The sequence below is a fragment of the Zonotrichia leucophrys genome, chromosome 1A (assembly GCF_028769735.1).
Source record: "Zonotrichia leucophrys gambelii isolate GWCS_2022_RI chromosome 1A, RI_Zleu_2.0, whole genome shotgun sequence".
NCBI classification, from domain to species: domain Eukaryota; kingdom Metazoa; phylum Chordata; class Aves; order Passeriformes; family Passerellidae; genus Zonotrichia; species Zonotrichia leucophrys.
In genome coordinates, this window is record NC_088170.1 from 52,777,270 (window position 1) to 52,921,448 (window position 144,179).

The 144,179-nt window shown below is 38.2% G+C and overlaps 1 protein-coding gene and 2 long non-coding RNA genes across 3 annotated transcripts; 2 read left to right on the forward strand and 1 right to left on the reverse strand.

The window, feature by feature from the left end:
* Positions 1 to 4,938: 4,938 nt before the first annotated feature.
* IL17REL (interleukin 17 receptor E like) lies at positions 4,939 to 48,769 on the forward strand. Its single transcript, XM_064732736.1, has 17 exons — positions 4,939 to 5,040; positions 22,923 to 22,950; positions 29,088 to 29,237; positions 29,978 to 30,087; positions 31,538 to 31,652; positions 33,362 to 33,406; positions 34,201 to 34,340; positions 34,675 to 34,746; positions 37,097 to 37,151; positions 37,832 to 37,995; positions 40,266 to 40,313; positions 40,961 to 41,018; positions 41,394 to 41,539; positions 43,987 to 44,046; positions 45,082 to 45,139; positions 47,699 to 47,753; positions 48,725 to 48,769. Exons 1-17 carry the CDS (start codon positions 4,939 to 4,941, stop codon positions 48,750 to 48,752), a joined length of 1,434 nt encoding a protein of 477 aa, XP_064588806.1. The 3' UTR covers positions 48,753 to 48,769.
* Positions 48,770 to 49,506: 737 nt separating this feature from the next.
* Positions 49,507 to 52,618, reverse strand: LOC135457913 (uncharacterized). The gene is made up of 3 exons (XR_010442796.1): positions 52,566 to 52,618; positions 51,994 to 52,159; positions 49,507 to 51,305 (listed from the first exon to the last, which is right to left on the reverse strand). It is a non-coding gene; the product is annotated as an uncharacterized LOC135457913 (long non-coding RNA).
* Positions 52,619 to 81,075: 28,457 nt separating this feature from the next.
* LOC135457920 (uncharacterized) lies at positions 81,076 to 91,228 on the forward strand. Its single transcript, XR_010442797.1, has 4 exons — positions 81,076 to 81,132; positions 84,412 to 84,467; positions 88,840 to 88,955; positions 90,969 to 91,228. It is a non-coding gene; the product is annotated as an uncharacterized LOC135457920 (long non-coding RNA).
* Positions 91,229 to 144,179: the final 52,951 nt, after the last annotated feature.

Consider the following 144,179-nt stretch of genomic DNA (forward strand, 5'->3'; position numbering starts at 1 on the left):
ATACCTCTCTGGAGGCTGAATTTTCTCACACCCTGCAAGAAGAAAAATCATGGAGGTAAGAGGGAGCCTTTTAAAATCATAATTAATGTCGGGCTGGCTGCTGAAATGAAAAGCATTTCTCAGGCAGAGAAAGTTTCATTGTAAATCTCACTCTGTGTGTCAATGTTTTTGTAACTCAAACCAGCACCCCCATCCTTCTTTACCAAAGGACTTTTTGTATTGATGTTTGACACAGTAAATCTTGATAGCTTGAAGTTTTAATTAGTGTCTGCTGGTAGATGATCTGTTTCCACGGCAAAGCTAGAAAGCCTGTTAAAGGACAAAAATCATATCCCTCTCTGAGGTCAGCCTGGTGAGGGAAATGTCTATGTGCCATGTTAGAAGGGTTTCTGCTTGGAAATGTGCCATTTCCTGCCTTGCTGGGTATCACTGGAATTAATGCCATGGCTGACTGCTTAGCTGATACCACGAGTTAGGTTCCTAGCTTAAAAAAGATAGCTAAAATTACGAAAAGATTTATCTGGGTAAAATGAAAAAAAGCAGACTGAAGCATCTCCTGAAAAAAAAAAAGTTGTGCGCACATGGTGCATGAATGATTTACTTTTATTGCAACCCCTCCACATGTGCTAATAATTCCAGTTTCTCTGAGCTTTAAGTTCATGAAAGTATAGATTGTCCACAAAAATTTTGGAGAACTGTGAATATAATTTTTTATTATTATTTTACTTTTTTCTAAGCAGATTGTTTTTTAACACTCAAGGTTTTCATTTTCTTCTTTAATAATTTTATTAATGATGTCAGAGGGGTCTAAAATTATTTTCTTTAATAATTTAAAAATAAATTTTCTTAATTTTATTTATTTAACAATGCACGGGACTTTCAACAACCTAATTTAGAACTATAATATCTTTAAAATTCCTACTTTATGATTGTATGATTCTAATCTTAGGAAGTCTTCAGCATCTGTGGGTTGTGCCTGGGTTGTAAGCAGTGCAGCTAAGGGGCTGCCTATGTTTGCTGTCATTGCTGAATGCTCGTGACTCTTGAAGGAAAGGGATGGTGGGTGAGGAGAGTGAGGGTCCCCTTCAATCACACAGATGAAAAGAGTAGTGGTTGTCTTTGGACTGTGAATCAGTAACTTGTTGAGCCCAGAAGCCCTGGGCAGCCTGTGTTTCACCAGCCTGTCTTGTGTCTCTCTGGGGTACAGGTGCCTCTGCTGCTCACCTGCCCTGGCTGCACAGGCTCACTCTGGACAGGAGAGACAGGCACAGTCCCAGAAAAGTGCAGTTCCCCAGCAGCTCTGAAGCCCTTGTGAGTATTTTGTTGTGATGACAGTAGCACCTCACACCACTCCACTCCAGAGTACGACAAGAAGCTGTTCAAGTTATAATGTCCTATCTTTGATGTATGTGGTCTGGAGGCACAATGTCTGTTGCTTGGAGAAATCAATACAACTGCACACAGGGTTAAAATAATAGCCAGGGGACTGTTCTAGTATTGTATGTGTGCCTGTGTTGGTGAAACTGGGAAGAACATAGTGATATGTCACAGGACCCTCTTGCAAAATGTAGTGTGAATGTGGCTATTGTGCTGCACAGAAGGCTGGGACTTCTCCCACATGGATGTGACAGGGACATGCCTTCCAGCATGGACACTGATGTTTATTTAACAAAGTCAAAAAGTAATGTAGCCAAAGCAGAAATCTCTTTGGAGTTTTGTGCTTAAACTCTAACACATCAGGTCACAACATCCATTTCTGGCTGCTTAGGTACGTCTGGTGATACATCTGTCCTAACTTTCATTTTCAAACGTTTCCTCTACAAACTTGACCAGTGGTGGAATGATTTTCTCTTTTGAAGAGGGCCAAGCATGTATCCAAGCATACTTGACTAATTAAGAAAAAGGTACATGAGCTGATGGTCCAGAGATCCAACTTGACCCAAGAGAAAATGGGGAATCTAAAATACTGGATTTCACTCTGTACTCTAAGGTTGACCTGTGCATTTTATTAAAAACACCCTGAACCACCAAGCCACCATCCTGAAATGTGCAAGATTTGGACCCAAACCTTCTTGGACTGTAATGTTTAGATTCTGGCTTTTCTGTGTTCTTGACCAGTGCTTTAATAAAGATCTAGGGTGCAAAATATCTCTATTACCAAAGTGCAAAAGAAGGCCCTTCCTATTAAGGGTTTTTAAAGGGTCTTTTTTCTGAAGATGGAGGGAGCATTGGTAGAAACAGAACAATACCTTTTGCTATCATCCAGTCTTCAGGGATATAGTAATGAAAGCAACAAACTAAAGACAAATGTGGATTAAAATATAGGTAAGGTATAGTGACTAACAAGGATCTGTTAGAAAAAAAATTTCAAAATTATGATCACGAATTAGAGTCCCATTTGAGCACAGAGCCTAAGAGATATTGTCCCTGTGAATTTCAAATGCATCAATGCTTCTACATAACTGATAGTTTTCAAAAAATGTGGCATGGGTCAATTATACTGCCCAGTTTTTAATGAGAATCTTAATGGGGGTTCTGAAACCTGATGTAATATAAACAGTGAATGAACACAGTAATTCCAGGATACAAATCATGCAGGAACAGTGAAGTAGCTAGTTTAGACATGATTTAAAAAATAAGGTTCAAATGAAGCAAATAACAATAAAGTTGTTGCCTGATAAACTTAATAACAGCTTCAGTCCACACAGAAACTCTCTTGACTGAAACACAGTTCCTGCATAGAAAGAGTACATTGTTAGATCTATGCTATGATCAGCTTTATTCAGAATGTGACAGAGGTGCCCTAAGAAATACCAGAAACAGTAAGAAAATGAAATTTCTTAAGGCAAGTCACACCATTAATTTTTGTGGAAACTGGAGGTAAATGATACACTAAGGAGAGTCAAAATGACATTTGCTAGAGAGTAAAGTAACCTTGAATAGCTCACTCCTGAATATTGTCTGCAGGACCCTCCTCTTACAAAAGGGTATAGTAAAAAGCTGTGACTATTTTGCAAAGGTGAGATGGAAATGGGTATTCTGTATTTTTAAAGCAACAAGGAGGAATCCAACTGAACTATTTGGAAGCGGTTTTAAAATCCAAACAAAGAAAATAAACAGGTTAATTGTAAAGTTCATAGCTCCAAGGAGATTTGAAAACTGAAAGGATAAATAGATAAAAGGAGTTGTTTTACAAATACATTTAAGAGAGTTCCAGAAGCAGCTGTTAAAATCAGTGATGTGCACGTGGCTTTTGGCTCAGTAAATCTGTAAGATCCAGGTCATTGCAACTTGTCAGCATGCATGTTAAAATAATCCATGGAAGTAGGATATTTAACTTCTTTGTTATTTCTTCTAAGCATCCTCTCGCCCTCTTAGAAACAGGAGAGTGGACTGGGCAGGTTTTTGATCTTGAGTATTTTTGTGCATAGATGTGTCACGTCCCATATCTATGAGTAGTCAGGATTCATTGATGCCCATGATCCAAGTTTTCCTGGGTCTATTTGGTAATGGGCCAGGGGCTTTAAGGGTATTTAGGTGGTCTCAATCCACTTCCTCTGGACTGACCCTTTCTCAATAGCTCCTGACTCCTTCTTGTCATCCCCTATGTGCTTTATGTGGTCACCATGGACCAGAAGAGGGAAGTGTGCCCCAGAAAGGTGCTGCCCTACCTCCACAGGGCCCCCCTTTCCAGCCACCACCTGTTCTAACTTCCCTGCTCAAGTGGCTGTCAGTGTTTGAGGCATAGCAACAAATTAACTCCTTAATGTCCAAGCTTCTATAAGATGACAAAATTTAATTGTTGTTTTTTAACCAAAACATTTAAATTTCATTTTATTCAGTATGGTGATTGATGGTGCTTACCTAAAAAATAAAGTCTTCTTGGAAAATTGACAAACTGGACTCACATGAGGTATCTAAAATACAAGTGCAATAGATACACTGGCTGAGTAGACATTGTATTTTATGTGTAAAGCCAGATCCTAGCAGATGCTGTTGGTTGTGTATTCCCCATTGTAACTGATGTAAAAGGTTTGGTAAGAGCACTGAGTACTTGGGCCCTGGCACTGTCCTACTGAAAGATGTCTGTCAGTGGTGAGCAAGCCCTCTCTGTGGAGGAAAACTCCCTATTCCCCTTAGGCATGTCACATGTAGCCTCCACACCCACCAGAGAGTGTGATTTTGACATGTTCCTTTCAAAGGGCAGTGGGACTGTGTGAAACACAGCACTCAGAGAGGCAGTCCTGGGCATTCTGTTATGCTAACAGGTATTGAGGTACTGTGACTCACTCCTACCCTGCTCTCAGAGTTGGTGGGGTTGAGCTTTGAGAAAACATGCCTATTTCCAAAGCTGGAGATAGGCTATAGGGCAAGGTGCTGCTACTGATACAATTAAATAATAGTAGAAAAAAATTCAAGGCTCAGATTTCTAGGGTGAAAGGATCTGGTATTCCTGCTGATGAAAAAGAGGAAACTAATCTTCCAAGACCACCCGCCTTGGCAAAGCTGGTTTTCTTCTCATTGAAAGCACTAGAAAACCAGAAAAATAAGACTGCCTTTGAATACCCATGAACTTGTCTGGTACATCACTCTAGAAACAAAATTCGTATTTATATATGGAATTTACAGAAAAGAAATCTGTTGAAACTGATCTAATGCTGATATGATGAAAACCAGAAGGAAGAGGTTTTTACTGTGATTGTCAGAAATCACTGTTTCCTATTTTTCAATTTGGAACATACGAAATGGGTTGAGCATGCTTTATGTTTCCCAGAACTAGCAATTTTCTGTCTTTGGAAAGTTTTAGAGGGAGGAGCTCAGAGGTGCTGTGGGAGGGACTAAAATTCATATTAAAGTTTTGGCACGAGAAGGAGAATTGTCAGAGTTGAAGGTTTCTTCTGAGGTTTTGCTTTTTGTATTTTTTTTTTTCAATTTAGGATGATAAGTTTTTATGTTCAGATTCTTCTAATAATTCTGTTTTGGAATGCTGATTGTCAGATTATTCCCAGGATTGAAGAATGTGGACTTTCTTGTTCTCAGGTAATCTCTTACTTGTTCCAATTTGCTGTCTATTAATATAGTAGTTATAGGCTACCAAAATAATTGTAGGAAAAGCAAGAAAGCAAAAAGGGAAAAATATTTCAGCTGTCCTGAACATTCACTTTATATTCCTGTCATTCTGAATTAAGTATCCAAAGTGGCAAAAATTACTCTGAAAGGGGGTAGGAAAATGCAGCTTTGTCTGTTTGCAACTGCTGCTGTTAGTTTAAAATCTGTCCTTTGTATTTGAAAAAAAGATTTTGTTAATAATTATTACTTTTCCAGAGTCAGTTTTTACAACAGCAGTGGTGCCAAAGAGATGTGAGAGGGAGGAATGAGAGGTTTCAGAAATTTCTAATTATGTTAGGAACATATGAAACACTGAATTTGCTGTGAATAAATGAATTAAGCATGAGAAAGAGTAAAACATGTTCTTCATTTTGTGGTTTGAATGTAACCAGTATTAAATTTAATGACTTCTGTATGTGCATGAAAGGGATGTGAACCACACCGTCTTTAATAGCTTTGGGTTTGTACAATTCCAAATATCCCCGCAAAGGGGCAGTATGGAGATAGTCTGCTCCTCTTGGCATTCTGAAATTGTGAACTTAGCATACATTGAAAGATCAGTTAAAACAAAAAGGAATTAAATAATAGGCAATCTGACTTTCAGTCTTAGTGGAGGATGATAACTCTGTGCTACCTACAGAGAAGTGAAATTGATATTATGAAAGAATTTGGCTGTCTGTATAAACTGCTTGAAGGTTTCAGTACTTAGGACAACCAGTGAGACATTCTAATGATTGTTTAAATGTGGTGGTACTCCCAGATATTAAGTTAGTTCATGTTAAAGTAATTTATTTTATATTTAATATATGTATCCTAGAAAAACAGTAGGAACAAAGATCCTTATAAAATACTAGATTGAGCAAAAAAAGCCCTCTCTATATTTAAATATTCATGTACTAGAGTTTGTTTCTGTATTCAAGTTCTGTAGTCTCCATCTACTTAGATGTTTTCAGAATAATAAAATATAGCCATAAGAGATTAATCTCTAGATGTACCCAAATACTTTTCAAGAATTTTTATGAACTTATATTCATGAATGCAAATACACATGCATTTTAAATAATTTATGCTCCTTGGTCTGCTGCAATGAGAGTTCGCAATAGAAATGATTTGTCATTCTAATTTATTCCTCCAAAGAGTGTAGGACTATCAGACTCAGCATGTAAAAATCAATATCAACCTTTTTTTGATGGGTTTCAGTCTAGGGGATAGGATTTACCTCTGGGGGCCCTAAAGGGTATCTTTGTCAAACCTTAGGTATGTGTGTTATGAAGACTGATTCACTAATTGCCTCTAGATACAGCCCTAAGGTTTGGCAAACTGGATCCCTTTCTCTACCTTCAAGAGTGTGTCTTACACTTTCTCAATACTTGAAGATTGATTTACTGAGAAAGGTGTGTTTTATTTTTCTTATTTACAGGGGAAATACATTGTTTCCAGTATAGCAGAATCAATCAATCAATCATTTCTGATATTAGGGACAGGATTCAGTTAATGGTCTGGATGTGATGTTTCTGCTAGTTGCATTCAGTAGAATCTTGAATGCATTAATGACTTTTTAAGACAAAAATGTTTTCTCTGAGGGAACAACAATGATCTCATCAGGATAAATTACTGCCAGCATAGCATTTTCAATGTAGTGCAAAGCACTTTAGCTACATGAATTTTAGAATCTCATGACTAACTTATTAAAGGAAACTTCTTTCTCCTTTTCCTTTGAAATTAACTTCCAGTTCTCTGCATCACTGACCATGATTTGTGGGCTCAATCCATCTCATGAGTTATTCTAAAAGGGAGCAGTCAGTCTTCCCCATGATGTGTTCTTCCTAGGGGCACTAGTCAGGGGTTACAGTTTGCCTTTGTCTGTGTGAAATCTGTGTGTGCTCCCTTCTGCTATAGCACATCAGATCAAAAAGTAGAGAATCAATGACTTATTTCTAGCAATTTCCTTAATGTGATAATGAGATATTGTCATTTTAAAACTATCAGAGATTTCTGCAGCTGCTGTTGTTAAAAGTGAATATTATAGAAATTTTTTTTCTTATGAAGTTTTCCCAGAAGTTTTTACAGTAAATTTCTCTTCTGCATTCAAACTTGAAGCTGTGTGGTTCTTTATAAGGCAAGGAATATGAAAAGCAATAATTTGCATTTTTCTGTGTTTTTCAAACTATGGGTATTGTCAGAAGTTTTTTAGCAGGTTTAATAACTGAAACTGTTGAGTCTGACCAGTAGACTAGATTTTAGTGTGGCTTTGTCCACTAGATATTTGTGAGCAGTTTTGACCTCCATGGGTACTTCTTGTCAGAGTAAAGCACTGACAAGGTTGTATTTACGAGGCAAATGGTGACATAACTATTTTGAGGCATATGACTAGCAAAACATCTGCATTGAACTGTTATCTCAGCTTTAGGAATTATTCTTAGTTTAACATGGGTATCCAGCAAGATATCCTTACATTACCTTGTGTAAGGCAATATTTGGGTTTCATTACTGTAACACAAACTGTGCATCTGTTCAGTACAGGAAAGGAAAATAAAAGAACACTGGATGTTTATGCCAGTATTATATAAAATTTTAAACAGTATGAAAAACATACAGCTGTGGGTTGAATGATGGCAAATGAACAACTAAGCTTTTATTAGGTGTTATGATTTATTTCTTCTTCCTTATTTTAATAGCTTGGCTTTAGAGCTCACGTGATATTCTAGTATTCAAAGATTAAGTGTTATGGGCATGGTCTCCATGCCCCACCCAATAGGAAACAGTTATCAACCAAGTTTCCCTGTAAAAGCATAGGGGAATCCCAGCCAGCAATTGAAATTGGGTTTGTGCCCTACTCATTTTACAATCCACATTGTTTGCAGGCTGTACACAAAGAAATAGGCCTATGCCAAATTTGATTCAACAGCTGGTAAAGATCAAGAGCACTACATTTAAAAAACACTCCCCAGAACACTATGAAATATTATTTGTATTGTCTGCCATTTAATGCAGTAATGTTTCCAAAGGCTATGGATAAAGAAGGAAACACTAAACTGAATCTGGGTTTTCCCTCAAATTATAAAGGTTATTGGCAGCAAATCCTTGATATATAACTGCTTCTTGTTCCTGTTATTCATAATCAAAATATGTGGTGTTTCTTTACTGGATATATATACTATGGATCAGTCCATTTTTGCTCAATACTACACACTGAAAAATCAGTGATATAGTATAGCCCTTAGTCCACAAAGTCAGCTGACATAAATTGCTATTCTTTGTTCATTATTAAGCAGTTAATATTTTAAAAGTGATCCCAAGCCTCTAGAAAATGGATATGACAATGTGAGTGGCATAATTCAGTTGTCCTCTAAAATCTGATTGAAAACATAATTTTAGACATGGCAAATGTCTAAAGAGACTGATCAGAGACCTGACATCCTCAGGGTGAGTGAGAGAGGTACATGAAATCTCATCATAGGAGTAAAATTCAACACAGACTTTTTTGTAAATGCATTGATGTATCTGATGACTGAAGGAGATGTATAAAAATATAAACATATCCTTTGCTAATATTTGCTGAGCTGCAGCACAATCCACGAGAGCATGCCCTAGACAGAGAGCCTGGAGTCTACTTCGCTGCCTGTCATCGAATCACTTGTGTGGCTCTCTTCAAGTTATTTCATTTCTCTGGTTTTCACAAGTGCAAAAGAGTTCTGACCTTCCTGAGTGGTGTGTCTTAATTATATGTTTTCATTAACTGCTTTGAATACTATAATTATGAGTTAAGTACTCATTAGTTAAAACTTCAGGGGCCCAATCATATTGAGTCATTGTATTAGAGGGATATTAACCCATTTGCTTAGGTACCTTTGCTCGCCTTTGCTGGTGCTTAGAAGAGCTGCAATTTAGCACATTTGGGTGGCTTTTCTCTTAGACTGTGCTTCACATTTGCTCTTTGGGTCAAAATATCTTGGCAATGATATAAGACAGTTTCATGTTGTGTCCTTTGCCACTGTCACATTCCCTTGAGAAGGAAACAGCCAGTGACAGGTACAAACAGGGACTTAGTGCAGTGCTCCTCAGTGTTACAGCATGTACCAGCAGCGCCTCTAAGACAGGTGAAGATGGAGGAAGCTCTGCAATTCAGAACTGGCAAAAAATGCAATGGTAGCTTTTGCACTTTTCCCCTTCTCTCTTCCTCAGGAACTCCAGAAGAAGGTTGCAAGGTCTGGAAAGAGACTGGAATAGCATGCACAGAATACAAGAAGTCATGGAAGTTGAGGGCATAGACTTAAAAGGTGTTGGAACTGGACCTTACAAAATGTCTTGGAACTCAAACACAAGGCAGTGTTAGAAGCTTCACCACGAGACATCAGCATCACTTATGTGCAATCAGTATATAATCTCCTGCAAATAGCAGGAGACATATATTTCATAAACCCAAAAGGGCATATATAAGCAAGCTAAGCAGAAGATGAGAGCAGCTGGCCTTTATTATTGGCAATATTGAATTTTAGCTTACAAATCTTTCTCATCCCTAATCTTAGGGATCTGATCTGTCCTTCAGCTCCATTTGGACCCAAAACTAAGTAGTGAGGGTATTGAGACTTGGAAGTAGGTGCTTTCCACAGCCATCTGACTGCTTTGCAGTTGGAAAACTACCTGTAATTTGACGAAATCTGGGTGGGACAGGTTTTCTAGGAGTGGTAATAACTTTAACGAGACCACGTGGTGTGACCTAGCTGGAATTCTTGCAGTAAGGTCTAGGAATAGTTTAATTTGCACTTTTGTGGAGCTGGCAGTGCTGTACCTAATACATTGTCATGTCTATTTATACTGCTCCATTCTTCCTCTCCTGCCAGGATGCCTGTGCGTAGGAGAGAACCAGGGATGATCAAAAACGAGAAGGACCAAAAGAGGTTTAAAAGACTTCTTTCTAAGGATAGGTTTGGATGCTATCCAGGATTTTGGCTCAGCATTGAAATGCTAGGCTTTGCTGATGGATGGATGGATGGATGGATGGATGGATGGATGGATGGATGGATGGATGGATGGATGGATAAATTTGGACCTAAGAAAGGAGTTTCCTCCTATCTCTGCCTAAAAATAATTTGATTTCCAAGAGCCACAAGTTTCCCTGTGCTGTGTTGTGGCTTGGTGGTTGTTCAAACCAGGATCCCACATTTGAAATTCTGTGAGTTTTGTTACCATTATTCCCAAGAGAGCTCCCTAAGTTTTATATACCAGCCTATTACAGATGTTTTCGTAGTATTCATACTGCCAGAAAAATGTATTTCCTTATAATTTTTTCCTGATTTTGTTAACATATATTGGCTAGTTTTTGAAAACCAGGAAATTATTTGCCATCTTAAAAATACAAACCAGAAAGTATGCTCCAAACTGCAGTGTCTTGCTGAGGAAATTTCAGACCAGCTCTGAACTACTTGTCTGAAAATGATAACAGAACCAATAAATTAATGTATACTCAATAGTGATACAGACTCATCACAGCATTACCCCTGCATTCACAACCATAGGAATTCAGTGGGTCAAAATTTTCTAAGGTCATGAACAGACTGGAAAATCACAGTAACCAGTGATGCTGAGCACTGGGATGGATTGCCTGTGGAGCTTATAGAGATCTCCACACACACACTAAGAAAATATACCTGAGATATGTCTAATGTAGCTCACATATGTCTCAGATAAAGGTCTTTCTTCCTAAGGCAGAAATGTAGAGTAGGTGACATACTGAGTTTTTTCCTAAGACAAGTATCTCTGCTTTCATTCATTCATCTTCTTCTCTTTTGTGGGATCTACAGATGGTCCTTCAAATAATATTTGACTTAATCCTTTGGAACAGTCAGCAGAGCCAAAGACCTGTTTTGCTCTATGGTATGCCTTGTTCTTCCAGCATGCAAAATATAGGACTCACCATGAAAACTGTATGGGATATGCAACCTCATTCAGGAAGTGTCTAAGCAAAAATGAAGAGAGCTTAAGTTTTAATTTGCAAATTACCTGTGGGTCTTCCTCTTGCAAGGAAATGTTTCAACATCATTGCTTTGAATAAGTGTGGTAAATTTCAATAATTTCTGGAAAACTGTTTGTCTTGCTATTGCCTCTACTTGTCTGCATATTTTCAGAGAGTATGAATCACATAAACAACACTGTATGGTACCAGATGTACATTCATTGTCTTTTCTTGGAAAAACTTTGAGGAATTAGAATTTATTGCAGTTAAGATTTTTCACTGTGCCCAGTTTTATTTTTCCCTTTTATCCCAACATATGCAAACTTCTTTCATCTTTTTTCCCACTTCCTCATCTCCTTGACATGATGTTCTTTTTGCTATAACTGTAGTGATTTTTCTCCATTGCTTTTTGCATTTTTATGTCTTTGTGAAAATTTTCAGAATTGCAGTTACCATTATTGTGTGATGCTTCATGCTCAGTTTTGATAAGTAATACCTACTATTTGGGGTTCCCCCCCTCATTTTCAACATATTATATTTATATGTGATACAATAGAATAATTTTAAGAGCATGGTCAGATCTGTGTTACATTCAGTCTGCCTTTGTAGCTTATTTTCTCTTCCACTTAGAGGTTAAAAATCACATACAATTTTCAAGCAAATGTATGGCATAGATGGCTTGCAGTAAGTGCTATCATTAAAAATGAGGCAGAGTGTAAAGCAGCATGTGAAAGTAGTGAACACTGATGGGTTTATTTAGCTTTTGTAAAATTAGTAGGATTCTGCTTCTTTAGAAGCCCTTCTCTTGAACCTCTGCCTCCTTTAATTGCCCTGTGCTAAGTTTAGCAACTACAGAACAAGGAGGATACATTATAAAAAGGTAAACTATGTGATTATTACAGGGATTTTCCCCCTTCCCCATACCCCCACAAAATTATGATTAACCCCATTAAATTATGATTAGTAAAAATTTTGAGAAACAGACATATGTAACGACATTTCAAATAATTAATTTGTGTTGGATATGATTTATTTTTCTTTAAATTTTCCAAAATTATATATAACTAGCTTCTCTGTCAATTTTCTCAAACCGCAAATGTTTCAGCTACAATACACACTAGATATTTTCAGTAGGGTTTCTTTACACAGTAAATCTTGAATGTTTTAAATTTCTTATGTACTCACACAGCTAATTCTTTCAGGGAAAGGTGTTTTTGGTATTCCTTGCTCTTGATAGGAGAGCATAGGCATGCATTTAGGGATTCTGGTATAGGATTTCTGATGCAGGATTCAGATTTTCAGACATCATAATAATACAAATATGAATAGCCAGGAAAAAGTTTTCTCTCAAAAATTTTCAAGAATACAGCTGAAAAATTTTCATGTACTAAGATTTCCCTCATTTTGTTGTGGCTAGGATGTTTCTGTAACTCAAGCAACCACTTTTAGAGCCAATCAGGCTTGTTTAGCAGTGTCTTTAATAGAGGCAGCTCCTTAACTGAAGCTGTGGCTCAGGCAGGAATGCAGAATACAGTCATCTGAGACTACCATGTCCTGTGGGATCATTTGTATGGCCTTACATCCTTACACAACATAACCAGCTAAGGCTAGAATAAAACCAAAGTTAGCATTAAAAATCACTTCTCATCTGGAAGAGATATAATCAGGGATAGGTCCATGATTATTTAAATTTCAAATTTTATTCTGTTTAAGGAGAAGAGGGAGAAACATCATTTTAATCAGAGCTGCAAAACCCAGAAACGTGCTCCTGCTTTGAAGGGAGTTTCAACCCTGAAATGTGGCCTCCAAAGTCTTGGAATTGTTACAGGAAATGTTTGCAAAGTGTGCTGTGTTATTCTAAATTTTACTATGAGTTTGTGATCCATGATGGCAGGGCTAGAAGATTATTTTTTATTTTTAAGTTCCTGCACATTTCAGGGTAGTGCCTACAACATTCACCCATTTTGTGATGCTGCTGTGTTGCTGCTGTGGTTTTAGGTTATTAAATACAGCTGCAGTGGAGATCCTGAGAAAGCATTAGAGTCTTGTCAGGGCAGTATGAGAAACTTGCATACTCAGCATGGTGCTGCATCAGGAAAGGCAAGGGAAAGAGCTAAGCACCCAGTTAGTCTGACCTCCACTCTCTAGAACCCACAAACCTGAGTTATGAGTGAAATTTTCTTTGTGGAAACTCTCTTCCACAAAGATGTTCTCTTGCAGAGCAGCTGCTGAGAGCTGCTCTTTCAAAGTTTCAGTTTCTAGTTTGTTTTCTGGTCACTGCTTAGGATAAAATGTAAGTAGGAAACAGATCTCCCATGTGGAGGTTTAAAGCACTCAAAAAACTCAGCTTAAAATTTTCACTGTGCCTTCCCTGTCCTTCTCTAACACCAGCATTCTTCTGTTTCCCTCTGTTCACTCAGACTGCTTTGACAGGAGGCCAGGGAAACCCTCTCATTTTCACCAGGCTGTGTGGCAAACAGACAGCTCAGAGCTGCTTCAGTTTAAGGACGATGTTGAACCTGGTGGTCCCTTGAGATAAGAACTTGAAAGCTTGAGTATAAAAAGAGAAAAATGCCTATATTCTGTTTTCTCTTCTATTATTTACAGTTTGAAGGAAGCTTGAGCTTTGCTAGTTTCACTGTTACTATTAAAACTCCAGCCATGTGCTATGATGGATGATGTGGATGTGTCTCACTATGAGTGTCTGCTATCCCTGACATGAGCTAGAGGTCATTCCAGTGTTGTTCTGGTCACAAACTAAACACCAAATTTCATGCATCCAGGGCTATTTCAGATCAGAAAAGGTGGTGTCTAATAAGCTTAAGTGCCCCAGTGTTGTGTGGCAGTTCATTGGGTATTAGAGATCATGGTCCTGAGCTGAGGTTACCACAGTTTGCTTAAATTATTTTTCAGGTACCTTAGCTCTCTTCTAGATTTGGCTGACTTAATCCTTTTGAAAATGGCTGAAAACTTTTGCTTTATTTCACTACCCACTAATGCAAAATTCTCACAGAGAAATTGCTTTACTTGGGAGTTATGTGACCCTTTTCTCATGGGCAAAGCTGATGTTTGCATAGGTTTGTTGGTTTGGTGAAGTTTTGGTAGCTGGCCTGGGGTGGCTTCTGTAAGAAGCTGCCAGCCAGCTCCAAGACAGACCCACCACTGCTCTCGACCATCAGTGATGATGGTACCCTCTGGGATATCAGCATTCTTTATCCCCTGATGGAGCAGGTGGATGCCTTAAGGAGATTGGGACCATGTGGGGAGCTCATACTGGAGCAGGCTCTGGCAGGACCAGTGCCCTGTGGAGAGAGGAGCCCCACTGCAGCAGGTTTGGTGGCAAGATTTTTCTCCCTGTGGGGAACCTGCCCTGGAGCAGTCTGTTCCTGAAGGACTGCACCTTGTGGAAGGGATCCACTCTGGAAAAGTTCATTAAGAACTTCAGCCCATGGGTAGGACACATTTTGGAGAAGTTTGTGAAGGTCTGTCTCCTGTGGGAGGGACCCCATGCTGGAGCAGGGGAAGGAGGAATAGTACAATGAGTCTTCTCCCTGAGAAGGAAGGAGTGGCAGAGACAATGATGATGTGATGTGTGATGAACTGGCTGCAGCTCCCCTTCCTTGCTCCCCTGAACTGCTGAGGGAGAGGAGGTGGACAAATGAGGGGTGAAGTTGAGTCTATGAAGAAGGGAGGGGTGGGAGGAAGGTGCTTTAAGGTTTGTTCCTTATTTTCTCATTAACTTACTCTGATTTTAATTTGGAATAAAGCTGAATGTATTTTGCCTGTGATGGCAACTGCTGGATGATCTCTCCTTGTCTTTATCTCAAACCAGGAGGCTTTTGTTACGTTCTTTATTCTCTGTCCAGTGGTGGAAGGGAATGACAGAGGCACTGTCACTATGGTGGGCACCTGGCATCCAGCCAGGGGCAACACACCACAATAGGCAAAATAATGTATCCCCACTTGCATCAGATTCAAAGTTCATTCAAATCAGTAGAATGTGTCTCACCCAACCAAACTCTTCCACAATTTCTGGATGAGAGCAGCGTGGCATTTTTCATTTATAAATTTCACAGTGTACAGCTGAGCACTGAGTGCTGCTCTTGGGACTGACTCTAGACATATATTAAAAGGATAGTTGCCTAGAGCAAAACAGTGAGAGCTTTGCTGTGTATGCCAGAACACTGGAAAACAAGGCCTGCAGTATGTCTCCTCTTTTTGCTGAGCAATAGTGCTAGGAGAGCTGAGAAGACAGTAACTGGAAAAGTATCTGCAGGCAAAAATAAAAATAAAAATGCATATTTCCAAATGAAAAAGTTATTACTGTCTCCAACAGAAGGAGGAGCAATTCTGTACTGGAGAGTATCTTCTCATAATCTTCACTTGAACTCTTGCTATTTTTTTCTTCCTTCTCTGTTCTTTTCTATGGCAATCTTACAGCCCACTGATTCCAGTCACCTCTGAGACTGCTAGTCTTGGTTCTGTCAGTGTTGCTGAGGCAGCTTTTTTCTTGTAGCCTGTTTTGTGCTGCAAAGATCATTATAACATCCTAACCTCAAAGCAACCCTCAAGGTTGTCTGGAGGGCATGTGGAATCTGTGTCCTCTAGTTTTTCAAGAAACGACCAAAATAATTGCTGACTTGATCTGGTGGTGGTGACAGTACTGCTTCTAACAGGAGTCTGGACTTGGTGACCTTCAGAAACCTCTTCCACCCTACACTTCTTTGATTCCATTGATCTCATCTCTGTGTGAGATCTCCAGAAAGTAATTGAAATAATTAATGCTGTGTCAGAGTGTCCCTGTCTCATTGTTATAGTGAAGTGCTGATTTGGTAGATTAGTTCTCCTTTCATGTAGCTGAGTGGTCTGAAAATTTTGACAGTCTGTGTATGGGATGGTGCTGATTTATACCAGCTGACATTATGGCAGTCAGAGTACATTTTAATTTTACTGTGTCTATTGTACTCTATTCTGTTTTGTTAACAACTTCTGTTAATAGTGTAGGAAACGTGACATCAAAATGATTGACAAATTTTGTGTTTGGTTGGTTGGTTCTTTTAATTTCTAAAAGAAAAATGTTAACACATATTGTTGCTTCAAGCAAATTCTGCTGCTAGTCCTGGAGCTGAAGCATACAATAGAACAGGCAGCTTTTATTTCAGACAGTCATAGCTCCCTTTGGTCCAATAAATTTAAAAGCAAGTGGTTTATATATAGGTCCTTTTTTGTATCTCAACATTACTTTTAAATAAAATTCATTTTAAAAATTAGAAGCAGGGAATATTCTTCCCAACTGAGAGACCTCAAAGCAATATTGTTTTGTCTGACTATTCACTTACAGGATAAATGCACATCACTGCCAAGAGTTCTAACTCCTTCTAAGTCTTCCAGTTGTTCTGCTCTGTGAAAAGGATTCAGCCATGTGGCTACTGTGAGGGCCAGAAGATATTATATGCCAGTACTGATCACATATGGAGCAGTGCAGTTAAAATGTAGGAACAGGATTCCTCTGCATCAGCCAATGCAGGAGGAAATGCATACTGCCTGGAAAAGAGAAACCTGTTATACCTGACTATGGCAGGTAAACAGAAGGATGAAAATCTAAGGGGGATGAAGGTCTAAGTCAAGTGCTCCTGCACTCCTGAAGTGCTGCTGTGATGGAGGTGTTGGCCTGGTGACGAGGAGCAGGTTGTGGAAGTCAGGTCTGTACCTTTGCATTTACAGGTAAAATGGAAGGTGGTACAATGACAATTGGTAACAGTCTCTGCTTGAGATCCCTGTGAAGTCTTACTGGAGAATGTCCAATAATCTTCAGTAAACACAACCACGTCTTCCGTGTTAGTTTGTGGCTGTTTCACTGATGAGCTCAGAGCCCATCAACAGAGCAGTAACACAGCCCGATGTTACCGTGCTCGGGCCCGCTCTCCTCCAAAAAGTGCATGACCTTGTTAGCACTGTACTGAGCCTGAGCTTGATATCCCACTTCTCAGTAGCAATTATTCTTTCAGACTGAGCACTGCACTAATGTGATGGGATGTTTTCCACTCCACTTGGAACACACAGAGAAAAGACCTGGAGCTGGATATTGTGTAGACATGACTCAGATGTTTTGTTTAAAGCATTCTGTAAAACAATCCAGCAGCATCCAGGTGTTTTTGTAGTTTAAAATAGTCCAAAATAATGCTTTGCCAAAAGTTTGGGTGCCTATTTCTTTTCTGCATGGATAACAGTCCAAATGTTTCCCTCTATGACTGCTTAGCTAATCCCCCTGCACGCTGCTCACATGTATCAGATCACCACATTGTCAGTAAAAGCTGAAGAACAACCTTGTGGTTTGCCAAAAATTGAAAACTGTCATTAGTAACATAGTTTTACCTTGGCAATGAGAATAATTACACTTGATGTCAAAATAAATACAGATGTTCCTTTAGAGAAAAGGTATTTTGAGGGCACTGTATCAGCAGTACTAACTACGAATTTTTAATAGTTCTAAATTTTCATATTAAGAATATAAATCATTGCAATTTCTCTGGTTCTTGGTAAATATAACCACAATTTAATTCACTTGCAAAGAGTGTTTTGGAGGTCTATTATTTTTCCTTTTCACCCACTCCCAATTTTTTGTATAAATACTTGATAGAGTTAAGTCTTCTTTCAGTGGGACAGGAATCATTATGTTATCACTGTGCGTTCTTTTACTGTAAAGAATTCTGTTTCCATACATTTGGTAAGATAAATACAGCAGTGAGCTTTCTAAGAACATAATGAGAAAAGTTCTGTGAGGTTCCAGTCCCCATCATCATCATCAATGATGTGTAAATTGCAAAGGCATTATGGCCTTTATCTATGAAAATAGCTCTGGAAAAAGCTAAAGCATACTCAGTTATTTCCCTCCATGAAGTAATCCCTACATAGTTTCTGGGGCTGAGTGTCTCAGAAAGGAATAACAGTGATTTGTTGATGGCCTGTGGAGCTTTTGATACAGCTAGAGCTCTGAATCTTTTCTTTTTCCATCCAATATTCTTGAATGTTTGGAGATGCATATAACTTTGTGGCTGTCCACTGCTCAAAGACCTTTTCCTTATGGAGGTGACTGAGGTGACACTGGCATGCCAGGCTTTTTACTCGGGGCCATGAGAAATCATTGAGGATTCTAATGGGCCAGCCTCCTCCCTGTGTGAGCTGAATGGGTGAGCAGCTGGAGAAAGGAAAGCTGCTGCTGGATTGTTTACACAGCAGGGTAAAGCAGCTGCCCCTCTGTGGTGGAGGATATGACATGGTTGTGGTGTTCCCAAATGAGATAAAGATCAGTGTGACTTTACAAGGCACAAAATGAACTCCAGTGTTTTCACAGCTGTGGATGGTTCTGGTCACTCCATTTGGACAGATACATTAAACTAGAAGAAGGTGCTGAGAAGGGTGATGGTAAGAAGAAAAATCTAGTTTATTAGAGAGGAGTAAAAGAGCTTGGCTTTTACACAAAAAAACTGAGAAAAGGTACATTACTGGTTGCAGAAAAATGCAAAGTAAATTCCAGGGTGGAAAGCATCTATTTAAGTGAAAAGATAATGAGTGCAATCAGAAGTCAGTAGAAGCTAACCATTGTGGTCATGTAAGAAATTAAAAGCTTTAGTGCTAGCAGAGAACAGGTCTTCTGGAATAGCCTTGGCTCTTACAGCAGTGCACATGAAAGCCTGACTGATTTTAAAATTATGCTTTGCCAGTTTTTGAAAGGGATTAGATTATATGGTACCTATGGTGATTAGTGGACTATACCCAGTGATCTGGGACATCCTTTGTATCTGTGTGCAGAATAAGATGGATTTTTGCAGAGCATCTCCTCTCAATTGGAAATCAAAAAATAGCATGTTCAGATTAACCGTCTTTACTGGCCTTTTGGCTACAATTTGAACATCAATTATTGCAAACCTACCCCTTCCCTGTGTTGTAAAAGTACATAGAACCCCATGCTTGCACTTAATGGTGGTTAAAGAATATAGATTGTTGGAATAGAGGGAAACATCAGAATATGGTCATGTTCCTTTCTCTCTGCCTTCTCTGACAACTGAACCTGAAGTAGGAATGTAGCTAATAGCTTTGCCAGTGAGCATCACTCAAAAGGCAGATTCTACATTCACTGACTAATGTAGGTGTCTTAATGAGTGAATGTTAAATGTCTGACAACCTGGTCTCAAGCAAAGAACACATTTTAAGGAATTTTCAGGCTTCTTACTATTCCTTATAGAGTTGTGGAAGAGCTGCCACCAGCTCTTCTATGAATGACTACAACAGAACTAACAGGTAGACTGTGAACCCAAATTTTCCTCAGACTCTTTCCTGCATGACAGAACATCCAGGGAAGAATTTCCACAATTCTGCACTTGATTTAGTGCCTGGAGATATGAGAGGAAATGGGAAGCAGATTTGATCTTTGTTTCTTTTTCTTGGCAATTTTAATTCATGCAAACACTCTCTGTGCCCCTAATCCAAGTCTTCCTCTGCTGATCTCACTCTCTTCTCTGCAGTTGTTAGAACAATGGGATATTACAATTGTCTTAGACTGAGGAGAAGTTGCTGTGCTAGCTAAAAAGTTGGCACCACATCTTCTATTCAGAATGCTGCATGCTGGTGGTGTCTGTTCAGATAACCTCTAGTTACAGTTGAGTAATACCACAAATGGGGAAAACCCCAGAGAAACAGGAAAATCCCTAACTGTTTGTGCATTGTGTAAGTATATTTTATTTAGGCTCTTTGCCAAAGAAGATATGAATCAAAGATTCTCCCTGTATAGGAGTAAAATGTACTATCATGTTCAGGATCTTATTTTTGCATAAAAGATGCCCTAGGCATTTGTAAAAGGGGAAGAAAATTTCCATTCCTGTTTTAGTGTGTTATGTTTTTTTATTGCACTCATCACTGAAAATTCCTGAAAACAAAAGATATAGAAAGTGGGAGAGGAACTTGGTTAATTCATTTGAATTATTCTTTCAGACAAATGGTCTCTTTGGACTGTTTTGCAAAGTGACTGTAAAAGAAAATACCACCCCCACCCACTTGGTATTGTACAATAAAAAGAAACACTTCTTAAAAAAATAAGAAATTGGGCTGTGAACAAATATTGCTGTAACTGGCAAGTGTTCATGCAAATATTTGATTATTTATGTAAACCTTCCCAACGGCTCCTTACCCAGAACACAACCAAGTGCTCAAGAATGACAAAACATCTCCTTACCAGATCAAAAGTCACAAATGGATGTTTCTTTCTTTCCTGTGGAAAGGACAAGAAAATAAATGTAAGAGTTCAGATAACAGGATTCCTCTATGCAATAGTGAAAACCAATAATTAATTAGGATAGACTAAGAGGTATGTAAGAGAATAAGGTATAAGAAAATTTATTTATCATGCCATAGAAGTGGGTGTTTTGGTTTTTCTCCTGCAATATATACAATTTAATTATTTTACATTCAGTTTTCAATTTTCAGGTGTCATAACAGGGGGATGACCTTCTCTAATCAAAAGGCTGAATCCTTTGATATTTGTGAGATTATTTTCTTCTTTAATTCAGTGTGATCTTGATTTTTTTAATATATTTTTTTGCACTAAGGTTGTAACCAGAAAGAATGATTAGAGAAGTTAAAGATGCTGTTCTAAGAAATTTTGACTGGCAATTGGGAACTCTGTCAAGCCACCTAACCAAAATATTTTCAACAGTCTGGCTGCAGAATGGGAAGTAAAAAATATGGAAGTAATTTACAGAATGATAAGCCTCATGAATGATTAGTTTCTTCCAGTAAGTAATGACTGAGAAATTAGTTGATCCAGCAGTTCCTTTCTGAAACAATTAATAAATAACTAATATTTCTACAGCAGAAATTAGGTCTTATCAGTTACCATTTTCAGTTTTCATGGCAATTTGAGGAAATTATAAAACCTTTGAAACAAAAGTATCCCAGTTTAAAACAGTTATGTGAAGAAGTTTTGTATACTTTATTGAATCATAAAATGGTTTGGGCTGGAAGAGAACTTCAAAGGTCATCTAGTCCCCTGTGGTGAGCAGGGATAGCTCCAACTGGATCAGGGTGCTCAGAGCCCCATCCAACCTGGCCTTGAATGTTTCCACCACCCTCACTGTAAAACATTTTCTTACTTACATCTGATCTAAATCTACTCTCTTTTAATATAAAACCATTACCTCTTTTCTGTTGCAACAGGTCCTAATTTGAGTGTCAATGTATTATGCTGTAGAAACAGCCAAACCAATATCTTTCACAATGTCACAAATAATTTTTCTAATCTTTAGTCTATGACAGTATATGACCACGTCTGTCTTATTATAAAATGAGGTTTAAAATACCACCTTTTATGCATTTGCACTATTTTGAGTCATAGTACCAAATTGCCAGTAGTAAAAGATGACAACTGATGTCCAAAAGTGATTGTTAAAAAACAGAACTGCCAAAAGGACAGAAGAATGGGAACTGATACAGGTTAGACAGTGGTCTCTGGTTTTGTAAAGGCCTCCTTAAAGAAGGAGCTTATTTAGCTCAAATAAAAAACTGTCATGAAGGACAGGACACACTTCTCAGGCACCCTAGGAAGCTGGATGTGAATGTGCTGCCATTTCTCACCTGCTGCAATAACATGGTTTTGTTCCACAGCTTTATTTCTGAGGAGCACAGGGTTCCCTGCAGATGAAAGCCTCCTGGAAAACCAAGCAATAGTTATTTTATGATGTGCTAGTGCTTGCCCAGGCTGTAGCCTCTGTGTTTCAATTAAAAAACTTTTAAATGTCCACCAGAAGACTTTTCTGGCTCTGAATCTAACAGATTGTTGGTTTGTTGACAAGACCCTAAAATATTTTAAAAGGACTGAGAGCTGCCATCCCATTTGAGAGCAGAGGAGACAAGGCACTGCCTGCTACTTTTGTGGGTGTGATAAAAGTATCTCTGTCAACAGGACACTGCTTTTAAAGGGAAGGACATGGGAACATATATTCTGTATGCTAAAGAATACTGGGATAAGGGCTATGCCAGAACAGCAGCAACCAGTGTTTGCTGGCTAAGGAAAAGCCTTTCTTTAGAATGTCATGCATAGCAGTCAGTGAAAGATTTGTTATTTTTGTACTCTACAAAATTTTAGTGTGTGGTTAAGTGTTTATTTTACTGGGAAAATGGATGTAGTCTGTCTGAAAGATAGCTGGAAGCTTGTTAAAATCTCAATGCCAGGTTCACTTTGCCTCTTACAAAGACACTTTCCCTTGAACACAATAAGTACTGTGGTTGAGTAATTTAATTTTCAGTCTTCTAAGCCAGCTGTCTGAAATAAAAAGTCTTATTTCTAGACTTCATTTGCAATTGCCATAATGCTTCCTTTCTAGTAGGGTTTTCTAAAAATAATATATATTCAATAATGTTCTAGATATTTTCCATTGTAAAATAATTAGGTTTCTTTGCCCTGGTCTAAACAAATCCATTGTAGAGTTTAATTAAATAATGCAGGAACTCTTGGTCAGTAGGAATGGTAGTACCTGATAAAATAATGTCTTTATTTGATGGAACTCTTATACTTGTTAAAGCAATTAAACACCTGAGTAGAAATACATGAAAATGAGGATAATCCTGATCTTGTGCCCCCATATGTATCAGGCTGTCATATGCACCACTGCACCATATGCACCACCATGATGTGGTTTTTTCACTGTATTGGAAAATAATTTGTTTAACTTTGAAAATTATTTCTGTTGTGGACTATGAATATGTTTATTTGTTTAAGGTATGTTTACTTGTGTACAACGATGTAGCAATATTTATTTTTATTATTACCTCAGATTTAAAAATATTTTTTTTCTGTTTGCAGGGGATTCACTGTAAAAGCAAACCTTCTGGTGAGTACACATAATTTACATTTTTACTGCATTTATTTTTAAAGATAATTTATTAAAGATATTAAATCCATTATCCTAGTGACATCAGATCACTGTCATGACAGGGTATTTGCTACCAGTTCTTTCATAAAAAACATCGGAAATTGGTAGGTTTTGATAAATATTAATAAATAATGACAATTTCTTTATAGTTTTCCTTACCATAGTGAAGGAAAGAGAGTTTGCTAAGTTATTTACATGGTTTTATTGCTTCTACTCATTATAGATATGGCCTACAGTAATAACACAGGGGCTTGAATTACCTTTCTTCTGGAGCCTCCATCAGTCACTCCTCCAGTGCACACAGCCATTAGCAGGGAAGTGTGAGGCAGCTGCCTTGGAAACAGTTCCCCTGAGAGGGCAGTCACAGTGTCCCCTGAGAGGGCAGTCACAGTGTCCCCTGAGAGGGCCGTCACAGTGTCCCCTGAGAGGGCAGTCACAGTGTCCCCTGAGAGGGCAGTCAGAGTGTCCCCTGAGAGGGCAGTCACAGTGTCCCTGAGAGGACAGTCACAGTGTCCCCTGAGAGGGCCGTCACAGTGCTCCCTGAGAGGACAGTCACAGTGTCCCTGAGAGAGGGCAGTCACAGTGTCCCCTGAGAGGACAGTCACAGTGCTCCCTGAGAGGACAGTCACAGTCATAGTTCCCACTGAAAGGACAGTCCCAGTCCCCCCTGAGAGGACTGTCCTAGCTGGAGGCTCAGCTCTGAGCGCTGCTGGTGTCCACAGAGCCTTTCCTGAATCCCCATGGCAGTGAGGGCATGGACAGGGGGGAGATCCAATGCTGAGTTCAAGCATGTGAGATGCTGATGGGGCATGAGCTGAAAGCCAGCTGGCACGAATCCTTACTCAGAATGCATGGCACTTATGGGATTGTGTTGAGATGGAGAGAAAGAACGTGTGTATGGAAGGGATGCAGTTAAAAGTTCAACCAGAAAAAATCTCTGGTCTTCTGCACAGTGAACCTTTGGTGGCTGGTTCAGGGGTTGTAAATGAATCCTGTTAGGATTGGGCAGCTGAGCTGGTAGTTGCACAAACTATGTGGAAGGTAGAAGAAGAAACAGGGGTGTCCACCCTTGCTTTGCTAGCTGAAGCATGCCTTCACATCCTTGAGCAGTACAGGCTGAGAAAACCAAGCCCTTCAGCCTGTTCTCAAAGGTAAGAACACCCGTAATTCTGTTGGTTATGAGTTAAAATCTCTGCTGGGTGTTACACAAATGCAGATCTAGATAGTGGAGACTCACAGGTACCACGAGGTGGTGATTCATTCCATCCATTTCAGGACAAGGGGATTTCTATGCTGGGAGAGAGGCAAGAGGGGTTGTCACTCTCTGTTGACTGCCAGAGTTGCTCAGAGCTGAGGCCAGAAGGTGCTTCTGGGAGTCATCTGGTCCAAGCCCTGATGCAGATGATGCACATCAGATAAGCTAGATGTTTCACTCAACTGGAAGGGCAATGAAGGGTTTGTAAACTAAAGATCTGTATCTTTGAGGATGATATACATGAAGTTGGTTGTAGGTTTTTCATTGCTGTCTGAAAAAACTTATCAGCTATCTTCAACAAAAGTAACATGTAGAATGACTAGCTTTAGAGGGGTGATGAAAAAGCATTTTTTATCTTAATCCCAATTTACTTGTGCAACAGTGGGTGTATACTCCTTTGCATACTTCCTTTTCTATATTATTTTTTAAAATTATTTGTTATTTGAGTTAAAATTACCTTAAAAGACCTTAGCTAGGCCTAGGAGAGGACTTTTGCAGTAGTAATTTCTTTTAGCAGCAACAAAAAGATATTTCCTAAAATTTGCAACCACCACCTCAGTAGTATTTGGCAGTGTGACTTTGACTCTGCCTTCTTCCTCCTGGTCTTCTAGACTGTTAGGTAGCACATAAGAACTTCTGTAGTATTTGAAATTCACTGTAATATATCCATACAAGGATATCAAAGTATCAATGATTTAGTAAAAAAATACATTTTCAGAAAATGTATTTGGCACAGTATATCACAGTGTTGTTCAATATCTCTAAAAGTTTGAAATGTTTTCTGAACACATAACCATGAAACCCTTTTAATTTACTGTGCAGTGCAATCTCTTGTGAAAGAGAGGCTGTCAGGCTAAAATTTAATCAATTTTATAATTGCTGTAAGTACTTACAAGTAGTGAATTTTGGTACTTATTAACTGAAGTGCACCATGTGGTTATTGTAGGACTGCATATCTACTTCGCTGACGAATTTTGTTGAATCATCCTAATGAACAGATGCAACAGATACTGTGGTAAATCATATGCAAATAGGTTTGAAATACCTCTGTAATTTATAGTCATGGATTGATGTGCCAGTGAAGCAATTCTAGCAGGCTTCAGAGATGCTCCCAGATTTAGCACTGTCAGTATCCTTAAGTAGCTCAGATTCTTACAATACTTTAGGGAAGATAGATCAGATAAAAAACCAGTTAGGATTTTCTATTGGGTGTTGTCTCAATCTTGTTATTAATAGGTTTTCTCTGCCTTTTTTTTTCTATGCTCTTCTCCAATTTCATCTTCTTACCTGAGGCTTCAAATTATCCATCTATTCATTTCTTTTGCATATCCATTGCTCAGCTCTGGCTTCTATTATCCAACTGTACATAAGGTGTGATTTGCTGTTGTGACAGTTCTGGGTTGATTGCTGCATCATCAGATTAAAAAAAAATTATCTGCTGTGGTTGAGTTGATGGCAAAAGTACAAGGAAATGTCTACATGCTGAATAATAAGCCTTGGTTTCTTTATGCCTGGGCTTATATGTGCCCATAATTGAGGAACCTTTCACTAAAGCAACAATCCCTCTCTCATGTAGGGCTAATTACAGCTATTATTCATAAACAGAAAATTTAGGTAAGATTTACCCAACAGATGGTTTGTGTAGCAAGATGTATCTTTATGTCTTCTGTGGTATAGATAGACCTACTTGTGTGAAAAAGAAAATGGGGTGTGTTCCAGAAGAAAATATCTTAAGGGGGGATTAAAAGATGATAAAGTAGGAGTTCACCGAAGAATTAGTCAGAACTGAGTCTCATACTGTGATGATTTATGCAATGAAAATTATTTTCTGTCAGGTCATCCTCACAGAATCAGTAAATACATGTATCATGTATTTACTGTAATCCAGTGCTAGTATCCTCATGCATGATATGATCCATTTAAATTATTACGAGTGAGTTTTGCAGCATGTTTTGCAGTTCTCAAAATCTATCATAAAATTAATGGAAAAAAATCCAAAGTGGAAGCATAATATCATTTATTCAATGCATAACATATTTGTTCTAAGTTTGAAAGTAGAAACTGTGACCAAGGAGAACAGTGTCTCTGCTGATGGGACAGCAGAGTGTTTGTGCATCTGTCTGATGCTGATCCAATGTCAGTAATGCACCCAGGTTGACTTGCAATTTTCATGTGATAATTCCAACCCTGGGTCATCTGATGATACCATACCTCAGGCTGTAACAGCTAAGGAGAAAATTCAGCTAAGTCATGACTCTTTCCTCCTCCCACCCCCTAAAAAATAAGGTCAAACACGCCCAAACAGAATGCTTTGTAAAGACCTATGCACTTTGAATATCTATCTATCTATCTATCTATCTATCTATCTATCTATCTATCTATCTATCTATCTATCTATCTATCTACATATGTCTACAAACAATGCCCTGCCCTTAAATAATTTCTATGCAGACATGGCAATGGGTGAGGTTATAAGCCTGGATCAAGAAATCTATATCAATAACCAAACCTTAAGCAGAAACAATTACTCCCAGATACCATTGGGCATCCACAACTCCATCTCATATGATGCAGTCAGGAAAATATATTTTTGAGCAAAGAGACAGATCTCAAACTAATCATCACTTATCACATTATTAGTAATAATTACCAAGTAATTCTGCAATATGATAAACTTCCAGTTTGTTGTGGGTGGATTAATTGAGCGTTGTGCAATAACTTTCCATCCTGAGATACCTTCAGGATTATTACACCACCCATTCTTGGAACATGGAATACAGTGTTTATATCCAGCTGCTGTGCACTGTACTTCTGAAGGCTGTCTCATCTCTGTGGAAATGTTTATAAATTCTTCAAGAGTCAAGGTATTCCAACTGCTCTTAAAGCCTTATATGTATATTTTGAGTGATCTGTGTTTTTTCATTGGTTTGCATAAATTGTCTCTGCTGGTAGTCAGTATTTCTTTGGATAATTCAGAGTTGACCTGAATATTGAGCCAGTTGAGATAAAGTGTCCTTGTTTTCCCATGCTTTTCCACTTGGTTCTTATCAGCCTGTCCTGTTGCCTCCAAAATATGGTCAATGACACAAAACCAGGCTAACAGTGTGGATGGAGATTTGGGTGTGAAGGGTTTGTCTCTTCTGACACTGTGTAAGTGATATGTATCACACAGGACTTATTTCTCCTGATACCAGGTGTGAGGGCACTTAAGGCCTAACAGATTTAACAGATTTAAGGGGAGGTGCCACATTTATGCCAGCCTGTGTTCACATCCTGCAGTATCAGTATCTGATCTTTGACAGTGGCCTGCAGCTGCACTGGGACACTGGGAAAATGAGGATCTCATAAGGCAGGAAGAAGTCCTGTTCAGGTTAATACACTTTCAGTCTTTGAATTTAGAGCACTTTCCTTCACTGGAAGGCTTGGAAGGATAAGTAAGGACTAGCTTTGTGTTTCCTCCTTTACCATACATTTCCTCTGTGAGAACTGCAGATGTCAATCCATGTGAGTCAATGAGCATCCACACTTGACAATATTTTTTGGCTTGACATTGAGGGATGTGCCATTTCCTGATGATTCTGTTAAGAGTGCTATCCTGAATTTTATAGCAAGCGCAGTATTATGGCACTGCTGTTTCATACTTCCATACCTTTTGCCATACTAGTTGAACTCCTTCTAGGAGCATTTTGAACAGCTGAATTATATGAATCAATTTTTTTTGGTTTGGTTTATTTTGTTTTTGTTCTTCTAGCCTCTCACTATGGGAAGGAGAATGGGCAATAAAATACTTTTTTAATTTACTTGGGTGGTTTTTAGCTTTCATGCTGTATATGAAAGGGAGAAGTCTAGGAAATATTTCAAAGAAATAGTAGTTACATAGTTACAGCTAAAAAGAGCTGTGTTGCTTTGCATACCACAAAGCCAAGGGACAAAACCCAATTCTCTGGTTGTTTGCTCTGATAGTTTCTTGAATTACTAGTTTTTGGGACTACAAACAATGGATGTGAAGTAGAGGAGCCCAAGGAATGCATTGGGGATTAAATCGTATATTCATAATATAAATTCATAAATAAATACCTAATTTCTGTGTAGGCAGACTGAGAAGTAGAAAGAGATGAAATATGCTAACTGATGAGGTTTGGGGCCTTAAGACTATTTTTTCCTTTTTTCCTAGCCTATAGTTTTAGCTCTGCAAACCCATTTCCTACAGCTTTGGAATGTCTAAATTTACACAGGGAAATAGAAGAAGACGTAGTAGCTGTGTTCTGTGCCTATGGATTACTGTGTTCTGTGCCTTGAAGAAGGCCTGGATAATATTTATTCTGCTCTTGTTGTACTGGTCTAAAGCAGAAGGAAATCCTGTAGGTGTAAGGTACTCTTCCATGACTAGGAATGCAATGGTGCCCTCTTGTGTGAAAGTGAAATTTTAACAGCAATGAAGACCGTCAGAAAGTCCTAAAATTAAAGTACAATTTTGAGAGTGCTCACAATATGCAGGTAATGGTTTTGGAAAAAAAAAAATTATATAAACTATTAGTTTAGCCATGATCTAGCAGACCTAGATAATTAGAACCAGTATTTGTCTAGGTGTGTTCTGCTAACCTTAGTTTTTAGAAGTGTCATTGCTTCCTCTTGTGGGTTAACATTTCCCTAAGCCTAGAAATGGATTCCAACCCCCTACATAGCCATGTTTGCTGTGTGAAAGTCTTAGGTAAAGTACTGGCTTTGCTGGTCCTTTCTTACTGATTTCAGGAGAGCTGGAACTTCCCTGTAGTGCTTGCTCTCCCCTCGACATCCTGTGTGCAATGAGTTTTCTCTGCCCTTGTGTTTGCATTTGCAGGTGGCATTTTTAACAGCTTCTGCCATGATGTTCCTGCATCTTTATCTTCTATGGTACTGAAAAGCATGAAGATCTCAACAGTGATGAAATGTGTGCAAGGAAGCCCATGCTCTCTTCATTTAAACATTAAAGGAACACTGAGTCTGGATGGTAGGAATCAGCTTTGCTACTGAGCTCTTTCTGTTCACTTTGTTTTTATGGCTGTTCAGCCAAAGTTTGTTCCATATTGTAATGTTTGGGACCAAGCTGTTTTCATGTAATGTTCTCAGAAAAATATTTTTGTGAAAGCATTTCACTACAGAACAGGATGAAGTTGTGACCCTTCCCAAGTCAATGAGAACTGAGATAATGAATTCTGGCTTCCAACATGCAACACGTGTAACTTGTCTTCTGCCAGTGCCCCAAGCACACAGCTGCCCTTTTCCTTCTTGCTCTGGCATCCACACAGGCACACACACTAATTCTGTCTGCTCTGATAGTCTGAACATGAGTGACTGCCCTACAGAAGGAGAAACAGTTTATTCATCTGAAGTTACAAATCTGCACTACAAGAAAATGGAAATACATGAAGTTCCCGTGCATAGTCTATTTTTACTGACACCTTGCCATTCATGTGCTTCATATGTTACCATATAGGTATTTCCTAGTTGCTTCTCTGAGTTAATAGGTTTATTTTTAAACTTGCATAATTAAAGCTTAATTTGTAGCATCTGTATTAAATCCTTCTTCCTACTCCTATGTGTGAGTTATATATAATGTCTCTTTTTTAACAGAGATACATGTGCCTTTCACTTAGAAGGAAAGCTTATGATATGGTGTACTTTAATTTGTGTTTTTGATCCTAAGCATGCTTAAATTTTTTTTTGCAATCTGTTCCTAACTCATTTCAGAGAATGTCCGTGGGCTGGAAATATGTTCTTTTTCACTGGACACACAGCAATCTCAATGCATAAATGTGAGATTCACCAGGAAAAAAAGCAAGATGCTTAATGGAAAGAAGGTAAACTCCTTTTTTGGGGGGAGTAATTTTTCATTTAAACATTTACAGGCCTTTGGAAAAAAAATCTTTTGCATCTCACTTATTTTTTATTCTTATTGACTTTGTGGAAGACTACAGTGAAACATGTTTCAGCATAGCCAAATGAAACTCCACAACAAAATTCCCTTTTACAACATATAAATTCAATTTTCCACCATCTTTGTACTTCTGCTTACCTTTTGACAAGGGAATCTGTCTCTGCAGAGCCTAATTTTCCTACCAGTCCTGCCAGCTTTCTTTTTGTGCCCTCCAAATTGTGTGGAAGCTTTTCTGACTCCAGTGTCTAGGAAGAGCAATGCTACAGAGATTTTAGGTGCACATTACTTCAGTCAAACATATCACTGGAGTTTACACATCTAGAAGACAGACGGGTGCCTAAGCACTTGTGCTCATCTGTCCTCAGCCCTTGGAAGGGGCAGTATCTGTTAAGGGGAAGTATTTGCTGCTAAAATTTGCAACTGAGGCAAAAAAGAACCACTCTTGACCAGGTGTTTGAAAGGCATGAATTTTTGCAGTTACTCGTGGGCAATGGTTACTAATCCTGTACACAAAGTGTTGCTTCATGTGCTTTGCACAGAGTTACACCGATTGCACGTGTGGAACAAAGTTCTCCCAAACTGCAGCTGCAGTTTGCACTTGGTGTCTCTTGATGATGGAACATCCATCCCAATGGGCAATGCAGGGCCACCAGTCAGCAGCCAGTAGCTTTTAGAGTAAGGCGAGTTTATAGGCAAGAATCTATAAACAAATATATTTAATGCCATTTTCCTAGTTTTGGTTCAGTGACTAAAATGTTAACATAAGACATCTTTTATTCTCCAAATGCCTTTTACCAAGTAAGAGACTATCCAACATGAAAACCTACAAGAAATTTAATAGTTAACTGATAGCAGTGAGGGAATGACCTGGTATAACTGGACCTCAACTTTTGTTTCTTAAATTACTTTCTGTTTCATAAACTATTATTGGAATTATTACATTTTCTGAAGTTGCCATTAAATATTTAAACACTTCTTTTAAGACTTAAGACTGTTTTTCTTTTATTCTGCTAATGTATGTGCTTGTAAAATGTGTATAGACTGGGGCTTTTAATATTTCTATGGCTTTAGGATTACTTGCAGATATTTGGATTTCTAAAAGTGAAGGTGACAGCAACAAGAAATAATGATACTCCTTGAAATCCTTTTATCAAGTTGTATCTAACAAGAAATAATGATACTCCTTGAAATCCTTTTATCAACTTGTATCTGCTTCTTTTACATTCCTAATGCTACCTTATTGACTGCTTAATGCTGTTTATAAATGTAAATATGTTTAAGCAAAGAATATTTTTCTCTTTAATATCTTAACCAAAGGTTTTTCTGTATCTGGAAGTCATATGAGAACTCAGTTTTATCAATGTTTTAAACAGGTACAGGTACAATTCAACTGCATTGAAGTCAATGTAGCACAACACATCTATGTGACCATGAAAACTGTACCACATTACTGTGAAGTCAAGCTGAGTCAGCAATACTATGTTGAAGGTAGGAAACATCTTAAATCAGATGCTTTTCAGGAAATATCTTGTAAAATAAAAAAAAACCCAGACCAACCAACCAACCAAACAAAAACCTCAAAGGCAAAAGCACATCCAAATCACATTCTGGGACATACTGACCTAACTGATGGTAGCTCGTGTATGCCAGGACCAGTCTTAGTTTACGTTTCAGTGATTTTTTTTGTTGGCAAATAAAGGCTTTGATTTGGTATAAAACCCACAGTTTACGTCTAAAGGTATGTGGAAAACTGAGCTTACACTATGCATTTGTCCCTGTTGCCCTCCTTGTGATTGGCACATGCTCCTCCTCTGCCTGCAGGTTCAGCCCTGCTTGCTCTCTGTGCCTCTGATGGAGCTTCTGCTTCTTTGCATGGGGGGCCCAGGGGTGGCTTCAGAAGCTGAGGAAAGCTTCATAAGAAAGTCTATAGAAATCTATTTTTACTTTCATTAACTACCTGTTCTATAGCATGTTACATGTAACTGGAAAAGATTAGGTAGCATTTTTCCATGTTTTGGGGTGAAATGCTTATGAATTTTTTACAAATTATGCCATATGCACACAAAAATAGATTCAGCACTGTGGTCCAACCAAGATACAATATGGCCAGAGAAGGAAAAAGCAAAAAATGACATGAGACCCCTTGTTCAGTCCCAGGCTGGGATTGTCCTGCCTTCCCACCTCCAGAGCCCATGGGTGGATAGTACCTGCCCTTAACCCTTGGTCCAGTGTCATCCCTGCTGCATGGTTTGACACTTGGGTACAAGTAAGGCCTTTTTGTGCTTAAAATGCCTTTAGTTTTCTCATCAGTCCTGATTCACTACTGAATTTTATATATTTGAAGTATATATATTGAATCATATGTATTTGAAATTTTCTTTTCAGTCCTGATTCACTATTGAATGATATATATTTGAAGTATATTCACTATTTGAATTATATAATATTGAAGTATATTATATATATTTTGTGAACAAAGAGGGGAGGAAACAAGGTTTTACAAAACCCAGTTTTAGACACATTACAAGGATGAGTGAACAAATGAACATAGGAAATATTTCTTGGTGGAAAAGGACTCTGTGGGGAAATTAGAGTGAAGTGCTTCTCCAATACTGTGTTATGCAAGGAGGGGTGAAAGCACACATGAAAATTTGTTTAAATGTTCTTAAGAGTTAAGTTTTGGAGATAAAAATACCAGATATTCTGAAAGTGTTGCCTGGCTTCTAATTCTGGTAAGCTCCCTAGGAGCTAGGTAGGGTGTTCCTTTCTAAGGCTGGAGTCAGAATAGCAAAAATACAGAATCATTGATAACAGAGAACTGAGCCTGGTAAACAATAGGAGTTGTTTTTCAAGGAAAAAGTAAGCAAAATTAATATTATTGCTCAAATTATTGTTAGGTTCTAGGTAAAGAAGTGTGGTGCTAAATCCTCAACTGCAGCCTTTACTGCTGATGAGGTTTCCCAGTAGAAACCCCAGACAGGGAGATAGGTCCTTAAGGCATATTGTGATATAATCTCTGTGTGTGGGAAGAGTACTTATCTTTTTTGCAGTTTATCTAAAAGTGTATACAAGTCTGCCCTTAAAAAGAGGGATGAGAGTGATTTTCTGTTGGGAATCTACTGGATAATTTGGCAGTTTGTTTACACAGTTATGTGAATAAAGCAGCACTGAAACAGACTCTGCCTTCTCCCTTGCAGATTGCAGAAACAGTGATGTGGGAAAATATATTCCAGCTTGTTCAGGTGAGCTGATCTCCTGTGAAGCTTGGAGCTGTGAGATATTTCTGGTGACCTACACAATGACATGTTTTCATACTTAAATGAGCAGGGAGAAAAAATTTATGATTTCCAACTACCACTACTTATAATTACCATGTAGTTGGTAGGTAATGTTCTGGAAATATATTGAAAATGCTACATGGGAGGTAAAGGTTTTGATATTCTATATGATTTAAAAGCTTTTGGAAACAGATTTGTGTTCTTTTAATGCACTTTGGATTGCTGGTTTTATGTTTTATCTATTGAAGACCTCATAAATAGATTGAAATTGATTTTCCAAACTTCTATACTGCGTTTGGCATACCTGTGAATATATGTATTAAAAAATATTCCTTCTACATATTACACTTGTCTATCATAATTGCACATATTCTCTATGTAAGAAAATTACAATCTTGGGTTAATCAGCCCTTATAGTGGTATTATTGTGTATATTTCAAATATTTGTACAGAAATTATATAAGATTCCAAGTACTAAGGTTGAAGTAAAATTGGCAGGTGTCTTGGCCTCTCAGTATTACAAGTGCTAAACTAAATAATGTTGAATGAAAATTATATCTCATAAAAAAAAGAGGACTATTAGAGTATAAAGTAATAATAATTTCAAATATTCTAAGTAAGATTCTATAGGTGTTGATTTTCATCTCCATCAAGTTATGAAATATATTCTGTCCCTTTTATAAATACATAAAATAGAAATAATAAAGTTATAAAGAAAGAGATGTAATAATTTCATGCTTGATTTTATTTATTTTCAGCTGGAAAGTTAGCTTATAATTTAGACAGGGCAAGGAAAATGGTAACAGTGAATGTGTCCAACTTTCCCCGAGATCAAGATTATTACGTTCGCCTGTGCCACAAATGGTTCACCTGTGAAGATGCTGGGGCATTTGCTGTGGTGGGTTAAACTCCTGCTGCTTTGGGGAACTGTGAGGGGTGCCTTGCAGGTGGCAATGCTCATTAAGGTCATAGTCACAGGAAATGCCATCTATGTCTGTATCTACAGCTATATCATCTGTATCACCTATATAATCTATATTCATAACTATCTATATCATCTCTGCCTATATTTATATCACCTATATCTATATCTATATCTATATCTATATCTATATCTATATCTATATCTATATCTATATCTATATCTATATCTATATCTATATCTAATTTAGCTTATATCTAATTAAAAGAAATTTACTGTCCTGGATTTATGACCATCTTTTTCATTTCAGATAAAAGGAAAGGAATCTTTTAAGTCCGTTTCTCTGAAGTATTCTCAGCTACTCCCTTGTCTTTGCATTGAGGTAACACACTCTGGAATTTGGTATATATTTGTGTTTCTGACTGAAAATATTTTATTAGGGATTTGTGCTAAGGAAAGGAGGAAAAATCTGAAGAAAAAGGCTCTAGGCCCAAGTTTTTGACCAAGGCTTTTTTTGACCTTAGAATTACGTAAATGTAAGGAAGAGATTTCTTTTAGTAGATGCTAATTAAAACATGGCAATCAGAAGAAAATGAGATAAAATTGATAATAATTAATGGAATGTGTTGTGTAATATTATTTTGACCGATTTTTTATAAACAATGAAAAGACAGAAGACTTAATCTTACTGGATATCAGCAGCATTTGATATAGTATTGCATGAGAAACTAAAACAGGAATTGAGGAAACTGAGAGTGATGGCAAGATTTGAGTGGTAGATAATACCTGGCTGCAGGGCCAACTCAGCAACTCCTGTTGGATGGGCCTGTGCTGGTAGGGAGGTTATTTAAGGATGACACTTAGAGTCATTCTCATATAAATGTTTTCATCAATGACATGGGGACAAAATGCAGGAATGTGTAATAGGATTTGCTGGAACAGTTGGGACCTATAATAAAAATGGAAGAGGGTCAGGGTGATTGGAGAAGACTAGAGATCTTTATATGTGACATAAATGAAGGATGATGAAGTGTAAAGGATGAAGTGCAAGTTCATGCATTTGCTCTGATAAAAAGAATTCTTGCTGTAAGATGTGAGTCCTCATTTAGAAATAACAGTGGAAGAAAAAAGATCTGGGTGAAATAGCTGATCACAGGGTGATTAACTAGCTTGCTTCCCTGATGTCAACATGTAAATAGGAACAAAAGTCTAGCGAGTTAGATTAGATTATTCCAAGCTAACAGGAAAGTACGGGCAAGGCCGCCTTTGAAATACTGCAAGGAATTCTTGTATCCGTATTTAAGACAGGTTAATTCTAAAGGAAGATGCACATAAAAATCTGTAGTGATTGGGGAATGAAGAGACTGTGTTACAAAAGGAATTCAAATACCATGTTTCCATTAGCCTGGTAAAACACATGCAAACAGAAATTATGTTTGCTGTGCAAATACAGACCAGAAGGATCACTTATAAGGAAAAATAAGATATGTTTTAAACTAAAGCCATTCTTGCAATGAGAATGAAGGGAGAAAAAATTCATTCCATGAATATATTCAGGATAGTTACAGATTTTTATGATAACCTGAGAAGTGAGATTTTGGAATGTCTTTCATACAAGGAATAAAAGATCCCAAACAAATTTAAAATTATCCTGCTAACATAGAAAGATGCTTTGTGAACCTAGTTTTCTCACTGAATTTTGAGTTTAGATTTACCTTGCAGATTAAGATACCTAAATGTAAATATCTAAATAAAGATATCTACATTTGAATTAGGTGAATAAACTCTTAAAGTCAATGGAGAGCTAATTAATACAGTCAGTGCTCAACTGACCAAAGGTAGATGGCCAATCCTTTTGGGATGTGCTGGACTGCACTGTAGATTCCACTGGCTGCTCTGGCTCGGTCTAAATAAGGCTACTGTGACAGTGATTTGGGCACTTTACTGACACTTAGATGTGTACATTGTGGGACCTAAAACCACATACCTAAATAGGCAAGCTGAACCACAAAGGCTTGTCGAAGCCTAGAGAATTTTTTCATTCCACTCTGAAAATATGAGATCACTAGAAAAAATTTATTTCTCTCAGTATATACTCTGCAAATAGGACTGCAGTGTCAAAACAGAAAATTCTGCAGTGCAGATAGAAAATTCTGCAATAGGATTGCTGAGCAAACAGATGGAAACAGAAACATTTGCACATGAATCTAAATAAATAGGGCATAGCAGCAGCCATGCACATATACTTGAAGATTGAGTTAAGTTTTAGTCTTCAGATATTAAGGATGCATCCTTTACCATTGCCTAGGCCAGGAGATCTTGTATTATGACTATTGAATGATTTGATTCCCCTAGAAAGTGAAATCAAAACATTCAATAATCATAATATAAGATCAATTACTGTAAGAAACTTAATGAAAATCAAAGTGAAAGATTTTCTAAATTAAATTGGACCAAAGATTCAACTTAGAAATAGGATATAGTGTTAGAATGGATCACCTTAGTTCAATGCCACTAATAAAGAACAACAAAATAAAACAAATGCTGCAAAACCTTAAAAAAATTACTTCCAAAGCTTTCTAACAAATATAGCATCCTTATCTTTGGCAGGAAAAATTTCTGTCACATTCTACCTGAAATGTTAAAACCATTTATGTTAAAAATGTTAAAAAAATGTTAAAATGTTAAAAAACATTGACAGCCTCTAACTGATGTCCACTGTTTGGTTGTAGGGCTGGCTGGCACTTCCAGATGCAAGGAGGGTACAGCTTTGCCCCTTTGAAAATGGCAAGTACTGTGCGCTTACTCTTTATAGGAGTGACTTTCAGCAGCTCCATTAGTATGTCACAGTTTAAATTAATCTACACTGAAAATCATGTGTTGCAAAACTTCAAGGAAATAATCATATTGGTTTGTTTTACTGTGGGCAGATGAAACAACTTACTGTCAGACCAAATAATTCACCAAGTTTATGCCAACAAAAACACTAAGTAACTTTCTGGTAATTTCCCGCATTTGCTTAAGTGACACACGAACTGGACAGAAGAAATAAAGGGTCATCTTAGAAATAGTGTGAGAAGAGGGCTTCAAGGAGACATTTGAGGGTGTCCAATACCCAACCCAAAGGACGGAGCAAGGAGTTGAAAAAGAAGACAGTTAACTATATATGAGTTCTATGCTTAACAGGAAATTATTCACACAAATATTCCAGCAATATCAGAAATTCGTCTGAGATGACAGCTCAGAAAGAAACAGAAAAACAGAAAAAGAAATTGTCTTATTTGCACACATATTAAAGTATTTTTTTTTACCAAGCAAATAGAAAAAAAGTGTGGCCTAAAATGTGTTTTATGGTGTTAAGTCCAAGATTTTGGTTTAAAGCACATGTGGAGGTATCAGACTTATTAGCTGTGTTGATTCCTGTCTGGACATTTTGAGTAATGTTTTCCCTCTCTCTTTGTGCACAGAGACACAGGTGCTATGGGACAATATTGTTTATAACCCATCAACACAAACCCTTGCCTGGGAGCCAGCCTGTCCTGTCCTTGTCATGGTCAATCTATGCAGGTTCACCAAGTCGAATGACCACTGTGAAGATATAGAAAAATCTTTCAAAAATTCTTCTGAGAAAGTAAGAGCTCTGTGGATTAATTCAAACTGTGAGATTGAAAAGCATCACCAAAGGCAAAATGTGAAGATCTAGATTTTGGAATAAGAGCAGTTGCAAATTCCTCTCTTCTTCTCTGATACTTAAAACTATTCATAATCACAGTCTGTTCTTGCACACTAATCACATGATTTATTCAAAATAGTCACTGAGTCATTATAAAGAAATAACAAGTGGAGATGACTGGGCAGCTAGTAATGTTTGCTAAATTCTTTGGGGTAAATAGGATCTGCTTTTTATTTATAGTTCACATCAGGTTACCTATAAAGTAAGAAACAGACACACTGCGAGGACAACTCATCTCTAGGTAGGCATGGTAGGTTGGAGGGATTTCTCTCTGATGGTACCACCTTCTTTTTACTGTCACGAGTCTATTGTGATCAGATCAGATGTAGATATTTAACATTTAGACACCAGAAATATAAATTAAATGAAGCTAAATCTCTTTACGTATCTCTGGAGACATAACAGTACTTTGGTAGGGCACAATTGTTTTGTAATTAAGATCTTCCTGAAGTGTCTTCCTCAACCTGGTCCAGTGTCTTGAAATTGTGGGTGCTGAAATATTGTGTCCCTTAGTTCTTCCAGCATTTATTTTCTCAAGTTGAGAAGGGTTTTCAAATGCATATGTCTTGAATGGCTTAACACTTCAATACTGAATGCTGTGGCTTTCTGAGGTTCATTAGAATTAGTTTTATCGTGAAAAGTAATCACAATGAGGATTGCCTGATTGTGGAGAGAAGGCTGTAAACTTAAAGTAATAACAGAAAAGGCAAAAAAAAAAAAATCAAACACAAGAGATTAATTCTGAAACTTTTGGATTAGTATTATTATTCTGATGACATGACTGGGGAGGGGCTGACTCCAGACTGTCGAATGCTTTTGTGATTAGGAACTCCTGGCCAAGCCTTTAGCGATGGTTCAGATTCATCATTTATGAGTTCCAACAAAGCTTTGATCTTGAGAAAACAGATTAATTTAATTCTAGATGTGACTGATCCCTCTGGGATTATTCATCTGCTGGCAGCAAGTACAGTTCATTGCTTGCAGGAGGGAAAAAAGGGAGAAAAAGAAAATAAGACTAAAATGGGGTCTGGCTGGTAATGGTTGTATCTATCACCAGAACAGAAACCAAACTTATTACAGAGTATGAGTGTTTTTCTGTATTTACTGATTGCATTTAATGACTGAACATTAATAGTAATCATAGAACCATAGAATATCCTGAGCTGGATGGGACCCACAAGGATCATCAACATTCATGGATAGAATGGATTCTCTTTTTTTTCCTCATTAATTCTAACAAGTTTGATATTGAATTTGGTCCATTTATTATACTGTAACCCTGAAAACCATCCCTGTAGTATGCTGGAAACTACTGCAGATTGCTCAGATAGGGCCAGCTGCCCTGTGAATCCAGACAAGGCCACACACTCCAATACTGTGCACTTGTACTGACTCAGGCACAAAAGCTGCATCCCTCCTCCTAACTGAGGCTGGGGCTTCCTCTGTCGATGACAAAGCTGTCTCCAGGTCTGAGCAGACTCCTGCAGAGCTATCTCCTGGGACACTGCTGTTATGTTCTCAAAAGAAGTTACAGGAAGGGTTTGGCTGTGTAGGGTGCTCAGTCACTTTTTGCAGCAGGGTTTATTTAAGTAGGATCATGCGTATAGCAATGTGTGCTGCTATTGTTTTTATAAGAAAAGGCTCTTTGTGGTGAAGCCCTTGGTGGGTAAACAATTGTTAATCAAGAAAAACAACATTTTGTGGAATTGCTTAAGTGTATGTCCAAAATTCAGCCTACGTTTCACTGTTCTGAAATAAGGATATGGAAAATTCAAAGATTTCTCAACTTTGAATGATGGTGGGATACTTTTGGATGTATGTTTAGGTGTTCTGATGAGTTGTTCATGAGTGGAAAATAAGGGGTTGAAATAAGTTGACTTTGTAATCAGAATTTTGCACAAGCCACCAAAGAATCAATTAATTTAGCTCTAATGGGTCAGTCTGACCATAAAAAATGCTACATATTGCAGATAAAAGGGAGAACACTATTCAGTAATCCAAAGCAGCAGTTGTTTCTAACTAATAATTTTATGTGATTAACTTCCTGGGATGTTTATGAATTAAACAAGCCAGTTGCCTTTGCAGTAATCAAGCAATGAAAATTTCAGTAGTTGATTCTGTGAAACTAGTTAATAAAACTAGCTAATGCTGAGTGCTCTGTCTTCCAGCAGGTCAAATATTCTCGTGTGGACACCCACCCAAGACTTTGCATGAAGGTAAATGAATTTCTTTGTAAAACACATATTAACTGCCCTTCTATCTCTAAAGCAAATGAGCTGCTGATGTTCTTTATGATCAATATTTTGTTTCATAGCTCTGATAAATGGGAACTGAGAATGAAGGAAAAGTGAAGGATTAGATTAGAAGGTGATAGTTTTGAATTGCAGCAGCAATGGTAGATAGGACACAAGTCAGATTGTTCCCTTCCTTTTTGTCTGTTTAAGAAAAGCAGGAAAAAATGTTTTTTGTCAATGCAAACTCTGAAGAATATGCTAAATTTAACATATAAAGTTTTTCATAGTAAATATTTGAAAATAAAATGATCAACACTTAATGGAGAATCTCTTACTATTCTATTTGAGGGGAAAAATTCAAATAAGGCCAATACAGGCATATTATTGTTTTCTTTTAAATTACTTTCAAGTCAGTGGGACCAGATATTTGTACAAAATATGCATGATTATAAATACCTGAAGAATTAGGGGATCTAAATTAAGTCAGGGGTTGGAAGATACAATAAAGGAGGAAAGCTGTGAATTAATCTTCTGCAACTTTCTGGAATGCTCTGATCATCACTAGTTGAATATTTGCCACAGATTGAAATGGAAAATCAGGTTTTCATAACAGATTTCTCTGCTTTCAGTTTACCACCAAACGAGGATCTTGGATTAAATGTCCATTTGCTCATGGAGAATTTCCAGGTTAATATATATTTTTAAAATTGTAAATAAACATTAAATTGTAAATAAAATTATATTGTGGAAATTGTAAATAACATTATATTGCGGAAAATATTTAAATCACTAGATATGAGAAGTGAGAAATGTTCAACAACACTGTAAATTGTAAACTAAGTCAAAGAGACTTGACAGCTTTTTACTTCTATGTATCCTCAGCAGATCTAGTGTTCAACAGTATAAAAAGTAACTTGTAGGAATCAAAATAATTAAAATAATTGCTTGCATATCATTTGATAACACTTAAAAACACAAAAAGCTTTTATTTTAGGCATAAATTTTAGAATATACTGTATGGTCCTTGCACATCTAAAAGTAAGTATTTTCCCCTAATATCAGCCTGGAAAATGAGGACTGCTGCAGTTGCAGAACAAATACAAGTTTTCTTCACATCCCAAACCAAGGCACAGTTCTCAGTGCTTGTGTGTAACAGGACGCAGATGGCTTCATGTGAATCTCTTGGGATGCACCATTCAGTCTCTGTGGTTTGTATATATTATTTCTTAAACTTTTTAAGGCTTTTAAACATACCTAACTTCATTCATTTATTATTCCATATATTGTTCTGCAGCTTGAATCCATTAATAAACCATGTACATATTGCAACAATTACTGGAACATTTTAAAAGCATGTAGTTCTAAATCTGATCTCACACTGAAACAAGAAATAAATAAAGATGCTGAAGTCCAATGAGTCACATCAAATGATGTGAATATTGAGGGGAACTTTAATATTCTTTTAATGTCATTTTTGTAGTGTGGTATTTGTATTATGCATATAGCAAATGTTACTGTGAATATTTCATATATGGGTCGCTGATACAGCTGACCTGGCAAATCACACATCATGAAATGTAAGACTTGGGGCATCAATCCACGATGAACTCTAAATATCACAGCTGCCAATACAAACTCAACACGCAAAAAGGGCTCATTTTCAGCCAAATTATCTATTTGAGCCAGCTGATGGTGTGGCTACACAACTGCTTCATCCAACAAAATGGGGACAGAGAGGGGAAAGATTATGGGAGGGTCAGATTTCAGTGTCAGGCAGCGGCTAGTGACGAGAGCCTCATTCCTCTCTTGCAAGTTAGTCTATGTCCCACACATTTTCAGCGCAGCACTGTGCTTTGCCCTTTAACCCTGCCTATCAGTTACCTTGTTGGCCCAACTGTGATCTGCTGAGAGACACATCTAGGAAGTGAGGTCAAAGAGCAAAAGAGAGGCCATAGTATTATTTTTCAGACAGGACAATATTAGCAGGATAGATCCTAGCAGCTACTAGGACCACCATGCTGAAATACATCTGTCTGGCTCAGCAGCCAGCTCCTCAGCACTCTCAGATCCACTGCTAAATATGTGCTCCTGCTGTCTGCTTCACTGACCAGGCACATGAGCTGGAACACGATGAATTTTGAGAAATTTGAGAAATCTAGATATTGTGATTTGAATTGTTACACCTGGCTATAGGGGGATGTGTTTTAGAACACACAAGCACAGCTCCTACTTCTGTCCTCTCTGTAAGGTATATTCCAGCTGTACTTGTCACTATGCAGGGACACAATGCAACTCTGCCTTTTTCAGGTGCTTGTGATTCTTCTAGTGGGAAGAGCGCACATACCAGGCAGTTATGAACAAGCATTTCTTAATATGATGGGCTGGACACTGAATGCTGAATTTGTTTTCTAATGGATCAGTTTAGATTGTTAGTGCACCTCTGGTGCTGAATGTAACAGAACAGCTGATAAAAAGAGTTTTCCAACTCAGCACAATCTGAGGACATGCAAAAATGGAAGATAATAACTTCCTCCTCTAGGAGTTCCCAGAGCTGAATAATCATGGCAAAAGGCTTGGGAAAAAACAGCTATCCTAATTAACACAGACCACAGAGGGCATTGGTGGCAACATCAAGAGTCTATCCTAAAGGGAAAAGCTGTCTGGAAAATGCTGTATTACTAGCAGAAATGGAGATCTTGTAGAAGAATTGTCAACACTCAGGGAAGGTTCTCTTCAGCTGATCTATTTCACATGAAATCTGTGGAGTTTGTATTTTCTGGTTTTAAAGGTTCCCCGTGTGAATAGCTAAGTGAAAGGCATAATGGTGGAACACCAAGAAATCACAGCTAGATATTGAAATGTGTGTTTCATGAAGGCACTGATGCATTCAGACATGCTGTTTTCTTCCCTTTGGTACAGAGCTGTTATGTCTCTGCTACTGTGACAGAATGGGACCCCAAATAAATTACATACAGTTCCTGTCTCAACACCATGAGCAGTGTACACAAAGTTTATATCAAGACCTCACTCTGTGTTCCCAGAAACCAATGTTGATCCTCTAACTACGAATTCCTCTTTGGCCATGCTTGAATTTATTCACCTAATTTGCCCCCAATTACTTTAGGAGTTTGCCACCCTGAAGAGAGTGGTGTAGGATGCATAGCTAGTGGTGGAGTAACAGACATTATTTTGAGGACAAACCATAATCAATCAGATATTAAATGTCAAGCCAGTCATTTAGGACAAATTTGCCCTAAGGCTCAGCTTGTTCTCTGCATACAATGGGATGGGAAGTCCAGAAGAGCTGTAAAGACAGGGTCATTCCTTCAGCTCATACACCAGGGAAAAGAAGTGAGGATGATGGGAGGAAGCAAACAGTGGGGGGGAGTTTCCTCCTTGTGATGCTCCATAAAATGCAGTAACATTTGCCCCCTTCCTGTGCTGCCACACTCTGCTTGGCAAGACCAGCTGCTTATGGTCATTGAGCTCTGGGGTTAGCTCTGAAAATAAATAACCTTCCACTGATTTTCTAACACAGTAGAACACTAATAGCATTATTGGGAATCAAAGCAAAGAACTGAAGAGATACTGTATGTTTTCATTGTTTCCAGGTATGGAAAATAGTGATTTTCAGCTTCTTTTTTTTATTCATTAGGGAGATCCTGTTTCAATCACTATGTCACAGGAAATGTGTGGGTCAACAATTTGCATTCAGGTATGTGTCTTGCTTTTTGCCAGGTACCCTGTACAAAATAAACTAATAAATCATCAAGACACCTAGAAAACCAGCAGGTACTCTCACTGCTCTCTCTTCCCAGCTAAATCTGATTACTGTGCAAATCAAGTTGGCAAAGAGCATTATTTAAAACTTGGTATGCTGCCACCACTTTTCTTTGAGATGACATTAATTAACTGAGAAGTTGCTCTCCATGATCTTGCTCCTTTGTCAGTGGCAGATAAAAGGATATCATCAGGATATTGCTAATCCTGTCTTTATGTGTTCCTTCATAAATAAAAAGTTCCAAGCTATCAAAAGATCCAAGTAAATAATAGATGAATTTTCAAAAATTGACATATACTAGAAAAGGTGAGGCATATAGTAAACAGCGCAGCAAGTGCATGGTGTCCTAGAATTAGCACTCAGGAAAGTAGAACTGAGCAAATGATTTCTGAGATTTCTGCACAATATTTCTGTAGCTGAACTTCATTAAGAAATTTTGTTCATAGAAAATGAGCATGAAGCTGATAGGTTTATGCCTCTCTGGAGTTAATGTTCTCAGCAGACACTGAAAGAAATGAAAGTGAGAGTGGAGCTCTGAGGCTCCAGTAGCTGCCTTGGAAGGCCCTTCTCACCTTCACTTTCTGCTGCTGGGAAGAAAGAGGGAACATGAAAGTGAGATTGGCAAAAGCCTACTGAGTAATGAGAGTAGTAGTTCTTTCCCTAGTGAGAAATGAAATTTAGTGGGGAGACTGATAATTTCCTGCATAAATTATTTATTTTGTAAGTAAGACATTATCTGTCAGTCAACAATAGCAACAAAAATTATGGTTAGTTCTATCATTTAGAGACCTGAAAGTGATTGCAACTCAATATATACTAGACCAGCAATCTCCATATGTGTATATTTAGAAACAGATTTAAAATGCAGTCCCTTGAGTAAACTAATAAAGCCATCTCGTTTTGTCAACACAAGAGCTTAGTAACAGCTCTGCTGAAAGGGGAATAATCCTCAATTCTTTCTTTTGAAAGGGCTGGAGAACAGATGTAGATTATTCAGTTCCACTGCAAATCTGTGATACCTTCTGTGGTGAGTAGAATGTTAACAAAAGAAGCTTGGGTCTTGATTCTGTACAAGAGCACATTTGAGGTGAAGTGTGTTTTCACTGTGAAACTGAAGTGGCATTCACCTGACTGGATGTGGATGTGTGCATGAGAGCTAGATATGCTCAGAGTCCTTTATAGACAGTGGACTGATATACCTCATGAGCTACTTTAATTATCTCTGCAAGGGCAGCTTGTGTGCTGGCTGCTGTCTCTGCTTCCTGGGTGAATTCTTCACCTTTTGCCAGTTTCTGTGTGTCATGCCTGTATTTACCTTGCTGTCAGTACATGAGGTCACTAGCCAAAAGCACACCTTGGCAAGAGGCACACACTGCTGCCATTGCAGTGACTGCAGCACAGCCCTGCTCTCAGTTCCCCCCCTGCAAATGGGACAGCAGCATTTCCCTCCATTTCCCAAAAAACATAAGTTTGCTTCTGGACATTATTATTATGATGATTTGAGGTGCACTCAGATGCACTATGGAGCCAGAATACTCTAGAACCTCCAAGCCCTGAAAGTAAGGTGGTGTAGAAATTAGTGAGTTCAGAGCAAACCAAGGCTGTGGGGTTTATGGTGTACAGTACAGCAGTGGATTGATTAATTTAGAACTAAAAAGTCTAAAAGGAATCATGCTGAGAGAAGCCTCAATCTGAGCATTGCCAAAAACACTTCCCCAAACTCACACAACCAACCAACCTACATCTCCCTCTAATTCACTGCAAATACAGCAAGTCCTGTGATAGGTTTTCCCTGTTGTCTAGAAAAACACCTGTCAGTTAACTACAGCTTCAGACTTGGAAGCCTGATAATAAAAAGAAGGGAGCTTGAATTTGTGGTCTGAATGTAGTTCCCTGTGTAATCATTTGTATAATGCTAGTTCAGGTTTCTTCTCCACTGAAAAACTGGTAACAAGCTCACTCAAGATTAATAAATTAATTTATCAGTGTTGAGATTCGTGCAGTGTGGATGCATTTTCATTTTTCATATTTTCCATTTAAAAATGCAGAGTATGACAAAAGAATGTAAAATAATTAAAAGCTCTAGAGATGGCAGTCTTGGAATTTCCCTGCACCTCATAGTAGGAGAGAACATTTCTGTGCAGTAAATGAAAATAGCAGAACATCAAAAGCTGACTAAAGAACTTTTTGTGCACAATATTGGATTTAAATATTTAAATTTTCTCACAAGCTTGTGTGTTTGGTTTGGTTTTTTGTTTTGTTTGTATGTTTGTCTGTGGGTTTTTGTTGGTTGTTGTTTTTTGAGTTTTTTTCCTTTTGATTAGGAATTTGTGGAGATTCAGAAAAAGAAGGAGAAAATGTGCACTTATCAAGAATGTCAGAACTGTAATGTGTGATCATTGTGTTTGTTGTACATTAACCTCATGCTTCATGGATCCTGACATAATTTATGGTTTTGGGACAATGTGATCTATATCAGTTGGTAGATCAATCCATCTCTGTCTGTGGACCAGTGTTCCCAAAATCTCCCTGTAAGCAAGATGGTACAAGTCAGTGTCAGAGGTGGGACACTGAACTGGGTTGGTCTGTCTCACTGCAATAATTCCAATGTTCTTAATGACTGACTGGAAGCCACCAGCTGCTTCTCAGGTGTAAGGTTTTTAATGTATCAGAGACAGCAAAACTACTAAGGGTTTTTGTATTCTTAAATGCATATTTTATATAAAAAAGGTATTTCATAAACACTAGCCTTTTAAAACGAGGATGTGATAAAAGTTTCTTAAAGCAGTCACCAAGGGTGATAATTGTTACACTGGGATGCTGTTGTGTTTGGGCCTAAGATATTAAGGAAAGCCATCCATGTAAAAGTGAAGGCAATATTAAACTTGAGATTTGTCTGTAATTTGTGACATTATGGTTTATACAAATGTCAAAGCAAATGACAAATAATCTTGTAATGGCACAGTAAAAATATATACTGTGCACATCTTTGTAAAATAAAAATGTGCATGTTAAGTGTTACTGTTAAAGATAACAAGCACTGTCAGTGTGTTCAGAAGACTCATGATGTTATTAAAAAACAAGATTCCAGTCATAACAACATCTATTACAAAAAAGTCATTGTGTCTAACCATCAGGAAGGCTGCTCTTTATCCAAGCTTTTAGAAGAGCTTTCTGGCATGTATAATTTATTATTCTACAATGGATAGCATTTTTCTATAAAGCTGTACATATTTTTTCTATATTTTCTATAAAGCTGTACTTTGGGAATTAAATAGCTTGGTCTTGTTTGCTCTACAATGGATGGAAATAGGAAAATAATGTGGGTTTTTTTTTTTAATTTTGAATTTAATAGCATTGACTTGGAGGCAATACTTTGTGCTTCTTTCAAATTTTCTGTTTCTTTTGACCACTTTTCAGGATTCTATTTAATAAAGCCAAGCATTTTGAGACATTATTTCCCCTATAAAATAAGAACTTAATGTATTTTGTATGAAACAATAACTCATATCAGTTACTCTGAGAATAAATATGTGAATCATAATTAAAACAAAATGGCAAGCTATATTTGAACTTGTTCCCTCAGGTTTTCATGGTCAGTCATACAGTGATGGAAACCCACCAAAAGCCATGACACACAGGTATCCATCTAATTTACAGTTTGAAACATCTGTGGGAATGGATGGGGTTTTTAATCTTGAAACCATATCACTGGCCTTGTAACAGGGACAGAAGGAATATCTGAATGAATTTTGTATATGGCTAGAAGGAATACCAGGTTCTTAACCCTCCCTTTCCCACTGAACACACTGAACATTCCCTGCTTTTGTGCTCTCTCTTCTCTTGCTTTCTCTCTTTGCAGTTTAGTCTGGAATCAGAGGTAGCTGCCTCGCTGCCCAAGTGAGGAGAAAGGCAGGCAAATAACCAGTGCCAGTGAGAAGTTTGTAAAGTAACAACACAGCCTTCAGGAGCCCTGAAACAAGCTCAGATTGCTGTGTGTGATATTCACATTATTAGCCCCCGTCCCCTGCTTTCTCACTGATGTTTGCATGCAGGTCGGATCCCTCTGTGCTCTCACTGATTAGACATGTCTGCTCAGCTGTTCCAGTGCTGCTTCTTATTGCCACAGTCCTTTGCTAAACACCTCTCCTAGGCTATGGACAAATAATCAGTAAATAATGCAGCCCATGGAGGTACAATTTGGCCGACCCTGAGCCCTTAAAAATTCTCTTTCTCTAAGGATACCTTTCAGAGCCAGCCTAGGAGAGAGGGAGCTACCTAGAACTCCAGAGAAAATAGAGATGAAAAACTCTTGTTCAAAGATGGGGAAAAGATGGAGCCTTGCAAAAGCTCTGCAAATCATGTGGTTGAGAAGGGGCTGCCATCCTTGCCTTGAGGCAGTCTTTTCCCTTTCAGAAGATACCACTCAGAATAAAGTATCTGATTTTGTTTATATGTTCATATAAACACTGTTTGAATTGTGACAGTCAAGTACACAAGCTGTGGACAAATTGTTAGATTTGTTATTTTATACCAACTATATAGCAATGAACTTTTTCACACTTTGGAGAAAATAATAATAATCTTCTTTCCTCTTCTGTTTTTCTCCTAGGATGAAGAATGTGGAGTCCTTGCATTGAATCTAACAACATGTTTTCAAGGTCCTCAGGATCTTCTCAACATTGTATTTTGGTGCAACTTGCAATTCTGGTCTAACTGGTCATCTCTCATGACAGTAGCTTCTAATTACTGTGAGATTATTCTCATGAGTGAAGAATTTAGCAAGTTGAGCCTGCTGTAATATGACAAATTCAGATTAGGATTCCTTATTTTCCAGTATTTAAAAAAAGCGTCTTAGAATGTCACAGACACATTTTATGAAAAATCCTTTCCTTAGGATTTTTCCTCCTGAGAAGTTGGGAGGTCTCAGGAACAACATGTAAACATTGATTATCTGCTGCTGCGGAACGCAACAGGTGCATCTGTGATTAGCCCATGTTGGTTGTTTCTAATTAATGGCCAATTACAGGCAGCTGGCTTGGACTCTCTGTCCGAGACACAAACCTTTGTTATTCTTTCCTATTCTATTCTTAGCTAACCTACTGATGAAATCCTTTCTTCTATTCTTTTAGTATAGTTTTAATATATATAATAAAATAATAAATCAAGCCTTCTGAAACATGGAGTCAGATCCTTGTCTCTTCCCTCATCCTGGGACCCCTGTGAACACCATCAATTAGATCACCTAGAAAATCAGGTCCACATTTCCCATCTGAAGTAGTATTTATACAAAACATGCTATAAGTGAATACTTTCATGGTACTTTGTGTAACTATAGAACAAGTATTTCAGATTTTCTTGTTGGTAGCTTTCATTTTTAAGACATAAGCATAAGTTTTTGAGAAATGAATAATGGAGGAAGTTTTCTCAGCTTTGATACATTATTCTTCTTCGCAATTTCCTGTCTTGATTTTCTCATGCCATTCTGATGATCTCACCATGACAGACCATGTTCTTTAAGTATATCTAACAACTGCTTTCTGTGTTTGCATTTGTGTTTGCCTTGGAGATAATTTTCCTATTTGTCTGAGGTGGTACATGTCTTTGGTTGATTGCTATTTAAAACTGTCTTGTGGAAATCTGGTCTAGAAAGAACCAGTTTAATGGAAATACTTTTCCCCATTATATCAGTATTTATACTCAATTGTTCAGGATAATATGACACACTGTACTGATTAACAAATATTTGGCCTTTATTTCACTGAATAGTCCTGTCAAACATGCTTCCTGTTGTGTAACATGGGAATAAAGTAAAATAAAAGATGATTAATAGCATATCCTGAAACCATGTGGAATTGATCATGTGAGATCAGGAATATGAGTGAGGAGTAAGGGAACAAGAAGTTAGTTGATCAATAAAAAATATTTTCCATCTGAATGTCTGGGGTTTTAAGAATTGTTTGTTTTGTTTTGTTTCAAGGCATTCATGGACACTTTTAACAGTATGGTGTAAGAGACATATCCATGCATTGAAAGACAAGAATTTTTGAGGTGCCCTGGAGAGGTCAAGTTCTGCTTGACTCTTCTGATAGAAAAGCTTTATTGTTTAGACTGTTCATCTATTAGATCTAGTCTCATTCCTAGCAGTGCTGCAGCTCCAAAAGCAGAGGTGGCAGGGCAGCATTCCTAGAGCACTTTGTTACTTCCTTTGTGAACCTGAAGCTCTGACCTACCCTGCTTTTGCTCTAACACCTTTCAGGCTGCAGCCAGGAACGAGACACTCGGCCACCCTGCTGAGAGAGCATCACTACTCTGCTCTCTTCACTTTCTTCCAGTGGGAAAGTCTTTTCTGCAGGAGAGGTTATTTTGTACAGAGTGATTTTTATTGCCATGATATCTTAAGATCAACTTTATGAATATATCCTCAGACTGAAAGTTAATTGAAATGATACAGGTGTATCTAAGGCTAAAGCAAAACACCACCTCCAGTGACAAGCTCATCTGAGATCCTGAAGCAGCAACAGCTGTACTAAGCCCTGTGCTTTCAGTGAGAAAGTCCTGTTTCAGCTGCATAGAAACTGACTCTCTTGCAGTACATCATCTCTTGCTGGCTGCAGTGCTGAAAATACCAAAGAAAACAGCCATACCAAAGCATGGTCCTGTTTTACAGGAAAATTTGGACAGGGAACATAGAAGATGTCATTTAACCTGAGAGTCAAGTGGTTATCCAGAGACAATAGTCTAAGCTCCCATGATGGCCACTGGGGAGAGACAGGTACTTTCCAGGCATATTTCATTTTGCTTGCATACTTGTTTTAAAGGGAGCCTAGGCAGCTCTACCTAAATGCTTACAACATTCCTGCTGATGGCAAATGTTTCCAAATAATCCTTAATAGTATTTCTGTACTTTGGCTCAGGTCTGCCTATTTGCATTTGTGTAGTGAGAAAATTGCTGGTAGCTTTTCTGACTGTCTCCAGAGCAGATCTGTATAAGTCCTTTTCTGATACTTTTGCTTCAGCCAAACATTGTCTCTTCTAATTACAAAATTCCTGCTTCCTCTGGGAGCAGCTTTTCTGCTCTCCCAGATGATGACTGGACGATCCCATACACGTAACACATTTGGAAGAAGTTCCACTGAGGTACAGTATTTTCTGGAGAAGTTACAGGCTCCTCTGTTTTTGTGACTTCATAGCTGCAGAAGTAGAAGTGTTTAAATTTTTTCACAAGACATTTTTAACACTGGTAGGTCAGTCCTGAAAGAAGGTAGTAATAAAATCTTTCCTAACCCTATAAGTATTCATTACACTCTGCTGACCACTGAAATGTTTTCTTTCTCTCACCCAAAATATGCAATAATTTTGCAATATTGACCAATGTACAAGTAAACGTGTTGTAGCAATAGTCAAATGCAAAAATCCCCTATGTGTAGATTATAGAATTGGCTAATTGTCTAGAGCCTCCATTCCTTTGTTGAAGGAAATTCCCTTCTTGCTTGTTGTTGGCCCAGTCCACAATAAGCTTATTGAGGACCCTATTTTGAGGTAACCTGCATGTATTTGTTTTTAATTTAATATTTACATTCTTAGTATTATCACAGAGCATTAATATCCCAGCTCTTCTGAGATCTTAGCATATATCAGAATATCATTGAGCTATAGCAAAAAGACTGATAAGATGCTTTTTAGAAATCTTTTTAAGACTTTCCATTATTTCTAGTGCATTGCACAAACCTGAAACCAACATTTAAAATTAAGACATAAATTAAAACAATTTTGTTCCGCTTACTTAGGGATTTATTTTCTTGGTATGCTGACATGTGGTCTGGTGTGGGAAACCAACCTGGTGCTGCTGCAGTATTCTTTATTTGCAGTAATACTTACACTTCCTTGGTATCAGCAAGTTACAGTTGAGTGCTGTGCTTGGATTGCCACATCCCTCATTAGAGCAGCTGTGTATTCACCAAGCTGTAACAACAGCCACAGCAGAACCAGTCCTGCTCTGCAGGCTCTGCTCCTGACCTGTCCCTTTTGGACTTCTGATAAATTACTTCAAGGAAATAAATGGGAAGAGAAATTGTGACTACTTTTGTACTTTACTGCTGATTTCACTTCCTGGACTACACAATCAGGCCTGTGTGAGCCAGCAGAAGGGAAGGAGCCCAGCTCCAGGGCTCATTAGCTGGTCTGCTCATTAGCTCCTTAGGTGGCAGACTGACTGAATTGTCATTACTGACAATAGACTTCAACCTGAAGTCTAACATACCTATGCTTAATAAACAGAAGAAAATATACTTGCTTCAATTTAGTGTGAAAAGTTCCCCTTACTCACATCCTGTACCAGCAGGCCTAAAAAAAAATGGTGAATTTCTTTTATATCTCATATCCCCTTTAAGTTTCTTTATTGCACACAGAAATATTTTTCCTGGATTAAGAAAACTTTTTCTCTCTCTTACCCAGAAAGCCCTTTTGTGTAAACCTGCAAAGCTGTTACAAGTCCAGTAACAATGATGGGAGTTATTCCTCCCATTGCCCTGCTGGTTTTCCACCCCTTCAAGCTGCAGGAACACAGTTTGTGGTGATTGGGATGGGGCTGGGCTGAGCCCCATCCCCAGTGGGCACAGCTGTGAGCAGCAGGTGAGCAGCACTGACAGTAATGGGCCAGGGAGTGCCCTGGGCACTGACCAACACCAAAGGGAACAGAGGGCACACAGGGCAGGGCATCAACATGAGTGGGATATAAGGTTGGGCTACAGAGCAAAATGGGCAGGTCCTTGAAGCCTTCTGATGAGACATGGTGTTACTCTGTATGGGGATGTTTAAAACCTTCTGAAACTGAATGGTGGTCCTCTGTGTATCGTGGCCATCTCCACTGTGGTATGTGCTGTGATAAGCATGTCAAGCCACTGCCAGTATTGGTGACTCATACTTTGCAGGAATAGGCCCTTTCATGTGGCACTAAGTGCCATTTTTAAAACCTTTATCTAAATGAATGAGGGCTAGTTCTGGTATTGGATTCACAAGCACACTAGAAATTATTATTTTCTGGGAACCATCAGACAGATTAATTGTCCATCTAGTATAGATCTAAATAACTTAACATATATCTGATACAGTAAAACCAGGACATCTTATCTACTGAGAAACAGATCCTAATTCCTAGACTACTTTTTTTAATAGGTAAAATTTGTCAGATATATTTTATGTCATTCACTACATTCTAGAGAATGAAGCCTAAATCATCCTCTTTTAAAGCTATATAAGTTCCTACCTAACTTCTAAAAGTCAGTTTTCAAAATCAGCTGTGGATGGGATTGTGTTCTCCAGTTCTGTCTCCACATATGTGCTCTAAGGGTTTGTACCTTTCCCTATCATAGCCAATAGAATAAACCAACTCTTGCCTTTGGGTTCACAGCCACTATTCTCATATATTTCACAGGTTCTAGTGTCTGAACATATCCTGCAGAGATTTCCAAGCTTCGCTTACATTGCTTATATGCACTCTGAATCTGGATTCGTGCTTGATGGACAGTTTTGTCATGGGAGAATCCCTGACTTGATGTGTTTAGAAGTAGAAAGGATGAAAAGCAAAAAGAATTCCCAGAGATAGGATGAGATAAAAGATGGGGAGAATGTACTTTTTTAATCCCAGAGATAAAAGGTGGGGAGAAGGCACTTTGAGTCATCTATGGGCTCAGGCAGGGAGATGCACTCAGAAGGAAATGCTGTACATGGAGCCTGCAGAAGGAAGCCCATAAAGGCAGAAGAATGATGCAGACATGCAGAAATCAGGGTGGGGTGACTGGAGGTGGGGCAGGGGAAATGGGCTGGAGGGGACAAAGACTGTGAGGTGGGAGAGGGAAGGGGGAGGTGAAGTTGGGCAGCGCTGGTGTCATTCACATTCCTGACTCACAGCTGCTCCTCACTCAGAACCTCCAGGTAAAATGGGAAAATGAGTGGAGAGTAACCACAGATGTGCTGCTCTGAACCCAATACATACATTTTCCCTACCTGGTTGCTTCTCACCTTCATACCTGTTATCCATTATCTTGTTGCCTTCTTCATGGGGCACAATTCCAGGATGAGTGGGAGGCAAACTGAACCAGAACCTCTCTGTGTAACAGGGAGTCCTCTCCAGTGAGTCTGTGGGCTACTTACCTATGGGACCTCACAGTTTGTTGGGCCTGTGGAAACAGCCTGTCATTTTTATTCCTTTCTTCAATTATAACTGTCTATCAGTGGTGAGAGAAAGCAAAGGTGATTCAAACAAGTGGAGAAATACCAAGGTGCACCCACACACCCTTGATAGTTCTTGCATGACCATATTCGCCCTTAAAACTAGTGAAACTTAACAGAGCTTTTTCTTCTTCTTTCTTTTGCATTACATCAGTTTCCCTTAAATTTTTAGAAGCAAATTTTGACTTTAGTTATGTAATATGATAATGAATCTTACAGCACTGTACTTCTGTGGTAGTCAGCTTCCTTTCAGGTGGCTCTTCCTCTTTTGGTCCCTATTCACATTCCTTGTGAAATCCAGATTTCTTTCTACATCTGTAGTTTTCACTCACTGATATTTTTCTGCAAGACCCTGGCCAGCTGAGAGGCTTTGCATTGAACTGTTGCCAGCTCATTCTGGTAAGGCACAGTTCTCTGTCTGTCTGCAGATGCCAATATCATAATAACCCTTGAATGTTCTGCATGTTCCATTGATGTGTTCTTTTACCTACCCAGTTCCTTACCTGTGCCACAACCCTTCACATGAGTGTCCAAAAATGTCAGAATATTTCTAGGCTGTACAAGCATTTTTTTGTCTTTGAGCTAAGATGGCTGAGTGTGTAGCTGTGTAGGAAATCACTTAACTGTATTTTTGGGTGAATATGGTTAATCTGAAAAGGTTTACTGGAAGTCAGGATAGATTAATTGATCAGGACTAATGTGGTTTCCAGACTGAGGATAACTTGCTCTGCAAGAGCAGACAGCAATCTGGTATCTGTCCTTGCTTTTTTGTCTAAACCAAATGCCAGCCTTTTTTCTGGATATATGTTCTGTAGTGTTGTTTGAAATTCACCCATTTTGTCTTGGCTTATTTAAGGTATGAGACTGAGCTGAGCCAAATGAGCTATCTCAGTCATAGTCCCCTCCTTCAGAAACTCAAGCTGAGGCTGTGAGTTAATGACCAGAAAACTGTCATAAATATCAAACCTGAATCAAATCCTTTGTCACATTTGCAGGCAGCTCACTTCTGTGGTGTTTTGTGACCGTCAGGCTTCTTTCTAGAGGCCCATTTCTAGCTCTTCAAGGCTATGCTACAGGTGACATTGTTTTGTAAGCACCAAAGTGACCAGACTTCTATCTGCTTCTGTGGTCAGGGGAATATTCACCAAATAACCAGTGGTTGCTGTGCTGCACCATATATACAACCTAGGCTGCACAAGCAGACTAAGATTTATTGCATGAAAAGGACCACAAAGATAATATAAATGTTCTTCTGAGGGCTCTTTCTTACTGCTTGGAGCAGAGACATTGGATATCACAAGAAATAATTGTTCAAAAATTGCTGCTGTTGTGTTACTGCCTCAGATGAAAGAGGATTCTGTGATTCCTGAATGGATGCTCAGCTGTACTCCAGCTTACCAATGCTCTGTTTCCAGTACAAGAGAAGAGTAGAGACTGTGTTTCAAGAATGCACCATGTGTGTTTCCAGTATTTTAAAAGACCCAAACACTACAAGTTAATTAATTTCGGACTCTCACAAGGTTCCATTCTCTTTTTCCAGAAAATACTCCAATATATTCTTTCTAGCTCACAGAAATGAAGAACCATTGAATCAAGTTTTTAATGAAGATAATTTTTGTAGACTCAGTATACAGGGTAGCAGCATTCTCTTATCTATTTCTTAAGGTCTGTAAAGAAATGGCTTTTAAGCATAATAAACAACTTTACAGAATTCTGAAAAACTACAGCAAAGTGTGAGTGTCACTAAAAGAATGTTCATTGTAATATAATTCATAACCACAACTCCCTATGTTTAATCTGATAGTTGTGAATTTTTGTGAAGGGTGTGTGCTGCTCATCCGTGTGAAGCTTGAAACAAAGGGAGAAAAAAAAAGGAAATTGCAAGAAATTTTCTCTTGCGTATCATCTGCCCTGTGAACCACTGCCTGACAGCAACAATTTCCATGCCCACCAGAAACTATATTGTTCCCTGCTCACTTAGTATTGTCACGAAGAAAACAGACATTGTCCTGCTCTAGGAGTATGCCTCGGATCTGTAAGCCATCTGTAGTAATTAGTAGTAGATTCCAGTCAAATATGGATTACATTTTTCATTTGTATTCCTTTTTGCTTGGCAATATGTGCACACTATTGAGTTTCATTTCCCAGAAGCACAAAACCTCTTCATTCTTCTGTGAAGTCCAATGAATCATTTCCAGGTAAATGGAAACCAAGTTTTTACATTATGAGGCATAGGGAACAGCTTTTGAAATGTGAGTAATTATAGGTTTATTCCGAGAGAACAAATCATATGCATGAGGAATCAAATCTATTTCTCACTAGGCAAATTTTAATCGGCTTTGGATCAGAACATTATAAGCCTCTGTGCTTTTGCTGTCATCCTTGCTAGTTCCTCTAAAGGCTAAAATTTATGTCCCTGTTGATACTAGTCAGGGCAAGATGCTGTTGGGATATTTTGTGGGGTTACACCCACCTTTTCATCGTGTCCTGTGACAAAGATGCTCCTCCTTCAACCATGTTGCATCTCATGATGAAACAAGCTGCTTCTCTTAATGACATCAAGTCCACCCTGAAGGAGGGTTGTGAGGCTGGAAGCAGAAGCACACATTCCCATTTTGCCACACAACAATATATTTTCTCTCCTGTTAGTGGAGCCCAGATGGTTGACATCTGGGAAAACTGATGGTAAGGAGCTGGAAGAAGCAAAAACCACTGTCTGGGGAAAGTAGGAAATCACAGACAGTTAAATATTTTCCTCTGTAAATCCCATCCTTCCCTATCTGTTGCAGAGTGCTCCTAGTCAGGAGCAAAGCTTCTCTGAACCATTCATTACCTTTTCCACAAATCTATCCAGGCACCTCGGGCTTCCCTAACTTTGTGTAAGGTGATATGAGAGTTTGTACTGCATCAAATCAAATGATTGTCTAGTTTGTACTCTGTCTTCAACAGATTCATCTGCATTTCTTAAGAACTTAATGAATGAATTATTCTTATGTGAATGAATTAATTAATCTTATGTGTTTAGTATTTCTGGAAGGGGTTTCCTTATAGAAATTTACCTAAGTGTTTTTTTGGACTCATGTAAATCTTGTATTTTCTATTACCCATTCCATTAAACTCCACAGGGTGAGCAGGTGATGTGTGAAATATCTGTCCTTGCTTTAAACCTGTCACCAACCACTATGACATTCACTGAGCTCTAATGTTTATGTCAAAAAGAACAATGAACTGTTTCTGGGTACTTATTTTCCCACATTCTTTATTCTTTATTGACTGCTATGTTGTCTTCTCTTGATCTTTTTGTCAGTTTGAAGAATTTAGGTCTATTTAGTCATTTTTTATATGGCAACCACTTGAACTGTATACAGTATACAAAATATGATAATGTATGATTTTATACAGCAGCACAGAGATGTTCTGTCCTGTTTTCTCTCCTCCATCTAATAATGCTGACAACTGCCTGCCTGTTTTTAACAAGTAATTCTAAGTACTGAACTGTTGACAACATGGAACTCTTGAAAATCCAGGATCTCAATCCTTAGTGCTTATGGCTAAACAGAATACAGCACTATATTACAAAAAAAATGCAGCTTTATGCTTTCTTCAGGCCCTGCTTCTTGTAGACTGGACAGAAGAGACTGATGCTTCATTAATATCCCTTCAACTAAGCAATTTCATAAGAAAAAATAGACAACTGCTCACACTTCCCTTGCATTAGACAGTTTCTGGTAACACTTCCATGAATGTTAATATGCCCTGAGCCAATCTGCAGGGAAGACCCAGGCACAGGATGTTCACTTTTTACTGGGATGTTTGTACAGTAAGTAGGGTGCTAAATATGGTATGTATGGTGTGGCCATGCAGTCATAGCTGTATTTGAAGGGAAAAGAGTCCTGATCCTCCAGTCCAAATCACTTCTGTCTAGAGCAGCAGGCTATCTGACAGTATCAGATATGGACTGTAATCTTTTTGTGCAAGACAGGCAGCTTTAGAAAGTTTTGCAGCTTACTCATTATGGTTGGTTTGTTTTCATGAGTCTATCAAGGCCCTGTGAGCCAGCACAGGACACATTCTGCATCAATTAAGGTTCACGGTAGGAGTGGTGATGGTTGTGGTGGTGTCAGTGGTGTTTTCTGTAGCTGCAGAGATAGGATTGTTTTTTTTCCATGCACATCACTTTTTTTTTTTATCAGCATTAAGAATCACCTACTATTTTATCATCAGCTGCTCTCTGTTGCAAAACCCATTTGTAATTTTTCATGTTCAGCTTGAATACTGTAGGCTCATTGGCAAATGTTTTATACTATTAGCTGGATATTTTACAAGCATGTTCAAAAGTTGAGAAATCAACATGTACTTCCTCTTTAGCAGTAAAAATGTACCTCAGCATCTCTTCTTTAATTGCCAGATACCTTTTCCACACCCTCTACCTTGTCCTCATATTCTTCTCACTAGAGACATCAGTGTCTTCAGACAGATTGCTAACAGCAGAGTTGGGGACAAAAGGGAAAACTGTGGAACAGCATTGCACTGAGTGGCAATTATCCATGGAGTGCTCCAAAGGGAAGTGGTCCAAAGGGAAGTGTGCTGCAGTGAATGATACATCTCTGTATTAATCTCTTAATTTATGCAAAGCAGTGGTTGCTTTGGATTAGTCTTCTTCACCTTCTCAGCTGTGATTTTTATCAAGTGTTTCTCAACAGCTGCGTAGGTTTAGCATTTATTTGATTAACTGTGAAAAACTGAACACAGTTTTTAAACCATAATGACTGGTAAGGAAAGAACAGACTACCCATTGGGACTCAGCTCAAGTCTTGCTGCATTTGGGAGTCCGATGGGGAAATTTCAACCTGTGTTGAAAAGTACTTCCACAATTGCACAGTTCCTCTGAAACTGCATCACAAAACTCTCCACACAAGACCCAGGACACTCAGTTATGTGCTTTATTTTTCCTTTAATTTCTTTATTCATTCCTTGGCATTCTTGACAAATCTCTGATTTTTCAGTCAGTCCATTTGGAAAATTTTCTGGATGCCATTGCTCTGTGTGTTTTCAAAGCCCAACAAGACTCCTCAGTAGCAATACATCTTTTCCTTCTCTTAAAAGTGGCAGAGCGAGGAGGAAACAGAGGCCTTCCCTCTCTTGGTGCACTGGATTACTGAAGGCTACAATGTGATGGTTTAAAAGTTTCCAGAAGCTCAGTCAGTAGGAGGTGAAGCCAGGCGATTGCCAATGCCACTGTGTGTCTGAGCTCTGGTACTGACTTTTTATCCTGCCCTGTCTCCACAATTTGGGAAGTGTGCAAATTACCCATTGGATCTGAGAGAAAAGAGGAGAGGGAAGATGGATTTCCATCCAACTGTGCAATAATAAATGCAAAGCAGGGCCTTGAGGTACAGAGGAGGAGAACAAACAAGGTTGGAATCTTCCTCTGGGGACTGGTGAGACTGAATTTTAGTGCAAACTTGTGATGATCAACACCCCGACACTGATGTGTCTTTGAGCTGCCTTTGCCTGGTGTGTGAGAAACTCATGGGAAGGAGCAGGATTCCTTGGTCAGAGCCCAAGAACTGGCCCTGGAGCACATGGCTGTGCTGGGGTATTTGCACAGGCAGCACTGCAGCTCTGCAGGGACTCTGGGGCAAACAGGGAATGCAATGTTGTGCCCCAGTGGAAACAGACTTAAAAACCTGGTGTCTGAGCCAGACTGTAGCTTGAGAAAACCATCTGTGTGCCAGGAAAACATCTCTGAAGCATTTATTTGGGAAAGAGTATATATAATAGGTAGATGAAATGCTCTGCCCTCCTGTTCTAACATGCATTTCATGAAACAAACACATGCACATGCAATGCTGGTTAACAGATGAGGGACAGGGGGCAGGCCCAGGTGTGGCTCTGTTTTGGCTGCTGCTCATTCCTGAGGAGAGTTGCTTATCCTGAGGTGGAAGGATTACTCTGAGGGTGACTTTCCTGCTGCTTCACAGGAAAAGAAATCTGGGTTCATAAAAGAAAATGAAAGCCAATTACAGATTAATCTGTTATATTCTATTGTTTCGTGCTATTTGTTCCTGAGGATGATTTTCCTTATGAAAAGCACTGGTGGCATTGCCATGATGGCTGAAGGGCTTTGTGGGATCTCCCATAGATTTGGCTCTTTTGATTTCCCTAGTGTTATTCCATGTACAGCTTTCAGAGGAAAAATGGGCACAAGGCTGTGAACTGTCACAGAAGTTTTTGCAAATCTTGAAATCCACAGTTCCCTATTTTTTTTTGTGACAAGGCAGCTAAGCAACTTTTTCACATCCCTTTTGTTTCTCACATATCTTCAGACACCCATTTCCCACCCACCTCTATCTATCCTCAGCAGTTTCCTTTTCATGATGTTTCTGTTTCATCTTCAGGGCTCCAAGAACATTTCTTCAAACGGAACACTTAACCACAGTCAAAACAGCAAGCCTTTTTTTTTACCTCACAGATCTTAATCTTGATTTCTGACTAACTTTATTTATTAATTTAGCAACATCAGACCTTGCAGGAGGTCCTTCCACTTTGAAAAGGCAAGCATGGGAAGCAAATGGGAATTTGCAATTTTTTTTTTCCTATAAAAATCTGAATTCCAGTTAGATGAAAAGGGAAAAAGAAGAAGGTTGAAAGGCTATATATGAGAGGAATGCACACGAGAGGAATGTGCACGGTATGACTAACGTTGCACCTTTTGAAACAATATATAAAGGATATATCTGCTGTCAAATTATCCCTTGTTATGAGGTTATGAGTGAGGAATGAATTGCAGGTCCAAGTCATCAGGGACCACACAAGCACACAATAAGACATAGTTTCTAAGGAGAGGAAATTGCTTGATTGTGAAGCCTGGCTTCTTGTGTTACAGAGGTATTACTTATTAGTTTGTATTAATGTGTCTCCCATTATTGCATAAAGAATTACCTCTGTTTGTTTATAGCATACTTGTATCCAGCCTTGCAGATCCAATATTTGCTTCCAGGTCTACATTCTCACTAGCCCTTCTTTTCTCTTAGTTTTCATTTATTAAAAATAACCCAAACAAACAACAAAAAAAGCCCATATAGATAATATTGTTTTATTGCATTGTGATGATACTCTCTCTTTCCTACTCTGTTTTCCCAGAGATATTAAAATATTTATGTTGCTCTACGTGTTCCTTGTGCTGAAAAACTGGCTTAAGATGTAGGTTTCATGTTTTCTTCTCATCTCAGCTATTTTACTTTAGTAATTTGTTATCTGCTTTACTATAGTAATTTGCATCCTCCAACTGTTTATGTGGGAAGACGTAATCTGTCATTGGGGAAGAAAAGGTATATAGTATCAGTATTTGTCTTTCAGGTGAATTCTAATTTATTGACTTGTTGCCAGAACTGCTTCCCTTTTAGGTAAGAACCTAAAAGCTGTAATCAATCATCTTTTCTTATCTCTTTCATTATCTCTTTCCTCAGACCCCTGTGAAAATTGTTCAACTTCTTAAACTTTTCTGTCTTCAGGCTGAACTGACAGACTGATTTTTAACTGCATCTTCACCATCAATGGCAACCATTTCAATGTCAGTTCTCATTCCAAATTTTTTTTCTAGCTTTAGCTGACTGCAGATGAGAAAGCTTTCAGGTGAAATCCAGGTACTCTTTTAAGCAGATAATATGAACTGGAGAATTATGCCAGAGAATCCAGAGGGAAAATCTGTGGAATCAGTGCCTGTGCCATGGTGGCTGTGCCATTGCAGGGAACAGCTAACTGCAGCATCCAGGTAATTATGTGACTTTCCTGGCTCTGATGGCTGCCTGCAATATTGGGGAGCTAAGCCTCAGTACAAAAAGGGCAACAACCAAGGTTATCAGTGGACATACAACCCGTTATAAAACTGGTTATCCTTTCCAGTTGCAACACAGCTTCTTTTCATTTTCAGGGGATGGTAACTCAGGGAAAGTAAACCAGATAATTCTAAAAGCACAACCTGTTCCCAGTTTCCTATAAGGGAACTAGGCAAATGTAATATAGACCATAATCTGTGTAAATTTGTTCAAAGTTGGGAATTTCCGCTTGACAAACACTTCTTGGTGCAATTAAAAAAAAAAAAAAAAAGATGAATTCTGTGAAGAATAACAGTGGGAACAACAGTTTCCAGTAAAGCTGTCATGGTAAGACCAAGCCAGCCAGTGCTGGGAACCACTGACAGAACTACAGAGCAACACAGAGTGACAAAGGGAGAAACTACCACAATGCAGCAAATGCCATTACTGTCAATCGTTTTTCATGTGGCTGTGTGAGGAAGTGTGACTTCCTGTTCTTTGCTGGTTATGGGCTATTTCGTTTGGGAAAACCCCTTGAAATCTGCATAGGTAACACCAAATTCTGGCCTTTGCAGGCTGGGATCTTTCTGGGCTCCCCAGGGGACTCCACTGCCCAGGGTATGCTCATCTGAATGATCTTTACTGGTTTTTTGTAGAACTGAACAAAAGTCACTTGTCCAGTGGAGGAAAAAGGTCAGTCTGGAAGGTGTGAGTCACTGGATTTTTTTGCCATGTTGACCAATAATGTTCTTAGCCAGTTACCAGCTACTCAAATTGCAAGATTAATGACATTAAATTAAAAAAACACCCAAACATGAAAGACCTCTACAGATTTTATTTCTCTTAATGATGTCCCATGAAGGGAGCAAGACCTGGAACCTTCAGAGGAGGAAAAGCAATATGGTATGCCAACTCCCTGGGTACTTGGCACATCTGTAAGGAGAAGAGGAGGCTTTAAGTGTAGCATCATCTAGCCTGCACTGTGCTGCTGGGAACTACCCCTTCCAGTTGGGTACTTTCTGCAGAAGGTAGGTGGAAGGCTTTGCAGTGGTTCAGCTGTTGGTTACCCACTCACATTTTACACTGCGGGGAATTTGAAATGGGGATTTGGGGTTTGCTAGACGATCACACATGGAGTTCCTGCTTTTAGGCTGCAGCAGTCAGAAGATGCTGCAAAAGTTCCATTTTCCAGAGAGCTCCAGCTGTCTCAGGGATCTGGGCATCTGAGGACACACATGAGGAGCACACTCCAGGCTGTGTGGCTTATAATCGCTCTTCTCCACAGGGTGTTGTGGGAATGAAGCACCATTTTCACTCTCAGAGAGGCATACCAAGTATGCAGGTTGAGAGAGCAATTGATTACAGGCAGATCTGCTCCATTTGCTGTAGGTGCTTGCCCTTTTGCAGGCCAGCTCCTGCCAGATTTTTGGATGATGACACACCAATCTGAATTATGGAAATATTTAGCAGGAATTTATTGCTGATATGCAGTGAGCCACAAGAATGTAAGCAAGTCAAAGGTGATAAGAAAGGTCTACTTCCTCTTTTGGGTGAACTTCTCAGGTTTCATGTGTAGGCTGAATTAATTATGCAGTGCCAGGTATTAAAATGCTGTTCCTTGGCTAATGTACTGTGTAATGACTTTTTGGAAAAATAATTACCTCTGAACACATCATTCTGATTACATCTATCTGAAATATCAGCGACAAATTTATGCTAAACCAGAAATAACAGTAAGTTTTTCCAGCTTTTGAATCATGATAGTGTTGATCACAGTTATAACATGCAATTCAAATCCAGTATAGAATGGGAAAACTGGATTTTTTTTTACTCTGTAAAAACTCATTTGGAGTGAATTTTGATCAGTTGTTCTGGTCAACAGTTCTCTGAGACAAAAAGATTGCTAGTAGGTACTTTCATAAAGGACTGTGTCCCTTAATGTAATTTCTTACATACAGTTAAAGTTTATTATGAGCTTCTTTTTTCAAACAGGAGCAAATACAGCTAAGCAGCAGAAGAAACTTAACAATTTCTGTGCAAATTCAGGCAGTTCAAAGTCCTCAGGGGACTGTGAAATAAAAACAGAGGATAAGGCAAATTCATAGAAATTACCAGGATTTTTAAGACCTAAGTATAACCTGCTGGTTTTGTACAGATAGAAGTGACAGTGAAGCACATGGGATTTTGCTTCAGGAGCAGGTCTGGGAATTGGAGTGTAGGTATCACCAGCCTGTCACCCTATGAACATTCCCTTCTGGCAATACCAGACATGTGCTGTTCAAAAGCTTTTTAAGGGGTATCCTCAGGCAGCTGCTCGCTTTTTAGGCATACTGAATGTGTGCTGTGTTCCTCCCTCTCTGGAGCTAATTCCAGCAAGGAGCTGCCTCCTGCAGCTGGAATCTTCTCACCAAATGACATGGTTATTTATAGAAATTCTTCCTTCTCCCTCAGAAGGCTATTATCTCCACTTGTTTTCTTCTACTCTCTTCCTTCCACAGACATGGTTTAGTGGTAATATGGCAGCACTGGGTTAACAGCTGGATGTAGTGATTTTACAGGTTTTTTCCAATCCTAATGATTCTGTGGAAGACGGTTAATTTTGCCATCTGGCAATACCAACAAAAAATGCTTAGATGCAATTCCTTTTCAGTAGTGTAGATGATTTGACTAACAAGCTCATTTGGATGATTCTTCATTTATCTTAATCACAATATTTTTGCAATTCTTCCTAAAAACAAAAGTACTTCTGTGTTACCTACTTCCTAGCATGAATTTTTCCAAGCTGGTTTTTGGTTATATCATCAGGTCCTTGCACCCCTTTGAAGCTTCTTGTGGTTTATTTCTGGTGCTCTCTCTCTTTGCCAAACCAACTGAAAAGGAAACCTCAGCCTACAGAGCATAGTGACCATGCCCAGTGAATCTCCTGGGGTGGCCTTGCTGCACAACAACTCTTGGCTCTGAAGCCCTGTGGCTCTGTAGCTAGCAATCGCATGGCTTTGCAGATGAACAACACAGATCTGTCAGCAGATAATGGATTTGCAATGAGGAACTACACATGGGCTTGGATATTGAGACTCCTGATGACAAGTGGGAGGCCCGAGATTCTGAGTGGAGCAGGTGTTAGGAGGGCTGAGCATTAGATAAGGTTTTTGGGTGATGCATAAGAGAAGGCAATGAATTGGTACTCTGGCAGTTTTGGAGGTAGGCTGCTGGTGCAGCCATTGGGTCTGGGGACACAGTCTGAGGAAACAGAGACATGCTCCTGGATGTCAATATCTGTGCCTGGCCTGGTAGGTAGGGCCCTGCCCCATTACCTCCCAGCCCAGAAAAGTGGGCTAGGTGCTGCTGTGCATGAAAAAAAGAACTCTTCCTAGAATCATAACATGGTATGAGTTGATGACCCTAAGGGTCATCTAGTTCTGATACTACTGCCATGGAAAGGACATTTCACTAGACCAGGTTGTTTACAGCTCCACACAGTCTGGTCTTGAACAACTTTCAGGGATGTGATATCCACAATTTCTCAGCACAGCCTGTTCCAGTGCCTTCCCACCATCACAGTACAGAATTTCTTCCCAGTATCTAATCTCACCCTAATGTCTTTCAGTTTGAGGCCATTCCCCCTGGTCCTGACACCACATGCTCTTGTAAAAAGTCCCTCTCCAGCTTTTTTATAGACTCCCTTCACTTACCTGAAGGACACAATTAGGTCACTCTGAAGCCTTCTCTTTTCCAGGCTGGACAACCCCAAATTCTCCCAGGCTTTCCTCATAGAAGTGGTGCTCCAGCCATCTAACCATGGCGGTGGCCTCCTCTGGACTCGCTCCAACAGGTCGGTGTCCAGAGCTGGGTGCAGCTGCACATGGTCCACTCACCAGAGTGGACCAGAGGGGTAGAATCCCCTCCCTCAACCTGCTGGCCACACTGCTTTTGATGTAGCCCAGGATGCAGTTGGCTTTCTAGACATAGAGTTGGCTTAATTGACATAAGATGCTATCACACAAATCTGAGGTGATTTCACATTTATTACGTTGTTTATTGCTATTGCTCTGAACCATAGTTCTCTGTGAGGAGTCCCCAGTCCATCTTTAAACATAAAAATGTAAAAAAACGCACTAGGATTCCTCAGGGTGTCTTCCAGTATGACAAACTTGTATGTACAAGATTTTGTACAGAATCTTAGTTTTAGTAATTAATATTTTTACAAAGACAATAAACATTATGTGCTTTCATAGAGCTGGAATTTGGCTGTGAAAAGCCACTCCTTCTCACAGATTTATTGGTCCATAATAATTGCAGGCATAAAACCAGCCTTTGAATTTTTATGAAATCTGTTAAAAAATCTAGCAATATAAAAATGGGTTATAATTTGTGGCATTCCTTAAGTTACCAAAAAAGACTGAATCAGGGCAAACCAATTCAAATTTGAACATACTGTCTACAGTGCTGCCAAAAGATAAAATCATGCTTGAGTGCTACAGGCTTATTTTATAGCTTATGCCTGAAGATAAATTTTATGGTTCAGATAAGGCCTTTTGAAAATAGGCATTTACGACTCTTTTATTAAAGAGGACTCTTCACTGGGCACCACTGTAACAAAATTGTATCTCTGCAAAACACGATAGTGTCACTTTGACTTTTACCATGCAACAGAGTGCTGCTTCAAAGCCCAGCCACAAACCATACACAAAAATGCTCGAGTTTGGATGGGCAAATGTTTGTGTTATTCTTTCTGTGGAAATTGTACATTCCCTTTAAGGCCAGTTTTCCTAAAATTAAAAGTGAAATTTTGACATTGGAAGGTTTTGGTTTTAGAGAACTTATGAGCTATGCATGGTTTGACTAGATTCCAGTGCTCCAATCCATAAGGAGTTCCCAAAGCCAACGATGGACACATTTTATCACAATCTGAAGGTACTACCGCTACTAAATGCACAAGGGCAAGGGAGAGAGACTTTGATCATTCAGTCTGTTTAGCTGCAGCTTCCCTGCATGGCTCTGGTTTGTCTCTCTCCTATCTGCTTTAGCAAGGACACAGCCCAGGCATAGCTCTGGGGAGTTCACTCCAGGCTCTTTTCCCCAAAATACATGGAACTATCCTGTCTCCCTTCCCCTCTACAGTCATTCCATAATACATTTTGCCCTCCATTCACTGCTACAGTATATCCCTGGGCATGCAATACATACACGACATCTGTTGCTATTAGAATATCCTGATGGACTGCAAAATGCAGTATTTTGAACACTTTCAGCTGAAAGCGGCAGACCATGTAGCAGCAGCATTTTACAGGCACCAAGGTATGACTGAGGCACAAGGATACCTGCTCTGAAGGGAGCTAACCTTACTGTTGGCCACAAGCCAGTCTACACTGCTGAGAGGCTTCAACTCAGCCGTAGTGAACAAAGAGCAAACTGCAAACAAGCTAAACAGTGCCAAGGCATTGGCTGAGAAGTGACATCTATCAGTTCTGCTGCTGGTGTTTACCAGCCCCCTACCTGGCCTGCTTTTGCCGCCTGACCTTTTAACCAGCACTGCTTTAGAAGGTGGCCAGGAGTGGTTTCAGGGATAACTCGAGGTCAGAGACTGGCTGAAGTTCAAGGTGTAGTGAAGATCATGCTGTGGAAAGGATCCAGCTGTGCTGCTGTGAGCAAGTCAGGCCATCCCATTGGTTTGCACGGTCAGAAAACACACCCCAGTCATCCAGCTGTAGCCAGTATTTCATTGTAATCAACATCATGGTTTTCCTTTCACAAATGTGAAAGGAAAACACAACAAAGCTGTTTAAATATGGCAGGTTCTCCTTTGTTTTAATGTCCTTTTGTAACTTTGTAACCTAATTGGCTGAATTCAGTATGATTTTAGTGCTGTTAAACAGAGCCCAGTTTCAGTCCTGAGAAAAGTTCCAACATTTCAATATTGTTTTTATTACACATGAAGAAAAAACGTGAGCATGTAGCTCTCCAGAAAACAAGATGTTCCCACAAATTTTAATTAAAAATCTCAATGTTTCCCTGCTGTTTTTAAAATCTAAATGAAGTGTTATCATAGACCACAATCAAAAAAATTCACTTTGGTTTACTGAAGTGAGCCCAAATGATTCATTTTAATGTTTTCACCTCCCATCATACACCCAGCATAATGAAGTAGTGTGACCATGCAGAGTTCTGAAAAGAAAACATGGATTCACAATGAAAAATGTAGGGATTGAGAAGCCTCTAATCTAGGACTGGGGCAACAATTTTGATGATGATGGGTTCCATCTGATCAGGTGTAGACATCTACTGCTGAGCTGGTTGTCTGCTCTCTTTTTAGAGTTACTGGAAGGAAACAGACACTGTTTGGAAAGTGAACAAGGTTCAGTTTCTGAATGTAACTTAACCACACAGACTGAGCTAATGATATAATTCTAGGTAATTTTAATGAGTAGAAACAGGCCTTTTGGAGTGAAATCCTTTGCCAATATTAACTTCAGATTGAGACAGAAAAGGACCCAGAGGCAGGCACAAAGCATATTTGATTTGCATTTCATATTTTTCCATACTGGGAAAATTTCTGTCAGGTATTTTTTTGCCCATATTGCCCAAGACACAGACATTCTTTGCAAACTCCTCCAGCACCAGAGTCTGAAGCAGCCCAGAAGGCCTGTGAATGATGTCTGTAGCATCTCTGCAGTTAATCAGTGTCAGTAATGATAGACAATGACAATGAAGTGAAAGGCAGAAAGAGTTTTTCTGACTACCAGGAGGTAATGAAGCTTTTGAACTCATGTGTGTGGCATCATATCACTTTGTGCTGCAGTTATTAGAACAGTCTGGTGGATAACTTAATCAGGCACATCTTTAAACACCACTAGTGAGCAGTCACAGATTCTGAATAACAAGGATTTTCTTTGTACTTGCTGTAGGTTTGACTTATTTGCAGGACTTACCAAGAAGAAATGCAATTATTGTTTTCATTTCTGAAGACCTCAGAGTTAAGAATGCCTTGCCAGTGTCTCCTGGACAATGGAGGAATCTCTGTAAGCTTGCTCTCAGCTTCTGATGGCTACAGCTGTTTAGAAAATCAGAGGGTAAGCCCATCACTCCAACCAACCCAAACTTTCTGTACCCTATTCTGTTGTCCCAGAATGGAGGTGGGAGGAAGATCATCCAATCACCCACCAGCCTAAAGCTAGATGGTTGCTGTGATAAATGAAAATCCCTTCTCAACAAATCTTTGCTGCCTTAACTGTCATCAGCAAGACCTTGATAGGCAGAACTACCCAGCTTTATAGAGAGCTTTTTATGTCTGAAAGACATTATCTAACATTGTGTACTGCAATTCTTTGACTACTGCCTGGAGATGTAAGAAGCACTGAAGCACCCTGTTCCTAAATTGCATCATACTATGATAGCAGTCCTGACTTACTGGACAAGATATTTCTTAAAAATCCACTCTGCTGAAAGAGAATGGAGAATCTTGGATAGCCTAAAAATCAGTTATGTTTTTCTGCAGAACTATTTTTCCCATACTTCCCATATAGGAATAGTGGCATCAAATTTATGTATCCCATGTTTTGACTTTTGGATTCTCTGTGAGTGCTGTTATCGGCCATGATGGAGGCAGAGGGTATGCCAAGCTACAATGCTAATATCCAACTATTTAGAAACTCTCCAAAAGGACCTTAGGTTGCATAAAGAGCTCTTACAAGATGATCAAGATGGACTTAGTTGTGAATCTAAGGGTATTTTTTTCAGTTTTAATGGACCATTTTCTGTTGATGTTACCATATTTACACTTATTTTCGTATCCAACAAAACAAAGCATCAGAGATGTCGCAGCAGTGTCAGTGAAAAAAAGACATTTGAAAAAGAAAACATAAATATCTGATGACACTTTAATTATAGAAGCCTTCGAATTTAATAATTGGCAAAGCACTCCCATACTTACTGTTCTCCTTCACCTCTGTATATCATGAGTTTGGTGTTGTCCACAACAGAAAACCCCTCAAAGGGCTTCCCTTTTGAGATGTTTTCTTAAGGTAACTTCTGTTACAGGAGCTGGAGTTGTTCAGACTGTGCTACCTACCATTATAAGCCTCTGTTTTCCTCTGCAAGGGAACTGAGATGTTACAGGCACAGGGTGTCCTTTGCGCCCCCATCATGCAGCGTGAGCCCCCACAGAGTGCATGACTTCTGTGAGTTGATATGGGCAGGCACACACAGTCACACAGCCACACTGTTGTCTCTTGAGCATACACAGAAAAGAGGCCAGGTATGGGTGCCATGCATATGCCAAGACTTCTTGCACGGTTCCGCACACAGTTAAAATGATTTCTCACTGCCAAAGCTGCTTTGCTCTTACAATCTCGTTGCAGTCTTACAGCTCAGTGTGATGGCAGCTCTGGTATCATCACTGATGTAACTTTTCTGCCAGGGACTGGCTGGCAGAAAGGCAAGACTCAGTCACTGGCCCAAGCTCAGACCCTGGGGTGCCTCACTAATAAGCACAGGTACACATTGTTTGGCACTTCCATGCAGAACAGTCAGAAAATTAAATTAAATTGAGTACAATAAACCAAAGTCTCCAGGCTTTGAAGAAAAGGTTTTTACTCAGTCATAAGCAATGCACAGTACAAATGGGTGTAAAAAAAGGGAACATGGGAGGAGAGAAACAAAATACGTCATGAATATACCCAAAGGCAAATTACCACCCCAGAACATACCACTGCCAGGATAAATCCAAGTTTCTCCCCTGTCAGTGTGGAAGCAGAACAGTGACTCACCTCAGACAACCACAGCAGCCACCACCTTGTTTGCCCATTGTACTCTTGAAGCATATTTTGCAGCTCATGTCTGAAAATGAAGATCTATGTTTTCTTGAATAATTCTTTGAAATTATTTTTCTCTAAGCCAGTTGCCAGTGGGTAAGTAAAGCCATTCTCACCAGTGATACAACACTTGAATGGAGGACAAGTCACTTTATTCAAATTGTTGGCATTTCATACAACAAAGTGTTAGAAAGAAAATTATACAACAAGAAGAGTAAAAAGATACTCTTTTTGATGCACGAAAGATACTCATTTGATGCATGAAACAGCTTCTCAATTCAACTTTTTCCACTGCAAATGACAGGAGACAATCCCCTTCATAGGAGCTATTGACCAGTAATTTTTCCATGGTAAAGGCTTTGTAGTGTTGCTCTGTTGTCAGTCTAATATAGAATGGGCTGTCTTCACTGGGCTCACAGGAGCTGAGGATTAACTTTAACTATGACAGTTTTATCCCATATACAGGAATTTAAGTGGCAGTGGACCTGCCTTTTAAAGTTTTTAGTTTACATAGTGACTAGAAATTACCTGGCCAACTTCATAACCAACCCAGAAAAAATGTGAACTTGCGCGTTCCTCCTTTGCAATTCAGTGTCTACTTCTTTCTGTACCTTCCTGCATAGGGGAAGTTTAGGCACCACAAGGTGCTCATATGATTTGGAAATCCCTGATCAGGAGCCAGTCTGAGCTGTCTCCCCCACTTCTCCCAGCCTCTCACACATATTCCAAGGCTCTACTCAGAACAGCTATTTTTGGCTGTTTCAGAAAGCTGTGTTGTTTATTCCAAGAACCTGTCCGAAGAATTTACACATTGGAGCCCACACTGCCAAGAATATGGAAATTATAACTGCAATACAGAGGACAGTTAATAAAACCAAGACATGATCCTAATGAAGTAAATGCTTACTTGTGTTCTATCTAGGAAGCCGGAAATCTTTATGTATGCAAAGGTATAAGAAAAAAATTCTTGTTGCTCAAAATGGTGGCATAATTATTTTAATAGGATAATAACTAGGTGAAGACACATTCAGATGATGTCAGTGAGATTATCTTTTACAAGTGGAAGTGCAGAAATTGCACCTGTGAATGGGAAGACAGTGTTCTTGTGACTTGTCCATAGACTGAGGACATGGTCCTGCCCAGCTGAAATGGCAGGAATTTGCTTTAATGAAACCATGGTTCTAGCTCTGTTTGTGGAAATTTGTAGAGATTGCACATGAGAATTAGTACCCCAAACTAATAATAGTTCTTTTCCCCCAGTGCAAGGCACATTTCAAGATTGATATCTTGCCAGACTTGCTATGAAATTAAAGTTGTGGTGAAGTAGTACAATGAGAAGCATCAAAAAGAGTGATGTGAAAGGATGTGAATCTCTGCTGAAGTACGGTACTAGTGTTTGGTGTTGGACAGGAAGGTGGGCTAGATTCAGAATTCTGGCTGTTACTTAGTTTATGACCTAGAACGGGACACTCAATCTGCTTGTTACCACGTGTACAAATGACACCAAATTGTTATTGACTTCTTGCCAGTACACTAAGGAATTTAAAAAAAAAAAAAGTCACTCCCTTACGCAAATAACGATTAGCGCAGTTCTGGGATCCAGGACGCTCCTGGAGATCATCAGCCTTGGGCGGAATTCCCTTATCCTGAGCCAGCCGCTTCCCCAGACCCACCCCTGCGCCTCCAAACACAGAAATTCCCTGTGCCGAAACACACAAATTCGCGTGGAGTTTTGTCCCAGAGACGACCCTGGACCCCTGCAATCCCTTACAACTCGCTCAGTGCCATGTGGGAATGGTCTGAAATGGCATGGCTGGGATCCCAGCAGTTCTTAGGTCCCGGTACCGGGGAGGCTCGCTGCCCTGCCAGCCTCCCCGCACCAGCCTGTGGAAAGAAGGTGGCTGTGGCTCAGCACACGGACTCCTTTCCGCAGTGTCTCCCGCTGTGGGGCCCGATCCAGCCGGGAAGGGCCCTGCTCGCGTTGAGCGCGGCCGGACGCGCCCCTGCCCCGGGCCCGCCGAGCCGCGGCCTGCGCGCTCCCCCTGCCGGCGGCGCCGCCCTGAGCCCGCCGTGGCCGGCGCGGGGGGAGCGGGCGGCCTGAGGCGAGCCGGGGCTGGGCTGAGCGTGTGCGGCTCTGCGGGTTCTACCATCCATCGGCCGGGACGGATGGGCAGAAACTGCTCTCCAGCCTCCTGGTGCTCATCATGGAGCGAGGTTGTTGAATAAAGCTGAGCTGTGTAACAGTAGCAGCGTTCCGCCGGCGTTCTGAGCCTTCTGACATTACAGGGCTGGCCGGCAGTATCCAGGGGATCCTGGAAAAAACAGAAGTAGTTTTCATGCTGGGCTTTCCAATGTCGGCCGCTACACTGGTCTGCCTCAGTGGTGACAGTGGAGGGCAGTGTGAACACTCGCGAGGCCCTGCGCTGGTTGTGGAATTACTGTCTGCGCTGTGGGCCAGGTGGGTCCTTGTACACCTGGGCAGCTGGGGACTGACTGCTGGGGGACAGTGCTGACAACAGGACCTGGGATACAATAAAAGTTATTATCCAGAAATGCATGCTTTTGCAACGGTGTCCTGCAGCATCCTGGGCTCCAGTGGGCAGGGGGCTGCAGCAGATGGAGGCAGATGTTACTTCTGCAGCAGATGGAGGGAGATGTTACTTCTCCCAGCTTGGCTTAGCCCTGGCAAGACTGCAGTCGGAGTGTTTTGTCCAGGACAAGAAGGACATTGATATACTGGAGTGAGCCTTGAAAGGATCACTGAGATGATTAGGGGATTAGATCCAATCCTGATGTGTAAGGATAAGCTGAGAGAGATGGGACGGTTTACACTACAGAAGAGAAAATTCAAAGGGTTATTATCAATGTGTGCAAATATCTGAACAGGGACACTGAATGAGACGCAGTCTGCTAAATGGATCCAGTGAAAGAACCAGAGGGAACTGGCACAAACTGAAATATGATACATCCTGCTTGAATGTAAGGAAAACTTTTAAATGATGAGGGTGCCAAACACAGGCACATGTTGCTGAGAGACCCTGCGAAGTTTCTGTCCTTGTAGATGCTTGAAATGTGGCTGAAAATCATGTGCATAAAGCTGCTGTGGGTGACTGTGCTTTGAGCAGAGAGAGTGGACCACATAATCTCTGAAGGTCCCTGCCAACCTCAGTCATGTTGTCTTCCTTTAAAAGAAATGTAAAGAAGAAAAAGGCAGTAGGTGAGGAGAATATTTCCCTTGCTCTCTGTATGCTAAAGACTGAAACAGATAAGAGGGTTTTTTTTCTCTTTTATTGTTGAATTGAGTTAGGTAAAAGCATGAATAAGGACAGGAGGGGCATTGGTAAACAGAATACTTCTATTATTACTCAGTCAAAAGGATTGCAAGCCTGAGAGGGGGACTTTTTTTTTTTTCCAGGCATGTAAACCCATTTGGAATAACCTTGTGTTTTGGCTGGCTGCCTTTTTCAGCAAGAAGATTAGCAATAAGTTTATTTGTCATCTTCAGGCAGGTATAAGCCACCATTGAAGTGGTATGTGTGGACTTGTTCACTGTAAACTTTTAAAAATTAATCTTAACTATATGTTTTGAGTGCCACAGAAATGAAAATGAAGTTTTAAACTGTAGGTCTGAACACGGATTTAGAACATCTAGCAATACAGGGTGCAGTCATTTGCTTCTGCAGTCCAGGGTCCAATTGGATGCTCCCTGAGGTTAACTGGAACATAGCAATCAGTCTCTCTTTGTTAAACTACACAGTGTAAGATCCTTACTCAAGGCAAATCTCAGCTTCAGGCTTTGTGTAACTATTAATCCTCTTTGTAGCTTTTCTGTAAATACTGTGTAGCTAGTAAATACAGAGGCCTGACTTTTGATCATGTTTGTCTTTCAGGAGATATCCTGAAACATGTATATATGATCTATATGGTCTATTTATAATATGATCTAATTAGGAAATGCACTGGGCACATCCTGGTGTTAATCCCCATTCCTTAGTCAAAAGGTCAGTAAAAAATGTGTCATGCTCAGTAATCTGTCTTTGTGTCTCAGAGCTTGCTGTGGACTAATACTGTCTGGTTATGAAACCATACTTTGTGTACTCTTACAGCCTGTGAAATGGGGATCCATATGAGGCAGCAGAAGTTGCAGAGTTCCCATGTCAAAGCAACAGGAAGCATATGCTTCTTTTTTGGGTTGTGCACACTTGTGTTTCATAAAGTTAGCCTGCCAAAGGTTTTGATTTCTTCTTGTACATGAAGATGAACTTTGCATGATAAGCCAGCTGATTGCTTGTGAGCTAGGGTTAGTGGGCAACCAACATGTGTGCTAGAGTGGGTGTCTGCTGATCAGATAGGAAGAAGTAGATGAGATCTCCTAACTAAAAAAAGTAATAAAGGAACATAGAACAAGTAGTAGGAGGGTCAGGTTATTCCTCCAAACCTTGAGGGAACAAAGACACTGTCTAGGTGTGTGGGAAATCAATGAGGAAAATGGAAACCCACCTGAAGTTGTCCCGTTTCACATTAATTGAAACAAACCATAGAATGAAATAACTTTTAAATTTGAAAAGCTGAAAATGTTACTGAAAATCACTGTTTGGGGGATTTTTCTGTATTTTCATCTATAGAGAACTATAGAGGGAAAACTGAAAAGAGAAAAGCTGAGACTTAGCTTTTTCCTTGGATGAAAAGAAGATGGAAATGGCTTTTGCCTGATTCTCCCTAAGTTGGTTCTTACACTAAAGCACCTCAAGAGTTTGTTTAAGCATAAAGTTGATTGCCCATGCCTGAAACAAAGTTGAAAACATTTGCAGGTCAAGAAGTTCAAATTAAAATTTGTGGGAATTACAAAACGAATTAAAGATATTCTTAAACATACATATTTTAGGCTGGTGTGCTGCTTTGGAATGCATCTATTTGACTCAGGCTCTAGAAATGTTTACACTCTCCAATATAGTATCACTTGAATTTTTTTCAAAAGTACTTGAAATTAGTAGGATTATTCTCCTGAATCAGAGCATTCCACAGCTCTGCTCTTCCCTATTCTCTGAATGTGTAAGTACACTTGTAACTCCATTCCCAAGAAGCTTGGAAATATTTGGGTTTATTATTGAACAAGGCCAGTGGAAGTAGAAATTCCTAGCTTGGGTAAGAATAGTTACTATAAAATATATGTTGCTGAATGTTTCATTCTGATTTCCAAAGTACATTATTCCTCTTGAAGCCAATAGGATTGGGGTAAAGCTGGAAGATAATTTTCTTTTATAGAAGATTAAAAAAAAAATAGAATTTCCTCTTGCTGGCAGCCTGTAAAGGAATTTTTGTAGGTGTTAAGCCATATACACCTTTTGAAGGCTGGTGCAATGTGAACTTTACATATTTATAGTTAAAATGCCTCCGGTCTGTATTTTGAACAAGTTCTGATCCTATAGTATCAGCAAAGTGTAGATTTGCTTTGAATTGTATTTTGCTTTGGATATGACTATCGGGCTAGAATTAGAGTTTAGATTTCATATACTTATTTAGTGGGAAGACCAACATTAGCACCTCTCACATGAAGCAGCAGTGCAGCAAAATGATAGCACAAAGGCCTTTCTGCTTGTCAACAAGCCCACTAGATGTCCCTCCAGCTCTTTGTGAGACATAGGTGATTTAGGCTAAATGGATCTAAGATGAACAGCACTGCATTTTATGTCCCATGTCTTGCATATGTAGCTCTTTTTGGATTCCTACACCAGTTATGAATTCAACATAAATCCAATTTCAGAAAGTGATGGTAGGCGTCTTCTTTCTGTATGTCTACACATGTGATTTTGATCTGTCAAAAGCAATCTTTCCCTGTATGGATAGTGGGCAGATACTACACTGGGGTGGAAAAACGAATGCATTTTTTGGTTATGCCTAGATTCTTACAGGAAGAAAGGACAATTTAGTTCAGTCTCAACATTTCCACTCTGCAGGTGAAGACTGGTCTGAGAAGTAATGTAACACAGTAGTTTAGTTGGTGGCCCTATCAGACATTCAGTCTTAGTGTAAAAGTGGTTAGCTCAGAAACCTCAGAAAAGTTTAAGGTACTTTTTCACTACACCCTAAAATATGAAGGTTAATCTCCTCAGAAATGCTGTTAGCTCTGTTCCATATTTTCAGCTGCTACCTCTGAATTTGTAATCTTTTCAAGCATTCTGTTGCCCTGATGCTTGTGGCATCTGGAAATGCAGTTCCAGAGTCTGAGTAAAAATCATGTGAGATGATAATGTATTTTGATTGAATATCTTTACTTCTGTGGTTTGACACAGAAAATTAATATAAGTCTTGTTCTTTGTATTTTTAAATCCCATTGTCTCTTATTCACCTGCTTTCTAAGGAAAATAATCCTTAAATTTTTGTGATTTTTACCAATATCCCTGCTCTTTCTCATCACATTTTCCTTGACTTTTCTCCTTCAATTTCTGTGTGTTATGTTTTCCATGGTGAGGTGATTAGTGTAGCATGAATTTCTTTAGATGACAAAACCACAGATGTTGGCAGAATAATACACTAAAAATGTTAGTTGTTGGCAAAATAAATTAAGATACAGAAAAAATAGCTCTTTGTAACTTCATCTGCAGGACTACTCATACACTGATTATACAGACTGATAGTTACTTTGAATAGAGATAAAATTGTTTGAAGATAAGGCCTATTGCTTTGCAATTAGGAGGTGCTTCTGTTATTAATTTTAATGTGACCATTTTATTATCTTTTGCATTTTGCCTCTCAAAGTACATCCCCTGTGCAGTAGCATAGCAGTTGCAGCTAGATAATAGAGAGCAAGTGGTCTATGAAACCTTTGTTAGGTGTCAGGTATGTAAATGGTGTAGGACAGATGTTCCCATTTGAATCTTTTGTTGTAGGTGTATGCTCTAACCTGGGACAAGAGGACCTTGGTTATTTGATGTGGTAACTAAGCAAGGAGACCTCAGACCAAAGCCCTGAGGGTTCAGAGCTGTGCAAACAGTGCTGCTTAGAATCAGAGCAATAGTTCATCAGATCCTCTTGGTTCCTTCTGATCCAGCTATGATCAGCATAGCCCAGTTATGTAATTTAAAATTATTGAGCTTAAGATGTGGGTGAGACATGGTGGAAGGAATTATTTTCTCTGCATGGGGCATGGCAAATGCCTTCAACATATCCAGTGAGTTTGGAGTGAGGATGGGGGGAAGAGAGTATAAAAGGAGCCATGCAGATTTACTTTGGTAAATCAGACCTCTGGACTCTGAATCATCTCTGACTACTTCAAGCCCTTATCGATAAAATGGGCTAATTGACATCCATAACAGAAGCTGGTAAAACTATTAAAAGAAAATATCAGGTTTTATTTTTCGCTGTAGAGGATTTTACTCAAATCATATAAGACACTTTTCTCTGATCATGGCTGAATAGCAAGTTGAGAAAACCACAGTTTAATTCACTGTGGGAAAAATACTCCAAGTTATGTGTAAAAAAACTCCAACCCCAAGACAACAACAAAAAGATTATGTCTGTGCTTTTAGGATTCCCTGAGTAAGCAGGAGTGGTGAAGCTGGTGTTATTGCCCTGGATGAGCCTATGTTCATATGCAGATTGGGTTGCTATGGAGTTTCTTAAGGCGTATCAACAATAAGGGATGTGGTGATTCCCATATCTACATGACACCTCCCTTCTGGTCCTTCTAGACCACTCTGATCCTTTGCATCTGCTGTTTTAGTTATTGATTCTGTGGTATTGTCTGTCATGGATAGGAAGGAACTAAAACCACATTTTCTCCTTTCTCTTCTGCTTAGCTTTTCTTCCAACCTTCCTCTCCTTCTTTCTCCTATGATAATGGGAAAGCAAACAAGGGAAGTAAGATTAGGGAAGTTGATAGGAAATACCTTTCCTCTCTCTGCTTCCCATTCTGATAACAGCCTGTACTGCTTCTCTAACTCCTTCTGGTCCTGAAGTTGTCACTTTATCATTCAGTCACTCAACTCTGTTTTCCTGTCCAGTTCCTGGATAGGTTTATTAGTCGTATCTATCACAGAAATCTTCAGAAGGGCAAGGTGTGAATTCTTTGCTGCTGAAGTTAATAGTTCAGATCCCGACAAGTATCTCATTGGCAATTTTGAAGATAGACTTCAGGATCAAATAATTGTTATAGAAATTGGCTTATGTTATTCAAGTACTAAGTAGCATCACCTGTGCCAAATTTTTCACTTTGGGTCAGGGATGCACTTGTAAAACATTGAGAATGCTGTTTGCCAACTCAGACATGTAAAGATAGATGCATAAACTTCTGACCTTGCCTTACTTTGTAAGAGAATCTGTGGTCAGTAGGCTGGACAATTGGTCATCATTTATCATGTAAAAAGAAGCATCAAACTAGGTAGGATTCTCTTAGTAATCTTCAGGGTGATTGCCACAGAGAAATAATTTACTTTTATTTATTTAGAAAATGGCTTTTACTAAATTCCTGCCTGTTTACAAGTCTTCCTCAAAAAGCATGACAGAGAACAAATCAATCAAGATAATAACATAGACATGTTTTCCTGTTGAACAAAATTGTATTGGTTTTGGATTGACTTACAAGAATAATATATCTTTTCCTTACTTAGTAGTGTTTTAAAGACTAACTAATATTAATGTGATATTGGATAATGAATTAGTTCTTAAACACAGAAATCTCTTTTGTTGTTCAGACTATCATAACAGATAAATAATTCATGTTAATGAAGCCAAGAAAGAACAATATTAATTGTTCATCATGGAAATATTTCCATGATGAAACTTGCAGTAAGACATTTCTGTATATCTGTTTTCATTATCTTTTAGAAAGTCTATTACTTGGCAAGTCAGCTCTATAAACTAACTCACAGTAATTGCAATTCTAGTACTTTGGAAAAAATAAGTTTACCCTTACCAAAATCCCCTCAAATATGTCTATTTGGTGTCATTTTTACAGGCCAAATAACAGTCAAGCATAGGCTGTTAGTGATTTCAGATTGCAGACCTGCAATTTAGTAAGTATAAGTCTGATACAAGGGTGTCACAAAGATCTAGTTCCCTCTAATGACTCTATTTTAAATAACACAACTGTAATAAGCTCATTTGTCAAGGATCAGATGTCTAAGTCCCATGCTGGAGAACAGGAGAAACCAGATTGCACCTAGGTTGTGTTTTTGGGGATGTCTGTACATGGATTTTCCTTTGTGCTCATGAAGTTCATACAGTGGTTACACTCATGATCACATGGTACAGTTTATTAGGGATATAGCTTGGTGAGATCATTTGTATGCCCTCAGCTTTCAGCAAAAAGAATACATTCATGTTTTAACAAAGGTAAATTCTCAACCCATAATTATTTACTGTGTCACAAGGATGGGAGAAGCCATTGAGGTTTATTTTTCTTCATCATTCTCCCATCCCTTTTTGTTGGTTAATTCTCAGGAGAAAAAATAAGGTGACTGGAAGGGAGCCTAAACATCTCCTCACTGCTCTTGGAGAACTTGTCAACCTGAGTTTTTATGATCCATTTCTTGTATTTAGTAAGCCATCAGAAAAAGGAATCTCCAGTTTGATTTGTCACAGCTTCCATGTGATAAGTAAGGGTTTATAGTATATTTGGTGACACCATTAATAAGTCACCTGCTTTAGGAGGAACCTTAGATAATGTAATAAAATATGCCAGTTTCCTTAAAAGAACAGCAAGAAAAATGTCTCTACTCTTCTCTGGCCTGAATTATCTCTTTGCACAGTAGAATCTGTGCACATTAATGGATGATTGCTGCATGCAGTCCTGGGCACCAAGTGCATGTCCTGACCATGTCTAACCACACTGGTGTAAGTTGTAGGTGGCCCCCTTCTCTCATCCTCCATAGGCAGAAAACTCAGGCAGGGAAGAGGAGGATGTATGTAGGGGGAACATAAGTAAATGAAGGTTGTATAGAATGTAATCTTACCCCCTAAAGAGTTGCAGCTGAGCCAATTATTAAGGATTGTTAAACTCAGCAGGCCTGAGTTTAACAGGCTGCAGCTGTAGCCAATAAGAAGAGTGTTAAAAAAGAGTGGATTGGTTGGTTGAGGGGAACTGGAGTTAGTTGGCTGCTGTGAGGATAAGGAAGAGGCAGTGCTTAGAGGAGCTGCCTACAAGAAGCATCAAGGAGGTACAAAACTCTAGCAATATGGAACCCTTGCAATGTACTGATAATAGAACTCTTGAACTATAATGACAACAGCTGTAATGTTCCCATAGCTCCCTCAAGACAGAAGATTGGAACAGCAGGGTTAATAGTGATTCTGACATTCTCTTCTCAAATTTAGGAAAAATATGTGCCAATAGGTTTATTTGTAATAAAATACATACTGACCTTTTCTCTTTTGCACCCTATTCTGCTACCTACATTTTACACTAGTGAGAGTTTATGTTAAAAGTGTGGGGCATCTCCTGAGAGGAACCAGTACTTGTGCCCTTTGTGAAGTGATGAAAATGTCAATACCAATTATGTAGGAACAGGTTACCTTTACCCTAATTTCATCAGATCAAAAGCCAGCTCTTCACAATTTTATGCATGAGTGTGGCATTAGCAGAAGCTCTATTACTCTGGTTATTAATGGGTGTAAAGGATGTTTATCGAAAGGTGTATAGTTCATTGAGCACTCTCTGAACTGTGTTTCTCAGAAGCCAAGGATTTGTTTTCTGTTCTGAATGTCATGGAAAACACTTTCCATTTTAGTCATTGTATTTACTATGTGCTGCTTCTCAAATCTGTCATCATGCTGTTCCTCTTGCCTCATGTTTTCATCCTTTTCTCTCTGTACTTAAGGTTATTTTGATCCAGGCTTTTATTTTCTTTCAGTTCAGTAATTAATAGGGCTGATGTCACTCCTTTTATGTCCATGCTGAATTTGCCTCATTTCTATTTTGCTTTTCAATTCATACGTCAGCCGAGATCTCTAGTTACAATAGCTTCATGTTTCCTGGAAGCTCTGCGTCATGGGGCCAGATTTATACCTGGTGTATTTTCCATTGACACAAAACTACTCCAAGAATGAATCATCTTTATGTTTACATGAATCTGGTCTTATGTTTTTCCTCAGACACTGTTCATTTGTACCAACTATGTAACACTTGTAGTAATTTGAAATATATGAAATCAAATTATGTTGTTTTGGGGACTTGGCAAAGACAGCAACAATGAAATGAAATTATGAAAGTCACAAATCCAGGCTAGACCTGTTTTTTTGACATAGTGTACCTAGTACTCACAGTAAGTACTAAATCTTATTGCAGTCTCTTTTTCACTGTCTTGAAAAAAAAAAAAAGAAATGTAAGATGGGAGAACAGATTTTAGAGATAATATTGCATTTCTGAGTATAAAAGCTCAAGATATCTTTGGCTGCCATGCAGAACAAAAAGATAGCTAGCAGTCAACTAGATTTGAAGTGATGCACACTTAAACATATAAAACAACCATTTTGTGATCTGTTATGGGTGCTTAATATGGAGGTAAACATTGGAGCTTTTCATTGTGTTTGTTAATAATGCTAGAAAACTAAACATAAAAATAGATAAATATATGACCAAAGCTGCAACTTATTTAACTCTAGTGATTCCCTCCTCAAATGCGTGCCATCAATCTTAAGAGAGAAGCATAAGAAGAATGAACTTTTTTGTTATCAATTCAGTGCCAGTCTTTGCTCTGTTCCTAAGTATCTGATAAAGAGATAGGCTACTTCTCTGCATCTCTTGGCTGCAGTACTTTCTGTGAGTCTGTGGGGATGGTCCCTGCACCACTGGCACAGCAGAAGGAGCTGTAAGAGAGCAAATGTTTCTGAATCTGTTTCATTGATTTCCCCCGAGCTTAGAGGCAGCAGTACCTGGTCAGTATTTGGGTACTCCTCACAAGTGGCTGATACACCAGCACATGGTGGGGGGATCTGGGTGTGAGACCCTTCCCTACCCAGCCCAGCTCATCCCCAGACAGTGAAGGCAAAGGAATTCTGGAAAGTAACCTGGATTTTATCTGGATCATCATGATGATAGACACTGTCTCCCACCACACTGAGGTTGAATTTCGACTCACCATGAGAAATTTTCACGTTGGTGCCTTGCAGGGAGTACTCTGCAAACTAAAAACAAGTCGTAGAATGTAATAGTTTGATTGATGAAAGAGATCTCCACATGTTAATAAAAAATATTCTGAAAGAAAGTCTTCCTTCTCACATCTGTTCTTCAGTGATGGGTATTGCAGAGCACCCAGATGTTTATTGTGAAGTCTGTTTAGATTTGGGTTTGATATGAGGGGCACACTCTATTTACAGAAATTATGGGATCTCTGGAGCCTGCTTTATGCATTTAAAACTCATTCTGAAGCTGTCTCTGCCTTGTGATGGGTTAGAAAATTACTCTTAGCTTTGTCATTGAGATGAAGCAGATTGGGGCAGGATAAATACTTATGTGGATACCATGGTGTGGTAGGAGATCTTTGAAAAAAGTGACTGGTGCAATAGGTCCCAAACCATGAGGCACAAACTAAGAAAGAGGAGAACTGGAGGGGGAGTCAAGCTGAGAGTCTTTTTAAATGCAGAGTTTCAGTTTCCTTCACACATATTTTCACAGAAGTAAAACTTGTGATTTCTAATCCTTGCATGCTCTGGGTTTTTAAAGCTATAAATGAAACTAGAAAAAATAGTTTGGGTTTTATTTTAGTTGTCAAAACTCTCAGCAAATTTAGTGCTAAATTCACTAAACCATTGTGTCTAAAAGAAAAAGACAAGCTTTGACAACTGTATTTTTACAAATTTGTGGTAAAAGCGCGAAGTGATAAACATTGTTCACTAAAGAGCCAGACATAAAAATGACTCTTTTCTTGCTTCTTCCTACCCAGTCATTCTGGACTGTAATTTTGGAAGATGTGAGAAACCCAGATTCAATTCTCTTTGCAATTCAGGGGGATTTTGAACCCATTATCTCACAACAGAGATCACCCGCCAGTATTGGATGTGTTACTCCAGAGTGGATTTCTCTCAAGTACTCTTTCTGATGTTGCTCAGCGTTGCACAGAATACGAAAATCTTTGTGGAGAAAGGATAGGAACTTCGCTGTCCTGCCTATTTTTGTGACTTTACCCTGGTGGATATTTCATGTAAAGTGGACCTATAACAATAGGAATGATTAAGAACAGCACTCAAGTGTACTCTAAAGTGGTTTAGGCTCCCCCTGGGAGGTGGGATGCGAGTCTAACTGATTGTAGGAAGTGGAGGGGTCCTGTATCCTTCCAAATAAGCTTAAGTCCAGATATCCTGTATCTTTCAAATACTTTAAAGCTGAACTGCTAGTGTGTGTGATATAAGGAAGAGGTGAATGTTTATTTCCTTGAATCTGCGTCCTCCTGTATTGCAAGTACAAGAGCCCAAATACTTTCCTTGTTGTTTCCTTCCAGGTTGTCCACCTGTGAGAGACCCAGAGTGAAAGAAGTAAAACCACATTGTGAAAGATGTAAGACTGCACTCACTAAAGCCTTTAGGGAATAGACACAAGTGCCCATCCCAACCTTGTAATATCAACCAAGCAGGAGTGAACAAGCTGTTGTAAAGTAATATTTCACTCAGCCTTAGCAGGTCCTGCAGGCATGTCAGAAGCACCTCCACATCAGGGACTGATGAGAGATCAAGTAAAGTTGGCAGGGATACTTACTGTATTGAATGATAAGTAATTATAATGGAGAAAAGAAAAAAAAAGAAAAAGCAAAACCTCAAAACTACAAAGACTAATGGGGGCATTTGTACATGAACGTGACTTGCAGTTACTTATCTCCCAGTATGTGATCTTGAGCAAATTCAGACCAAGTACTGTCTTTGTTCATTGCTTTAGTAGCTACAAGCCTTCCTTAAAGGAAAGATGCATTTACTTTTATCATCTTATCAACTTCATGTGAAACAGAACCTTTCAGTCAAAAAGAGCCTTGTGCTGAAGGTGCTTTGCAAAGGAGGAGCTCTGTAAAGACTTACTGTGCACTGACATATAAGCAAATGGAATGGGCAGGTGTGTTTGACAATAACTTTTACACAGTGTTTTGTCTAAAATTCTGGAAGAACTGTCCAGCTATGCTGCATAGGCTTGTTCTCTTTTTTTTTTTTAAATGTCAAAAAATCAGTCTGACAGAACTAGAATGTAATGAAAAGAAGGAGCTCTTACATGTTTAAGTGGACCTCTAGCTTGTCAGGCTTTTGCTAAACAGTGATAACTTGGATTATATGCAGATGGTTTCTGTGTGGTGGTACTCCTGTATTTGTGAGGTTCTGACATGGGAAGGCTGTTTTCAGTATGAATTAATATATAAAAAGCTGTTAATTGGTTGATTAAAGATTTATGTCTTGCAGGACAACTCCTTCAGTGTTTTCAATTATTATTGACAAAATAATGGCAGTTCCCAAATGCAAGTATTCTTCCACATCAGCTCAGATAAATGTTATTTAGCCGTTGTTTAAATTTTTTAAACTAAATTTTAGTTTAAAAATGCAGACATCATGAAAGATAATGCTTGTTTTTAAACAACTGAAAAGGCAGGAGAAGACTGAAAGAAGTTATTCTCAAACTTATTTTGAAGTGGCTTACTGTTTAGGGCAGTGCATCTAATTTCAGAGTAATATCTTTGTTCTCCTTGCAGGTTTTGGAACAACATATGCATGGTAAATATTTCTTGCCTCTCTCTTTCAAACAGAGATCCAAGGCACAGCATGAACAAATGTGAATTTCATATTTGGAGAAGCATGACAAGCATTTCAAAATTTAGCCCAAATATAACCAAATATATTCCTTGTTGGAAAGAGAGCCTATAATTAACCTTCTGAAACTTTTTACCATGGGTGATCATGGTTGTTTTCATTTCTTTTAGGTGCATATCATTGCAACTATGTGGCATTATAAACGATGGATAAAACCTCATGGTTTGTGTTTAACTCTGAGAAGACAGATTTATTGCCAGATTTAAGAGTGTGCCTTCTCAGAGGCACATCTTTTTAAGAAATACAGATTCTTTTATGAAAAACTAGGGGGACCTACATTCTTTCAAGTTTGCTGTCTTCAATGACAGCATCTAGCTGTACATCCTGAGCAACATGAATCCTGGCTTTTTTTGGTTCTCTAACTAGGTGTAAGAATATCAGAGTTTTCTCTAAGTGTTGAAACTTCTGTCTGTGCTACTGGGATTCTTAAATCTCCATGGACTTTCTTTAAATAAGGCACAGCTTTCACTGTGTCCCGATATCAATACTGACCTTGTAGGAGAGTGTTCCCTGGCATTGGCTCTTTGAGATCAGGCTAACCAGACTAACTCAGACTGTGACCCTGGGACTTTTGCTAAGTAACTTGGAGCCTCCAGGCACAGAGGGGGTGATGATGTAGTTTGGGTTTTTTTTCAGTCTTTTCTTTCGCTGAGACATCTGTGTCACTGGTCTAGAAAACATGTCTTGCTTAGCATGTCTGCCACCAGCTGTGACTTCAGAGCACCTCATTTTCCTTTTCTAGTGCTGCACTACTCTGGCCTTAGTGGCTTTATTAGGGCAGTTTCTCATGGCTTGTGATTCAGTTACATTCCCACTGATGCTCAAAGGTGATTAAGCTATTCCCTTCCAAAACACACAGCCAATAGATGATAGCTGCTGATACTGCAACTTTACCCAGCACTCATTCCATGCAAAAGCAGCTCTGCAGGGAAGGAATGGCCATGGTCTTTTACAGAAGGTGAACAACAGATTTGTACTGTTAGGGCCATTTTTGTTCTCTTCTGGGCTTACAAATCATGCATTCTATTCTTAATGGAAAAACTGTTCAAACAGAATGGTTGGAGTGTGCTACTCACTTTGTTGTAGATCCAGGCTTGGTTTTGAGGATAGCCTTGGGAAAGCAAAGCATCTGAGAAATGCCTTGGATCCAGTTTTTGTACTTGGGATATGTATAGAAAAAACATAACTCCCTCAGCATTATATGTCTATCAGTCAAGTGGATTTCTGAGCCACAGTTGGCAAACATATGCCATCTTATTAGAAACATTTTGAGATGCTGAGCTTCAGGTGAGCATCTCTTCTTCTCCAATGCAGAGAAAAATTTTAACCCTGAGACTGCTGCAATATCATGCTCCATTTTTTTTGGGTAACTGACTTGCTCTTTTCTGTTTGCTTGTGGGAATGGTACAGATTCCAGGAAATCTGGATTGCCCACACAGTTTCACACAGCATGCATGTTGTGCTCAAGGAATATCCCTCCAATTTTTGGAGAAGTGGCATCCTATTCATTAGCTTTTCCTACTCACTTATGTAGATACTATGTTCATTATTTATCTTCCATATTTTTCTGTAATGCTACAAGTTACATGTAGTCTGAAGTTTACCCTTACTATTTTCCTGCCCTGAAGAATGAAGAGTGTCCCTATCTGTGCTTTATCAGAGTAAATGAGTGCTCTTTTCATGCCGTAAAGAGCTCATTTGGAGTAATGTGCAATGCTTCTTTCCATAGAGAAATATAATCCAAGTCACAATCCTGCTGAAAATAAATGTTTCTCTACAGCCTGGATCTTTATCTAAGCATTTAGACTCTAATTACATGAACTATTACCTCTCAGGTAATAGTGTATCACAAGGCCAGAATGAGGGTTCCTGGATATTAAGTTATGATTTAACTCACAGGTTGTGACTTCTTGCAAAATATTAACTGGTCTCAGGTTCCTGAGAGCTGATGCTGTTGTGGGCCTGGGTTCATGGGTGCTCTGATTCCACTGAAGATAGCAGGGGACGTATCATACTTCATGTCGTGTTGCAGTTTCAGGGGAGTTTTTGTTACAGGCATTCCAATGATATTCAGAGCACATATCTAATTTCAGGCAAGCTCTGCTAGTCTGGTGCCATTAAACATATTGTTTGCACAGTTGGTAGAATTTTGTGGAGTGTTGAAAGTAACAAGTGGATTCGCTTTGGTCTTCAAATTGCCAGGGAAACACAGCCATGCAGTCACTTTTTCATATGACATTGCCATCCTCAGCCAGCTTTGTTGAAAGTATGTAACTTCAACATGTGAAGTATTGATGACTTCAGTCATTCTCTATCACATTTATAGCAAATAAAAGAATACTGTTTGTGTTTTGCAATGACTGAAACTATTCAATGTACATTGAATTACAATCATTGAAGTTAAATGGAGTTTTCTATCTACATGAGGAGTAACAGCACCTTCAGCAAGGCAGAGGGTGTGGGACTTGAAATATCCCAGGAGAAAGGGAAGATGGAACACTGAGGTGGTCATGGGGATGGAGCAATAGCATTCAGTGAGCATTTGAAAAGTGTATACTCCATCTTTGCAAGTAGAGGAGTCTGACTGTTGTTACTGTGATTACAAAGACTTGGGGAAGCAGCTCTAGGCAGCTGTTAAGGAATGCTCCATCAGGCAAGGCAACTGAGCAAACATATTCAAAAAGGAGTTTAACTTCTGAATCATCAATGAGTGATTGATTCAGAAAAATCTGTAACTCTTACTGACAGGGCAAATAAGCCTGATTTTTATGTTCTTTTTGTTGCAATTGTTTAAGTTTTTAATGTTTTTGCCAGTAACCAAATTCTTTGCAATATGCTGAATGCATATTAGGGTTTTCTTTTTATTTCAGTGCCTCTCAGGACTTGAGCAAATGGTCTAGGGACTGGTCTCATAGCTACTGTCTCCAGAAAAACAATCTCTTTCTGCTGCTGTGTTTCCTTCATCTGTTATAGAGAAGATTGTGAAGGAAATTTTAACCAAGTATATATTTTGTTTGCATTTAGTTTTTGTCTAATTGTATAATTTCTTTCTCATGGGAATTGCATTACCCTATGTGTTACAGGTCTCAGGAGGAAGTATCATCTTCCAGTGTGAGAAGAGCAATGTGGAACCATTGGAGTTACTAATGTTCTGTTTACAATGCTGTTCGTGCACTTGCAAGGCCTGTCTTTAAATGAGGTACAGTTTTCAGTCTTTTATCTAACTAACTGAGAATTTCACTGGTATGGTTACACAAAGGATTTAAGACTGGTCAACTGCAAAGCAACCTAAATATATGAATGTTTTTAAGCAAGTTCATTCCTCTCTGTAAATGCTAAAAATTAAATTATTTTTGCAGTTCATTGGAAAACTCAGCTGCTTTTCTAGCTTATTTCTTATTTTTTATCTTTTCTTTGACCACCAAGAAGTCTGAGAAATCATACTGCATTCTTTAGAAAAAGCCTTGTTTAGCGGATAAAAATGCAAAAGTAGCCTGCAGGATCTTCTTTATTTTCAGCATTCTTTGAGGCTGGCTCATGGTTTAGCTTTTTGGTTACCCTCAATGGATGACATCCACACAGAGCAATCCCTCTAAGCAATATTACTCCACTAGCTTTTAATAATCTGACCTGCACAAGGTCATCATAAAAAGCTTCATATAGAGGTTTTCTATCCTGAAAACCTCTCATCAGTCAAGAAGCCAGAATGAATGTGAACAATTTCTGTTCTGAAGTGTCAAGGAAATAGGTTTGAGTAAAAAAATGCTTTTAAATGCACAGCCTTGCCCTAGCTGACCTGTGATACAGCTTGCTGTCCACAGCCCTTGTGTTCCATAACAATATTAGAATATGCTGGGACTTCTGTGGCCTAACTTCCTATTGTAAATCACAGAACTATTTAGGTTGTAAAAGACCTCTGAGATCATCAGGTCTCAGTTGCTAGCCCAGCACTGCCAAGTCCACTACAAACCTGTGTCCCTAAGATCCACATCCACAAGTTTGAAACACCTCCAGGGTTGGTGACTCGTTCTCTTCCCTGGGCAGCCTGTTCCAGTGCTTGACAACCCTTTTGGTAAAGAAATTTTTCATAATATCTCACACCAAAACCCTCAGTCATCTGAACTGCTATAAACACCAGGTATTTGTATTTAGGGAAGGATACAGTGGCATCTCTCTTATCTCAGAGGAGGTCTGCTTCATTGCACAGAATAGTTAGTGTTACTGAGGATGCTTTTACAGACAAATCAGCTGAAAGTCCTATGTTGAAGCCACAATCCTGAGAGTCACTAATAAATATGGACACTGCTTGAATGTATGGGTGCTGCATACATTTCAGTTCAATTCTACAAACCTTCTCTTATTTCCCTGCAAAAGGCTAATTACCAGGTCTGATGTATTTCTCTTTGCCTGTATATGTTCTCAGTTGTGCTTATTGCAAACTGAGACTTCTGCCTATATATCAACTCCTAGTAAAAGGAAGATGTAATTGCTGAAAGGATTCTTTCGGCATAGTGGCTATTTAATGCAATTACCATTTAATAAGGAAGGAAGCATTAAAAGTAAGTCAAACTTTGATCACAGTTAAAATCTTCTTTCATGAACTTGGAAATTGAAAATATTTATATGGATCCCTTTAAAATCACCTATGTTGCTTCTAGGTATTTTATATAAAGGGCTGGGATCAGCTGCTCCTCCAGTTGTTGTATATCCAGTGTTGTCAAAGCCAGAGCTGATTCCGAAAACAATTTTTGAAACAAGTAGTAGGTGGAAAAACTGTTTTCCTTCATAAATGTGTAACTTCCCACCTGCAAATCTGAGTATATTATAAAACAGCAGGTCAGATTTAAAGATACAGTATTTGCTGATTGAAAGAGATGGTATTGATTAATGAAGTCCACCTGATATATAAATAAAATTTGATTTATTTATTTATTGTTTAAAATATATTTTACTTTTATTGGTTATGGATCTTTCAAACTCCCTTCAAGAAAAAATTTAAAGTACAAACACAAAGGCATGCCACTTCCAAGTTTCCAAAATCTGTTGGCTTGCATAAGTCCACCAAATATTTTATGAGAAAGAGTGTTTACAACTGTGATCAAGGAACAACTGAAGATCTAAGTCATCATTGATTCAACTAAAATTGGTGTTACACTTATATATTGGATTTTAGGATTTTAATGGTCTGCTTGTCTGGCTTTTTTTCCTCAAGGTGATGTGTCCATGAAGAAAGATACTTCCAGCCAATGAACATAGGGGTTTTTTTAATGATAATAATGAATCAGTTGATTTTTGAAGGAAAGAACAGAGTCTGTGAAAGGGTAAAACCACTCTATAGAGGCTAAATGACCTGCAGGTCAGAATATCAAAGCTGAAATGTTTGAAAGTGCACTTTTTCTTTCTCCTTTAATACAGCATTGAGATGTGCTTAGTGTTTTATTTCTTATGCTTTGTATTGATGGCATTTTTTGAAGATATTCTAGTATGGATTATTTAATATAAATTGAGCTTTGAATATATATATGATATATATTGAATTTTGAACAAAGGGAAAGTATTTTTATTTAAATTGACCCTTCCTGAGACATATCACTATCTTTTTTCTTAAAATGATTTTTATATAGACAACATTTAAAACTCTAAATGTCTGAATTCATATCTATATTTTCCCATTGAATAAAAGTAATTGTTTTTAAGATTTTTCTTCATATTTATACATACCAGGGCATATGCTCATCCATTCAGAATGTTAATTGATGGCAGAGTTCAATTTTTCTGTCATCACATGGGATTTGTCAAGGACAGACAGCAAAAACTAAGAGCTGGGAGACTGGAAAACATGTGTCTTAGCTTAGAAAACATTGTCTTCCATCACAGCAGGCTTTCTCGTATATTAGAAAAAAGCTATTATTAGGAAACTCCCTTCGATATTTCTAGTGATTTGAAACAGTGACACTCTTGCCTCAAATGTGTATGGTAGAATGTTGCTGAGTGTACTAACACTCTAGCCAACACTAACACTCCCACCCTGGCTGGATCAATGATGTGTGCACATATACCATCAATCCAAATCTGCATATATGGCTTTTGCATGTAAAATACAGGTTCTAGCACAATGCTTCCAAGTTCAATATGTCATGTATTGTAGCATTGTATTTTGAAAGTAGTAGCTGTTATCTGATATTTATACAATGCAGACTCTGGGCAATCAGGTATGTGGGACTGACAGCAACTTTTGACTATTATTCTTTAAGAAGTTTGAGAAGCTATGTAGTTTTGAAGGGCTATTTCCAGCCTTTTTCCTCCTGCGAGCAGTTCCAGACATGCACCACCCTGCCCATGGTTCAGGGCACTGTTCCAGCCCCCCAGGCCACCATTCCCATCCTAGTGACTCTGGAGCAGGGCTGGTCTCCAGCTCCCCACAGCCTTGCCCCGCTGAGCAGGACCCACCCACAGCTTTGCATTCCCAGAGCGTTGCCTGATGCCCAGGGCTGGGGCTGCTCCTGCTGCCCAGCTGCTGGCTGGGGTGGGACATGCACTGGCTGACAGGCCCTGCCCAGATGGGTCTCCTGGGCAGCTCTCACCACCCCCAGTGTCTGACCCTGCAGGACCCACCGGCCTTTGTGCTGCTTGGAGATTGGGAATGTTTATTAAAAACATATTAATTAAAAAAAAAGGCACTAGTAGGCTTTTTCTTAACTGAAACATTTCCCAGAAGACCTCTTCTTCCAAGCCAAAGCTCACATTCATAAGACTTTTGTCCTCTGTGGCAAGATGTGTTAAATTCAATAGCACAAAATGAGTTGTGAGCCACCACACTCTGAATCACCAAAATACTGCTGTATTATTACCAGACGTTAAACCCAACATCTTGTTTGAGTAGGAAGAGTAATGCAGGTTCAAGAAATCCTTGTGACTCAGTGGTGTGTGTAGGAAGCACTGTGGTGTTGTGTAATGGGACGAGCAGCCTAGAATTGATCCTGCCAGTTTTTCCTGGGGAAAACTGCCAGAGACTTGAGCTGTTAAGTCAATGTTGCGTTTTAATGAAATTTTTGGCACATCTAATGCTAAAAGTCCCCTGAAGGGAAAATATTGTGAATCCAGCTGGTAGTGCTAGAAGTTAGGTTTGTAGGTTGGGAAGGAGGTTGTAGCTTGTAGTGTTTGTTGGGAACTGGGCAGAGGTGCTGCTTCCTGTCCCGTGGGATTGGCCCTAGGGAAGTAGGGCTGGGAGCTGCCACCTGGCTCCTCACTGTGAGGGAATTTGCTGTGGCTGCTGGCACTGAGCCCTGGATGTGAACAGGGGGGCAAGATACTCGATGGAACTACTGCATGGACGCTTGTGTCAGAGCTGTGATAAGTGAAATGAACCATGAGCAGAGATACAGGGGAATATACAGGCCATGTGTCTTGAGATATGTGTGTTTCAATATGGGCCAATACATCATGAACTTCTTGACTGTGTACATAAGTGAGAAAGGAAAGCAGTTGACAAAGTGTTTGTCTGAAATAAAATTTTACTTCAAACACTGCTTGTAGGCATCAGTCAATTAGGGAAAATGTGTTTTTTTTACTTGCCCTATGAGTTTCAGAAACTGTTTCAAAGATGCTTTCAGGGTACTTGCACTTGGGAAATATAGCTATATACACTAGTGAAATATCTAATTAATAATGATGCAGTTATCAATACATACAATAATACATACAATAATACATACAATAACATTAAATTCATAACATAATGTGTGTGTGCATGTGTGGGCTTTCTCTTCCTGATGGCTCTGAGAGCAGTTCATTAAATTAGCAGCTGAAAACTGGAGAGTGTTAATAATTCCCATGTTATTTATGTATATCTTTGTGCATTGTACAGTTTATAGCCTATATAGAATTATCACTTCTCTGTTGGGGTCTCTCTGTTATTTAACTTTTCTGCAGGATCCCACTGAAAGGAAACAAAAGCACTTCTGTCCCTCCCAGATCTGGACCCTGAAACAATCCCACTTCTGTTAACTCCTGATTATGGAACTGGGCCAGCTCAGCTACATTTCTCTGCTTCCAGAGTATGCAACCAAATAGTTCTACTAGAACTAGGAGAAAGTTAGCTGGTGAAACAAAAGAGCACTTTAGAGAGATGATTTTATAATCTTGAGTGTATATTTTTCTCCCATAATGTTATACATCATCAAAAGCTAATTTGGTATTCTCCAGGGATAAAGAAAAGGAGCAGATCTAGCCTGCAGTCTTCTGGCAAGCCCAGAATTCCTTGAGGCTTGTTGCCTCAAGGCCCTAAGCCTGTTTTGCTCAGTTTCTGATTGTTTATATTTCTCTTTCCATGTTTTTTTTTCCATCATCCATACAAAAGAGCTGATTCTCAGATTGTTCCTCCTTTCCAAGAGTTCCATAGATTAAACATGGAGAGGTTGTTTTGCAAAGAACATCTACATGCATGTTGGCCACCCTGTAGTGTGTTGAGAAGCCTCTCTTTGGACACGTAGAGAAACTCAAGTGAGAACAAACCATTTAAGAGTGGGAAAGGCTGTGATGGAGCACAGTTAATCACATCAGTATGGAAGCTTATGAGATCTCAACATTCCAGGCAAAATATTTTATATAGAGGTAGAGTTCAGACACCTTGAGACTGCTCTGTGCTATGACTAAATGTGGGGTTTGATTTATGAATGGAAATGATTAGGAAATTCCTTTTGAAAGCTCTGTTCTGGTCAAACTTAAAACAGTTATGTACACCTATAAAGTTCCAGCTGCTGAATTTGTTTGCAGCCTTGTGAACACTCATGACTTAATGAAGTCAACAAAAACTGCTGACAATTTTTCACGTGCAATAGGTGCTTGAGTCTTTGAAGCTTTGACTCATTTGTGAACTATTGTACCATTTTGATACTTGCAAGAAGAACATTTGAGACTATAGTATCTTCCAATCCAGAGTCTCCACCTACACTGTGCTGCGAGAGTCAATCAATGAAAGAACTTTGACATAAAACAAAGTATTAACCCGGGAGCAAAAGACAATTTGATCATCAAAGCTGCTGTTTTTGATGGTCTGTAGAGAAAGAGGAATGCAGTTCTAAATCTAATTAAGCTGATGAGTGATCTCTCTCTTTCTATTAAATAATTTTGACATTCAAGTGTGATTTCAAAGTTTGGCAAGACAAAACTGCAATGTATGTGAAAGAACTGAAGGCCACATACTTAATAACTTCTCTGCACAGAAAAGGTGGGGAAAATGGACTTTATAGATATCTCTACTGGAAAATAAAAATGTATGAGCCTTAAGAGACCTGGCTATGATGTTGTTCCATGGTACTGAAGGCATTAAAACTATACATTTCTGTAGTGTATATTGACTGCATTTTTACAATAGTCTATAGAATAAACTCTCTAGTTGACTTACTTGACTCTGAGACTAGCTCTACTCCTTAAAGCATGATGCTAATAAGACTGATGGTGGGGGTTCAATCCACTTATGGAACTTCAGAGTTGGATTTGGTGATGCTTCTGGGTCTCTTCCAACTCAGAATAATCTATGATCTACTTTAGGTAACCATACTTAGGTTTGGGAAGAAATCACTATCTTGAGGCATATAGAACAGTGTCTTGGTTTGTGCTGGACTTTTCCGCACATGGTTTGCTAATGCAAACAAAAGCTACAGATGTGATTTCTCTGTTCAAGATATTTGTATGGAAGCAAGAGGGGGAAAAAAAGAGATTAAAGAATTATGCTTCAAAATATTAGATGTTAAAACTCATAATAGTTTAAATTCTATGAAATATTTTTTTATAAAATGGTAAGATATTTCTGAATTTTGTCTCTGAAAGACAACCAAAGAACTTTGCCATTGCCAAAGTTAACTGGGACACTTTGTTGTGCTTTTAGGGAGATAACAATTAGATGTAAAACCATAATCTCAAAGATTCAATAGTTTGGGTTTTTTTACATGACAAAGGGATTGAAGGGCTTTAATTCACTAAATTAGGTACAATTCCAATGTGATAATGAATTCAGTAAAGATCTTTTCCAGGAGCTGGTATATGCCAGGTTAGACATTTGATGAGATTCTCAAGTAAAATCTAAGGCTCTTAAAATTAACAGCAAATCCATATTTTATTGTAAAATTAATATTTAAATTTTTAATAGAGAAAACTAAAATTGGCAATTTAAGGTATTTCACAAGCTCTGTTTATTCCAGTTTTCTCCTGCTCATTGTAAGCTTGTGTGATTGATGTTAATCTGCTCAGTAGCTTTCTCTTGGTTGTAGCAAACTTTGCCCAAGCTTTTTTCACCCTGGAGTGTTTATCCCCCCCCCCACCCAGAGAGGGTGGAGGCTTATGTGGTGGGTTTTTTTTCTTTTTTAATTTTAAGTTTGTTTAGGGCTTCTTGTGTGTGTGTTTTTTCTGTTTGCTTGTTTTTGTTGTTGTTGCTGAGTATTCTTACTACCAATTGCTTTGCTTACTTCTAGAAGTGATGAGATTCACTGTGATATTAAGGATGCATTGGCTTACTACATCCAGGGAACTTTCTGTAACCTCCTGTTTTCAGAGATACATGGCATGGAGTCAAACAGCTCTTCTGTAGCTCTTTGAATGCAAAATTCTGCTGCAGTCCTTTCACCAGCTTGGCATAATGTTCAGGCACACTTGCCTGTCTTGTCAGTTGCTCAAGAAGGTGCATCAGAACTTGTTTTTTAACAGGGAAATATTTTACTGTTTACCTTCTATTTTTGTCCTTTTTTATGTTCTTTGAATGTAAAGGTGATTTTTCTAAAATGCAGGTTGAAGAAAAGCGAACAAGAAAGGTCCTCAGAATCATATTTCACAGTCCTTGAGTATTTTGATGCTAGTGTTATTGTCTCTTTCGAAACAGAAGTTTGCTTTTATTTACAAGTCTCCTGAAATTGTTCAGTTTTCTTCATATTTCAGTTAATGAATTAAGCATCCCTACTCTCCCAAACCTGTCTCTTATGATACTCTCCATATATGTAATATTCAGTAAAAGTCTGTCTTCCACTGTTTGCTAAATGTATTCAGTGTTTGAATCAATATTGAGGTTCGCTATGAACAGTTGTGGTCAAGTTTATGGTAAATTATCTTTTCATCAATGTTATTAAATGTAGCGTTCATTTTCATCAATGTTATTAAATTCAGCATTCATATTTGCCAATTAATATGCTGTCATCTTGGAGGAATTTGTGTGAAACTGGATTACACTTGCACAAAGAATTTCTGTAGTTTCTTCAGGATACAGAAAATTACATTTAGGATTAATCTTCTTTTCTCTCCACTTCTTTCCCCTCCCCCAACTTTTTTCCTTTCTCCTCCTTCTCTGTTGATGTACTCATTATTTTCTGAATGAATGCCAACACCATAGCAGATTTTTCAAAGACTCTCATCGTAGCAGACATTTTGAGCTATGGCTTTGACAGATTGCACATTTTGAAAGTGCGATACTGTAGCAAGCTTTTTAGTAAATTTGGCAGACTACATACTGTCTTGAAATCCACTGATGAAAAGTGAAAAATCTATTAGATGTAGGTTGGCAGGATACATGTGACCTGCTGACAGGCTGTGTACATTTTTTATTCAATTCTAGGAGCAAGGAATCCAATTCTCAGGGGTTTATGAAAAATTGCAGTAAATGTCACTTACAGAATGAAAAAACATCTTGGAAGATTTCGATTGAAGAGATGACTAAAAAGGAGTATTGCAAAAGTCTTTGTCTTACATACAGAGATTTTACTTAAATTATAACCACTGAGTTATGAACTTGCTGGACAGCTGGGTGCAGAGAGTGGTGGTGCTGCATCCTTTTGGTGACCAGTCACTGGTGGTGATCCCCAGCAATCTGTGTAGGGCCCAGTCCTGTTTAATATCTTTATCAATGATCTGGATGAGGGGATCAAGTCTACCATTAGCAAATTCACGCAACACCAAGGTAGGGGGGAGTGTTGATCTGCTGGGGGGTAGGAGGGCTCTGCAGAGGGATCTTGACAGGCTGGATTGGTGGGCCAAATCCAACAATATGAGGTTTAATAGGACCAAGTGCGGGATTGTGCACTTTGGCCACAACAACCCCCTATAGTGCTGGGGACAGTGACTGGATGGTGACCAGAGAGGGACATGGGGGTGCTGACTGACAGCAGCTGAATGAGAGTCAGTGTGTGCCCACCAGGCCAAGAAGCCCAGTGGCATCCTGACCTGTATCAGGAATAGTGTGGCCAACAGAAGGGATTCTTCCCCTGAAATCAGCACTAGTTAGGCAGGACCTTGAGTACTGTGTCTAATTCTGGGCCCTCCAATTTAGGAAGGATGTTAAGATGATGGAGCACACCAGAAAATGGTAAAAAGGCTGGTGACAAGTATGGAGTACAAGTCTGATGAGGAGTGGCTGAGAGAACTGGGGCTGTTTAGCCTGGAGAAAAGGAGGCTCCGGGAAGACCTTATCACTCAGCCATACAGCTGCCTGAAAGGAGGTGGTAGCCAGATGAGCATTGGTCTCTTCTTTCAGACAACCAGTGACAGGACAAGAGGACACAGTCTTAAGCTCCACACAGGGAGGTTTAGGGTGGACATTAGGAAGAAGTTCTTCATAGAGAGGGTTATTCAGCATTGGAATAGGCTGCCCAGGTAGCTGGTGGAGTCACCATCCCTAGAGGTGTTTTAGAAAAGACTGATGTGCTACTCAGTGCCATGGTCTGGTTGACAAGGTGCTATGAGGTCACAGGTAGGACTTGATGATCTCAAAGATCTTTTCCAACCTAATAGATTCTGTGATTCTGTGAGAGGATTGGTAGAGAATAGATAGGAACCATGATAGTAGTGTATTTTATGGGGCTAAAGAGCTGCTTTGATGATGCCCCGTTCTTGAAGAAAGAATTTGCGAACAGAGGAAAGCCTTTCATTTACTAGTGTTTAAAATATAGCTTACACTTGGAGTTTCAACTCTCCATTTTTGATGTTGGGGATGGGATACTCAGCATTCCATGACTACTCTGCAGGAAGGAGCTCAGCTTCCAAAAGCAGAAGTTTTACAACAGTTTATTCTCAGGCAGAATGCTGCTCTGAGGAGTTTCCTTTGTGGCTTTGAAACCTGATACCCTTGGTGGCTTCTCAAAAAGTGTATCTATTATACACATTCTTGTATGGAAGGGTTAATACCCAGCGCATACAGACACAGAAGCACCCTGTGAGTGTGCCTGTGGTTAACCTGCAGTATCATGAGTTTAGTTTGAATACTCAGGTCATGAATCTGGCAAAGGGGTGACAGGACCCTCCTCTGCATCCTTGACAACATATTTTCACTTCACTTCCACCTTTGTACTGGAATTGCCTTTTGGCAGCCTATGATTAGTTGAACCAAACTGCTAATCTAGGTCAAAACTAATAAAAGTGCAAAACAAAAAAGAAGTTAGCTTACAGCTGGGTTGGGAGGCTCAGTGATCAAATGGATAGTAGTACTTGGGCAAAAAGAGGAGGAAATCTACTGTTAGGGAAGACAAAGAGTGGAACTACATTTCTGTTAGTGGCTTAACTTTGCAGATTTCTTTAATTCTGTGACATGTACTCATCGGAGAAATAATTGGCTTCCTAATTCTTACCAAAACTGTTGTAGGACTTAGATGATATTCAAACAATCACATGTAAAAGTGGAGGCATCTACATTGCACTTCATTGAAGTGTAAGTGCATCTTAATGGTTGCTTTTTTATTCCCCTCATAAAAGTCCTACCCTGCATGATAATAGTAGTGAAATATTAAAACAGATCTTACCCAAACAGGTAAATTATCTATCAAATTTTCTGTCTGTATGTGTTTGGGTCTTTCACAATTTTGCATTGCAATAAGAATGTACTGTTCTGTTATTTTAATATTCTGTATTTCCATTGAAAATATGTAGCCTTAACACTGACCCTGTTGTGATGTACTAGTAAAAAAAGAAATAAAAACTTTACTTACTACTTTCTGATTAACATTTGTACAGGCTAAAGCAGATGTATTTCCTTTCTTTGCAAGATTTAGGGATATTAAACTGGAAAGAGGATTGATAATGAAATGATGAAACAGACTGTTTAACAAGAGAAAAAAATTTAAAACTCTAAACTATTGATTAATTTGTCCATAACTTGGATTTTAATATTCAAAGTTGATTCCTACTTCTAATATTAATTTTGTGTCTAAAAATATGAAATATTGAATGCATTTCTCAGATAAGAAACAGGATGTAGGAATTATGATTCCTAACAAATTCTCTAAGTTAAAGCCTTGGTTTCTTCTTTTTAAGACTTGAATAAGAGACCTTAGACTGTTTTATGGAGACCTATTCTGTTTTAGAAAGAAAACACTGGCCTAGAATATAGTCCATAACTTAAAATGTCACAGGAAGTTGCAGATAGAAATGTTCTAGGGGACTGGAGGTGTTTATAGTTTCTCTGAGTGAGTGAGGATGTGAAAGAGAAAAATTAAGAGAGATGCTTATAATGAGATTCATACTGATTTTTACATATGAGACAGCTGCTGATACTCAGTGTGGGTCTCTCCTATGAGGCACTTGCACATAGCAGATAGATATCCAAGAGAAATGTTGCACAATTGTAGACAATCAAAAAAATCTTGGCCATGAGGAAAGGATCTGAAGATGTAGGGAAAAATAGATTATTGGGAAAGATCCTCTTACCAGCACAGATATTCTCCCATCTCACCCCAACCCTGCATCAGAAGCTGCTTGACAAACACGGGTCAGGCAGCCTGGTGCTGATGTCTGAGCACACTGGAGAAAGAAAATTAAAAATAGATGATACAGAAGGAAAGAGGATGGGAGCAAGGGATGTTGGGAGATAAAGGCAAGCAGACATTGCTAGTAGGGAATTTGGAGAGCCTGGGATGAAGTGAAAGGAGTATGCATGTAGGGGCAGAGGAGGAAGTATTTGGTGTTTGGCATCCTTCACTTTGAAATGCAGAGGTGTCTGAGTTGTGGATAACTGTACAGAGGTTAGAGAGATACTAAAGTGGTGAGAGTCATAAGGCTGGGTCTGACAGGGTAGATGGTAACGCACAATGAAGTATAAAAATCAAGATGGCATTTCCATTTTTGTTACAAAGGAAATATAAAGAGTTAAGATGATATTTTCTGTGTTTACTCTAAACAGCATAGTATTTTTCTGTGAACCTCCAGTGTATTCTATTGTGAAGGGCAGCATATCAGACAAAATACAACATTTTTTGTTTTGCTCCACTATGTCAGCTCCCAGTTTAAGTACTAATTTAGAATAATGTACCACCCATCAATCACAACCTCCATGTCTTCCTACTTTCCTTTGTTGTTATCTTCAGTCTTAAGCTAGCATGTTCCAAATATGTGTCAGTCTTTAATCAGTGTAGCCAGAATGGCATCCAACCTTTTGCAAGTTCTTGTGTACTTTTTCTGAACCGACATCTGATCTGTCAGATTCACACCTCGTGAAAATGTGAAGATGTAGGCAACAGGGTTAGTATAAGAATTATGTAATTGTGAGACAAAACGTATAAATGCTTTTCAGTATATTCCTTTTCTTAATATATAATAATACTGCCATTATATCCATATATAATAATACTGCCATTTCATAATTTCTAGTAAATGTGTGTTTAAAAAATATAGTTCTTCAAATTAAAATAATTATCCCAATAAATAAATAAATACATAAAATTGCCATCCTTAGGACAGAAGGCACTATCTTTAGGAAAAAGAAAATCGCATTGATTGCAGGTCCTTATTTGTAAGGCACAAGAGAATTGTAAACTGTAAGGGGTGACTTTCAAAAGGAGAAAAAAGAAACGTTTTTTTCTCCTTTCAAAAGGAGGAAAAAAAAAGGAGGAAAAAAGGAAAAAGAAACACAGAAACACAGATTTCTTACTAGTGGTCTTTGTTGCTCTCTCATTTTTTTTCTTTTATTTTTAAATTAAAAAAATATTGTTTCCTCTTTGAATGCACACTAATATATTTTACTGAGCTATGAAACTTCTTTCCTCAGATCACTGGGGAAGAACTGACATTCTTGCAGATGCCTGTGATCAAGCTCCTTATAGAAAGAATTGAAAATGCCTTGCCAGTTGCATGCATTGTATTAAATTCAAATGTACAATATCTTTGGACTAATCAGTTTTGCCCTCGTGTGACATATACAGAGGAATCTGTGCAGACAGACTGCACTAAAATATATTAGGGACTGAGATGAAGCAGGCATCCACAAGTGACTGAGGGCTAAAATTGCCATGTGAACTGTTCACTTGCTCTCAGGTCACTGTTCAGAAATATGAAGTCCCTAATCAAGGCCTGTTGTGTCTCAGAGATAGTGACAGGTGAGAGTAAACTATGCATAAGTCCTGGGAAGAGCTTGATTTGTCAAGCAAATGAATGACATAATGAAGATGATGAGTTCAGTTTATAGTAAAGAAACACTGAGTAGCATAATGGTTAGAGTACTTTTTCAGCAGGGAAGATCTAGGACTAAAATCATAACTTTTGTTAAAGAGATGAATCCTGAACTCCCACTTCCCAAAAGAATGCCATGGCCTGTATCAGGGTGCAAGCAAGTCTAAGCTGGCAGGATGAACAATTTCACCTGTGACAAAGGGTACAGAAGGAATGATCAGCTGAGACCCTGAAGAGAAACAAGTTGAAACCTAAGTATGAACACTGGTGGGAATGATAGAGAGTGAGGAGAAGGATGCTGCTGGTGTTGCCTGTGCATTCTGTGTTAAGGACTTAGAGAAGGGATACATCGGCAGCACTGGAAAACAGGATCACACCCTACCACAGAAAATCCACAAAGAAATGGTTTGATTTTATTAGTATAAAAATGCCATTTGAAGTGCTTACTTACTAATTTACATGACTCTTGTCCTAATCAGAAGCCCTCTGAATTTGATGAGCTTTTCCATTTCCAGTGTAGTCTTAGGCTGTAAATTTAAAATTGCCTCTGCCTGTTTCAAAGAACTGTTGTATTACATTTCAGACAATGTTTACTGGTGATGATATGAGTTGTCATTTTGATTACAAAAAGAGGCTCTGCGGGGAGTTGCTAATAGTAGCTCTAATAAAGAGTCAAACCATAAAAGACTAGAAGGACTCAATATAAATTATAACTGTGCTTTAATTTACTATTGTTGTCTTACAAAATGTTCTCTGAGGAATCTTTTAAAAATAAGTCATCCATACAACTGTTTTTAAAGGAAAAGAGACTCTGGCAGAATGGCATTGTACCTGTGGACAATAAAATATTCGTGTTATTTTCTTTTAATAATACAGTGCAAAATAAAATATTTGAAGTACCAGATACGATATTTAAAATTGAAAGACTGTGAGTCTAATTCCTTTTCTCAGCAAAATGTGGTCCCTTCCTTTATTGCATCTGAGAGCAATACGGTGTTAACCCCAGGCAGCATCAGCCATAAAGTTAAAGTGACAGCAAGATGTTCCTCAAGGGAGAATGTGAAGATGCTTCTTACATTTGCATCAAAGATCAAAGCACAGTTTGAGATAGGTGCTGGCTGAATGTACAAAATTCAAAGGACATTTAAGGCTAATAGCTCTAATTAGTAGTTCTCCAGACTGCTTTAGTGGCAGAATAAGAATTTCATACTACATAACATAAAGAAGGGAGTCTCTGTAGTTGAAATGAAAAAAAAATCTGATTTCCGACAAAAATTTACCAGCTTTTTTGTTTGTGTTGCTATTTTTTGTTATCGACTATGGAATAAGGTAAAACTAAGATTATTTTTTTTTTGTTTTGATTATTTTATGTTGTTTGGTTTGTTGTGGGGTTTTTGGTCAATATATACTTCTCACCTTTCAAAACAGTAACAGCAGTTTAAGACTATAGAAGCAATTTTCAGAGTATGGCAAGATGCCATATGCATTATCAGATAAGTGATAATTTGTCATAAATTAAGTCCTCTTCCTTTGTGTATAGCAGGAATAGGCAAATCAGACGCTGTCCACAGCTCATTTATAGTGGTCTGAGACCTTGGGCAACAGGAGTGCTTGCTGCAGTCTGTCACCCTGACTTTTTTTCTCTCTCCATGCACTAAGCAATATTTAGACTGCAATCAAGAAATCAGGCTGTTTAAAATCATCCTATTATCATATTTATTTCTTGAATTTAACTCCTGTGGTGAATTTAACTATCTGCTATTTTATGTAATTTCTTATATAAAGCCTCAATTTTAGAGGTTCCACAACTAGAAATAAACCACTTAAAACCACATGCCCTAGCATGGTTAAAATGTTCCTTTGTTCCCATCTGCTGCTTACGCAATTTGAAATTCTGTATGCGGGAAGTAAGGCTATTCAATACCCTGTGAATTAGCACAGAAGATTGACCCAAAGTGATATTATATTTTTCCTGTAATTGCAATGCATAAAAAAAGAAAGAGATTCAATGACTTCTTTGTTTTTGCTGCAGTTTAAAATTTGTCTTTTAAAATAATAAAAAAAATCCTCTTAGAGAAGTGAAGAGAAAAGGTATCAGTTGTGACCAGAGTGTAAGAACTGTAATATAATATATCTAAAAACTTGTTTGTCTTTCTCTATTGGTTAACATCTGATTTGCCTTTTTCTATTGGTAAGCTTTCCTAAGCTCTGAGCTCAAGCCAATGAATCCTTTAGGGATGGACAGATATGCCTAAAAAGGCAACCTGAAGCCAGATGGCCCTGGGGATGTTGTGAAATGAGTACACATTTCAAAAGAGAAGCCCCAATAAAAAGAAAAAAAGATGCATGTTTTGCATTGCTCTTTGGGTTGGCATACCCAATCTGGAAGCACTGAGCTGCTTCGGCATTTTGAAGGTGGACATATGAAATTACACATACAATGAGCTGGGATTCTTGGTCTATAAGGTTTTCTAAATGCCTCTTGAAACAAAGGGGATATTTTGCATATTACATCAATTTTACCTGTAGAATCAATAAGCCCATGGTAAAATATGGGGCTGGTGTAGAGTGGCAGCAGTATATAGCTATCTTGTACCTGACTTGAGAATTCAGTAAAGGAGTTACTCTGAGAGACTTGAGATGTCAAACAGACCAGTCCCCATTTCTTGCTGTTTCTCTGGAATTCTGGAACAGGGTATTCCTATATCTCAACATAGTCTCTGTGATACTTTGCAGCAGGCTTTGAGGGTAAGCACTGGATGCTAAATTATGAACACTAAAAATATGGCTACTGAAAAGAGTAGCTTTTGGACCTTTCTTGCTCACCTCATTAAAAGCTGCACAGATATTGGAACATTGCTCTTAGGGAGATCTGAAGGTGTGTATAAATCTTTTAATTAAGAATTTAAAAGAGAAATTATTCTCTTTGTGCATATCAGCTTATTCTTAAAATGGTGATCAAAATTATATGCAAGGTATAAAAAAAACAAGTCTGAAAACTGGCATAACATGTTATACCTGTGGTTAGATTTCAGGTATTTTCTGTATGCAATTAAAATACATTATATCTTTGTACAAGAGCTTATTTAAGAAGTCTGGCACGAAGAAATTATTTGAGGGATTTGACTTTACCATATTATGCATTTAGTAGTCTTTGGAAAGTTCCCATTAAAATGAGTGTCCAGAATTAACAACAGTTTTGCCTTTAAAAAAAAAAGAATTCCAAAAGTAACTGCAATAATGAAATCTAATGCATTTTTACAGAAAATCCTCAGTGTTTTTTATCAATTCAATTCAATTCATCCCAACGAATTCTTACACTAAGGATGCTGTTTTTAAAATATTGCCTTTATAAGGATTGTCAGGAAAGAAAGTACCGATGTAGAACTGGGGAACAGTGCCTTGCTATTTATTGGTATGAGATGCTCCAATCTTTCTTATAAAATAATTTCTCTTTCCTGATGTACATATCTTGAATTTCCAGACTTGGTTATTACTTAGGGAAGGATCAGACACCCGTTGCCTTGAGTGTCCTTTTTCCTTTTATCTTTTCAAGGTGACTTTAGTAGTTATGTCTCAAGACACAGCAGGAGCAGAGAGCAACAGGGGGGAAAGAATATCAGACAGCCTGCAAATATCTGGGCCATAAGCACAATTTGATATTTCACTATGTACTAACTGGCTGTTAAAATTTAGGGACAGCCAGGAGCTAACTTCACCTGGTTGGTGCGTATTAGTACGTTAGTGCATGGACATGGAAATGGAAATAGCTATGTTTCTCTCCAAACCAAGTACAATTATTCACATGAAATAAATTAAAAAAAATCTTTAATCAAAGCCATCTAGACACTATAATAAGTACTGAAAGTATGTTTCCTAATTGTAGCATCTTTAATGAAATCTTAGGCTAAGAAAGTGACTGAGGAGGGTTTAAGTTCTGTATCTGCTGAATGCCTACTTGTAGTTTAAGAGGAGAGTTCAATTCACAGCTGTCACATATGGACATGCTGGAGTAATATCACAGACTCTTGCTCTTTTTCCTGTCTCTACTACCCCTCAGAATCTAAAAGCTTTTTATTAACAAAAGGAGAAATTATAATGAGGAGATGTCTTAGCATAAGAAATATGGGTCAAAATGCAATAGGGCTTAGATAATTATTTTCAGTAAAGCACTCTGGCTGTTTTTGCTCTGAAACCACTTACGACTAAGAACTGGCCTCTGTGTGAAGCAGAAGAGCCCTGCTGATAGTGGATTGATGTTCTCCATAGGAATGTGAGCTGCAGAGTTTTGGCAATGAAAGCAGCTGCCATTGTGGCCTTTTTTTCCCCCCTTTTCTTTTCCTCTGCGTCTGTCTCAAGAGCCTAGCTGATAAATTAGAAACTGTGATTTGTATTCAAATTGAAGATGGAAGAATATCTACTAACTTTCAATTTAATTGCTTAAGTTGCTGAGTGGGTTGTGTTTGAGGTGTTTGTTGATTGCAGAGTGATGGTTCTGAAGTGAGAAGACTGCTTGTACCACTTAGACACTGCTTGTTTTGCTCAGAGGGGGAAACCTGAATGTATTGCTTTATTTCTATGTTTGGAATACAATGAATGAAAATGGTACCTTATGCATTCTGGGATCTCTGCCTGAACTAAGCAGACTGGAGGAACTGTAATGAATGCAAGAACAAAGCAGTCTGTTAATGATTCAGTTTAAAAAGAGAATGGAAATATATTTTGTCAGCTGACAGAAGTGTCTGAACTCTTAATGATAGTAGTTTAGATTCAGTAGAAGAATTATCTTATGAACAGCTGAGTAAACTAAACAGAGGTTAGTTTACTGTTGCTTACTCTTGGCTTTCTTGACTTCTATGGAACAAATAGGCAAAGGGAGGAATTGAACTTGTTTGAAAAATTGAATCAATTAAAACTGATAGAGTGAATACTTGTCTTGTCAAAAGTGTATTTATAGCTCTGTTTCAAATAGGAAAGATGAGAAATTCATCAAAATGAAAGTGGGGACTTGAATGGATATAATGATAAGGGTGTTCCATTACATATATAGTTCCATTACATTTTAGATTTATGGATGTTTTATGTTGTACATTTTCACTGTTTGTGGCAATGAGACAAGAAAAACTCCTGTCTGTATTTTGCTCATCTAACTGAATTGGCAGTAAACAGAAACTCACTTCTGCTAATTTGCCTAAAGGTTGTGAATTCAGTAGAGAAGGCTTGTGGTGGTGTTTCCACAGGCAAGAATGCATGTGGCTTACACTACAGGTGGAAATTGATCTCTTCTCTGGGTTAACCACATGATTCATGAAATGGAGGCAAACACTAGAGGAAACTAGAAGAACAGGACTTCTTTGCTGCCTTTTTAAAACTACTACATGAACGTCCTTTAAATCCTCCCCAGGGATGTGGAAGCACATGCCAGAAATAAGCAGCTGACCTTAGGAAGAGAATTCTCCCCTGTGCATCTGCTTGGGCTATAGGTTTATGGCAGTACTGAGCTGTGGAAATCAATCTTTTGTAATCTCTGCCCTTTATGCTTTACTCAGAGGGCTGCTGTTGCATTTATAAACAATCCAATTGTGGATCTGTTTGAAGATAAAAGAGGCTGGCATGCAAAAAAGCTTTGACATGCTCTCCAGTTACTTATCCAAAAGTGAATACCCAAAACCTGGGTTTGGGTTCACCCGATCAATATAGATGTTTTTTACTCTAAAATGCTGTTAATGCAGATTGCATATTCAAGACAAGGCTTATAGAACAGGAAATACTTAAAATTTTATGTTGCCTATACAATCTTATCAGAATAAACCTGTCCAACTATCCTGTAAGCAAGGGCCCAGTGTATAGTGGTAACACAAATGAAATATAAAAACCTGCAGGTAGAGCTGTGTATGTCTGTGTACTGTACTTCCCCAAAGCTGTCCAAGACAGGAGGGAGGAATCATTTGTCATAATGATTGTACTATTCTTAAGTTTTTACACCTTCAGGTATGTTGACTAACTGAAAACTAGCAATCCTAGATTGGAAAAAAAACCAACACCAAACATCTGTTACTGTGGCTCTCTTTCCAGAAATGGCTACATTATATGTAATGGTACATATATGTAATCTATGTAATCTTTTTCTTTCTTCATTAACAGTCTTGTTAATTTACGTCATTGTGGTCCCTCCTCCTTTATCCAGGTGGGACTGCTTCTGTATTTTCCTCTTCTCTGTTTCCTTGGAAGAGCAGAAGTTTTCCTTATGTGTCTAGGTGACAAGCCATGGATAAAAGATATTTTTTATTACTTCAAAAATATCTTTATGGTTCCTTATCTTTAGGGACAAGACTGTCTTTGCAGCAGACCACAGAAAGCTGAAGAGCCCTATGATTTAATATGGAGAGGGGAGAGAACTATTACACTTCAGAAGTAAGGTTCTCCCACTGAGGGTGTGAAGGGCAGGGGGCCCCTTATCTTGCAGCTTTAATGCTAATTGAACTGACCTTCTGATAAGTGTGCTTTTCCTTGTGGTTTTTTTTTTTTTTTTTTTCAATGCTGGATCCATTTGAAGACAGCATTTGTTATTTTACTGGGGTGATAGGGGCTTCTAATGATGCAGAAATCCAACTCTTCTCCACCATTTCCTCTGAGACTCTTAGCTTGTCTGCTTGACTATTTTGAGAAAGCCTTTTGTTATCTTTTCCTGGCTTATGAAAATTTAGGAGGATACCATGAAAGTTATGTTAACATAGATTGTCTGATTTTACCATAGTTTTCTTTGGTGGTCTTTCTTCTAAAGCCTAAAGCAGCAAAACAATGTAGCTGTTTACTGCCCCCCTTCCATTGGCGGGTAAGGGCTGAAGTGTCATGTAGACAAAGGCTGTTGTCTTCTATGGGTCACAGAACAGCTCAGTTTGAGGTAGAAATGGTGCTGTGAGGTATCTCATCTTGTGTTCAGCTTGATTCTTATCTGCTGTTTTAGGTACCAGTGTTACGTTGGCACAGGTAAGATCAGCACCCTTAGTTAAGTGGATAACCTCAAGTTTAACTGACTTTTGAGTTTGAAAGGGAATTTAATTTTTCAAAGATCTTTTTATAAATTGTATGACTGGTGTAAAAGCAAGGTCAGAATTCTTTACTAGAAAAGAAGGAAAAAAGAAACAAGGATGTCTTTACGGCTGACACAATGAAAACGATCATGTAGGAAAATGGTAAGTACTATGCTTACTACAGTGAGCATCCAAATTATTCAGGCTGATGAACTGACTTAAACTACACTCGTTGCTCTGTGAAAGTATACTGAAATCATGCATTTATGTCTATTATCCTAGGTCCTAAGCAGAGCTCTATAGAAGTAATTGGATTTGCCATTGTTAGGATGGCAGCACCACTATCACCCGGTGTAACTATTGTGTTCAGCTAAGGTTACCATTTTGTGAGGATGGACCTTCTTCATCCATGGTATTCTTCACAGCAAGCAGTTCTACCAACTCTGATCTCAGCTTCCATTCCAGTTGTATTCATTCCCCTCTTTCACCTTATCACAGACAAGCCAGAGTTCCTCATATACCACTTATGTAGTTGCCTTTCAGAGAAAAGTATTGCAGAGGCATTCTAGACTTGGACAAGAAATTTCTGTTTGATGAGAGATCTGAAATTAAATTATAGCTTACAGAATTTAAAATAAATTTTTGGGAACTATGATTTAAAAATATTTGCTTTATTTCCTTGCTTTTAACATTCTCAGGAAGCATGAATATGGCCACTGGTCACATAGCTTATTCAGATGTAGTGTTCTCTGCAATAGCAGTGATACAAACATTGGAGTCCTCAAAAAAACCCCAGGAGTTGTATCTGATTGGAGCAGCTGAAATAGTAATGAACAGCAGTTAATGTGTGAGAGCAAGTGGATAGGGCAGAGAGAATTTACAAAGAACACCCTCTTCAGTTCTTCCTTGGATGCAATGAATTGTAGGCCAATGTTACTGCCATAAGCAGGTCCATATTGTAGAAACTATCTCTGAGTCTCTTTGTGTGCAGGCAAATATCTGCTAAAATTGAAATATTTTTAGAAGCTACAAAATGACTTCATAAAACTCCTTGCTAAGTACATATGGGTGACTGTTCTAGGTTAGCTAGCTCTAGGGATATTTAAATATCAGATCTCTCTCAGATGTTGGAATTAGTGAGTTCTGCTAATTACAATTCTGTGTAAAGTTTTCAGGAGGCTTGATATTACCCTGAAAAAAATTGGAACTTCAGCTCTAGCTTTCAGCTACAACAAGAAGGATGTTATTGAGCTATTAGGATAAATTGCAGAAAAAAAGTACCTTTAAGTATTTGATTTTGGTTTGTAATTGAATCTCACAAACTCTGCAGAAGCTCATTTAACTTTTACCTTGACCTTTCTGAATATTTAATATAGGTATTGTTTTAATGGCATACACACCTGAAATAACTATTTAGAGCCCTCATTATTCAGAGACTATATAATGTACAGTTACATCTGGTAATAGAAGACAACTCTAAAGCGCTTTAGACAAACATGCTTTGCTTTACTGTTGTCATAAAAAAGAGAAATATATGGAGCTTGGTGTTCCTAATGGAATGTATTGGTCTGGAAATAGAAATGCAAAATGGAAAAATCCAAGAGGTTAATTTCCATTCTACATTATGAAATTAGAAATATGCTGATCTGAATAGGAACTGTAAAAATGCATAATGTCTTTTGACAGAGATCATAAATCATGGACTTTTCAAGGCTATTAGAACAAAATTCCATCCACATTGGCAGAGCTGTTTTAAAGTACTTTTGTTAACTAATGACTTGTGATATGTTTTGAAAAATATGGTCTCCTTTCTCAAATTATTCAAGTTATTTAAAAAACTTAATTTCGTACTCAAATTTTCTAATGCAGTGCTTCTAAATTTATTGATACGTAAACTGCAATGCTTTTAAAATCAGGACGAAATGCTGAAGATAAAACCTTTGTATGCACTGGTATTATTATACTATCCACTAGACAGTAAAACAGACATGTAACCACATGAATTATTGTGGGTTTTTTTTCTGTAATTAATAATGTGCCTTGCTGTGATTTTTTTGGTGTGTGTCTAGGTTTAAAAACATTTTCAGATAAATTATCCTGGAGAGGCTTTATAAAAAGTTCTGACAGTAATAATCTTGTTCAGAATCTTATGTTGATTAACATTTTCTGTAGAAAACTGTTAGTTAAGTGTTACTCAGCATTAATAAGTGTATCAAAGTTTTCTCCAATGATTGCATGGCATGGAACATCTTACATTACTGAAGAGAAAAAGGCTAATGTTAAATGAGAAAAAGGCTTGTAATGTTTGTCCTTCAGAAAACAGAAAAGAGCTTTGGGTGTTCTGAAGGCCTACTGAAAATCTTTCTTTTTATCTCAAAAATGAAAACTAAAAATGCTTTTATGTGCATTGTCGGGAAGGAATCAATATTTGTTAAAACTCAAATGTTTTTTTCTGGCAGTTCATGTGTGTAATAATAAAGACTCCAGTCTAAAAATGAAGCTTTGCTAACAAAACAGGACTACAACTTTTATTTTTAGTGGTAAAAGATAATAAAGGGAAAAAATGATTCATTTGAATGTCTATATTTATGACGATGGCATTTATAGACTTTGATGTTTTTCCCAAAAATGTCAAAGCATTTTAGAAACACTCATATAACATAAGCTGCCAACTAAACACTGAAAAAACAAGTGTCTGTTAGTACCTCAACTTTACAGAAAAATGAGAGAATAGCAGAGCAGACACTGATTTTCCTGGGCATGCACACAAAATCACTGTCAGAGTAATGGAAATAACTAAAATTATTAATTTCTTATCTTTGTTTTTAGGCATGAAACCATGGCCTCTCCAGTGTGATTGAAATGTGAGGTTAAATGTGGCAAATGAATGAAGAAAAAATAAATGTTGTTTATATTTCAAGATAGTGAAGTCTCACTTCAGGCAAAATGTATGTGAAAAATTATGTTTTACAATTGAAGTAGTCTTTCTTAGGGCTTTCTTGGGACACTGGATTTGTGACAATGTGTTCAAAGCAATCCTTGAGTTGCTGAAATTTGCTCATAATAAAAAAGTCCATACAACTATTTGTGAATAAAATAGCCGAAAAGATTATCCTGCATTTGAAGTATAGATTTATAAGACCATACTTGCTTCTCTTAACAAGAAGAGTCAAGGTAAAGCAGAACCATCTGCTGGCTAGAAAGAAAGGAAAGCTGACAGTGTTTATAAAGTTGGTGATCTACCTCCACAGTTTTGTGTCCTCTCTTAGCCCACAGCTATGTTTATAAACACCCTTAGGTGAGGGATAGGATCTCAGGTTCAGAAAAAGGAGCCAGGGAACATTGTCTTGGTGATGTAGGCAGGAACCTGAGCAGATGTGGGAGTCTCTGCTCTGCCTCTTTATTGTATGATTGATGCATGACCAATGCTTGCTTGTATTTTCAGGAAAAAGAGGAGGGAGAACAAAGGAAAGCACTCTCTTTTCCCATTGCCCCCTTATGCATCTGTCTATGGCTCATTTCATAAGGAAAGTTTATCCCAGGATAAGCTTCTCATTTAATGCAGATATTGATAGATGCAGATATTGGTGTGGCAATGACAATGCAGACCCACAGATTTTAGCCACCTTGGTGGCTACAATCCTCAGATCATGCCACTAGGAGGAGTTTTATTGTCAGTCTCAGTTATGTTGTGCAGTTATGTTATTTAATGCATGTTGCTATCTTAGCTGATAGATACCACCTACATTACATTTGTGGCTATTTAAATTTTTCCCACCCTCCTTAGCCATCAAGTCAATTGCAGTCACTTTTAGCAAATCTTTTTCAGCAAGTAGATCTTAAAAGCCTGTTCTGATACCTGAATACAAATTGCACAGGTCTTTGCATGCATCAGGAGAAAATGTCACCCTGCTTCTTTTTATATCAAAAGAGAAAATTGCTTGAGCATCATGAAGCAGCAGCAGCTCACAGGAAAGTGTGCTCAGCTAGCCCAGAGCCTATCCTGTTGTCCTGTGTCACATTAACACTCCAAATATGATAATCAACAAAATGGTCAACAGGAACTGTGAGTCTGAGAGTCAATATCCAAACCCTCACAATCCAAATGATCTCCCCTGCTTCATCCTGAATAACTGATACTGGTGGAGGCTACAGCCTGATTGGTATTTTTTTAGCCGCCTCCTCCAGACAGGTGACCCACTGCTGTTTCCAATTTGATTTAGTGGATATTTAGGCACTTTCAGGACTTAGATGTATTTTTTACCTGTTTGTATGTCAGTGAATTCACATGCTTAAATTTCTCAGAAGAGGCTTCTGAAAGAGTTAAAGACACAGGAAAATGGAGATTTAGAGATTTTGTGACATTAAGCTTAACTCCAGTGCAGCATGAATGCTGTGTAATTGATTGTTACTGTTGACACGTTACCTAATATGTCCTGTTTTCCTTTTTTTTTAATAGCTTAGAATATATTAAGTCCATAGTCTTGATAACTGAAAATATCCTTAGATTTAGGATTTTAAAATTACATTTAAATAGGAATATAAATTGTTTAGGGGGAAAGAGTTTTCTCTGATATTCTCTGATTATAGTTTATGACTTCTCTACCTTTCAAACTGATTTTAATATTTTTCATTAAATTTGGTATAGTTCTTCTTCCCAAGAGACCTGCCTCTTCATTATAACCATTTCCATCAATGACAAGATCACAGAGCATTTTTAATGTTAAATAGGATAGAAGGATAGAAATTAGTACTTAAAGGGTGAAACTATTAGTATTTCTGAGTGCTTCTATGTATTCATCACTGCCTGATACAGATCAGTATTAATAATGGGACCAGCCAGACATAATCCATCTGCTGGATATTCCTTTTCTTTCTATGCAGTGACTGTCTTGTCTTCTTTCTCAGACAGTGCCTGCTCTGGTCTCCAGACAGGAAATCCAGACATGGCCATTCATCAATGCTGCTATAATCTGTCTGATTTTATTAGCTTTTGAATTTTATCACCAAAATGAAAAGGAAGGGGGGGAAGGAGAACCCAACAGTATGATTCTTCTATACCTATGAGTTCTCCTCAATACAGTGAATTCAGAACAGACAAAAATTTAAGCAGGAAAAGGTACCTGGCAAATTAACTACCCCCTGCTACCTCCCTCTCCCATACCCACCTTCTACCCCATCATGTTATTTTTAAGAGGTTAATAACTTTTTTTTTATTTCTTCTTCAACAAATGCATGCAGTGTGCTGCAGTGGAGGTTTCTGGTTGTTTGATAGTTTTCCTTTATTTTAGATTTTGTGGTGCATATTGAATATTCCCTGTTGTTATAGGGCCTGCCTAGGATTGGATCTTGTTTTGGAGAGCAGATATGAACAACCATTGGAAATTGAGTTGTTTGGAGGTGCTCTATGGCTTGAGAAATTCCAGTGCCAGTGGTCCCAGATGCATAGATTCCAGTTGGAATAACTGGTTGAGGCAAGAATGTTAAACTATGTAGAGACCAATGGAGAGAAAGGAGTGGACTAAAGCCTTTGATTTTTTCTGGCAAAGTGGCATAAATTGTTTCTACCCATGACACCAAAACAGCAACTCACTGAAGACAATTAATATTTTAGTTGTCTTTACCCCCATTACCAAGTTTCTGGTGAGGGAGAGAGGGTAAAATTTATGTTGTGAAAAAGCGTCTGTCTTGGAGCTGTGTGGAAATGATTAGATTTTCTCAAGGAGAACAAGCTGTTTGTGGATTCCTTTGGATACCCTGCTGTGGCAGTCCAGCTGGAAGATGAATGTGGATTCATAGAAGTGTGGTGTGTGCATGCAAGGAAGGAATTCCCTACTTACTGCCCTCTGTAGGACTGGACAGTAATGACTGAGTAGTTGCCTGCCTCCAGTTCTCCTCTCCATCCTGCTGCTGGGGAGGGAAAAGGGGAGAAGGGGGAGAAGTACCATTCCTAAGCCACAAGAAAGAAAAAACATAAGAGTAATAAATTAGCTTTCAAAACTATATTTATTTGGATCTCCCTTTGCAGGGTATTTGAGCACCAGCCCAGTACACATCTGCTCACTTATGCAGAGGTTAGCAATGTCCACATTATTGAAACAGAATCTGGAAAAGACATCAAATTGATATCTTTAAAAAGAAGCAGATTAATTTTGGAACTTCCGTGATTCCATGACGAAATTCAAACATTCAAAAGTGGAATGATGTCAGTGGTATTTTTCCAGAAGGATATATAGCAGTCTGTAGTAGCAACATTGCTATGTGGTTTGCTAGCTTTTATAAATTCACTTGGCATCATAGTTTTAAGTATTATTACTGTGGCTTTACTGATTTTGCACTTTGGCATGGCATGTGGAACAAAGCAGTAAGTATTCTATCAGTAGAGATCAAAACAGCTTTTGTAGTACTTGATATGTCTAGAGTCTTGGTATGCCAGTAATTCTGTAGAGAAATGTCCATGGAAACATCTGTAAAGAGTCTAAAGTTTTGTGTTGGCATAGGTCTACAAGCACATTTATATAAGCCTTGCATAAAATGGAGCCTGTGAGAGAGAATTCCTTCTATATTTTCAATTCCTCATTTTTTGGAAAACCATGAGCTGCTCCATTGGAGTTTATCAGAACTGTAAATACAGAAAGTATAGCTATTTGGCTGATCAGGATTTCCTTTCAGAAATCATGCACTTCAAAACTCTGCCTTTTTAGGTTCATAACCTTGCCACCAATGGCTTGTGGGGTAGAACTTTTGTATACAGTGACTTTGTCCTCAAAATACCCATGCACAAAGTAGGAAACTCATATTTGATCCTTTTGCCCTAAAGTGTTCAGAACACTTGTTCAAAACACACAAAAAGACAGTGTCCTCTGTCCTTCAGAAATTAATTCAAAATATAATGCTGCAATCTCTTCTTAGATTTTGCAGCCTCCACATCTCTTCTTGGAGCTAAGGAATTAATTAAAGAAAAAAAAAGAGGGTAGGATTGCAGGGACAGGAAAAGCAGGAGAATAAAGTGAGTGCTGCTGCAAAAGACCACCTGGGTTTTAATTTGGTTGTCAGTGAAGTCTTGTATGGGTGAAGAGCAGTAGGTCACAGGTCTTGGTCCAAGGATTGCTCCTTATAACTGAAGTACCATCACTGCCTCAGCAGGTCCATTGTGAGAGGAAGCAGTGCTTTCTGTGAAACCAAGTGTATGCAGGATGTGAGACGTGTACTCTATTATTCTGAAGTCAGGCATTGGATAAGAGTAACTGTTACTAAAAAAGGTTTTAGAACAATAAAAAATACATTATAGAATTACTAAAGGACATTTGAAGTAATTACTGCCTAAATTGTAGTCTTAAGCTATATGTAAAGACAGGGGAAAGATCAAGGTGTTTTAGTGCACGCCTTGGGAAATAGTTATTAAAGAAACAGTTCTTAAAAATATATATTTTTTGTGCTTTTGTTGTTTTTGTTTTAAGCTGATTAAAAACACCTATTAACATTCTTTATGGAAAAAGGTATTTAAAGCAACAGAAGCCTCTACTAAAATCAAATGGTCATTTCATGTATGAGGGAGTGTGCAAGACTTACTATTAATTTGAATAGCATAGATGGTTTCTCAAGGTATTTTTCCAGTTTAAGAAAATGCCTGGTTGTAGTGGTTGGACCTTGGCAGGCTGCCAGATGCCCACCTAGCTTCTGCTCTCTCATTTTCTGTTCTCTTATTTCCCTTCTTCTAAAGGACAGAGGAAGAAAGGCAGATGGAAAAGCTTGTGGGTCAAAATGAAGACAAGGGAATAATTTACCAATCAGTTTCACAGCAAAAGAGACAACTTGGAGAAAAGCAATTTAATTTATTGCCATTTAAAATAAATTAGGATGGTGACAAATAAAACCCTTCCCTCTCCCCTCTCATATTTTCCCCAGGATTAACTCCTCTCCTTTGTTCCAAATCCTCAATTTGTTTCCCCACTTGAATGTCACCGAATGGGTGACTCCTTGTGGCTGCTCCTTTCTTTTCACACTTTCCCTGATTCTATCTTGGGTCCTCTCCAAAGGCTGCAGTCCTTCAGCAAACATCTGCCTTCTCTGCTTTGGGGTCCTCCATGGGCTGCAGAGGGGATCCCTGTGCTCCACCATGGTCTTGTCCACAGCTGCAGCAGAACGTCTGCCCCAGCACCTGCTGCCATTACCTGTGCATTGGTAAGCAAAGAAAGTGAGGACACACCTACATAAGAAGGCATATTTATAGAATCATAGATTCACAGTGTCCCTGGGGCTGTCTGCCAGATTTTTGAGTTTTTAACAGGAAAATACTTGATCACTTGAAGTTGATAGAGTGAGGTCTCCAGCAATTTAACTGGCAGCAATTCAACATAAGATCTGAGTGTAGAAATGGATGAGCATGAAAATGAAGGCAGTGAAATGCACATCTAGTAATTACTAGTGTACATAGTAAGCATTGTGTGATAGATAGTCAAGCACCCATCAGTTTCTCTTCCAAAGAGATGAAGTCATGCACAAAGGCACTGTCTGAAGCTCTTCACTTCCAGTGTGGATGTGAGGTTCTCTCCAGAGTGCTTAGCTCCCTGCCCATACAGTTAGGACTGAGGACTGGAGCAAACTTCTTTTCTGGTTAATATGTAATGTGGACATAATGGCCTAGAACAATTGGATAGCAGCAAATCAACTTCCAAGGATACCCTCTTTGCACCACCATTAAAGGTAATGGTCACATTCTGGCTCCAGATTTCATTTCTTAGTGAAATCATGCTGCCAAACAAAGAGTGCACATGGAGCTCTCTTTCTGCTACATAGTAGGAATAAGGAGAGAGCAATTATTTTTAGTAAGAAATCCTGATTCAAACATGCAGCTGTGAATCACAATACTTTATTTCTATCCTTTCCCAGACTTATGTGAGAAAATTATTCACTCTAATTCTGTATTGTTTCAGGAGCAAAAAATCTTACTACTCCCTAAACAAAAGAATTAAGTAACAAACTGGACTAAAAACCATGTTATCTTTCATATGAATATCTATTCCCACTTTAATGATGATTACCCCTTCACTGTAGTCTTAAAAGGTCAGAGGTGAAAAAGGGCAAGACATTAAGGTCAACATTTCTTCCAGCAGATGAAATATGCATAGTTTGGCTGGCCTTTGCCCTGCAAATACAGAGAAGTTTAAAAAATGTCATCATTAAGTATGACAAATACCATTGATTTTTCTTGTTAGATGAACCATCTGCCTTTTTGATGCTAGGATGAATTATGTCTGCTTCTTGTCAGTAGCAATGGTGGTATTTGTTTTTTTTTCCACTTGAATGCTCAAAATTTTTTCTCATTGAAGGTCTGCATTCCCGGAGCACAAGAGGTTTCCGTAGCCTTGTGGCATGAACAAACCATCTGGCTTTGTTGGTGGTAAAGGTTACTGCCCTCAGCTCCTTGATTTTCTGTCAAAGGTTATTGTCCTCAGATCTGCCCTGCATGCTGCTCATATAGCCACTCCCATTTTTTCCCAGAAAAAATGAACAGGCTAACTTAAATAGTTTAAAATAATAGTTCTGCTGGTCAGCCTTCTTTTTTGATGAGTGGCTTTTGATGACTTTTAAAATCATAGCACCATTTCGGTGGCAGAACCTTTAAGATCATCAAGTGAAACCATTAACCCAGAACTGCCAAGTTCTCCACTAAACCAGGTCCCAAAACAACCTATCCACACATCTTTTTTCTACTTCCAGGCATGGTGACTCTACTATTTCCCTGGGCAGTGTGTTCCAATACTACCTTTCCCTGAGGAAATTTCTTCTAAAATCCATTCTGCTACCATTCTTCCCTGGTGCAACTTCAGGCCATCCCTCTTGTGCTGTTACTTGTTTCTTGGGAGAAGAGATGTACCACAACCTTATTTCAGGTAACTGTAGAATGTCATGAGGTCTCCCCTCAGCCTCATTTTCTTCAGGCTAAACAACCCCGGCTTCTTCAGCTGCTCCTCATAAGACTTATGTTCCAGATCCTTCACCAGCTCAATTGTCCTTCTCTGGACATGCTTCCAGCACCTCAATGTGTTTCTTGTAGTGGAGGCCCCAAAACTGAACATAGGATTCAATGTGTGGCCTCATCAGTGCCGAGTACAGAGGGATGATCCCTGCCCCAATCCTGCTGGCCACACTATTTTTGATAGAAGCCTGAATTCTCTTGGCCTTCTTTGCCCTTTGGGCACATACTCATGTTCAGCCACTGTCAACCCCCAGGTCCTTTTCCAGTGTGAAGCTTTCCAGCCACGCTTCCCCCAGGCTGTAGCTCTGATCGAGGTTATTGTGATTGATGCGAGGGACCCATCACTTGGTCTTGTTGAGCCTTGGCCCATCAGTCCAGCTTGGTCAGATCCCTTCCTACCAATTATCACATCAACACTCCTGCCCAGCTTGATGTTGTCTGCAAACTGATTGAGGATGTCCCAGATCTCATCCAAACCATCCATTAGTCTATTAAATGGGACTGACCTGATACTGATCCTGGGGAACATCATGAGTGACCATCTGCCAGCTGGATGTAACTCCCTTCACTACCATTCTCTAGGCCTGGGTGTTCAATTAGTTTTTACCTAGTGATGTGTATTCCCATCTAAACCAAGAGCAGCCATTTCCCCAAGAGAATTCAGTGGGAAATGGTGTCAAAGGCTTTGTTAAATCCCAGGCAGACAAGATCTACAGACTTTCACTCATCCACTAATCAGGTGAAGTTAGTCAAGCAGGACCTCCCTTCCTAAACCCGTCTTGTCTGGACATGATCTGGTGTCCTGCATGTGCTGTGGGACCACACTCAAGGTGATCTGCCCCTGAAGACCTCCTCCTGCACTGAGGTCAGGCTGACAGCCCTATTATAGTTCCCCAGATCCTCCTTCAGACCCTTGTAGATGGGCATCACATTTTCTGACCTCTAGTCAACTGGGACCTCTCCAATTAGCCAGGACCACTGGTCAATAACAGAAGGGGGATTGGTGAGCACTTCCTCAGCTCACTCAGTACCCTGGGATGGATCCCTTCCAGCCCCAGAGACCTGTTGGGTATAAGTGGTGTAGCAGGGCATTGGCCATGTACTCTTGTAATATGGAGGCTTCATTCTGCTCTCCGTCACTTTTTCCCAGCTCAGGGGCCTGTGTATCCCCAGAGAAACTGGTCTTTAGGTCTGAGGCAAAGAAGGCATTAAGCACCTCAGCCTTTTCCTGATCCTTTGTCACTATGTTTCCCCTTGTGTCCAACAAAGGACGGAGATTCACCTCAGCCCTCCTTTTGTTGCTGGTGTATTTATAGAAATCATTTTATTGTCTTTTTTGGCAGTGGCCAGTTTAAGTTGTAGTTGGATTTTGGCCTTTTTTTATTTGCTCGCTGCATAACCTCACACTATCTTTGTAGTTAGGCTGAGTTGCCTGCCCCTTCTTCCAAAGGTCATAAACTCTCCTTTTTTTTCCTGCCTTCCAGTCAAAACTTTCTGTTCAGCCAGATGAATGTTTGCAAAGAGCAGGTCTGTGTACATCTGAGACAACTGCAGGTGTACTTTATTCTTCACCCAGAGTTAAACAAGCTTGTTTCCTGTCAAAGAGTATTACAAGTTCTGGCTATTTACTTTATCTCTGCAATCATGTTTTGGAGTATTTCCCTCAGAAAAAGATGCACCTATAGTCTCTGTGTGATGTACATTTCCATTTCATAATTACTGCGTCAATCAACTGTAACTTGGATAAAGTATAAGTTGCTTTCTGAAGTGCATGGGCTTTATGCATTCAGAACCCTACAATGTGATTTATAACATTGAATTACTGTAACTTGCTCAAAATAGGTTTGAGAGTAAACAGATTGTTTGTTACATCTTATTAGCACAGTGGTCAGTAGTGTCATATCAAAGTAGTCTGGGTGTGTATAATTATGCCACAGTGGATAATGACTAGAGCAAAAACAAATAGAGAATTTGATCAAATAAGCACTTTATGGAAATTTTTTCTGTAAGACTTTCCAGACTGCTGTGAGGCACTAAATTGTTCTGCCATTCTTGGCTTACAGAAATGCACATACTACTCATATTTTCTCACTGCTCTGTGAAGTATTGAAGTGGAAAAGTGAATTGAGCTGTCACAGTTCTTGGAGCACTACTGCACTGGGGACGTGGCAGGGTGTTTAAGCAGTCTCACTAAGTCAAGGACTAAACTACTGCTGGATTTCTCAATTCTAATTTTCTATTTATCTCAGTATTATAACTGTAATTTAACCAAATTGAGAGTCAATTATATGCTTGTTGTAGACTCCTTGGCTCAGGAATTCTTAATGTTTTATTGTATATTCAAAGATTATGTTAAACATTATGGAATTTAATCATTAATGAATGCATTTTTTTTAGGGAGGAACTCTTTCGTAAATTAATTAAAATTTTCTTCTGTCAAATTCTGTCATTTGAACACCAAATTCTAATCATGCCAATCTTCGGGAATTGAAACTTTGCCTGTCTTTTTTTTTTTTTTAATCTTACAGCATTTTCTATTTTTGGTGATTGTTCTTAGCTTTAGTTCCCGAAGAACCTTTGAAGGCAGATGCACCTGACACCAGAGTAGTTTAAAAAATCTCCCTGATTTCTGTACAATCATTTCACAAGTTTTCATACTCAGCAATGTCTGTACAAGTATATAAGAAGTAGCTAAAGGGTCCTGACTCTCAGGTTCTGGTCCAGCAGTACTGTAGGGTCTTGGACCAAGCCTCTGAAACACTGAACTTAGTAACAGTTGGTAGCATTGTCTGCTCAGGACTTTTTTCATTCATGAGGAGTCTCCTTGTGTTTTCAGCCATTCCCTGACAAAGGGTTACAAAATGTAACTGTTCCATGTGAAAAATTATATATCTTTTATTGCACATCTCTTAGTCCAAGAAGAATAACAGGTTTTGTTTTTAACTGAACCACACATTTATCTAACATCCATAGAGTCAGTGCTAAGGGAGCTCAGGGTCAGAACTTGGACAGAAGTCTAAACAAGCCTTTCAAATGTCTTTTTCTGAAAAGCAGAGTTTGTATTTTTACAGTCTACTCAGGATGATTGGGTTATATATTATATATACTGGCTCTTACATATCACCGATGCTTTGAAAGGCGACCTAGAACAGAGGCTAGACTGTGTTAAAGGAATAAGGAAGGTATTTATTGGAAAGGCCTTCAGAGGCCTTTGCCTTGGGCAGCACAAGAGGCTGGCTATGGCTCCACCCAAGATGAATGATAGGTCACAAGTTTTCACACTATTATAAGTTTTGGCCCATTTACATATTGGGGTTAATTGTCCAATTAAAGCTCCCAGATTCTCTCCTCAGTTCGCTGCTGTTTATACTTTTTGGGCCTGAAGCTGCAATGGTGTCCTTGGTTCTTGGGCTAGAAAAGGATTGTTTAGTCTGACTAAACTGTGAGGAGAACTTGCTAACACTTTATAGGAAGTTCAGAGCTATATACTAGTGCAGTACAGAATCTGGAAAACATGAAAGCTAAAACTTAAGGCATGATCAAGTGAAGGTATGGAACCTCACTTTTGGTGGATTTCATAGAGCATTGCCTACATGATTTGGACATACTCCAACTGGAATCAGAAAACCTGCCACCAACTGCTGTTCCATTCACACTTTTCAGGCCATTACATGTTTGATTTAGCTTTAAGTTTGGATGCTCTGACTGGTAAAATAGTTTTACCATTTAAAAAAATTTTGTAATTTTGTTTTTATTTATTTATTTATTTTTTTGCATGGGCTCTCTGACCATGCTGCTTCATAAGATCACTGCTCCAAGAGTAACTATGAGTGGAGGTTTGTGCAGATACACAATAGAGAAATGTAAATTCTCAGATTCTTCAATTCTCACTGAGCTTCTGTGCAAGTGATTCCACATAGCTGTACATACCCCTCATTTTGCTGTCACCTTTGAAATCCTGCTAGTGGCTGCAGGATCTGAGGCAGCTGTCTGGTTTGAGGAATCCTGCCCTGGCCTACACAGAGGGATATGTGAAAGCTCTCCAAGGCTTGTCAGCGTGTGCAGTTTCCACTGTGACCCAGGGTTACTTGTGAATAGGTGGAGCATGCCCATTGTGGTGTCAATCCTCTTCCCTTCCGTGGTACAGAAGTGATCCTGTCAATGATTTCTAATCACACAGCCACAACAAACACAGGCTATATCTGGTGCACAGACATCTTCCTTTCTGCCAGCCACTCAAAGCAGGACAGGCAAGTAGGCAAACCAAAAGTTGCTCTGTACCTTACTATTCACTAAAGGACCTGAAGTGGGAATGCAGTGGGAAATCTATTTTAGCCAGCTGAATGATATTCAACCCTCAGCAATACCTGTTAGGATCAGGTATAACCCTAACCCTAACCCTGAATTCTCTGGCTGAAGGAAGTTTTTAAGACTCTTAAGAGAATCAATGTTCTTAAGGAATAAACTTCAATTCTAGTAAAACCTTTGTGATGCATCATTAATTTCTCTTTAAAATGTCACTGAAAATTTGGATATAACATATCTAATGTTATTAGTAAGTAGGTAATTCTGAACCATGTGTCTGAGTAGTCCCATTTAAGACAACAGAGATACTCATATGACAATCTGATGTGCCTTCCTCTTTAGAGTGGCATTTTGATGTACTCAGGCGTCTTTCTATGGGTTATATTAACAATTTTCTTTGATGATTTGAGAATGTTAGCTTTTACTATTGCTAAGTATAAGATTTTTCTTCTAGAAGGGTTACTAGGATTATTTCACTTTGACACTTTACTGAGACTGCTAGAAACAAACTTGTGATTATTTTGTCTGCTCTGGAGTGTGACTTGAAGGAATCATAAGAAAGGGTTCAATTTTTTTCCACTGGACAATTCTGTTTAATAATCTTTTGCCATTTCTATAATATAGTGTTGTATCATTGATGATTAAAATATTTTCAAGAAGACATAATATTTTTCTAATGGATTTATTATGTATTTTATTTAGGCAAAAGTAGCTGTAGAGCTCAATTAGTATGCCCAGACGCAATCTTAAACACTGTAATTTCCCATAGTACCTGCAGTGCCTGTGTTGCCCTGCAAACTGAACTTTTTAAGTGCTTAAACTCTTTTAATACAGATTTTATTAATTCAATTGAAGTCAGGATATAGCTATATTTTAAGGTAAATTTTAAAGTGAACTGATGATTTGTGGTCAGGTATGATGGTGAAAAAAGTGTGAATGGTTACAGATTTTGTAATTTGTGAATTAAAATAGGTTTGTAAGTGTTGTTGTGGTTGCACACAGATGAAGTCCAAAACAAAAACACCATCCAGACCTTGCTTATCTCATGCAATCACAACAGCTGGATGTATATAGGCTCCTAAGTTAGTATTTCCAAACAGTATGGGACTTTAAAAAGATACATTTTTTATCTACCTCTAAAAGAAAGTCCAAAAGAATGCCCAAAAAACAGACATCTGTGTGATAGGGACATTTATTAAATATGATGAAGGTTTTAGGACTTGTTTGTGTGCTTGATTTGGAATAAATGCATTTCTTTCTCAAGTAGACTGTGAGCCCATGCCTGCAGTCTTTTAAGAGGTGCATTTTTAGTAACTAGAACAAAACATAAAAGCAAGTGCTTGAAGAGCAAAGAGAATTTGTTTGATTTTTTTTGTAAACAGCTTTTTGAGGTCATCTGTCTGTAGGGCTTCAACAACCTTCTGTCCTTTTTTCTGCAGTAGTCAGGTGTGCTACAATCATCTCTGTGGATGTGAAAGGAATCAGGGCTGTGATCCTTTTCCACACCTTCCTTTACAGACTTTGAAAGTGGCATGCTAATAATGTACTCATTAATAATAATGTACTGTGAATAATTAGATGTAGATAGGTAAATAACCTTTTACTCTCTGTTGCTGTGTGAAAACAGCAATCAAACACATGATGGTCCTCCTGCACACACGATGGATACATTTAGAAGCGTATCAGAACAAGAATATGAATTATTTGAATATAGAGGGAGTCACATGGCCACTTTGCACCAAAATAAAGCAACAAAATATAACATCTACAGGTGTATGTGTACTGGTTATAATGTGATAATAATGTGCAAGGCAGAAATGTTGGTTGTATTGTGCATGTAATGATCGTGTGATAGTCTGGTATGTATAAAGAACCAAATGGTGTATGACCCACATAATCATGTAGAAAGATCATTGCTAGCCCTGCCTTGGATTCTATGAAGAGTTTTTACTCAGCTCTGGATCCACAAAGGTTTAGTATATGCAAATTAGCCTGACTGCATTTAGGTTTCCCATGTCAGAGGACCAGACTCTGCTTTGAAATGACATTGGGATCTACTTAAAAATAACAGTAACTTAAAATTAAAGAAATCTTAGCTCTAACAAAGCTCCTTTTATCCACTAAGATGAATTACCCCATTCCTTTATGTTACATTATGTGATTAAAACAGAAAGGCTCATCTCCATGAACACAAATAAGGAACTGCAGAGGCCTAGAGGAACAACAATATTGTCAAATTTTGCGAAACATTTCTAACTGAACTGTTAGGAAAAGTTTGTTATCCAGGGAACAATGCAGGGCCTCATCTGGGGCAAGGATGTACAGAACCATTGTTGAAGGAGTTATCATGCAACAGCCAGGGACTGTGGGCACTGAATAGCTTGTGATCCTAAAAAATTAATTTCCCAGATGCCAGTGAAACTGTGTAAAATCTATCTATCTACCTAATGTTTCAAGTAGATGGACTATCATGTTCTCCACTTTCAGTCTGATAAAAGTTGAATAAAATCACTGAATCTTGTTTTGTGCCTGCCAAAAGCCATCTCACAGCAGGTCTTGTTAGGTGAGATAATTCATTAATATAGAAAAATACCCTAGACTTCTGTAGTGCCATAGACTTCTTTGGAGTTACAGATGCTGTAGATACAAATCAGTATTTTTAATTGCAGTGGTTCAAATTTCTCTGTTCCTGTCCATGAATTACTTTGGTGTTGTTCCTGGGGTGTGTGTGGATGCCAGTAATGTGCGTGTATTTTGGGGCCTGCTGAGAGGCGACAGAGAAAGAGGTGGAGAAAGGAGAGAGAGAGGCAGAGAGCGAAGGAGAAACAGAGAAGGGAAGTATCTTTTCTTAAGAGATCTGAGATGATTTGCTGTACAGAAAATAGGTTTGCAGCTGATGAAAGGTACATTTGCTAAATAAATGATATAGCTCTCTTTTCGAAAAGGTTTTCAGCAGGGGAAAATGGCTTTAGTATTTGGTGACTGGTTTTAGAATAATGTTGAGAGGCTTTAATCTTGCAGAAAATACAGATATTTTGAATGGACAGACATGTGGAATAAATGGCTTATAGCTAATCCCCTGTGAATAGACGTGGCATGTCTAAGGCTGGTTATGGATCTCCTGTGTTAATTGGTGAGAATGAAGTTGAGTTCTCCAGGAATAAATCAGAGCTGTCAAACAGTATCTAAAATGATAGTCATTTCCTGGTTGGCACAGATAATAATGCTAATGGTTGTCAGTGGAATCTTTGCACAAAAGATATTACATTTCCCTACTATTTTATCTTCTAGTAATGTCCTTATTTTCTTTTCACTGGTTAAAATCTTAAAAGATGCACACTATTAACCCTTAGCTATTCATAACAGAATCGACAAGTTAGCTACAAATAAAGCAGTGGACTGGTTTGCCTGGACTGATTTGTTTGTCAACAATTGAAGAACATGTATTTTGAAGTGAAATTAAACTGAGCCCATTTAGGATATTCTTCTCCACTGTTTTCCCAAGATATTTCTTCCTTTTTTTGGAGATAGATTTTGAAGACCTCTGGCCTGCAGGATGCACTGGGTGTACCTCACATCTTAAAGTCCTGCAAATGATGAGACATTTCTTTCCAAGGCTAGATCATCACATCTAAAATAAGTTAGAAAGGACAGATCGTTCCTGTTGACATGGCGCAATATTGATAGAATGAAGCATAAACTCTATTGAAACACATAGAAAAGTGTAAGTGAACTTATGCTTTGCTCAGGATTCTTGCAGATACAAAAAGTTCCATTTTCTTATGTCTGTGTTATTCATTAATAAAACTTCAGCCTCTGTTTTCCTTACTCCATGGTGTTTCACTAGAATATTATCTTCTAACATGAATTCTTCAGAGTCCTCAAATTTCTTTCTTGTTTTGATTTTTTTGCACTTTTACATATGTTATGAATATAAAAAAAAATTAGTCTATTTACTGCAATCTTGGGTAGACAGGGAAAACTCAGAAGAATTCAGAAAGAAATTTGTCATGGATTGCAATGGGACTTGCCCTCCTAAAACTTAAGATACTTCCAAATTATTTTTTTGTGTCCTGTAATGTGCCCAGCCCTGATTACCAGCACTCAGGCAGGCTTGGGCAGCTAAAAACAGATTTGGAAAAAGATTTCAACTTTAGACTTTGCAAAGGATTAAAAAAATATTAGTTTTAAAACTTATTTACCTAAATAACTTAAACAAAAATTCAAATGTTGATATTTCAGATGTGTGTGTAATTACAGCAACACAAAATTTGAAAATTTCTTCAGAAGTCTAAAAATATGTTTAACAACTGGAAAAGAAGGAAAGTAGGGAGAGACTTCATTTCCTCAAGTGGAAATAATGTGATTAGATAACTGGTTTCTCAGTAAGAGATAACATTGTTAGAGCTTAAAGGTTTGGTTTGGATGTTTCTATTTTTAGACTGCCTTAGTGACTTAATTTCTGGACAAAATCAGCAGTTTCTTAAACAAGAACAAGAAAACTGCTAAGGAAATGCCACCTGACACAGGACAGTAATTTGCTATCTGCCTGTGTATGGAAAAGTGCCCCAAACCTACTTAGGGCAGAGGGTTATGCCATAAACCTCCCCTTGGAGGCTCTGTGACCTCTCTGGCTCTCAAGGTGCTAAAACTCCCATTACAGCCAATGTAGATGAGATCACAGGTGCTTGTGGCCATTTGAACCACTCAAGTCACGTTCAGATATTATATGAGGAAAGCTGAACTCTTGTGGAGTGGTTCTAGAGGCAGGAAGAATAACAGACCTTCTAGATGGAATTATGCTCTTACCTCCGGATAATTGAATTTAGCACTCAGTTAGTATGGAGCGAGGAGAGACCAGGAATAGCTCAGGGATTGTTGGCCACCCCTAGTCATACTGATAATGTATTAAGGTGCTTCAAATGTAGTGCTTTGTAGACCAGTGTGTTATGACAACGAATGTGTTTTAGAAGAATGTGGCTTGCTCTGATACTACTATAATGGAGATTATACAAATGCTTAAGTGAATCAGACATGTAAAAATCAGCTACATCATCAAAAAAAAAAAAAAAAAGGAGCTTAATTAGCTGAATAAGTAATTAACTGAAAATAGTTCCCTTGCCCATAATACCAAAATTGATTTACATAAACAATGGAGCATATTGTAGGAAGATGTTCTGTTCTGCCACTCATTGAGAAATGCAGCAAGAATTCTTAGAAATGAAATAATTTTCATACAGAATGTCTTACTTCACTCTAGCAACTAAAATATTATTTATATGAAATCCTATTTAGTAGAGGCATTGCCTTGACATAGGCAGATTAAATATATGTCTTGAGAACCTGTCCAGCCTCTTTACTTCTGATCTTTCTGGGTATGCATCATGAGTCCTTACTCTATAAATAATGGTCTGTTCCTGATGAAGAAAGCCTGTTTACTCTCTGAGTAGAGAATGTGGTGTGACCATGGATTATGTTTTTCGCATATAAATACTGGAAGTAAAACTTTGCTTCCTCAAAGACTAGTGGAATAATTCTGCAGTTGGGCTTCAGCACTATTGTGTCTTGTGATTTACTCAGCTGTAAAGAGTACTTGCAGGTAAAATGCCATATGATACAGTGTTGCCTTCAGAATGTCAAGGACTGATAACATTGATTTTTCAGAAGTGTTTCACTGAAAATTTTCAAATCAAGTAACTAGAGCTCACTGCATTAGAGATACAGGAGTAGATTAGATTAGCTATGCAGAGTACAGGCATCTAAAAGCACTGGGAAAAACTGCAATTCCACTGAAGTCTGAGTTCAGCCAGGGCAGAGCTCAGTGAGATGGAATTGGTTTCTTTGTGCTAGTATCTGTACCTTTTGTTTTGAATGGATGTCTTGTAAGGTGATCTCTTCACAAGTACACCAATACACTTATGCAGGTTGAGTGTATTTCAGTATTTTGCCTATAGGCACCTACAACTGATTATCCAAAATTCACAGATCCTCTTTGGGTTTTCACCCCTTTTTATGACAAAACAGCTAACAGGTCCTAGAATGTTTAATCTTCTTTCAAGGCTCACAATTTCAGAGGTGAAGAAACAAAAGGATTTGAAAGCTTAAAAGAGAAATTAGAGAAAGAATGTGGATATCAAAATTCATAATACTAAGAAAATGTCTCCTTGTAAATGACAACTTTATCTTTCTAATATGATATAGGTAAAATGCAAGCTCATTTAGCATTAACTTCTCACTAAAGAGATAATGGAAGTTTTATTCAGGCAAAACCTGATCTTTACAACTATTAAATGCGCATTTAAAAGTTTATTTTATGAGTTCATTAAACTATTGTTTTCATCAAAAAGATTTTTAATTAGCAATTATAAACTTTAAACTTTCTTTTCTTGAACTTTTATGGTGATTATCATATAAATATACATACATATATTTAGAATGAACACAATTGGGAAAATCTTTCTTAATTTTACTGCAGTATGAATTACTACCTTCAGAAAGGTTCTGAAGCAGATTGCAGGTGATATGTCTTCATGAATTTTGGGAGAAAAAAATGCTGTTTTCGATATTCAGCTTGACAAATTCCTTGCTTGAATGCCTTCATGGAGTTTTCACTCAAAAACTACCCTGTGCTGTGCAAATTGCAAGAAGTTGAAAAGATAACACACTCCATCAGGAATGTAATGTAATACACTGATACTCTTGAAATGAAGCCAAGAAAATGAATTGTCACTAACCCCAAATCTGTTCAGTTAGATAAACTCTCATTTGAAGAAAAAGAGGTTCCAGAATCTAACATTATTAAGCATGTATTTGTATGCTCACTTCTGTGTAGATTTTTTGTTTATACATTGTGCATTGTATTTCCAGATGCAACTTCTACAGGTGTCTTAGATATTTCAGTGAAAACTATAATACATTAAAACCATAATACATTGAAAACTTTAGGATTTAAACACTCTAAGAACGCTGTAATAATTTCAGAAGGAAATCTTGCTATTGAGAGAAATTCAATTGAGACATTCAGCACAAGGAATCTAAATATCTGAAAGGTGGGAAAAGGCCTATTTATGACATTGGAGGGAGCAGGATCTATCCCTACAAGAACTTTATAAACCTCTGACACATCCTGAGTCTTAGCTCCCTGCTGTGTCCAGTGTGATGGACAGCACCCAGTCAGCCACCATGGCCTGGGAAATACCCTGCAGCCCCCAGTGGGTGGGAATTCCCACCAGCATTAGTCAGAATGGAGAGTACACATGTGAAAATACAAACTCTGTAACATTTACTAGGTAGAGGTAGGCATTTCAGTTAAACTGATATTATTTTAGAAATCTTTTCAAATTTTTTAACTTCTTTCAGGTTTCCATTGGAATATCACCAAAGTTTGAGCAATATAGTTTACAGGGCCACAGGTGGATATTGTTGACTTGAGCCATGTGCATGCCTCGAACGTGTCTTTATTACTTTGAAATATGATAGATCATATGTATTTTGTGTAAGTCCTTGAAAATCCATCCTATTTTTGATTAATGCATTCTGAGATTTAGGATTCAAATATGATGCTATTGTTTTGCTCATTTTCTTAAAATGAGTAATCAATTTGCAACTGCCATTTCCATAACTATGCAAATACATAAATGTGCTTCTAAAAGAAAAAAGTGCAAAATTATTTTCAAATATTAGTCATTTAGCTAGCACTGATTAGAAGCCTTATACATTATTAAGACTGTATAATGAGTTCGTCAGTTTTAAAAATGATTGTGCATCAAGATTTATTAGATGCTTAAACTTCTCTATATGAACACTAGAACCCGTTGATCCACCCTGGTCCTTCCCAACTTTACCCATTCTATGATTGTGGGATTCCATGACTGGACTTGAAACCATGCTCATTCATTTATTCCTTTTCCTAGAAATACTTATGTAAACTTGTAAATTCCATGTCTAACTATGTACTCAAAATATGGAATGCTATCTATTATTTATATTTTTTATTTGTTGAGACAAAAATTATATATAGATATTCTATGATTCTGTTTTCAGCTGTAATTATACTCTAAAGACTAGAGATCATAACTAAAAGTCTCAAATTTTTAAGTTCAGGAAAAAGATTTCATCACCATACTTCATGAAGATGTGAGTTGAATTAAGGACTAAGAATAGCTTTTAATGTGCAGACATTTTTGGTACCAGATAATAGCTGAAAGTATTAATTAAATGGAAGTGAGAACTGCAGCAACTTCCCTAAGAAGTGTCTTCTAGTAGAAACATGAATGCATAAGGAAAAATGGAACTTCTTTTTCAGCTGACTAGTCATAGCAATGTTCTGTTTGAAAGACTTATAATAAAGTCTTGTAAATTGGGTTCAGCTTATATTGCTGAGTTTTTGTTTGAATTGGAACATTCAATTTGTTTTGATAACTATTATTTAACTAAAAAATAGAAATGCTTTAAGTTCCATTAAATTATTTGTAATAGAGTTGTGAAACCTTCAGAGAAATGAGATGAAAAAAACCAGTGATGACTTGACTTCACCAATTTTTTTTCTTAGATTTCAAATTTAAATTATTCTATGAACTCAGAATTATCGTTTCAGGTCTAAAATGTAGATTATGATGTAATTAACTCCACCTGTTTTTTTAATTAATTATAGAGCAGGATTTAGAAGGGAGTATTTTTCCTGTAGTTTAAGGTCCAGAAGTGCAATCAAAGCAATCTGCATCCTAACAGTAGCACTGTCTCAGGATTATGTGAAATACATTGGTTTCCCTATTTTTAAGAATAAATTTGCCATTAAAGCATTTCAGAGTTCTTCTAGAGGCCTAAAGTAGATGCATTGAATAAATTATTTTGGTAAGTAAAAAATTAAAGAAAGTTGTAATGAGCAAACCAGTAATATCAAAAAAAAGTCAGTTAATCAGCTTTCTGGAATAACTCAGTCTGACAAGTGATAATTTAGAAAATTTATTTTGATTAAAAACCATGACTACTTACAGAAACAAAAACACAACTGTCTAGTTTGCTGCAAAAGAGAACACAATCTGAAATGAGCTCATTAATTTTATTGTAATATCTGATTTTATTTGGTTAATTGCAGAGTAGCACTGATTAATTATTTAATTACCACAAAACAGACTTCTGTATATCAAGCCCAAGAAAAGTCTGGAGCTTCATTTAAACTCATTAAAATGCTATTGTGTGGGCACATGTGAATGTCTCTCTGGGGACTGAGAGCAGAGACAAATGGAACTGAAGAGGTTTCCACCTCCACAGACTGCAGTTCAGGTCCCCTTTGTCCCCTGGAGCAAAGTGGGAACAGTCACTGATGGCTGCTGTCTCGGTTTTGGTATTTCCCACTTTGTGTTAATGCAAGTATAACAGATGCAAAGACTCTTCTCCAAATGAAGGCATGAAGTAGTAGAAGTCTTCAGGGCACATCCACATGGAGTGGATATCTGAGCATTGTAGCCTTTGGATAGCTAACCAAGGGAGTCCAGAAAGAGATTGAGCTCACGCTGACACTAGGTACTATGTTGCTTTCTGCCATAACTGGATATATGGAGTGGGTTGGGATCCCTTAGGGTGTCTTGCTTGGACTCCATTTGCCACTCCAGAAAGCTTTTTATAGATCCCATGTCATATCTGCCATTCCCTGAGATCTGATCTTACTCAAGGTCTTGGGGTACCCTAAGTGCCTTGTCCTATTCCAATTTGTGATGTGATTTGTGAAAAAAGGAGCACAATCTGTAAAGAGCCAAGAATTTCTTGCCTGCCCAAGTGAAACAGGCCACTGCAGGTGCTGGTCCAGCTGCACTTCATACTTCTGCTGACAGTACAAACTGACCAATTTAAATAATTTAAATTATGGAGATGAAGTTAATAATGAAATTAAGATATATATCACGATACCTCTATCTATTGAGGAGCAAAAGAAGCAGAGCAGATCTGTTAGGAGGTACAAATGAGGTGCCATAGGTGAGCCCTTCTCTGGCCATGCCCTCACTGAAATGTGCTGTCCTGAAGGCTGTGAGCAGGGCGAGCAGAGCTGCAGTGGTGACAACAGAGTCCAAACTGTAGTAACTTGATTGCTTTGTAACTATAAGGATCAGAGCAACTTGCACTGTATGGGCAATATTTACCATATTTACTGTCTGCAGGACTGTTTGGGCAGCAGAATAAAGCTCCATATCTCAGCTGACAGTGGCTTGTGGAGACTCTTTGTTTTGGGAATCTTTATTTCAAACTGCTCCACCCAATGTGGTGGTTAACAGCTCCTGTACAACAACAGCACTGAGACAATCACTAATACCATTCAATATGGCATAGTATTAAGCAATACTATGAATATTTAGCAAATATCTTTAGTGTGCCCTCAAGTGAATTCTTTAAAACTTCTCTTGATACCAGCGCTAAAGATGAAAAAAAATTTTTATACCAGCTCTAAGAATGGAGATCAAATACTTGGGAATTTATGCCCTATTCAATTTACTGATAGCCATTAATCTTCAGTGTCAGTCCCATTTCCTTGGAAAGGCATTCCAAATTCTAGATGAAATAATGGTCAGGGCAGAAATGCATGATTCTGTAAAACTGTGCAATTATACAAAATAGGAAATTTTAGCTCTTAATTCATGAAACAGTTGCATTTTACCTCAATACTTTTCATAGCTATTTTATATACAAAACAACCTGTGCATATAAAAATGTATATGAATTTCCTTTATGAACACTGTTTCACATATTCAGGGAATGTAGTTAACAAAATGATAAACTTGCTGTGCTAACATTTTTCCTGCCCTTCCAGACTTAGCAGAGCATGTATTTTTATAGTTTAACAAGCTTTCCTATTAAATTTTGAAAAATGAATCTATTATTGACATACTTGAAACATATTCAATTAGTCTTGATTTGGTATATTTGATTTAAAGGCTTTTGATTATTTGTTCCATGTTCTAACTTGACAACTTAGAAATGGAATGAAATTAACCTGTCAGGAAGGATTAATGAACAGATATTTTTCACAAGTTTAGATGATTTACAAGAATTTCACTGCAGCTGATCTTGCCATTGAACCAATCTTCATTTCTGAAAATGGATTAAAGGTCCATATGATGGTATCCTATACTTTCATATACTAATTAACATCCATTTATTAGAGGGGTAAAATGAGACTATGTAAAGCAGTGAACTGCTCTGTACTATAATTAAAGCCAAATTGTTTCTTATGTTAAAGAATGAACACATTTACAGATTATTAGTGTGTGCATTAAATACAAATAAGCATAACTGATGAAATAACTAATTAATTGAATGTTATTTGAGCCTATTTTTATTGCAATAAATATCTTGTAAATGCACTGCTTATCTGTAGTACAGAACTATTTCTTGACAAGGTGTGTTTCTCTGCTTAGTGAACTATTAATAGTTCTTAATGAAAAAGTACATCAGAAGATGCTTCTGTAGTCTGCTAGTAAACTGTGAATAATTTCTTAATTCTCAATGTTCAACATTTTTCGAATTCAGTTATCTCTAGCTTTGATAATCTGATAAATGGCAGCAGTGGAAGGAGCAGACTGGAGTGTCCCTTTAAAAAAATTGTTTCCATTCTGCCTCATCAGACTCCAGCTGAGAAAGAGTAAGGGCAACATCTTTTGTTGTAAAACATATTTGGTTAGATTATCAAGGAAGAAGAACTTTATGTTGTGATTTTACCTGCAGTAAGTGTCTTCCTTCGTTGCATATGGATTATTGTGGACAATAATAACAGCATAAAATAATTGTAAGATATTTCATCTTCTGTAAAAACTCATTAAAAATACTTTATTTAAGTATTAAAAAGTAAATTTTATGTCTGTTCTAAGGAAACATACACCACCTGGCCTCTGTATGAAAATACATCCTTGTTCTAAAAGCTAATGACTGCAAAAAATTTGTTTTGCAGTTGGATTTTGATTTAGGTAACTGTCTGTCTTGACTGAGATGCTCAGTGATGTAATGTGATTAATGCAAAATAAGTATATTATTTCTGAGTTGGGACCAGCTGACTAGAGAGACATCTCCTTTCAGTGGATGGACACAGTCAATCAGGTGGTTGCACACATTGACTATTACTGCCTGGATTACTGCCTGGGTTGTATCAGGGGCTGCATCAATTTGGTTGTGGTCTGTAGTCAGGCACAACTACCAGCATGGAAAGCTGAGGAAAAGATGGTAGAACCATGCTGAATAAATTATTTGGGGAGCAAAACAGTGGATAGTGACTGATGTTAGAAAATAAGAGCAAATGGAGAATAACAGCTGAACAGGGAAATCTGGCTGAGAAGCCAACAGGGAGATATTTTTTCAAATAAAAACTATTTCCTATTGTTTCCTATTCAGTTTTTAACAGAAGTTATTATTTTAGCATTTATTATTTTGTCACAGCCATTTCTTGAATTGTAAAAATGCAAGCAAACTTAATTGTCATCTTTTTGAAGTCATGCAGAATCTTACCTAAGACAATTTACATCCAAATTAAGTCAAAGAATCTTGGTGGCTTTAGAAGGCAAGAATTGACCTCTATGTTGTGAAAGTACTAGGGAAGATACTTTTGAATTCTTTAGAAATCATGTTCAAAATGGCTTTGGGTAGATAATCCCTGATCTCACTGTTGTAGACTAGTAGATATTCTCCCTTATCCTAAACCACAATATCTGAAACAAGATGGTGCAAACTCAGAGATTTCATTTTTTGGGCAATGTTTGTAATTTCTTAAGCTGCATGTCAAAAGGTTATGTCCATTTTCTTTTGATCTACATAAGAGTGAATTTCATTTTATCCACAGCATGTTCATTTCGTATTGGAATGATATTTAAAAAGAGAGTTAATTCAGTAATTTCAGTGTATTGACAAATAGGCAGGATTGAAAGCTATTCAAACAATGACTTGTCAGTGTATCATTCTCACCACAATGCATTTTAGTATTAACAAGACAACTCTGCCTCTCCTATGGTGGTAATTTTCGATACAGCAATTTCTCCAGGACATTACTTTAGTAAATAGACTTTTACTATACAAGTTCATCAAGTCGTAAAATATGAGTTATCCTGATCATTTAATTGAAATACAATATAACATGTCAATATTAGGAAAGAACTCTCTTACATCTAATATATTTTTCCATGCTTAACATATGAAGAAGACTTGACCTTTAGCCAAGACAGGTTCTGTGATTTTTCTTTAATAAAATGAAAAAACTTTGAAGTAAAGAAGTACCAATTAAGAAACATGGTAAAATTTCACCAGCAATTTGCACAAATGACTATGACTGTTTAAATTTTAGGCACATTATTGCTAATATTTTATCTTGAGTAATCACAGGTTACTAAAAGTTACTGGACAAGGGTTAAAATAATCCCCACGGAGCTTATCTACCTTGCAGTATAATGATTCCAGGTTCTATTGAATTGATAAAAATATCTTCTAATCCTGGGTAACCCTTTACACTGCAAATATTCCAAGTTCCCATTGATCTTTCCAGTTGTGTTGCCACATGGCCAGGTGGCTTCATCTTTCCTTACATTCATTCCAGTGTCAGCTGAATAAGCAGCACATGCAGAACATGGCTCTGAGTGCCTGGTTATTCTGGATCAGGTTTCGGCAGACAGGGAGACCCAAAGGAGACCTTCAGATTACCATTCCCCTCTGTAAACCACGCTGGGGTTGTTGCCTACAGTTTAACTGCACTTCTGTGTACCTTCATTAATCACAGAGGCTCTTGCCTGTATGCATTTCTGAACCTGCAGCTCCCTCTTGCCCTGTGCTCCCTCACTGGAATCATTGCTACTTCTTATTCACAGGGTGCCAGTTGAGAAGTGCCCTGGAGGGAGACTTTTCTTAGTATATGGACACACCTCATTGTGTTAGTGCTGAAGGAAGGCCTGGAAAATCCCTTCTTCCATTTGCCAATTCACTTTCTAATTGACCTATATTATTTTCCCACTCAATACAAAATTTACACAGCTCTAAGTGTTTTTATTTGCACTCATCATTTCTGAAATGCTGAAATCGTTTGTATCCAATAAGAAGGCTCAAGTAAAAAAAGTGTAGATGATTGATTTTGTGCTTATTTTACTACAATGAAATGGTATTGAGGTACATCAGATTTCTATTTATACCAAATTAATGCTTTCAGTGTGATTTTACTCTGGGATGAATTAGATATTAAAGTTAAATATGCCTGAGAGTTTATTTTCAGAATCAAAGCCTCACTCTGATTTTTTTTTAAATTTAAATAATTTCTATCTTTTCCTGCCATAGCATAAGGATTATGAAAATGAGGTTCATGCCCATATACAGGGACCCATAGCAAGGGCTATTTTCCACAGCTGGACTTTTGGTATTTATAATTTTTAAAGCCACAATCAAAAGAACTCTGCAATAGCAGAAGCATTTTTGCAAAGGGAAATAATCACAGTGTTTATACTGGTTATTAATTTTTTTGCTTTGTGTTCTTCAAAAAGACAATCCAAGAAGATTACATACATAGATAGATAGATAGATCTTCATTAAAATTGCAAAAGTTTGTGGGGCCAGGAAAGCAATTTGTGAAAGCACAGAGATAAACATTTTGCCCAAAGGAAATTAATAAAATGTTCCCCAGTGGCTCTGAAATGAGGTTGCTAAAATTTTTTCCTTGCTGTGCATGGGATAATGAGGTCATCACAGAAACAGAGAGTTGCATATTTGGACCACAATAGCACAATGGTTCTGCTTCCAGCAGCATCTGCCAGCTTTTTGCCCCTCTTCCTGGGGACAGGGTGCTCTGCAGAGCCGCTGGCCCTTGGCCCAGGTCTTTCCCATGAGGGTGCTGCCATAGTTATAACCACAGAAACTTGCAGAATCCTTCCATGGGTATGCACTGCTGGAGGTTTACATCTCTGAGGCCAAATGCACTGCTTGCCTGTAGGCTGAAGGTGAAAAAATCTCTGTCAGGCTTCTTACTTCCGTCACTCCATGTGTAAATATATTTCCTCCCATTATTCCTTTACATACAAAATGAATTATTCTCTTGAACAGTTGCTTTCGAAACTATTCACAACAGTGCAGCAAAATAAGACCACCTCTAACAAATGCATCTGGTAATAAATGTTAAAGAGAAACTGTGGAATAACAGAAAAAATGGGAAAAATATGAGAAGTTTCAGGGTAATAGACCTTTAGTTCTACTTGGTGGTTGTCAAAGCTTTCACAGGATGAATGTAACAAATTGCAATTGCTCAAATCTATTTCTTGTTAGTACAGTCTCTAATAAATGAAGAAATTTAAAGGCTGATTTAAATTGCAAATCTTACTCAACTTCTAATAAAATTATTGCAAAATTTTTGTTTTTGTTTTTTTTTCTTTTTTTTTTTGTAGTGGGTGAGTACAGAAAAAATTTTAAGAGAGTTTTCTGCATTAACATGTGCCTGCTGTTGCATGCATAGAAAGAGAAAGGCTTATTTTCCTGTTTAAAAAAAAGAAGTGTAGAAGTGAATTGTCATTAATTTAAAATTATTATACTGTAAGTAGACTAATGCTTTCTGGGGAATGGAAAAGCAATGAGATAGGTTTAAGGAAACTTATAAATTCTATGAAAAGAAGTCTGCTTCTGCTTCAGATAAAAATATATAAAAAGAAAAAATAAAAGAAAATATTAAGTGGAAAAAAAAGAGAAACTAAATGGGATGTGTGTGTAGAAATTGAGACAAAGAAAGATCTGTTACACAGAAAATTTGGAATAGAGTTTCATGAAAGCTTTGATTGTTTCTAACATGCTGTGGAACCAGTCTGCTGGAGATCAGGACTTAGTGCTTTTTAGTCCCTCTTTGGGCTTACTGAGCCTGTTTGGACAAGTTCAGAACATTTTACAAGTCCAAGCTTTCCCTGCAAACATGTTTACTGTAATAATGAATAAATTGCATCTCAGAATTCCAAAGCAGTAACGAGTGACTTCTTTATTCAATATTCATTTCTATGCACATGCTGAGAATTGTGCAGGGGAATTTCAGTTTTTTGTAGAAAAGAGAAATAATCATTAGCTAGAAACCTTTTCTTGGTCATCTCTCTTTTTTTCTTGCCTAACTTCCAAATCAGGCCAAATCAGTGTAAAACAACCCGAAACCAACAAACCTTGAAAATTATAACAAAAAATAATTCTGTGTCTGTTTCGCCGAAAGGAGACAGAATGTGAAGGTTCTCTGGAGTGTGTACTCCTTTATTTAAAATGCTTTATTATCTTGCATTTTTACCTCATTCAAACAAAAGCTGTAATATTACCTCAATTGTGAATCCTCTGGGTGTGAGATGAGAGGACATTCAATGCTACAGATCTGTTAAGAGGCAGCTGTTACATTGCCATGGAACATGATGACATGGTACATATTCCTAATCAAAATGTTTGGTTAACAAGAAGGTCAAAGAAGCAATTAGTGGTGGAATACAGTTCTACTGTGTGCCACGTACTATTTGACTAAAATACAAACTGACAGCAGGGCAATTCCTGCTGTTGGAATCACAGAGCTGACCTAGGGCACTCTATCCAGCTTAGTTTGACCCTGACAGCTTTTGACCAGCTATTTGTTGTCATATCTTTCTGACTGAACAAGATGTCAAATATACACAAGACCTCATGCTCAAATGCTGCATTCTGTGAAGTGAGACAGATTTTGACCTTTAATTGGTAGAGGTCTCTGGGTCTTGTGACTCCACATCTGCTATCTTTATTGTATTGTAGTGGACAGAAATTCTGTTAACTACTGTAGCAGTATGTGCTCCCAGAATAGGAAAAATGTAGCCATAGTTAAATGGCATTGGAAGATTTTTTATTCCACAACACAGTCCTTTTGTTTAAAAAAAAAAAAAGATTACTCTGACTTTACAGAAGAAGAGAGGTTTGCTCCAAATAATAAGACTCTAATACTTCATGCTACTCAGCAGTGATGCAGAGGCCTAACAAGACAGAACGAAAGAAAGAATTTGGGCTCAGTCTGAAAATAGCTGAATAAATAAATAAATAAGAACTTTGTCCAGGGATAGAACATTTGAATAAATATATCTTTACATGTATCTGTAAAATAAAAGTATCATCAATTTCAGAAGTTAGCCTTTCAAAAAAAGGAGGAAGAAATTACTAACTTTTTTTTTTGTGACAATACCCAAAATGGAAGCACTGTTTAATTTATTTTTTTCTATAAAGGATTAATATTTTCCAGTTGACTTTTAGGACATGTAGATTGCCCAGGCAGAATTTCTTACCATGGATGTTTTCTTTTGCTGTCAAATAACAGTTGGCTAAGCCTTGAAATATAATTTCTTTATTTGATATCCATCTGGTTTGTGTGCACTTAGATTTTTCCATGTCTATGATGTTGGTATCTGAATATGTTCAGTTGTTTGTGGACTTCTATTCTATCTCTGAAAACTAAGTTTGCAAACTATAAATTGAGAAAAACTGCCTTAGATAAATAAGTATAGAAAGGCTCTTCACTGGGGAGCTTACCTGTAAAAAGAGGGTCAAAAATCAGTGAGCACCTCAAGAGAGAACAGCTTATGAATTAGCACAGAAGAGTATCAATAACCATTTGGCTTCCCATTCCTGCTCTTGGACCACTTTTGTAAAGCCTTTAATAGGTGAGCTGGCTGGATGAATATCTTGTGATCTCAGTTTCTTTTGTCTTAGCCCTTCCACACACAGCAGCTCCAGGAAGGCATGCAGAGGGTCACTGCTCAAAGGGACCAGGCATTTTCAAGGTTCCACTCAGCTGCTTCTCAGTGTCAGAGCTTCTGGTCTCCTGCTCTTACCAGATTCTTTTGCCTGGAAAAGCCCTCAAATAAGTGTTATTTGCCACTTTCCTCTGGTTGTTCTTCCCAAAGTTTGCTGTTAAGCTCCCATTTTTATTAGTTTTGCATTCAGCTACTGGCTGCCTGTTTCCCTTTCCAATGGTTGCTCCTCAGACTACTTTTTCCTAATTACAGACTGCTAGCCTGCAACTAGAGTCTATCTCACACTCAGTCACATGCTTTTTCTGCTGAAAAATCTGGTTTGCTATTTTTTCCCTGGTTCAGCAAACACACCCTAGAATGGTGCCTCAGTCCTACCTATCCTATTTGGAAAGGATGACAGGACTACCAGTACATTAACACATGTACCACAATATTTGTGGAAGTATCCAGAGTTATTAGATTTAAAAATATAACTGCATTATTTAGGCTCCAGTGAATCATTTAAGATCTTATAAAGCACTGCTTCCAACATTAATAGAAATCAAGAAAGATTTGAACATCTTCACTTTACTTTGTATTTCAAGCTATTTTAAAATAAAGTATCTAATGATTAATGGCAATGACTTATGATGGGAGAATGTTTAGTGGGTATGATGCTGCCAGCACTAAGTATTTTTGTCTTATGAGAATGTAGTTTCTCCATGGAGTCTTTAATCATATAGTTGATTTTAGTAGGCAAATAGTAGGCATCACATAAGGATTATTTTTTGGCAAGGATTTCCACATCCAGGCTGTTGTCTAAGAAAAACGTTAATGATAAAAGAGAATAAAATATGTTTTGACAGTAAAACTCTTAAAGTAACAGCCAGAGAGGTATTACAAACACTAGTGTCATCTAGGTAATACAGAGACACCTGCAGAGATCTGCAGAAAAAGATACTGGAATTATAGAAGAACTCTATAGTGTGAGACTGAAGGAATGTGAGGAGAAACTAGCCTATAAAACATATATTTAGCAGAATGTAGAAAAAGAAAATAAGGCAGAAATAAGGCATTTGTTAGCAGCACGAAAAAGGCTCATAACTGGATTTGTGTCATAAGAAATACCACAATTCAATCTCTTATTCCAAGAGAAAGCTGTGGTAACAGTCTTGATGAAGTGTATGCTGATGAATACTCTGTAAATAGTAATCATTTGCAATTATTGCTAGTAGTTGGATGTTGCCTCTTTCTGTTTTACATTTGCATTTCATTCAAGAAGGGTGTGAAAGGAATCTTCTACTCCAGCAGTTTGGCTTCTTGTCCCAATTAAAGCTGCATGAAAATAATTAAACTCTCCAAACTTTATACAGCTTAAAAATGTTAGTTGGGACGAATTTGTTTATTTATTCATTTATTTTAAAAATTCAAGTCCCATCAATTAGGCCATTCTCTCTTCCTAATACATTACATGCCTGTGTTTGAACACTGGGGATTTTTGTTCTGAAATATTCAGGGCTTTATTCAATTGTCTAAAGATAGGTTTCTAACTAAGATACCATGACTTAGTCACATGGAGCTGGCTGGGTGCCTTTAAGACCTGTGGGACACTTGTGCCCCTCTGAAAAGGCAGTTGCAGTATCTTATATGGTACAGTGCGTCTGTGTCAGGCAACTAATTTGTAAGTCAGAAATGCTGAATTTGGAAGCAATAAAACCAACAATTTTTCTTCAAACAAAATTAAAATGTTTCTTAATGGAAATTCTTCTTTACTCTCTGTTAAAATGCACACATTAACATATAAGACCTGCAGGAGACCTAAATTCCTTGTGTTGGTCTGGAGGTGTACATGGAAGTGTCATTTGGTAAAACAATGTCAAAAGGGAGGTCTAAGTTGGGCTCTTGCCAGAGCACTTCATTGGGGTCCATTCTCAAAGGGCCCAGAAGAAATGGGGTATTGAGAATAAACTTCAGTGCTAATTGATGACCTCTTTCTCTGATGATCTTCCTAAAACAAAAATATTTCTGTTGAGCTGATGTACCACCTGCCCAGTGCTCTTGTAATCCACTGGGTCTACAGATCCCACACCAGTAGGTCCCATTGTGATGGAGTGGGAACAACATTGTCTCTGCCACAGCCAAAAAGCTGGACAAATTACTTGTTGGAAAGGCATCACATAAGAGTCCAACACATCTGTTTGGCTATGGCCAAGTTTATTGGCCAGTAACTGTTACCTACACAGTGCAAACCAGCTTATGTTCACATAAGATCCAAAGCAATGATTATTGCACTCTTAGAACATTCCGTTAGTTCTGCTCAAATTCATGCTGGAGAACATCCCTATCTACACTTTTATGCTTTATTCTGGGTTATTGTTGAATTTCTTGCTATCTTTTTGTTAAGTACAGAATTTTAGCAATTGCTACAGTCCTAGTGCACACAGCAAGGGTCCTGGGACAAATTTGCCATCTCCTGTTTAACATTTCCTTTGTGAATTTATGTTTTGCTGATTTTTTGTTATACACCAAATCATAGCAAATTCACTAACATCCCAGGAATATTAAGTGTTGTGGGTTTTTTTTATTTTTTTGGTTTTTTGAGGGGAAGGGTGGTTGTGGTTTTTTTGGTTTTTTTCATATTTGTTTTTTTTTTTTTTGTTTTTTTTTTTTTTTTTTTTTTTTTAAGATATGAACATGAACAAGCTTCTTCTATGTCCTTTGGTAACTTTAACAGAAAAATAGGCTCTCTTTCCCCCTTCCTCCTTTATCTCCTGCTTTTACCTTTCCCTTTGATGTAATTTCCTGGTCCTGTATGCTGTATGCCAGGCCCTGCAAGCTCAGGTCCTTAGACTGAATCTGCCTTCAGTAATAACATGGAAAACAATTCTGCTTTGATGGTTCTGAAGAGCAGATATTTTTATGACTTAATTTTCCAAAATATATAAATATATTTTTAGAAATAT

Coding starts and splice junctions, on each gene's coding strand:
- IL17REL (XM_064732736.1), top strand. CDS start 4,939: ATGATAAGTTTTTATGTTCAGATTCTTCTAATAATTCTGTTTTGGAAT. Junction 29,238..29,977: donor AGGAACACTGAGTCTGGATG/GTAGGAATCAGC, acceptor AACTCATTTCAG/AGAATGTCCGTGGGCTGGAA. Junction 41,540..43,986: donor TGCACCATTCAGTCTCTGTG/GTTTGTATATAT, acceptor TTTATTCATTAG/GGAGATCCTGTTTCAATCAC.